The sequence below is a fragment of the Pyxicephalus adspersus genome, chromosome 3, assembly GCF_032062135.1.
Source record: "Pyxicephalus adspersus chromosome 3, UCB_Pads_2.0, whole genome shotgun sequence".
Taxonomy (NCBI): Eukaryota; Metazoa; Chordata; class Amphibia; order Anura; family Pyxicephalidae; genus Pyxicephalus; species Pyxicephalus adspersus.
Window position 1 is genome coordinate 72,323,510 of NC_092860.1, and position 130,022 is coordinate 72,453,531.

The 130,022-nt window shown below is 37.0% G+C and overlaps 5 protein-coding genes across 20 annotated transcripts in view; 3 read left to right on the top strand and 2 right to left on the bottom strand.

The window, feature by feature from the left end:
* RFX2 (regulatory factor X2) overlaps positions 1–10,086 on the top strand; it is a 54,592-nt gene extending 44,506 nt beyond the window's left edge. For all 8 annotated transcript variants that reach the window (XM_072405181.1, XM_072405177.1, XM_072405180.1 and 5 more), the window contains 7 exons: positions 1,388–1,539; positions 2,830–2,927; positions 3,027–3,176; positions 3,903–4,111; positions 4,778–4,931; positions 5,015–5,057; positions 5,513–10,086. In XM_072405181.1, the coding sequence (XP_072261282.1) occupies positions 1,388–1,539; positions 2,830–2,927; positions 3,027–3,176; positions 3,903–4,111; positions 4,778–4,931; positions 5,015–5,057; positions 5,513–5,607 (901 nt within the window). In that variant the 3' untranslated portion in view covers positions 5,608–10,086. The remainder of the gene's footprint in view (positions 1–1,387; positions 1,540–2,829; positions 2,928–3,026; positions 3,177–3,902; positions 4,112–4,777; positions 4,932–5,014; positions 5,058–5,512) is intronic.
* A 2,419-nt stretch (positions 10,087–12,505) lies between these two features.
* On the bottom strand, positions 12,506–53,984 carry LOC140326520 (excitatory amino acid transporter 1-like). 5 transcript variants are annotated; one of them, XM_072405186.1, is made up of 11 exons: positions 53,911–53,984; positions 45,263–45,330; positions 35,818–36,065; positions 34,297–34,434; positions 32,264–32,468; positions 30,116–30,158; positions 21,449–21,783; positions 21,094–21,327; positions 20,059–20,253; positions 17,793–17,927; positions 12,506–15,280 (listed from the first exon to the last, which is right to left on the bottom strand). In XM_072405186.1, the coding sequence occupies exons 3-11, from the start codon at positions 36,029–36,031 to the stop codon at positions 15,082–15,084; spliced, it is 1,698 nt and encodes a 565-aa protein (XP_072261287.1). In that variant the 5' UTR covers positions 36,032–36,065; positions 45,263–45,330; positions 53,911–53,984; the 3' UTR covers positions 12,506–15,081. The 5 variants fall into 5 exon arrangements, with proteins under 5 accessions (XP_072261287.1, XP_072261289.1, XP_072261290.1 ...); XM_072405188.1 differs by lacking the exon at positions 53,911–53,984 and adding an exon at positions 53,618–53,636; XM_072405189.1 differs by lacking the exon at positions 53,911–53,984 and adding an exon at positions 52,834–53,307.
* A 22,616-nt stretch (positions 53,985–76,600) lies between these two features.
* RANBP3 (RAN binding protein 3) lies at positions 76,601–98,225 on the top strand. 3 transcript variants are annotated; one of them, XM_072405191.1, is made up of 17 exons: positions 76,601–76,740; positions 83,967–84,022; positions 84,936–84,972; positions 85,071–85,157; positions 86,306–86,377; positions 86,666–86,731; positions 87,285–87,377; positions 87,455–87,561; positions 88,700–88,813; positions 88,977–89,080; positions 89,948–90,026; positions 91,368–91,467; positions 91,551–91,675; positions 92,932–93,052; positions 93,177–93,319; positions 93,403–93,586; positions 95,844–98,225. In XM_072405191.1, exons 1-17 carry the CDS (start codon positions 76,719–76,721, stop codon positions 95,885–95,887), a joined length of 1,554 nt encoding a protein of 517 aa, XP_072261292.1. In that variant the 5' UTR covers positions 76,601–76,718; the 3' UTR covers positions 95,888–98,225. The 3 variants fall into 3 exon arrangements, with proteins under 3 accessions (XP_072261292.1, XP_072261294.1, XP_072261293.1); XM_072405193.1 differs by lacking the exon at positions 88,700–88,813; XM_072405192.1 differs by lacking the exon at positions 86,666–86,731.
* Positions 98,226–103,784: 5,559 nt separating this feature from the next.
* On the bottom strand, positions 103,785–114,254 carry CAPS (calcyphosine). 3 transcript variants are annotated; one of them, XM_072405196.1, is made up of 5 exons: positions 114,197–114,254; positions 109,355–109,497; positions 107,117–107,294; positions 106,557–106,766; positions 103,785–104,253 (listed from the first exon to the last, which is right to left on the bottom strand). In XM_072405196.1, exons 2-5 carry the CDS (start codon positions 109,489–109,491, stop codon positions 104,152–104,154), a joined length of 627 nt encoding a protein of 208 aa, XP_072261297.1. In that variant the 5' UTR covers positions 109,492–109,497; positions 114,197–114,254; the 3' UTR covers positions 103,785–104,151. The 3 variants fall into 3 exon arrangements, with proteins under 3 accessions (XP_072261297.1, XP_072261295.1, XP_072261296.1); XM_072405194.1 differs by lacking the exon at positions 103,785–104,253 and having other exon boundaries at positions 105,838–106,766; XM_072405195.1 differs by lacking the exons at positions 103,785–104,253; positions 114,197–114,254 and having other exon boundaries at positions 105,838–106,766; positions 109,355–109,668.
* A 1,882-nt stretch (positions 114,255–116,136) lies between these two features.
* On the top strand, positions 116,137–122,125 carry VMAC (vimentin type intermediate filament associated coiled-coil protein). Its single transcript, XM_072405197.1, has 4 exons — positions 116,137–116,223; positions 116,302–116,398; positions 116,476–116,830; positions 120,721–122,125. Exons 3-4 carry the CDS (start codon positions 116,661–116,663, stop codon positions 121,034–121,036), a joined length of 486 nt encoding a protein of 161 aa, XP_072261298.1. The 5' UTR covers positions 116,137–116,223; positions 116,302–116,398; positions 116,476–116,660; the 3' UTR covers positions 121,037–122,125.
* Positions 122,126–130,022: the final 7,897 nt, after the last annotated feature.

A 130,022-nucleotide genomic window follows, 5' to 3' on the forward strand; every position in this document is an offset into this window, starting at 1 on the left:
AAAAAAAATCCACTTCCGGCGCCGCCATCTTCTCTTCTTCTTCCTATGTCACCCGACCCAGGCGCAAGATTTGGTGACGTAGAATAAAAAAAAAAATGACAATCTCACTGCGCATGTGTAAGATTGGCACATTTATTTGTGCAAAAAAGCTCCTTCTGCACATGCCTGAGATGAAAATTGTGAGTTTAGGTACACTTTAAAGTCCTGATGACTGCTATCACTGGGGATAGATAGAAGGTGGGAGAAAGCTTTCCAATGGGTACAGAGCTGTAAAACAGGATTTGTATTGCTGGTAACTTTGTTTGAGAAGGTTCTGCTTTGTATTATTGTTCCACCAGTTGCTGGGAGAGTAAAATGCTGTTGGAACTTCTAACCCTTTCAGGCTATTTAATTCCTAAATAAATATCTGATGTTTACTTTGAGGAACAAGTAAGCGATTTAAGAGCACTCCCATATGATATAATGTTATGTAAAATGCCCTTTAACCCTCTTAGCAGTATTCCCGAGTGTGGCTCGGGGTAAAAAAACATGCAAAAGGCGGTAACCCCGAGCCACGCTCAGCGGGGTAGCTAAAAATTAGGAAAAAACCCTTTTGCCTGGTCCCATCGGCATCCTGCTCGTCTGTGCCCGTCCTCGGCCTGCGTCCTGTGCCTTCGATCTTCTATCGGCGAGTGCAGAGATGTTCCCGGTGACGTTGGTGCGTGTGGGAGGCACAAGGGGAAATTCTAGTTATTTTCTATTTAGATTCAATACAAAATAACTGTATTGAATCCAATACAAAGTAATTATTATATATTATATATATAACTTCATTATATTTATTATATATGCTACTGTACAGTTATATTACAGGTTTCAGTATTTATGCATCTTTATTTTAATAGATTTTTGTGTTTTTTTGTTGTTTTTTTTTATTTATTTTTTACCTAAAGTTTATTATTAAATTTAATAAATATTTGACATATTTCCGTGAGTTATGCCTAAAAATTAAAAGCCTACAATGTAAAATAAACTTCCGTGCAAAACACTATACTGCTTTTTGCATAAAAATACGGACAGAATTACAACGCCAGGGAGGTTAAATGTACATTTCTAGAACTGCATAATTATAAAACTACAATCCTTGCTGTTTGGAATGCTATATTTTACAGCACCCCCACACCTCTATCTGGCAAACATGTTGAGGATGTTTTACTTTTTTACATTTTATACTTGTTTTATGTTGGTGTGTAAATAAAAAGAAAATTCTAGAGGAGGTTCTTCTGGGATTTTCAGTAGATGTCATTGGTTGATTTTTGCTTAAAATGTTTTTTGTTCTACTTGTCATACAAGCCCTTTAGGCAGGCCACAGTGAAAGGTTTTATTAATTCTTTATCTTATACCACAGTGAGGAGGAGCAAGAAGCAGTCATCCCCAAGGATAAACTGATGGTGCTGTGTAAATATGAGCCTGTTATGAGATGGATGAGGAGCTGTGACCACATCCTATATCAAGCTCTAGTAGAAATTCTAATCCCAGATGTCTTGCGGCCTGTCCCAAGTGAGTTCTAAGCAAAGCAGCACATTATTTGAAATGTATCCAGGACTTGGTTGATTTTGATATGTGTGATGTATATTCCTCAATAAACATTTAGAAGCAGTTATGTCATGTGTATGAAAAAAGTGAAAATGATGATTATAAGAAATGGTTGACTCTCGTTAGTGGTAAATTATCCAAACACATATAAAACCCAACAGTGGTAAATGCACAGGGCTATAAAAAAAACATTTTTTTGATTTTGAAATTTAACTCTGCGGTAAAAAAATACCCTATTGGTTGGCTTTATTATAGATGCCTTTGGTGCAGACAGTTATTTTCAGACTGTTCACCGGCTGCATACTACAACAAAAGTTTTGATACAGTTTCCTTTTAAGATATATAACTAATGAGATGTTTAATCTCATACCAAAAAGTACACAATTGTGGTTTAAATAGGCACATGCTATATTACCATGTGTGTATGTAAATCATTTTATTTTGGACACGGCGTAGTGTAATATTATTAAATGTGAATAGATTGGGAATGGGTATTGATTCTGCCTAAATTCCTGTATTTGTAAAACAAAGTATCAAATCCTAAATTTTTTTGTGTGTGCATTTCTGTACCATCTTTTTACCAGTTAAAATTTTAATGCGCTACTAGATATCTCCACTAGAGGGCACTATGACCAGAATGTAAATATAGAGGTGAAACTTGTGTTAGAGCTGGATTTAACACCAAAGAATCAAACTTCCCATTTATATTGAAATAAAATGTTTAATTTAGTATTCATTGTAAAAAGCAGTTACTTAAAAAAAAAAAAATCAATTTTACAAGGTTAATATCATTTACGTATGGCTACATCCGAAAGGGCAGTAGTCACCTCTAACAGCATTTATTGTGCTTATATTGGTTATAAATTTAACTTTAGCCACCGGCAAAATTTAGACATTCCTTCCTAGGTAAAATACAAAAGTTTTAGGGCTTAAGGTTCAAGAAGTACTATGTAAAGGACTAATTGGCTCTTTTTTTTTTTTTACAATATGTCTTATCAGATCTGTCAGTCTACAAACTGATAGTGTTGGGCAGACACCGTGGTTCTTACAAGCTTCTTGATCAACAACACTGCCTTAGCAGCATTACCATGTTCAGGCAGTAAGTGAAGCTGAAACTCCAGTGCAGATATCAAACTAATTGAACTTACTAACTGAGCACATATCAGCACCGGTCCAGAATTTAGTAAAGTTTCACCATTGTAATGACTTCATCTTTACTTATATGTTTGGGTTGTATTCTTTCTTTTCTATTAGGTACTCTGACCCAGGCAATACGGAATTTTGCAAAGAGTCTGGAAGGATGGCTTACAAACGCAATGACTGATTTTCCCCAACAAATAATCCAGACAAAGGTATATTAAACATTTCTATAAAAAAACTAATCAAATATAGGTACTACTAACTACTTTTTTGTATACCTGTATTTTTCATTTCATTTTTTTTTTTTGTAGGTTGGTGTTGTCAGTGCCTTTGCTCAGACTCTGCGTCGATACACCTCCTTAAACCACTTGGCACAAGCTGCCCGTGCTGTTTTGCAAAATACATCACAAATTAATCAGATGCTAAGTGATCTTAACAGAGTAGATTTTGCAAATGTTCAGGTAAATACCCAATTTCCTTTATCTCATGTATTGCTTTTATATTTGGATTTTATGCTCTTTTATTCATTTGAGTTGAGGAAATCTACTAAATAATTTAACTAGTTTTGCTTCAGTTATTCACTTAGCTTGGTCATTTTGAAACAGAAATGAGGGTTGGCAGAGTGCTTGTTTTAGGAAGTTATGCTTTAGATATTCATTTCTAGGTTCATAAATACTTCTTAACAACTCATCCAACATGTATTCTTGCCAGTGGTGATCTCTTATAGGGGGCTAGAACGGAAAAGCAGCCATTGGCTTCCCCTGTGCAATACAGAAAACTGAGGATCACTGAACAACCTTATTGCATCAAATAGACAAAGCTTAACTCTTTTAAAGAGAACCTCTTTATGTGAAAATGCTAATCAATAATTGATGTCACTGATTTTGTTCTTTTAAAAAGTACTGTTGCTCTCTATACTCCTCTCTTACTCCCATATTCCTTGCTCTTTTATGCTGCTCGCTCTTCCTCTAAACATACTGTCTGCCTTTGCACCGTCCACCTACCACCCCTGCACATACTGGCCACCAGTACCCCTCAAGTCCACTACTTTCCCTTTTTTTTTCTTTTTTTACATACTGCCTGCTAAAACCTTCTTTTTTTTTTATTTTTCAAATAGTCCAAACAGTTTTTGTCAATTTGATATGAAAATTGATTTTTGTTTTTATTATTCTGTTTGCTTCAAACAGGAACAAGCATCCTGGGTATGCCAGTGTGAGGAAGGCATGGTTCAGAAGCTGGAACAAGACTTCAAGTTAACACTTCAGCAGCAGAGCTCGTTGGACCAGTGGGCAAACTGGTTGGATAATGTAGTCACCCAAGTGCTAAAGCCTTATGAAGGGAGTCCCAGTTTCCCCAAGGCAGCCAGGCAGTTTCTGCTGAAGTGGTCTTTTTACAGGTTAGAGGACAGATACTATTGTTACCATGCTGCTGTTAAAGCTTTCCTTTAGTTTATCATGTGATGTCAACACCTCAAAGATTTTGAAAGGGTTTACTGAGTGAAAATGTTCAGTACAGACATTCATGTTGCCTGGTATCGTGCCACAGCAAAGCAATTACTGCTTGCAACATTTGCAAAGCACCAAGCACTTCCTCTGGTGGCTTCTTCTGCTACAAGATCTTTGCTGATGCTGGTCAAACAGTTCCTGCAAAAGCAAACCTAAAACCTAGGAGGGTTCTTTCTAAAACTATTTTTTGGTTGCAATAGAACATCCTCATAAGCTTGTGAGCACTAGCTCTCTAGATGATACCAGAAGTTGTTCGTAAGGATAGTTATGCACTTTTGAGATACGCCTGTTTTTTCATGAATGTTCGCTTACATATAACGTAATAATGTAATAAAACTATTTACATGAGGTTCAAACTGAAAGAGCTTTCCTAATTTACCTTTTTAAAGGTCCTGTTCACAATTATTAAAGTGCCAGCCCTTTAGTTCTATCAACTGTCATCTATTATTTGCAAAGTTAGTTGTCAGTGGCTGCCCCTATTCTGGCTGAAATTCCGTTTTGAATACTTGTCTTTTTTATAACATTTCCTAAACATCCATTATTTTTCTGTCACACAGTTCGATGGTAATTCGGGATCTCACTCTGCGCAGTGCTGCCAGTTTTGGATCGTTTCACCTAATCAGACTGCTGTATGATGAGTACATGTTCTACTTAGTAGAGCACAGAGTGGCTAGGGCAACGGGAGAGACACCCATTGCAGTGATGGGTGAGGTAAGTTCACAGAATATAAAATCGTAATTTTTTTTTGTGCTGATTTTTATGTACTAATGTAATTGTGTTTTTATTTCCTGCAGTTCAGTGACCTAACAACTATGTCTCCAGCAGGAATGGATAAAGGTAAGTTGTGTTTTGCAAAATAGAAAACTGCAGGCTCAATCTGATTTTGACTAGGTAGTTGATTCTATAATAACACAGAATGGTGCAGCAAAGAAAAAAAGGTCCCTTGAAAGTTTTGCTGTCCTCAAACTTTAGACATTAGTATTTATATATCGCCAACATATTGCACAGCGCTATACTTTAAATAGGGTTGCAAGTGACGGAGAGGTTCAAACAATAAGGAGTAGGAGAGGACCCTTCCCTCCAAAGGAGCTTACAATGTAGGATCTGTTCTCATTCTATGATATTAAAATATGTAAAGAGAATAAAAACTTTTTATAGGAATGTGTTTATGTTTTAGCCCATGATGTTAACTACTGGGGTCCTATTGCCTTTTTCAATTTAATTTCTCATTACAAGCATTACTGATGGCTGTTTTTGGACCGCCATTGACTGTCTCCCTCCCTTCTATACAGATGACATGAGTGAGCTGGGCAGTGATGATGCTTCTGGCGAGACACCAGTGAAGAGGGAACGTGTGGATTTAAACCACTCTATGCAGGAGGTGTAATACAGAAAATTTTCCAGCGCCTTATTGCTCCCAGTAATGGAACCACCTCACGTTTGAAGGCAGACCTGCCTCAAACAAGAACTCTGTGAATTTAGTGCCTCTGCCACACATGACACGTGTTTTGGAAAAACTCTGCCATTCATTGATATTCAGTGTTAGAGTCCTGAAAAGCGAAGTTTGGCATGGGACGAATGTGACATCACCGCATTCATGACAATCTCTCTCCAGACGTGTGCAATGTTATAATTTTGTCCTTTATATCTTTTATTTTTTTTTTCCTCCTAAATACAATTAAAAAGTAAATATGGGTCTTATTTCCAATATTTTTTGGAGGCTTTAGGTATTAAAGCTCTGGCTTTCTATTTTCCCAGTTTTGGGGGTACCTACATACATTATAGCTCTATTGCCTCGTTATCCTGAACTGGGCAGTTTCTTTTGCCAAATCACACCACATTACAACAGGAGTACCTGCAATGCATGGCTGTGTGATTGGAAGTATGATGAACCCTAAGAAGATGCAAAGAAAGTTACTGTACATAAAAATAGTAGTTAATGATATTCTGTTAACTAGTCTAGTCTGCAGAGAGTGCTTGCCAAGAGTATATTGAAAAAATGTACATTTTTATTCCCATTAACAAAGACGTGACTTGTTGAAGGATTTTCCCTGCTAACATTACATTTTTAAACTTTATCAGAACTTAAAATCATTTACTTCTGGCATGACACTGGCCTATTTTTTTTTAAAATAAAAGTTTATTTTCTTGTTAACAGAAGATCTATATTGAAAATTTGATTTATTTAAATCGTAAGCGTATCATATAATTTATTAGAAAACATTTCGTATTTCCTATTATTTACTTACTTGCATTTACAACCGGTGTGTAACGACCTCTGTCAGGAAAAAAAAGCAGCTTTTACAACATTGACTTTAAAATGGTCTTCCCAGTTTGTGGCAAGACATAAAGCAATTTTGTTTTTTCCTAGCATTTTGATTGCTATCACCATCAGACAATTCAGTAGTTTAGTGCCAGTGGAAATAATAAAATATCACTGTGATATTTATTTTTTATCTAAATAATTAAAACAGAAACCTTCATTAAGTCACTGAAGCTATGCTTGCTAGTCAGGGTAACTCTACTCTCTAGCTCTTTGCCTCCCCTGTTATAGAGAGCTTCAAAGTACCAACACAATACAGATTAGTAAACTGTCATAACAAAGTTGGTGGACAGTGCTTTGCCTAGTACTACAGCACTTCATATCATCACCATAACTTTATTATTGGTTTATCTTCAGGTTACGTTTATAAAATATGTCCTTATATTGATGCCAATCAGCAGGAAATGGCAAACTTTACTGTCAAGAGCTTTTGGTGTATAGAGAGCATAGTAACATGTTATCGGTTACTGTATACTGTAATATGCAGAGGTATTGTTTTAGCAAATAGTGTAATGAGATGTTATATTTCTGTGTTAAAGCAAACCTGTCAGCCATTTTAATTATTTAAAATTCATGCCAGTAAGAGAAACCACAAGATGCCTGCTATAATTTTTCCTAGCCAGGAAACCTTCCTTGTGTGCCTCTGAAACTCCCTATTTCTGCTAGGGGCATTTAGTTTTGCCCCCTTCAATCCTTGCTAGCTGCCGTTGCCCTGTCCAGTGCCCTTATAACTGCCAAAGTATGTTCTTTTGTGAGTACCTGGTTGCAGAAATCCAAGGCAGTATGAGCATTATTTGTAGTGCACTTTATAATGACTCAAACACCCCAGGATATTCAAAAATATATGACTAGCTATCCTAAATTGGTCAATGGCCAAAGTCATAGACTTAAAGCAGGATTTCCAGCTGCCTAATCAATACTGGCAATGGCTGACTCCATGCATGTATAGATGGCTGTGCTACTCTGATAAAAGTAATAGTAACAAACAGTTACTGAAGTACCCAGTGTACATGGATTTTGTTTTATGTTTTAATATTTTTTTTTATTGCTAGCTAAGGTCATTTTAAACATGGATGTTGATACACTTAAGGGGAAAAAGAAACAAGTTATAGATTCCTATTAAAGTCTGTGGTGAGTGTGGCAGTATGAGTTTAGATACCAAAGCATCTTGTAAGCAAAGCACAAGGGGGTTTTGCCTTTTATTTGTGAGATTTGGTTGTGATGAATTTTGGGCAGGCCCCTTTTTGTTGTTGCTGTGGTGCCTTTAGAATCCAGTCTTTGGATATCTGTATTTTTTAGTTCTAATTTTCAAACAGAAAGACTGTTGTCTAATTCAGCATTGACTAAGCATTTGTAACGCAATAGATTTGTGCTGGTCTTTTTTTGTTTTTTATGACTCCAGTTGGCGATAAAGAACCAAGAGTTTAGCAGTTCAGTGCCTTAGTATATCAGATCCTGCCTTTCCACAATTCCCCTGTCCTTCTGGTATTACTTTTTTGTTAGTTTATTTTTGGCATCTGGTCCATAAAACAGCTGGCTTATTTAAGCCTTAACCAGTCTAACTATATCTTTAGAGCTATTTTATTTAATGTATGTATGTATGTATCAGCCTAGTGGCTTCTGTGAATAAAGCAGGTACCATGTTGATGTAATTAAAATGGAGGCCACAGGTTTTTCTAAGGGTACCCATAGATTTGTGAATGTTACCATGCAATTAGGGGAGTAATCATATACTTCTTTTGTAACCTCTAACAGATAGCTCTTGGCCAAACAAATTCTGAAAACTGTTAACCAAAATTGATTATCTTGGATGATCTTTTTTCCTAAAACTGGTATTTGCACATAGCATGCAAACCCACTCGTAGTAAGCGTGCACATCAACATTGTTCTACAGTTTATAGTCGATCAGAGGTCAGATCTTTTGACCGCCATTTCAAGTCTATGGGTATCCCAAGGGATTGTGTACTTGGACATTTTCTCTGTGACTGCTAGGAACTTAGCTGGCACTAGTAACTTTTAATGACTGCTATTCCGAGTGAAACAGCAGCGTGCATTGGGCATGCAGACTAAGTGCAGAAAGTCAAAGCTTTCTTACTTGGCGAATTAGGTCAGTTGTGTTCACCTTGTTGTGAACAGAACTCAGGGAAGCATTACACAGAAAGTGTCTTCAACCACACACTGTTAACGCTGCAGCTTGTTCTGTAGTTTGGAAAATATCCTACAAACGGGTGTGTGAAACGATTAAGTCATATGTGATGTAGTGTTTTGGTGAAAATTTGCTTATACATTTTCACCTGGTGTATCCAAAACATAGTTATTTGCAAATAAATGTAGTGTGTCTAATTTTTGACTGACGTTTTATATAATGCTTAAAGTCAGCATTCTGAAAAGTTAAAGATGACCTATCACTGCAAATTATCAAACTTTGAAATCAAAGTGGTGATCCTGCAACAGGACTGTTTCCTTGTATTCATTTTTCTCACCCAGTTGTGACCATGTGGCCTTGTAACCCCTTCCCTTCTTTGGGAGTATGTAGTTGCCTTTCTGTTTAACACTTTGCAAGCCTGGGAATTTCAGATGAAAAAAAACCATTTCAAAGCAAACCATATACAACATTTATGAGAACTGTTCATTGTGTCTTCTAAAATCTGCACTGGTAATTGAAAATGGTAGCGAACTATTACTACAGATTGTATCTTATGGTGTAAGCTACACTAGTGGAGTGTAGTAGCTATCCATTGCATGGAACATTTATTGTCACTTTATGTTCTTTGTGATGTTTACACACACATATAGGGATCAGTAGTTTTACAGTGCTTGATACTTGCTTTGTAAATGCTTGCTGTACACATACATTGCTCTTCTGATCAGCATCTACAAGCTAAAGCCTGTGCAAAATAGGCCTTGATTATAACATTGCAGCAAGCATTCCCACATGCTGCAACCCTTTGGTAAAGTCAGTCTCTAAAAGCACCTGGTCTATGTCATGTGAAGGATAAAGATATAAGTTGGTGCACTTTTATATGTACAATTTACCACAGAATGTGGCAAAGCTTTGAAATGTACAAAAGAGTACTTGTCAGTTTTCATCCACAGATTGCGTAGAAAACTTTTGTGAACACTCAGCTTCTACAGCCTTAAGATAGCAATGATTTTATTAAAACTTCATAATTCACAATCCTTTACGCACTTTGGGCTTCCCAGGCTTCAAAGAGACTACATGCTGTGTATACCTTTTTGTGTTATTTGGGAATGCAATTCTGGTTTTATTTTTCTAAAATAACATATTCAAGCTGTATTTTCATATGTAAATGAAATACACTATATATTTGACTAATTACACAGTACTGTATATATGCATACAATGCCCATTTTGACACAATGCTTATTGTTTTGGTCTTTGTGACTTTCATTTTATTTTCTTGTAAAGTGAATATTGAATTATATTGAATTTAATGTGTTAATGTTTTTTTGTCTTTATTTACACTACACATGTTGTATTTGACAAATGACAATAAATGTAGACAAATTATACAATCTAAATCTTTGACATTGCATTTAATCATGTGTTCTGAAGTCACTTGCGGTGCTCCAAAAGCTGTGGCTTGGAACCATGCGTTGCTATTGGCCACTTTAGGATCTTGGCAAGAATAAGTTTTAACATAATTTATGTTTTTATTCAGGTTAAGTGTGGCTTGCAAGCTGGCAAAGGGTTAGGCACATTGAGGGTTTATGTTTGCGTAACACTAAGGTTATCCTGCGTTGAAGTGTTTAGGAATAACAAACCCAATTCATTTTTAAATGGATTAGTAACACACTAAAAAATTCAGTGAAACTACCCTGCACTTGCATGCATCTCATCTTATAGGGAGTGCAACATACTAGAAGGCTTCAATTTATATTGGTAGCCCTCTAGCCTGCTGGAGAAAGTGTAATGGCAGGGGAACTTACTGTCACTTGTGGGAAACCTCTTTGGAGGCACTATGGAGAAAATGTCATGAGAAAAAAAATATACCTTCTTTCAGTTCTAAGGTTTTATATACCAGAACATCAAAAATATCTGGTTCTTAGCAGGTTCTAAAATGTTTAAATCTAACCACACAACGAATTCCCCAGTGTCATTATATAACAAAAATTAGGCCAAAATGCAGAATCCATGTTTGAAAAGCTAAATACACTTAATGATTCAATGGTTCGTTAGCAGTTTTCTGTATTAGTTTCAATCTATCACTTTGGGCCTAGTTTTTTAAAGACGGGAAAGGATACACTTTCATCAGTGAACCCGGGTGATCCAGCAAACCTGGAATGGATCTGGTCGGGATCGAAAACGTTTGCTAACAAATAGCAAATGACCAAGCTGTGTTGCCGTTTTTTTAGAGAGGAGGCTTTCTCATGGCAACTTTTCCAAACAAGCTATACGTAGATGTTTAGTATTTTTCTGACTGTATTATTAAAATCTTTGATATTTAACATGCAGATTGAGAACTGTAGAGTTTAAGATGTATCTCTTGGATTTTAATACAACTTTTCTAAGAGTTGCAGTTTGACATTGTGCTGAATTGTCTGGGATGTGTACTTCTGGAAAGATTGGTAATTGTCTTGAATGTTTTCCATTTGTGAATAATCTTTCTCGCTTTAGAATGATGGACTTGTTTTTTTTTTGTTTTTTTTTCCTTCAGAAATGGCTTTATAACCCTTTGAAAATTGATGGGCAGCAACAATTGCCGCTCTTAGATTATTGCTGATGTCTTTCCTCCTTGGCACAGCTAAATGTTGAACACCGGCAAACTGCCAAAACTTTTGCTTCTGTGGATCATATTTTGACATTAAGTACTAACAGGGAAACCAGCATCTGTTTTAGCTATTTTATTTCAATGCATGTTAGCTATTCACTCTCTAGCTAGTGTACCCTCACTGTCAAGTTTTTATACCCTCTATGAGATTTTCATTGACAGACAAATACTTTTAACTGCATGCTATTAGTTGATGCTTTCTGACAGTCGAGTGTTATATACTGTAAAGCACACTAAAATCAGTGGTCTACTTTAATTGCTGTTTTTGTGCACCTACACCTATAGATCACACTGTAACTCATTGATCTATGATTAACATTCTTGTCTCGCAACAATAGGAGAAAATAATTTTACAATTTTTCCTAAGACAAAACAGTCCTGTTACAGATGTGGAAACTAAGTTTAGATGGTTTTCTCAGGCATATACCGTACATTTCACCATTATTTTGTGTTCATTTGGGTTTTCTATCATTCAGTAGAAACCCAAAATCTATAAACTTTCTGATATGTTTAAACATATAAAGTCTGTCCCTAGGCATTTAGTAATGTGTGTATTGCTACAAAAATATATACATACAATTTTTTTTTTTTTTTTCTTGGATACACTGCAGTTTCAACGAAACAGGCTCAACAAAAATGTGTTGTATTTATCTATTTATCTGCTGTAAAATTTGTGAAAGGCCCTTAATCCAATATTGTTTTAACAGAGAACTGTAGTATTTCACTTAGACCCAATCAGTTTTTATAGTGTATTACTGCAATCCATATCATTAAAAATACATAGTTCACAAATATACCATAAAGTTTGTGTAATGCATTTGTTTTTCTTCCAAAACTACTTGATCAATTAACACTAAAAATGTATATACCGTATTTTTCGCCGTATAAGACGGAATATAAGACGCACCCAATTTTAAAGAAGGAAAATCTAGAAAAAAAGATTCTGAAAGATTATTCCCCTTCTGATCACTCATGTGCCATTCATACCGGTATTCCCCTTCTGATCACTCTGTGCTTTTTTTCCACTGTACGGCAGTTAGGACAGGGAACAGCAGGTGGCGCTGTGCCGGCTTCTTTCGCTCTGCTTTACAGACAGGAGAAGACACGATGCTGGCAGAGGAGAAGAGACAGACGCTGCATGCAGCCAGAGACAAACACAGGATTGGGTATCAGGTGAGTATATTATTTTAATTATTTTATAACACATTTGTCGTATAGGACGCACTAACTCTCCTTTGTTTCTGGCAGAAAGTCCTTACAAGTGATGGGATGATTTATGAAAAGGTGAAGGTGTTGACCGTTGTGGATTCAACTTTTACTGTAGCACATGGAAAAAACAAGTGTTAACCCCTGAGTGGTCACAAAGTAATCTGCCTACAACCAAGCACCTTGAATTTTAGGAAACTTTTTTAGGATCTTACATTTTATTTTATGCAAGCTTTGATGGCTCTAGTCTTAGAAAGTTTCAACCTCTCAGGTTCCCATAGACTAAACGTATTAACCAGAGGATATTTGACTATACTAGTCTGCAACATTTATAATAAACAAAGTCTTAAATTCATGAAAGTTAAAATGACTGAGTTAGCAAGCTATGTAAACCTCAGTCCTAAGATTTTTTTTATCTTCCTTTATTACACCAAAGCATATTCCATTTCTTATCACATTTCCATAACCAGGAATTACTATACTAACACCAACATGCCATGTAAAATATTTCAACTAAAAAAAGTCATGTATCTCTTGAAACTATACAAAAGACAAATACGTTGAGATGCATAATATGAATAAATTTAAGCATTACAGAAATGAAAAGCGTTATCACATTCCATACTAATAAAACCATACCAAAAAGCCTAAAAGCTATCATAAACAATCACATTATATAGCCAGTTTTGTAGAAAGGCTGGATGGTAATTTTACAAACAATAAACAAGCACCATAGAAATTGGCAGGCTTGTTCTTTCAATTGCTAGGAGACAGAATTCTAGATCTTACACAATTACATATCACCAGCATTTTCTTTCTTTTGCAGCATGTCCATTTTGCAATATGTACCATACACATAGAACCTTTGTTGGGTTACAGCTTTGAAGACTGGTGTTTTTTCTTGGTATTTTGTTTTTACCTTTTAGGAATGTTTGTACCATTGTAAACATGTGGGAAAATGATGAGGAACCGCTTATATCAGACTGGTATTTATCAACCACACTGTTAAATGCTACACCCTATCCATTTTAAATTGATAGGGGTTCTGAAGCATTTAAATGCTTTTTTATTAGGTGTTTTTAAGTGCATTTTTTTTAGTGGTTCTTGCGGTAGAGTATCCTACGATGCTGCAAGAAGCATCCCAGAAACCACACCATAATCAAAGATCTGTATTGAAAAAAAAACATTTATTTAAGTGATAACCAGGGCTTTGGGGAGGTTGAGGGCTGGGTAAACTATGGCGGTTTTGTTGTCATGTATGAACCTGGCCTACATGAAATGTTCTTACAAAATGTCAGATTTTTAATAAAATAACCTCATTAGAGAACCCAACACATTCTCAGCTCCTACTACTTCAACAATTTTTTGGGGGGATGGACATCAATAAAATCCTTTCAAGTATAATACACCTCTATTGTGTATTGCAAGGTAGTGCAGATTTACAGTAGACAGATGTCTAAGTAATAGAGGCAGGGATACATTGTATGGAGTTGGCCACATCTAATACTGGTATTATATACTCACTGGAGTGTGGCGTTGAACAGATAATTAACTAGATGGATTTTATGTTTTAACCAGCTTTAGTGTTTTAGTACCCACTAAAATATAAGTCTTGAAATATTCTGACCTTTATCATACAATCCCACGATCACCACCTATCAAGTATATAACTAAAAGTTGTATCATACATGTAAGTAGGATTGTAAAAAGTTAAAAAATTTTTATATATAGTTTTGATTTTTGCATTCTGTAAACTCTCCAACCCCAACAATTGTTTAGTTTACTGTGCTTCACAATTATACTTTTATGGTTTTATGTGATTAACTAGTTTGTGATTAGCTTATGTATCAAAAACATCTGGGATATCAGTTTAGGTCAAGTATACCAGGTTTTCACTCCATTGCTACTTTTAGGAAAGTACCTTACTAATAGATAAGTTTATGCCAGGCAAAAAAACAAAAAAAACATCTAGTTTAATAAGATTGATTAGTAAACCACTTACAAAATGTAATAAAATCTTTTGGGGCTCCCAAAGCAGCTAGTATCCACATTACACTGAACTCCAATGACTGCAATTCCTTTAGTCTTTTAGAAAGAAATGAACAGTTATATCTATATCTCAAGTAAAGTTATGGCATACACAACTTCTGTCCCCTAGAAACCTTGTTATTAACATTGAATGTTGTTCATATTACTCTGTGCAATGCCATCGGGAACATGAAGATCTTCAAGTACAATTATGGTTTTTATTAGTACCTTGATATAAGTATCATTTCTTTAGTGAAATTTCCACAGATAATGTTCCCTTTTAGAACACTTTAAGTATGGGAGTTGTATTTGTGATGATGGCGAGTGCGTGGCAAAATGTAAGGTTTGTCAAGAACCTCAAATTCTTTGTCACATTAGTGTATCCCGTGGCATTTTCAAAATATTGATGAAGGTAGTCACCCAAGGTGTCCATTGAAACTAGGAATTACAGAGAAAAATCCAGTTCACATATGAAGGATGGGAATGTCAGGCATGACAGCATTTGTGCATTTCACATGCATGTTTCACTACTAGGGTGTTTCTGAATGTCATTCCCTGTGCAGATCAGATGATAGGACTTCTCACTTTCTTCTAGAACAGAGTTTCCCAGTTCAGCATCTTGTTTTTGCAGCTCATGTCTAGAAAGGTGTTCAACAATACCAGCTCCTAAAGAATCCCCTAGAACATTAGTGGTTGTGCGGAGACGATCCCTAGAAAACAGCAGAAACAAAGTTTATGGAAGCACAATATACATACCGAATCAAATTGCTGTTACTTTTTTCTGTTAGCTGATTTTATGTTTACCACCAACTAGTCCCAGTTTGAATTTTCCTCTTTTGAAATCTGTTTTGTGTTTCTGTCTGGTTTATTCATAGGGGTTTAAATAAGGAAGAACAACTGAACTCATGTGAGCATTATTTTACATACATTTTATAAAACCAAAATCTCAGAACTTATTTAACTTGGTTGTCCATGACAGACCAGAACTTTCCCGACTACCTATTTGAACAGGAAAGTGTGCGCTCAGGAGCCCCTTTTCTGCCTTTTCTGAATATAACAGAAGCGAATACTTTGTCTTTTCTATGCTTTTTTTATGCACACAATAAATCCTATCAATGGTCAAAGTAAGTTGTTACCTTTGTGCCAACACATACATTATATGATTTATGTATGATAATTTTAGATATTGTGCAACTACTTTGTTGAGTAAAAGAATTTGTATTTTTATTACTTTTAGTCATCACCTCATACAATTGATACCTCCTGATGAATTTAAAGAATGATTAATAGGATGTTAGGAAATTGTGGATTTTTTTTCCGGTTTAAAAATTGGACTGATTACCCTATGACAGGGGTCAGCAACCTTTACTATCAAAAGAGCCATTTTGCCTCCTCTTCCACTAAAGAAAAATAGTCTGGAGCCGCAAAACATAACACAGTTTATAAACTTTTAAAAGTTTTAATATTTTTTTAATTTTACCTGTTACAACAAGTGTGCATGTGTAGGCCTACTTTGAAATAAATTAAACACTGAACTATGCCCCTAGAAGCCTCCAGCTTCTAACGTATCATCCTGTTACATTAGCTGGAGGCTTCTAACGTAACAGGGTAGATTTTTTTGATGGGCAGAGTTCTTTATGTTCTGACAATGCCTTAGCGATGACATTTTAAGGGGTGTTAGCCACAGGTGTCCCTCATTTGCAGCTTTAATTTTGTTCACCTGTACCCCCCAATCTTGAGTAATTGGGGTTCAGGTGCTAGAAGCCTCCAGTAATGTGTAACAGGGTAGATTATTTTGATGGGCAGAGTTCTTTATTTTCTGACGATGCCTTAGCGATTCAATTGTAGCTGGTGTTAGCCATAAGTGTCCCCCACTTGCACCTCTATTTTGGTCACCTGTACCGCCTCCCCCCCGTTCCAGAGAAATTGGGGTTCAGATGCTAGATGCTTCCAGCAATGTGTAACAGGGTAGATTTTTTTGATAGGCAGAGTTTTTATGAATTTTTAGGAGGTGTTAGCCACAGGTGTCCCGTACTTGCACCTCAAATTTTTTTCACCTGTACCCCCGTTTCCAGATAAATTGGGGTTTAGGTGCTAGAAGCCTCCAACAATGTGTAACAGGGTAGGGTTTTTTTGATGGGTGGAGTTTTTAGGAGGTGTTAGCCACAGGTGTCCCCCACTTGCACCTCTAATTTTGTTCACCTGTACCCCCTTCCTGTTCCAGAGAAATTGGGGTTCAGGTGCCTCCAGCAATGTGTAACGGTAGATTTTTTTGATGGGCAGAGTTCTTTATGTTCTGATGATAGCCTAACAATTAAATTTTAGGGGGTGTTAGTCACAGGTGTCCCCCACTTGCACCTACATTTTTGGTTTTGTACATTTCCCCATTCCAGAGGAATTGGGGTTCAAAGGAGGGGGATGTCATTGTACACACCCATTTGTACACGCCCCGTGGTAGATTTATTTCACTGGTAGATTTTTTTCATTAAAACACCGGATAGGGAATCCCCCTCCTCCGCAGTGTCTTGGGAGGAAGGGGATCCCCCATCAGAGATCTCCCCGCGGCAGCCGAAGGGAGCCACAACAAGGAGGCTGAAGAGCCGCATGCGGCTCCGGAGCCGCAGGTTGCAGACCCCTGCCCTATGATATGAATCATTAATGGATATGGATATGGATCATTATAGGAATGTGACAATTTTAACGCAACTTAAAAATATTAAATATTGTTTTTATGATATGATCATTAGAACAATTTAGCACACTGTTGTTTTACATGATTTTTGAGCTCATCCAGACCTCTCGTTTATCTGCTGGTGGAAAGCAAAGGCTCTGACCGGCTTTAGAGATGTACAAGAGCAAGAACTTTGTGAACGTCTCAACAAGGAATGATGGCAGTTGCAATAAGGGGAGCAGATCGTTTATGCATTGCAGGCAAAAACAAAATTACTTTCCTGTTTCCTTTGCTTTCAATATTTTTAAGGCAGTCTAATAATCTATGATACTTGATTATTGCCCACCAAGTTTCATACCTGATTCAATCTAAAATAGCAAGATACTTTCTGATTTCTCAGTTTACCATTTCTGATAAATGTTTTGGTAAGACAACAAAGTCGCCTAAACAAAGTAGAAGTCACAAAGTGTTATCTCTGCTAGCTTTAGTGTTTCTGGTACCAAGCTAGTTAACAATTCCTTATAAAGTCACCCCGCTGATTAAACACTTACAGGAACCAGTCCACAGCGATAATGAGCGTTATATCCTCTGTGGGAAGTCCCACCGATGTCAACACTATAACCATGGTAACCAGGCCAGCCTGAGGGATACCCGCTGCTCCTATGCTGGCAGCAGTGGCTGTGATGCTGTGAGGGAAAAAAAATGACAGAACATCAGATATAAAGATAGATAATCATTTATAATGTTTTGTAGGAGAACAATGTCATCTGTCCAGTCTGATATAAAGGAAATTGACCAATCATTTTGGGAGATTTCTAGGTAGTCCAGGTACTATTTATGTATGAGACGCTTGCAGTTAGACTTCTAGATGAAGAATGCTATGACAAGTACATTGTGGTTTACTGCTCATCTCTGCCAATCACTGTATAGCTAAACCTGCGGCTGATTCCAGGATTACAAGAAATATGTAAACTATATGGAATTTATAAAACAAATTTTATATATACTAGAATATAAATATATAAACTATATCTAGAAATATGTTTTCTAAACCAAGCTCCTTTAACTAGAAATGGGGGCGAAGCATGCAAAAACAAATGCAAAGTTTGTTAAAAGTAGATGTGGTTAGTAAAAAATCAGAGATTGCAGAATGTCTAGTATAGAAAAATGGAAGCCTTGTCATAGATTGCAGGGTATCTAGTATAGAAGGAAGAAAACACAATATGAAGATCAGGGGGGTAGCATTAGGAACAGTACCATTAAGAGGAGGAATTGTTCTGTTATTTGCACAATGGTAGTTGCATAGTTGCACAGAGAAACTTTAATAGTAAGGGGGGAAATCATGAATTGGAGTCTGGAAGGGTAGGGGGGAAGGTTTACAGTATGAAGGGAATATGGAGGTAGTAATCAAAGATTTTCAGATGGTCATTTGCTTCTTCCTGAAGTGGGGGGAAGTGAAGTGATTGTACCAGTTTGGAAAAGGCACAATGGTGATAGACATACAGTTACAAGCTCACTAAAACACTGACAATAATCCATAGATGGCATCAAAAGTTGTTCCTAATTAAAACTGCTTGGCTGCTACACTGACTCACTGACATCACACTGCTCGATCAGTGCAACAGGGGTAGGGGAGTAATTAATAGGAAGTTGATTAGGAGCACAAATGATTTCATCCAAAATTTACCCAATTTATATTTCTAAATTTTACACATTGGATTCAATTAAAAAATGTGTGAGATGTGAGATTCATCAGTGAGAAAAATGTGTAAATGTTAAGTAAAAGTTGTTTGAATCCTGAAATAATCATTTATTCATAGACCATATTTTATTTAACAACATGTTATTGTTTATTTCCTAAGAATGCCTACTATGTTGTTACATTGTATTTTATAATATAGCTGTTTCTGTGATGCAGAAAAAGTCCTGGCTGTCATTTTGGATTTGTCCACAATAGTATTTAGGGGCAGAGGCATTAGTATTAGGGGGCACTTATCTCCAGCACCCGGAGACCCCATGTCTCCAGAATAATCAAACTTGATGTATAATATGGGGGACAGAAGTGGTAAACTACTGGTATCTGGTCTCCCTTCTTTTTCCCCTTGCTCATTATAAGCAATATCCTGGCCGTAACAGTGTTTAGGATAGGAACTACAAAGGACTGTTCTCTGTATGACAGCTAGACCCCTGTTATTGCTTGTTAATTTGACATTGGTTCACACTTTCTCTGCTGGCATTGTGGATTACTGAATAGCTTTTCAAACAAATATACCTAAACACATGAACAGTCTAAAGTGTGATCCGACCCCCAATAGGGTTCCATTAAAACGTCTGTTGAGGACTGCACAAACTTGGACTATATTAATGTGCATACTTTGGACTATTAGGAAAGGACAAAATGACACCTGGTGCTGGTTTATCTCAACGGAAAAGAAAATCTAATATAGTAAATCTTTCTGTCTGTACAGCCAAGGTTTATAAACTTTCACTGATCATAAACATCTAAATAATTATTTTGGGCAGCAGTAACTGCAAGCTTTAGAGTAAGATGTAACTGACCATTTTTGAATAACATTGCATGTGATTAACTGTGAAAAGGAAGCATTGCACAAATTAATATTACATTTCTTCAATACAGTTTGCTGGTTCCTCATTTTTATGTTGAGAAATATCACCAAGAAGCGAGACATAAATCATTTTAAAAATTCACAAGGTTGTATTTGATTTTTTCAGACATAGCTTAAGCTCTAAATACAGCTAATATGTATACTATATATTTTAGAAAAGGGCAGATAAAGAAAAAATCCCAATAATTACCTGATTGTGATTATTTGTCCAAAGTTTAGTTCATAATTGTTTACTTGTGCAATAAATATAGCAGCTAGTGCCTCATACAGGGCTGTACCATCCATATTAATCGTGGCTCCCACTGGCAGCACAAATCGTGTGACACGCTTGTCCACACCATTGTTCTCCTCCAAACATTTGAAAGTGATGGGCAAAGTAGCAGAGCTAATTTTGAAAAGGAAAAAAAATTCATTCAGACATTTTGACCACTGTTACAGTCATTTATTTATCATTTTACCATGAAACCATATTTTCAACCATATAAACCGATGTTAAGCTCTGCGCCCTGAAATTCCTTGGTCATACAACAGAACCGCTACTGCCCACTGAACTCTAAGTATTATCTGAACTCTCCTTTTTCTCTTTAATCACTAAAGGGTGGCCTGGTCAAGTAATTAGGTTCAAGGAAGGTTTCGCAGTGGGGCATTAGGCAGGTTTAGGTATGCAAATCGTCCAGCCACTTTTCCTTACGTAGGCAATTATTATAGAAGATATTTGGCTTTTCCACCTTTTCTTTTTTTACTTCCTTGATGATTGCTTTTTTAATTTGCATTTTCTATTTTTAGTTGAATTGGTTCATGTGTTTGTGTTGATTGTATTTTAATATAGTCTCTCTCATGTATTTTTTCTTCACATTAAACTAACAAATTATAAGAAAAAGCTAAGAACATCAGGGAGGCAATTTTGGGTAAACAAACATGATGGAGTTTATCAGATTATTTACCACCATATGGGTCTTTTTTATTTGCTGAAAGCTTGAGGTTGCATCTGCTGAAAAGCAAATCTATTCTGGCTTCTACCTTACAAAAAATCAGTGTTTATATCAATATTGATTTTGTTGTTGGGTATTGGTCACACAGTACATAAGTACTAATTATGGTTGCCAGTGCCACTGTTGCGAATATAAATAGAATATACATTTGTAAAACTGATTTTATTTGTTGAATGTGAATGTCCTATGGACATCTGCTTATTTTGCATAGCTTTTTTCTTAAGGTTTCTTACCTTGATGATGTCCCCAAGGCAGTGACAAGAGCCTGTAGAAGTCCAGCAATGAATGGCCATGGGTTCCTCCGAGTAACAATGAAGAACAATAATGGCAGTACAATCAAAGCATGTATAAGGAGTCCTATTATAACAGTTATGGTGTACATTCCCAGCTGTCCTCCCATAACCAGCAAGTCATCCATTTCTAGGATCTTTCCTGATATTAGGAACAATATACCAATTGGAGCATACCTAGAAAATATGTAAAATAAAATTATTTATTTGATAAAGCCGATAGTAAAGCTGCAATATTTAATGCAAAAGTGCAATTTATTTAATGGGTTTCTAGTATCTAGAGTGATATTATTCTTACCATATAATAATTGCCACCAGTCTCATGATGGCCTCGTTAAGGCAATCAAAGAACTCTTTGAGAGCCCTTCCTTTTTCCTTCATGTTTCCAATTACAAGTCCAAAACCAATGGAAAAGACCACTAGGCCCAAGGCATTTACCCCATTTGATGAGCCTGCCACAGGCACTACCTCTTCCAAGTCTATCATTTCCTGGAGTTTTTCCATGGCACGGGTCACATTGTCCACAATGCCACTGATGTTAATGGCTTCTGGGGTTGGCTCCATTACTGCTGTCATGTTCGGATCAGATGGAACAGGCACTTTATAAACCCGTGTGCTGTACTGTGTTTTGTACTAAAACAAGAAACACATATTTACAAACAATACTAAATACAAATTAGTCTTTATTGATTTAAACAGTCGGCTATTATTCAATATTTAGGGTGTATACCAATTAAAAGTGGGTTTTTGCTTGCAACAACAAAATGAAGTCCTCCGCCTCATGCTGCCACTTCCTTCCTGTATCAAAATCTCAAATTTCACCTGCAGCAATTTGTATGCTATTCATGCCAATTTAAAGTTATAGTCTATTGTATAAAAAAACATCTCATTTTTCAAATTTTTTATTTCTGCAGCGCAAAAACAACAACTGTCCTTCAGATAGCACACGAAGCTAAGAAAGGGAAATTTACTTTTTTAGGCTGTTTGGTAATCCCAGTAAATTTTCTTGGTGCATTAATGGCCCTATATCTTGGTAAATGATAAAGACAGTCTTATTTAACAAACACACACACTTTTCTTTCTGTACTGAACAGATGGCATAATTCAGGAAGTTAGGTCTCAGGCTCATGCCATTCTGTCAGTCCAGCACCAGAGCCTGTATCTGAAAAGACAAGGTCAGCATGTCAAGAGATGCACACTTGCTACCACTGACCTGACTTAGAGAGGCCTCTTCTAACACCCACTGCTGCTGTCACAGTGGCCCCATTTCAACCATCTTAACGCAGGCTATCATAATATCTCCCAGCAACCTCCACTCCTTGAACACAGCACCACAGTGCCAACTATCGTACTATTTGGTATCAGTACTTCCAGGGTCCCTGCTACAGGTTTTTCCCCTGCACAGTAATTATTTTTCTGGTCACTTTTACATGGTAATATTGTGGTTTGTAAAGGTATTTGGTGCACACAAAGTGGATTTATGTTATCTGTGGCATATATTTGTCTGAAAGGTTTGGTGCCTGTTCAATTTGTGAGTTAAGACATAAATTGCTAACTTTACAAGACAATCATAAAACAATATGTTCAGGTACCTGCTGCTGCAGGGCAGAAACCAGCTTGCATCCCTTCAACATTGCCACAGACTGACATTGAACATTATTAAGCTGTGTAATATGTTGGCGCTATATAAATACTGTTTGTTAATAAATACGAATATTAATATTGTGGTTTTTTTAAGACAAATCCATGATTTCAGACGCTGGATTCAGCTTCTAAAAACACTTACTTTTGAAACCATTTGTTCAAATAAAGAAATGTTTATGTAAAATTGTGTGCATTGTTTAACACCCATAAGCATTGTCATTTTTTGATTTGATTAATGATAGATTACTTTGCCAATAAAAAGAGCAGAAACTACATCTAACAGGCTGTGGCCTGATGAAGGTGGAGGATGTTCATAAAGAAGTCGAAAGCAATGGTCCACATTTAATGAAAAAAAAAATCATACGCATACAGAAATCACTGCCTCCATATTACTTTTGTTTACTGCATCAAAACCCTGCTTGGTCAATTGTAATATTTTAATGTAGAAGGCATAGTAAAAGTATATTTAATTAAAAAGACCAAATGCAGGATCAAAAGCAAAAATCTTTCTTTCCTAAACATTTGATTGTGTATAGATATCAGCCTTAATTTGCATTTTGTGATTACATAAAGTGAAAGTGTAATATCTAAGCAGGAGGCACATAATTTCAATTTTCTAGCTGGTTGTAACTGGAATACTTGCAAAGTAACATCTCTGAATGTGAAAATTGCAATTACTACATAGTGTAGATGAAGAACAGGCAGAAAGCTTGGCTATGGTGTTAAAAGAACATAGGACATACAGACTGGTTTCTGCCTCTTTGATAACCTTTCCTGCTTTGTGTCCATTGAGGATAGATGAAAGATCATCAGAGAAGGCTGGAGGATAGAGATGTCCTGGGATCACCATATGGTTTGAGGTACAGTGCCCTGAAGAGACCAGAAGCATTAGAACCTTCTTCTGAATATGTTTATGAATTGAACACATTCAGTAGAATATTATAAAGTAAAACACAAATGTTAAGTAACAGAAAAAACAAGGTTACTAAATATACTTAACTAAACTATACTTAAATATTCTCTAATTAAAGTAAACCTGTCATGCAACCGTAAAAAAAAATCTGTAATTCCTTGTAAATAAAAGCGATCATCAGATGTTTCAAGAGAAACTCTTTCCCTGCATGTCTGTATAAAAAAGCCACACACATCAAAAGCTATTACACTAAACTGCCTATGACAATTAACAATGGAGGCTGTAGTGGAGACATTGGCCAAATAAATTAGGGTATTTACACACGAGAATGAATTTAAAGGTATTACATTTCCTTACAAGAACATCTAAAAAACATAATTTTAGAAAATTTTAATTTTAGTTACAGTTGTGGAAACGTATCAAATCCTTAATTATGTTCTGCTTTAATGTAGGGCTCTTAAAATGTGGTCTTGCCTTCATCTAAATGATTATAATAAAAAAAACAAAAAACAAAAGACATGTAAAATGTACCAAAACAATGCCTACAATAGTATACAATTTAGCTATATGTCTTTACCGAACATATTGTTCAGGTGCGAATTTAGGATTTGCCAATATCTGCCCTTGCTGTCATTTTCTGCAAGCTGGCAGTGGGTAGAACTATTGGGCCCCTACCCAATAGACTTGATTGCAAAATACTGTATATCCTAGGTTTAGTTGTTGCTGTTTTTTTTTAACTTTGTTTTGGCTTATTACTATTTGGATTCCAATTATCTTTTGAATTTTAGATCAAACAACTAACTGTGGAATTATTGGATTCAATACTATAATAAACCAATTTTCTCATTGATTGCAATACAGCCAGGCCCTAAAAATGTTTTCAGTTTTACAGGTCCTATGATAAATTTTCACAGATTGCCAGCTCCTGGAGAGACACATATGTCTCTTTCCAGCCATTTCAAGGTGCATTTTTAAAAAAGTGCCAGTAATAAAGGCCTATAAGCTGCTCTTGAATGATAATTACTACACAAAAGTCAGTTCAGGCAGATGAGACAACGAAAGCTCAAGGGTATCATCAAAATTTAAAAACCATAAGTTGACATATTTTTTGGGCCAATTACACAGATACCACTTCCTAACAACAGATATTAGTGGCCATTGTTCACTGTAAATAAATGGTGTAGGTTGTGGAACCCCATAATTTATCACTACAATGGTGGTTTATTCTGAATGAGCATGGCAGTGGAGGATAGAAGACTGTCCCTGTAAACTTTTCTGTTTAAACCAATTATATAAGGAACCATTTTACCAAAGCCTTTGTCTTTGTGTGTTGTGGATAATAATGCAGGGAATTTGTAAGGGTTTCTTTGAATGACAGGAATATATATAAAATATACATACAAGCATGTATATCACTTTCAAGGTGTATTAAAACATACTGGAAGATGCAAGCAACACAATATGTGTGAGCCATATGTAGGGACTAAGTTTACATTATGGTTAAATGGTATGTGTGCATTTTGACAGATGGCAATTGCATGAATTTTTTAAGATTATTTTATAGAGCATTTAGTGTTTTGTACATTTTTCCTGTGTTTTTGACAGGCATGTATGTAAAAAAAAAGAAGAGATAATTTCTGTGCAAGCTGCAAATTTATGAATTCAAAGGCATTTAAAATGTTCTTCCATTTATTCTCTATGAATATTGTGGGTATATTACAGAAAGCAAGATTATTTTTTTAACATGTATACAAAAATGCATGGATACTTAGGCTTTATGTTACAGGAGCTGACTTTTGCTTATGCGTGAACCTTTTTTTAGCATGTTTTAGCATGTTCCAAAAGTGACCATGTTTTAGAGCTGTGCAATGTACATTTCAATTAAAAAAAGTCAAATAATTTCTTACTTTGTTCAAAGAATTAAAACAGGCTAGAGATTTTCTAATTCTACATAACGTAATGGTATGTGCCAACAAAACCAAGAGATTCCATTGTCATATTATACTATGCCCAAGCAGTGTAATCTCACATACAACATGTAGTGTAGTTCGTATAAAATTCCAATGTATGCTCCAGAATAGAATAATTCACAAAGGCTCAGAAACAACAAGAAAGGCAGGGATTATATTTATTATATTTTTTTTGTTTTTTTTTTAGTTCTTGGGTTCTTTTCTAAAATTGAAGCAGCAGCCTGTGCCTGTAAAAATAATCAACTGGTAGCCTTGTAGCAGGCTTGTTTCCTCTCCGCTCAGGGAAGAAATGTAACATTTTCAGGATTCTATCCGAAATTCAAGTTTTAAGGGAAAGATGACCAATTATTACTGGAGAATAAAAATCTAGATGTGCACATCTTGGAGGCACCAAAGTCCAGATTAATAAGGTCACTGGTAAATTCAAATATTTTTGTTAAGTTTTTAGATTCTTTTGAGCCCTAATGCACCTTCTTTAATTGTAAGGTTTTGCTTATCGGGACATAATAAAAAAATCTGGTGCTTAGCAAGTTATAAAATTAAGTAAATACAACATTAGGTGAACAACACCTGACATATAATGCAAAAGAAGAGCATATACATCCTCACAACTTCCATAGAAATTAAAAGTGTAAGTAGCAGCCAGGTGCTGCTAATCAAATGGGCTTTAATTAATTGATTAATTGATCATCAGCAAGTGTGCCATTCTCTATAAAAGCAGACGTGTGACAGTTTGCTGAAACAGAGCATTCAGATGTGTGTTAAACATAATGTCAATAAGAAAAAGACATCAGCAATGATCTGAGAGAGTAGTTGTTGCTGCACTTCAGTCTGGGAAAGGGTATAGAGCCAATTCCAAACAATTTGAAGTCCGTTATTCTACAATGAGAAATATTATTCAGATGGAAAAGGTGGAAAATATTCAAGACAGTGGCCAATCTGTTAGCATAATAAATGTTAAGGTTAGTGACAGTACAGTTAGATAATGACTGAACAAGAATGATGTTTTTAGAAGGGTTTCCAGCAGAAAACCCCTTTCTTTGCAAGACCTTGGCAAATTGCAGTCATTGGGCCTGTTTTATTAAAGATCCCCAAGACTGGAGAGGATAGACTATCATGAGCAAACATGGGTGATCCAGCAAACCTGGATAAGACAGGACTGAAATTGGCTGCTATAAGCAAAATGATTTTTAGGAAATCTATTCTAGGTTTGCTAGATCTCCCAGGTTCTTTGATGATAGTCTATCTTTTCCAGTCTTGGAAAGCTTTATTAAATCAGGCCCATCGAGTCAACCATGAAATCCTCTATATACCAATATGGAGTGAAATGTGAGCCCATCTGTGTGACAACTAAAGCTTGGTCAAAATTCGGTCATGCAACAGGACAATGAGCCAAGCACATCAGCAAATCTACAACAGAATGTCCTAAAAATAAAAGATAAAAGGTGTTATAATGGTCCAATCAAATTCCAGACCTTAACTAATCAACATTTTGCGACAGAACCTTAAAAAGCATAAACAAATGCCAACAAACCTCAAATTTACTTAAGCAATGTTGTACAAATGGTTGGGCCAACATTCCTCCACAAGGACAGAGACGTCAAGTTGTCACAGTTCTACAACTAACAAGTTCCACAAGCTATTAAAGCATGGGTTAAACTTAAATTTATTTTTTAATTTTTTTTTTTTGGTTTCGTTCGGATATGCAAAACCTTAGAGTTAAAAGAATGACTGTAAATACTATAATATGTAGTATTTGAAATGGTCAACATATATCATAACAAAATACTGAACAGATAATTCCTAAACTGACTCTGAATATACAAAATAAAACACATAAAAACAGATGTAAAAGGGTTAATTGAAATATTTGCATACCAAGTAGATATTATATGTGGATGCGGGAAAACCATGACTGTATATTACATTTTCCTAAGTCACTGCCTGCACTAGTAAAAATAATAATAGTGAAAATCCAACTAAAAATTATCAATGGCAATATCAAAAAGGGGAACTGGGGTTTTTAAACTGTTGGGTGCATTGGAAGACATGGTTTGTATTCATATCGCTGTCCATAATTGGAAATCAACTATGACAGTAGAGACTGCAGAATAAAATTTCTAATATTTCTAGAACATCTACATATTACCATAAAAAATCCAGGTAATTTCAAAAGTTTCCACCTTTATTCTTGATGTTACTGGTGATAATAGAGTTCTAGCACCATAAAGCAGCTGCCTCTATGATGATTGTGCTGATGATTTTTATTATGTAGCCATCATGTTACGAAAGGTTCGATTGAGAACATATTTGGACTTTCAGCAGCCTATAGACACCATGACATTTCTGACAGCTTCTAAATGTATAGAAAATGATCAATCATTGAAGACCTCACTAACTTTCTTCTCCGGAGATCCCTCTGACTGCTCTTTGATTTTTTTTTGCTCCTATGTGAGACAGGGACATAACACCCATAACTAAAGTTCAAATTGAAAGGACAGCTTAATATGTGGGCTCAATTTAACACTGAGGCACAAGGGAAATGTGACCTGGTACTGGTCATGCTTTGACCTGTAGAGAAAGTATGCAATTTAAACTATAAATACATCCAGAACTAACTTTTGAAAGACAGCAATGTTTAGGCAAAGTTTTCTGAACTGTGTAAGTAAACTGTGTACCCAATACTGGGGAAGTGGTATTTGCTAGTGTCCCACAGACTTTCAGTTTTCTCCTGATCTAGATGTTTACTTCATGCGTTATCTAAATACCGAGTATACAAACCTGTAAACTGAACGGCAGTCTTTCTACTTCAGTTCCTACATGGAAAACAGAACTAAACTGCAGCTTGAAAACAAGCAGTCAAGGAAAGTATGTGACCAATACACTTACAACAATGCTAAAACTAGCTAAACACAAAACATATTGATAATTGTAAACATTTCTGTTAACTACTTTATCATAGGTCACAACTTTATTAAAATTATTGACTGTAAGGCTATTTTCAGATGTGCAGTAAACTGAACTTGTCTACTGCTTGCTCAACCACTCCCCAAACTCCTCTTTTAGCCTTATGAGAGGGGTTGGGAACCACACGTTTGTCCACAAGTTTGTAAGCAGTTGCTTTACGTTACGGTTGCAGTGGTTTGCAGCATGGTTCCTAAAAATGACATGTATTTTTTGCACAATAAAACTGCAGTTAGGTGGCTGAATACGGCTGGGTTGCAGTAGTTGCTAAAGGACTAGAAATGGCCTATAATTCCTTGAGGTGCACGTAACTGCAAACGGTCATCAAATGCTGCAGTTCACTTTTGAGCTGCCAACCACACACTTTAAGTCCAAAGGTGTGAAAGAGACCCAAGTCATTAAAAGTTTATGAAAAGTCAATGTGCATTGAAAAATAAAGCAAACACACCACAGGAGGCAATCCTGGACAAACAATAGCTGTAAGTTTTTAAGGCTGATGGCAGAAGCAGGTCTACCTGTAGAAATGTATACAGAAAATAATACAAAATGAAATGTGGACATTATTCAAACACTATTTAATTTAAACTTTCATCTTTTTTTAGGATTAGATAGGGAGGGAAAGGGTTATAATGTAAGGTCTAAACTGTAGCCTTTGTTTCTGTTGGCATGATTTGTTCAATAACTTTGGTTACAACACTTAGGAAATTTCTTCCGATATCTACTCATGTGACCCATGCCAGGACATTCATTTCCCATTAGTGCACTGGTAGTCATCACCACAGGTATGGAGACATTTCCCCAAAGGGAACTAACCAGGAGCAATAAAGACCTGACAGAGGCTTTTCCCACACCATCTTACTGAACACAATTAGAGAATATTTCATTTTGTCTTTGGAAACAATGCTAAATTTCATTGCAACTGGTCTACAGACACAACCTAAGGCAGATGTAAACCCTGCACCAAATAATGACATTGATATATATTTTCTAAATGTATAAATCAATGCAAATGTGCAACTAATATGTAAAATAACAGTCACTAAATACCTTTTCAGTGGTGATTACAAGACCGCTCTCTTCCTTTTCTTATTAGCAGAGCAAAGTCTGTAGGAGGAGACAAGCATCAGGGAAAGGTTTGGCACTTCCACTGATGATGGGATAATGATGGACAAGCGTTTTAGCTATTACAACAGCTGTACAGAAAGGCACTTTGTGCAGGGGCAAGTACAACCGTTTTCTATTTACAGAAAGGCCAAGAATGCTGACAAAGCTCTGCTGTGTTAGAGGCAGGTCAGTGAACGTTCTTGCAGCAGTAACCGTCAGAATCACCAGGTATTTATGCTCACATTATTAGAATACAATTAAAAGGCAGATGTGCACAAAATAGTAAACTGGCAAATAACGTAAACATTACGCTAACACCACAAAGCAACTGAGCCATATAAGATTTGCTTAACACATTTTGAACCCTTACCTGTTTAAAGCAGGCTTCTACCAGATTAGGAGGGAACATATTCCTTTAGGAAAAATAAAATATAGATGAGTTATAATATAGAACAAAATCTACTCTTTCAACAGTGTATTTAGTTTCTTATATAAACCTCGAAATGCAATCAAAGAATATAAATGGAATGCTTGTAACATATGGATGACTCTGCATATGAACATAACATTTGTTACAGCTTGAGGCAGTCATCACACTCACACTAAATAATTTAACAGGGAATCCTATATCTCTTTCTATAAACGTTTTCATCCATATTTTCTATTTAATCACCAAAACTGTAACAGCTGCTAATACAAAGCTGACATTTTTTGGAAATGCATCACTGGCTCCTAATATGAAGTGTTTTTAGTGTTACGGATCATGAACATTAGTATGTACATTATACAGCAATATGACTGAGGTACACTAAGATTGTGAGCCCATTTGAGGGATAGCTAGTGATATGCCTATGGACCTAAAGCGATGTGTAATATGTCAGCGCTATAACTACTATACTATAAATATAAATACTGTGCCCTGCACTCTACAATAAAGTAGGTTGTAAGAAATTTTCATTGACTGTAAATTGAACCAAAGTGCCTTCATGCAACCATCCTATATCACTTTACAGTATAAGTTTTGTATATTCAAATATATCTTTCCCTAACCTTGTAATCCTTGAGTAAACCTGCAAATTTTGTTCAGGTCTTGGGGAACTCCCTACTAAAACTAAAGAAGGTCAACAGAAAAATGCATCTTACAGTGGTGGTCAGTAGAAATAAAATATTCATATTACAAAAAGTTTAAAAAGAGCTATGATGTCATTCTACTGATGGCCAAGTTGCATTGGCCACGGAACTAACGTATGAGGTTGCCATCACATGGGAGGTCAATCAGCTAAAACTCAAGGAACCCCTAGCAAATTCCAAAGCAGCCTTTCTCAACCCATGAGGAGCCCTCAAAATAATTTTCAGTGATAATAAAGTAATAATTCAGTGGAAAAAACAATATTTGCATTAATTGCCAGTATGAAAAGATGCCCCCTATACAGTACTGGACACCTACAGATAACTAAAAGGTTCTTGGTTTATGCAGTAAGTGGTGTTGGCCCTAAAACTATGCAGATACCATCTTATACTGGATGTTAATCAGTCAATGCCACAATTCCAGGGACCCCCATACCTTGTAGAGGAAACTCTAGGGGTTCACAGAACCCTGGTTGGGAATGGCTGCTGTGGATTAACCTGAGGTTTTCATTAAAATCTGGCTGAAATGAACTTTTCTAATACATTGTTCCAAACAGATGTAGTTTTTACAGTGTTTTCTACCAGTGGATTCAGAATCTATTAAATGGTGTTTGCTAATATTATTGCATTCCCTTATAATAATGACAGTTCATGCTCCTATTGTAGGCATGGTCAGTAGTGAACAAGGTAATTTACAAAATATTTTTGATAAACATTTCTAGGTTTTTGCTAGGAGTCAAATCCTAGAAATTTAAGAAGTTATCACAGGACAGAATTTCAAAAGATAACAGTTAGAAAATTTTGTACATTCCTTGTCTGTCAGAATTTGTTTATCCAGGATTAATGGGCTTTACTTCCAAATATACAAAGTCTTTGTTATGTCATGTGTCAGTGTATATTTTTAACAACCTTATTGAAAGGAACTGTAAATTACATCACATAACTAATATTGTAAATGTATAGATTGGCTTTCTTGACCTTTTATTAAAATTTTGTATTCTTTTCATGTTATTGTTTTCCACCATTAACTGGAAATTCAGGAATATTACTTTTTATTAACCTATATATTCCTTTGCCTCCCATATTATTCCAGAGTAATGCACACTAGAAACCCCAGACCTATGAAATGTAGGTTTATGTGAAAACATAAAAAATGTGAACATGTGTTGTGTTAATAAATACATATTGTAACTTTATTTTGGATATGATACAGTAGGCAGAGGTACAAAATAAAGAAGTATAGTTTATTTATTTTGTAAAGGAAAGTGTAAAAGTGAGTGAAAAAAACAGATTTGTAGCAATATTGGTTGTTACAGTTCTTTAAGAATAAATCATGTAATAATGCAATTTTTTTTTAGCTACACACTGAATAAATCTAAATCTTTTTTACCTTATTAGATCCAAGATAGCATCTGTAGCTTGCACCCTTTCAATTTTCCCATGGGATTCCATATTTTCCTTTGTGCCTTTCCCAGGATGAATGATGATCACCATAACAATGCCAATAAACACAGCAATGAATGTGGTTACAGTGTAATACACCACAGCCCTCAAACCCATCTTGCCTGAAGCTTTGCTATCCAGAGATGCCATCCCTAAAGAAAGAAAATTAGAGACCTGTCAAAGAAGTAAAAAAATAAACAAATACATTTGCCAGACACATTGCTGGTGGTTATAGGCTCACTTTAAAGCACATCTGTGCCTAGGTTATGAACCTATTCTCAACAATCAGTAAAAGGGCTTTAAAACAGGCCCTGCTTCACTAGGTTTTTTTTTTAATGTGACATTATAGTTATTCAAGTATCTGCAATGATCCCAGCAAAGACACTAGTGATTGAAAATTATGCCTTGTGCAGACCCCTTAAACTTCTAGAGGGCACATTAATAGCGGGGCATTGAGATGCTTTCAAAATGAATGGGCTGTAAAGCCCCTAACACATTTTTTGCTGAAGGAGAAAGGTGGAGTACTCGCTGGTGTCAGGGACCTCACTAAAACTTCCTGGTGCTAAAGTCTGTGGACACATAAGAATTTCCCAGCATTGATTTTAGTGACTGCAATAATAACCACCAGTACTAGTGTTCATGGATAAAAATAATAACCCCCAATATTTATGCCAGTGGCTGCAACAATAACATTAACAATAACAATGATAAAAAAAATAGTCCCCAGCATCAGGGACACAATAATAACCCCCTAGCAATGGTGTCCATAAAGATAAAGTCCATCAACATGTGTGCCAGTGGTCCCAAAACCAGCCCTTAGAGTGAGTGCTGTAACAACACTTAGCTTTGCTATGGATAAACTTAAATCCCCGCCCCAGCACTGGTACTTAATGTTAGTGCTCCAATGCATTGTTTTTTTTTTAACCCCCATTCATCCCTACCCAAATATAGGTCAGTGCTGTATGAAAGTGAAATTCAATCCCTCAACATTGTTGTCATCTTAGAATTCCGAGGACTTTGAAGTCCTAAAAATAGTGACACATCTTGTCTCTATAATATGCCCATATCCATCTCTATTATGGTCTAATTGAGAAGTGATTTTAACACAATACTATGTGGGGACACTATTTCTTGTTCTAGTCCTGTAATATATTACATGTTTGGTCTGGGGATCTGATATACATAAGTGCTTGTATTTATTGCCTCCTGGGCAGGATGTTTTTCCAAAACCACAGTATATTATCAGATGTTAGCCTAATAAATTCCTTGTTACGTACAAAAATATATGTGGTGCTGTAATTCACAGAATTCTAGAAGAGTTTTTTAATTTGATCCCAACCCATGACATGACTGACTGTAGACATACAAACAAATAGCCAACAAAGGCGATTAAAAGTAGGATTTGATAAATCTTAACCCACTGAAAAGCGGTAACCCCGAGTGTGGCTAAAAAAAAACACTTACCTGGTCCCATTAGCGTCCTCAGGTGTCCTGCCCATCCTCCAAGGGCGAGTGCACTGATGTTTCCCGGGAGTTCCTGGTGACGTCAGTGCATGTGTCGGTGCGTGCGGGAGGCGCAGCGCGAAATTTTAATTATTTTGTGTTGGATTCAATACAAAATAACTGTACTGAATCCAATACAAAGAAATCATTATTTTTTATATATATAATTATATTAAATATGCTACTGTATAGTTATATAACAGGTTTCATTAATTTATTGCACCCTTGTTTCAACAGATTTTTGTGTTTCATTTAAAGTTTATTAATAAATTTATTCAAAATTGGAGATATTTTGATGAGTTAAGCCTAAAAATTATAGGCCTACAATGTAAAATAAACTTCCATGCAAAACAATGTACCACTTTTGGCATAAAAATAATGATATAATTAATTTAATAAATCAAGTTTCATTGATCAGAGGATTGATCAATCAATTTCTTTGCTAATATAATACAAAATACTAATTCTAATACCTACCAGTCACCAAACTTGATACTATTAGAGGCAGGACTAGCATCTGCAGCATCCTCATAAGCAGCTCTCCAGGAAAGGAAAAATATTTGACCTGTCGATAGGACATCTTGTAGGGCCTCAGGACAAATGCCAATACAATGCCTAAAAAAACAAAAAAAAATCAATTAGAATAACATGTCCAGTTTGTATAGAAAATAAAGCAGTTGATTTTTTAATGCTCTATATCATGACAACTTTGAAAATATAGTTTTTCACTTTTGTTGTGAGAATTAAACAATAGCCACTTGGTATATGGGGCAGTTTACCCAATGCAGCTATCTATTAAGTAAAGCATATATAGTTACATAGTAAGTCAGGTTGAAAAAAAAAGTCATAAGTCTATCAAGTTCAACCACTAGGGTAGTAAACATATCCCAGATATAAAACCCAATGGACATAGTTAGTCATGGCAAAAAAAAAACCCTAGTACAGTTTGCTTCAACAGGGGATAAAAATTCCTTCCGGATTCCATGAGGTAATCAGATTTTCCCTGGATCAAGAGTCCCTGTTATCTATTCTAATAAGTAAGGCTACATACCCACGTGCAATAGTTATCGTTGGAAACAAAGGACTAACGACTGATCGTCCGATAATTGGTAACAAAAAAAGTGAACAATTGGCCAACGACGACGATGAACGGGGAATGTTGCTGGAAAAGAACGACCGTCCCGGTGGATCGGATTGGGCGATGATCGTTCGTTATCTATTGTGTGTACAGTCGTTGAGCGATTGTGGATTGTTCTCCGATACACTTTCTCCCGTACACGTCACCTGCATCGTTCCAACGATCGTATCTAGTGTGTGTACATTATTAGTGGATTATATTTTAACGATCGTATCGTTGATCAGTCGTGATTTTGCAATGACAAATATTGTACGTGTGTACGTGCAAAAGCATCTATTTATAAACTAAGTAAAGCATAGGTGGTTAAATAGTGTATTTTTTGCTCACATGGATGGTTGCAAATGTAAGATAAGTACTAAGATAAGTACTGGCATTCAGTCAATAAATCAGGAGTTGGTTGGTTTGATGCAAATTTTTTTAAAGACACAAAAGATACCAAAATTGTAATTTTAATATTTTTCATAAATTACATGGACAGCAATGCCACGCAATACTACTGGATTATCAATGCAGAAATATTTTATCAACTCTACCACTGTAAGTGGACTTACTGCTCATGGGTTAAGGCAACCAGTTAGAATCATGGATAATCCTGAAAATTTGAAAATTTGCTTATTTACCTATATGAACAATCTTAGAAGAGTAACCTACAGAGGTTCCGTTATAGAAAAGTGTTTTCTTTCTTCTAGCAAAAATAATAATTAATAGTAATATATTATCATGAATAAAACAGAATTGAGTAGGAGTAGTTTTTACAGGAAAACTTCTATCACATCTGGATAATGAATATAACATGCACTAAACAAATGGATTAGACTTTTTACTTGGATTACAGTAAAAAGAAGTATAAAATACTATACCCAGCACTACAGCTGTAACAGTGAGGATTACAAAGGCATTCCGGTAGAGGAAAGAACGAATGGTTCCCACTGTCACTTTCCGCATTTGCTTCCCAGCTCGTGATGCACGTTTCTGCATTGCATGTTGCCAGCTGTGTACACGGCCTTCAGATTTTTCACCTTTTGTGGAATCTTTAAGAAACAAGCTGTCTGCATTTCCATCTTTCTCGCTCATTCTGAGATAAAGAAGCTAGACTCCTGAAGTTGCACTAAAAAGAAATATTAGACTTGATTGGTTTTTGCTTAGTTTATTAGATTAGCTTAATACGATAAGCATTTTAACAGAGAAAATATTTGTAAAGTAGTAGAAGAGAGGAGGACAAGAAAAAAGGTAATTTCCTTTACACAGTTTATTAGAATAGGCTCTCAACTATCCGAATAAGATCTGGCTGTGGTTTATAGAAAAAGCATGATTTTCTGAAACAAACTACTGTATATTGATTAAGACATATCAGGTGTGCTGTACATCAACCCAACTGGCAAATTGTAAGAAAAGTAGAAAATGGACACAAGCATATGTGGCATGAAACACTGTTTTATATAAAACAGATATAATTGTATTCAGAGATACAATTCCTAATGCTCTTACCTCCTAGTGTGCAGAAATAGAATGTCAATATTTCTCTCAGTTTGAATACTTTCTGGAATGGATAGGAGTGCTCCACATTGAGAGAACTATTAGAAACCTATTTCTGGTCTTTACCAGGTAACGGTATTAGGAATAATTATTCAGAGATACATCGGTTAAATATAAACAGTGTCTTAGCAAGCACAAAAGTCACTTGGTACACTCTGTTGGATTTTAATGTTATTTTTAGGGGTGTGACATGACTTTCTGGGACTGAAGCAGCTGCTGACATATTTAATTATTTTCAAGTAGATAGGGATTTTTATACTTAAAGCTCCATATATATCTCGGTCATATTGGGTATTATATGGTCAAGACTGACCTTGGAGAAAACTAGGAACCTTTAAAATTGCAAAAATGTTAAACTAAATAAGGCCAAAAACAGGGGAGTAGCTAAAAAATGGCTCTGGTAAGCTTACTTGGTTTATATATATATATATATATATATATATATATATATATATATATATATATATATCTATAATATATAATATATATAAGGTTTTATGTTTATGTAGACTCACAATGATACCAGTGACAAACACATAACAATTCTTAGCATGCCATTACAATTGTGTAAAGATCTAAGGTGTGCTGACAGTCAGGTGTTTATTCATCTCCATTTATGTTTATGATGAACACGATTCAAAAAAACACATTACTTGTCAACACAAGTCTGCATATTAGCACATTAAAAAATTTGGATAAGTAATTGTAATTGCAGAGCTGTGGGTGTGTCAGCATGTCCTAAAGTAATTTTTGTTTATTAGATAAAAGGAGGTGTGCTGAAAGCTGTCAAAGTCAGTGCAGCTCCACAACCCAAAGACCATTGATATTCATGTATATGGGCGATATATATTTAGAAGTAAATCCAGCACATAACAAGCATACTTTAACACATAACGTATACACACATTCAGAAAAACTTGCATACAAATATTCACTCATACACAAAGAAAAAAAAAGGTGGAATAGCATTAGGCTAAGGTGTTTCTAGTTATAAATTTATGTACCCCCTTTGTGTGTATATATATATATATATATATATATATATATATATATATATACACACACACACACATATATGTATACATACATACATTATATATATATATATATATATATATATATATATATATATATATAGTAATCCAACTATTTAAAATAAACAACTTCCTTTTTGGAAGTTGTTGGATGCTAGTTTTGCAAGCCAATGGATTTTTTACCTAGTCCCCTACATGTTTACCTGGCTGTACTACAATGATGGCAATCTTGTGAAATCAAACAATTCTCTTAGGGTATGTATGAATCATTTTTAACGGTCTCTGAATTCCAAAATTTGAGCATTTTAGCACCTGAAAAATGCCTCTCAATTTAAATAAGAATTGGTAATTTTTTTCTACATTTTGCATTAACATACAATAAGAAGCAAAATTGATGAGCTAAATGTAGATGTAGATGAGCTAAAGATACAGAGATAAAGTAACTAAGTATACTATATATCCAGGAATTAGTTATAAAAGAGACCAACCAAAGATACTAAAGATACAGGGATAAAGTAACAAAGTTTACTATATATCCAGGAATTAGTTATAAAAGAGACCAACCAAGTACAGTCCCTCATCATTAGTTAAAAGTGCCTGCTGAATGGACAGCTTCACACATATAATGAACAGAACACATATGGTTTTGTACAGTTGTGTATCCAAGTACAGTCATCATGGGCAGAATAGAAAGGTTTTCTATTTATACTGTTAGTATAAACTGTTCACAACAAGACACTGAATTATTAAGAAGTAGTCATTGTGCAGGGTTAAAAACCTCAGTGGAAAAAGCAACCTTCAACTTTCCATATAAGAATTGACTTATTTTACCACCCATAGGGAAACCAGAAGCCTTTCTAGCTAAATCGGTCAATGATTTCATGTCATGTATCTTCATGTTATCTTTATCTTTTATTAATAAATGCCATTTGATAATTTTATTAAACCAACTGTTGTAAGGTTTTTAATGCATTGCATATCAGCACAAACTGTATTTTAATGTTTTGAAAGACAGGTTGTGTCCAGTCACTATGCAGTTTTTCCCAATAGATGTATATTTGTTCCTAGTACAAATTGAACAAATAATATTACGTAAACTTTTCACTGAGAAAAATAAAATGTATATCGGTTGCAGGTTAAACATAGTCACAACTATCAATTTTTAAACATAATGCAAGAAAATGTTATGTAGATGGCAAACCCCAAACGTTTTCATTTCACCATTTAAATGAAACAGGTAAAAATATATATGTTTTCAATATGAACAGAAGATTGCATCTAAAAATAGTGTCTGCATGTAATATCAAATAGTTTAGTAAAATGTTTCTGTGTAGTGTGAACATTGAGACAGTATAGTAAAAAAAAAAAAAAAAAAAAGATGGCACAGAGTTGCCATGACATTGCTATAGGAACCCTACTAGTTGCTACGTGGGAGCCCTTTTGTTGCTATAAGTGACAAAAATTATCTTTGAAAATATCTCAGCACATATGTTGAAGCTCATCAGAAAAAAAACATTGTGTTACTGTATTCTTTTCAGTAACGTGCTAGTATGTTTTGAACATCCTTGTGTTTGTAGAGACATTTCAAGATAAAGAACACTTTACTTTAACAAAGATTTAGATTTTCCTAAACCACCTGAAATATGTTTATGCTGTTTTTTGTAATAATAATATATAAATGTATGTTCACAAGTAAAGTTCTCATAGTAAGCTCTTTTAGGCAGGATCCTCTCTTGCCTCTAAACCATTTTTTCCATGTGACCCCTATTTGCAACCCTGTTTAATGTACAGCTCTGCATATTATGTTTATGCTTCATAAATAGGGTTTAGGATGCAGACAGCAAGAACCATACCTTACATCTGGAACCCGAGAAAGAAGAAAACAGCGGAGAGAACATGTAGCACACCCATTAAAGCTTTAGTGTCTGGGTGAGGGGAGCAATGGCCTAAGCATGGCAGCATGTGATTCAGGAAGCTCTTGCCATTCCTCCATCACAATCACCTGATTTTTCAATATTACTTTTATGCATTATAGATCTCTGCCTAGAACATAGATTAGACATGAAAGGAACATGAGCAACATCAGGTGATCTCTGAGGAATTGAACCTCCCTCAATCAATAGGTGATTTTAGGAGACCGATATAAAAACTGATTAACATGCCTAAAAGTGCATACATTCCCACAATATGCAAAATCCAAGGCTATGCCTACCATTTACATATCTTACAGATGTATTATCCCAGCTGTATTTAACAGCAAAGAACATACAAGAATCAAACTCTCATACTTGACATGTTGGCATCCACAGAAGACATCCACAGATTTTTTTAGGATTAAGGATCAGCAAGGAAAGCTGGGAAGGACTATGTCTTTCTAGCATTTAATTCTTACAGGTCTGCTTTAAACTGGAACCCAAATCAGTCTTTGTTTATTTTGCAGCAATGACTCCTCCCATGTCCTCAGTGGGGGTCATAGCCTTTATAAAACTATTACAGATGGCTGACATTCTGTTACAAAATCATCAATCCAAGAATTATCTTGTCCTTATTCTCTGCATTTTATTTGGAGATCTCTATCCTTCTCACTAATCCCTGTCTAATCTGTCACAGAGCTTCCTACATTGACTCTTATTCCGTCCAAGACATCCAATTCCTATGTCTCGATTTAAGGGGTTAGTTAAAAGACAAAAGCTGCAGTGCTACAGAAGGCAAGTATATTTGGAAATCTAAAAAAAAGTCAGGATAATGAGGTTTAGCAAACCATACAGCAAAATGCTGCTGGATATATATATATTTCTAGGTGTAACTGATTTCTTACAAACAAAAAAAAAATGTAATGCTACATACTCTTAAGAGTCTTCTTCTAAAGCAGTGCATTCAGCAAGCATCCTCTGGTGGGGACTCAACTAATGCCAATAAATCATATGCACCTAGAAGATTCTCCACCAGGGAATTTTGGTGAATGTCAGATTCACTGCTAAATACTCAGACCCCTAAAGTTATAGTTATTTCCCCATGCAATTAACCAAAGCTTCCACACTATTAGACTTGTTTTCATTATTGACACATCTGTAGTTACATGATAATCGTTAGGTATTTTACATTAAGTATAGTGTGGCTTAAAAAAAGTAGTAATTATCCAAATATTGAAGAGATCATTTTCACAAGCAAAAAAACGGCATCACCCACACCTCCTGAAATAGCTAGGTGTTCCTAAATGACCAGATCTTCTGGAAGGCAAAACTAAGGCATGGTGGCCTTCCAAAAGGATGTTGGGCAAAAATTAAGTATTTCCCCTGTGTAATTCCTTTGCTTTGTGCAAACTTTTTGTATGTATTGGGGGGTGTAGGAGGCTGTGAGTAGGGCAGATAAAGCCATTTGAGAAAAAGCTAAACCTAATTTGCTAAGTAAAATGTCCTAACCCACTGAGTTATTGTTTAAATGGTAATAAAATCATCAGCCCAGAGCTGTGGACCTCCTGAAGTCCTCTTGAAGTTTTTAAACTGCTGTGTTCCCATGCTATGACAATGGATGATATCCAGCAACATGGAGTGGTCACTCTACAGCACCTTTTTTGGCCTTAGTAAGCAGAACCCAATCAGGGGTCAGTACATTCCTAAAGAACCTGATCAAATCTACCTACTGGTATATCTCAACCTTTCTGTTTATGAATTAGCATGTACTCAGCATATGCTACTGTCTAATAATGGGCTCATTCGAGGCGGCACAGAGAAACAAGCAATTAAAGAGGGCCCATGACAGACTGACAATGATGATACTAATTACAAGGTAGCGGCTGTTGCTGTCAACATTGGCATCAAACATGTAATGCTGTTGTAGGAAAGAAAAAAAAACTATTTTCTAACAAAAACTGTATACAGTGTAGCATCACGACAAACATACTAAAAATAGATTTTGGATTAACATACACTTTAAACCATAAAATAGGTTAAAGAGCAACTTCAGACAACAAGCTAATGTTTTTACTAAGCCAAAAGGCCAAAATAAGTACATCATATTATTTTTTGTTTTATAATAAAAATAATAAAATAAGCCTAAAAATAAGCACAGGCATGTAGGAGTATACTTTAGAAGCATGTACTGTTTCTATGTTTACTGTTGCACAGCCAATCAGATGCAAACTTTCAAGCAAACATAAAGGGGTTTGGGTGGGGGGAGAACAATCGTGCCAAAAAGGGGGTGGAGGGGAAGAATATGGCTGGGTAAGGACCAGTAGAGGTTTGATGAGACTTGTGGGATAGCTTTGTTTCCTCTATTTTGGGGGCCAGAAGACGGGTAGGTCCAGCAATATATCTTTTGGCCAGAAACATTTTTTCGTGGTTCAACAATATATTTTTGGCCAGTGTGGTAAGTAGATATTTGGACTCCAGAAGTGCTGAAGACAGATGTAACAGAACACACGAATCGATGTCGTTAATTAGGAAATTATGAAAAAGGCATTTTAGTAAGTCTGGAGGGTAATACCAATAAAAAAGTCTTCTGTGATTTATTTTTATTTGGTCCAAATTGATGCTTTTGTTTGCTTGGTACCAAAATATTTTCTGAGTCTCCCAAGGTAGCTTCCTTCAGAAACATCTCACTTTCTCATGTGCCTTTGTTTGAAGGGGTCTTTTAGGGCCACAATGATAAGCATTGACTGTATTGTACATAAATATAACTGCTGTACAGTTAGCAAATGTTGTTATCATTTTCCTGCCACCATTTCCTTGCATATCTTTATTTGTGTACCTGTCCAAAAATAAATGATAACCAAAACACACAAGATCATTAAGAGTCTCTATTATTCCAGGATATAGCAGTGCAGCTGTGTTATGTGTAGCTATTTGTTTATACTGCTCCGCATTTATTCTCACTAAACTTAAACATCGATAAGAAATCAAATCATGACATTCAGTATCCAAATAAAATATATGGCAGTAGCATTACACCACTTTCCAAATACTTGCAGCACCTCCCCATAGCTTACTGCAAGTAAGGAATCTTATATAAATAGCATCATGATCTACATAATTGAAGCAGGAATGTGTGATACAGCCTGGTATTCTCTAAAAGAGTAAATGTGTTTAGGCATTTGTCAGGAGCCCTAATTATGCTGCATTAACAGCTTAATTGGCACCCATCAGAGTTGGAATGGCTGTAGGTCATTAAAAACATTATTAAGCAAAAAAAAAAAAAAAAACAGCAGTAGTATAGGGTTGTATGTGAACAGAGCAGAAGTGAGATGTAAACAGCTATATATAATAATGTCCCTGGGAATCAACAAATTGTAACAGTGTACTGATAATACATATACAATGCATTGCCTTGCAGTAAAATTTTATTATTGGGAATTGTTTTTAATCTGCAGTTAAAAGTTAAGTCACCCGGGTACTCAAATTTCCTCATACAGAATCAAGCCATTTTGGGGTCAATTTGAAAAAGTAGTGAATCTGACATAATATTAAACTTTCTCTGATGGAAAATCATCTATGTATTTCAATAGCAGAAATTGATTTTCGACCAGGGACTGTTTTGGTAAATGTCAGATTCTCTTCTTTATAAATAGACGCTTTTGTGAACTTTCTGGACTGGAGGTCATTCATACTGGAGGAGAGGACAGCCTTTACTATAAGCAGTATTTATTCCAGTGGGCTGCTCTTCATAGCTTGATTAACATCCGGTACAGGCAGGGTCTCAATAGCAGGCCTGTGCTTAGCAGCAAAGGATAAGCGGTTGTTTCTCGTCCAGCAAGTTGGCATGGTATTTTTCTTTCTCACTCAAGGCTACAAAAAAAGACACTTCACACAGGTTTACATACGGTAATAGTGTCACCATGTTCCATGGCAGGAAGATTACAACGCATATCTTCAAGTTCCTAATGAACAAGGAATCCAGTGATGTGCACCTACAAACTCCAGGTAATCACAGCTAATGTGTACATGTCCCTGTGTGTTCATCCTGCCAGACAGGAATAAAGGAAACCTGCACTGATAGAAATATGTAGTTTGTCATTGTTGTTTTGTCTTTTTTTAAAATGTCATTCTAGTTCTCTGGGTTCAACTTACAGACTACAGATCTTTTTTTAGGAGGAAAAAGTTAGAACCATTGTTAGTTTAATTTTTGTTCTGGGAACCACCTATTACCTGACATGAAGTAAAGGAAAATCTGCAAAAGGGATTCCAGTAAAAATCTGACAGGGAATCTAACATTCTGTTTCTTTTTAAAAAAAGCCTCTGTTGGTGTCGGAAGACATGAAATTTAAATTTGCAAAATGTCTGACTGGAGTAAAACATGACAGAAGTTTAATATTTCCACTCTCCATCCAAAACTAAAAAATACATTCTGGGTATAAATGCATTTTACCATAATAATACCAGAAACAGACTCCTCGTGCACGTTTTCACCAGTCAGGAAGTGACCGAATTTCTCAGAGCCTCTGAGTGCAGTAATACATGACAGTAGTTCTAATCCTTCCACAACATCCAAAACCAATTTCTGGGTATATATATATATATATATATATATATATATATATAATAACATACCAGAAACAACCAGCCGAATAGCATTTTCAAAAGGATATTAGCATTGACAGCTCTTATTTTTCTTAAATCAGAGGAGGCAGCTGTACTGTTTTCAATGATTATTATATACATAGCTTACATCTATAAATGCATATTCAACAGTACAGCTATAGATATGTTATATATTTAGTCTATGAACCCCCGATTATCAGCAAACCATTTCATATATACTTTCCCCCATCCTCCTAATGCTGGCTATACACTTCATACAGTAAATCCCTGCATATTGGGTGTCATGACTACTGCCAGCTATGTATTCAATATACTTCTAAAGCCTAATATAGACCATTAACAGATGTCTGTCTTTTCCAGGAGTAGTTTGAATAAATATCCCTGTGCCAGCTGCCTCTACAGAGTAATATTTCCTGCAGATAAAAAAAAAAATCCACCCTCCACCATAGTGGCACAGAAACTCCTCTCATTGCCATCATCAGAGTGCTTCCACACCTTACCCACACCACCCCCTCATTTAGAGCACCCACCCCATATTATCTACTTATCCAAGACGCAGGTTATAATTATATCCTCAAATCAATTCATCATCTAAAAGATACTTAACTTTAAATAAGGACTTTAAATGACATAGGCCTTTAGAAGCCCAACACTTGAAAGAGCATCAGTTTCCCACAAAAATCAAAGCAATCACCTGGAGTCTCAGTAATGCAATGACACCAAGTGCAAACTTACTCCTATTACCAGTTATTTACAAATTGCCAACAAATTATGCAGCCCATGCTTCTTCGCCAACACATAATAGCAGCCAGTGGTTTTCTCTTTAAAACAAGTCATTTTAGCACAAACATTATTTTCAGTGGATGATGTATAATGATATGATATATCTATCCTGTACATAACAAGAGCTCATTATTTGTATACCTACACATATGCATAAACATTGATGAAAAAAGAAATAACAAACAGGTGCTAAGGAGGGTTTAGGTTTGAGAGTTAGGCTGTACTTTGTAAATGTTCTGATTTTATACATAGCAGGATCTAAAGATACAAATGTGATTTTCATCTGATAATTATGTGATAGAAAGATATGAAAACTGTATCAGGAGAGACATGACAGGTATGTACCTTGAATTTAAAGGGTAGGAAATAGGTAAAAGGTTGATGATTGGAAAAGCAAAGGTTGGTGATTTACATACCTGTGGAAAAGATCCTGTTGCTGTTGTTCTTAACACGTGTTTTCAGAATGATCTGCTACTTTGTAAAGCTGAAAGAGAAGAAATACAGAGATGTATGTAAGGAGTGAGAGCAAGGGCTGCCTACGTGGGAGGGGTGTTACAGGGAGAGTGAAGGGGAGGAATTAAGTGTGTGGGTGATAAAAAATACAAGCAGAAGCATTTAAATGAGTAGAACATTTGAGAATGAGCAGAGATTTTGAACTATAAATGGAATAAGAAAAAATGTATCACAGTGAGCCTGTAGAGATGTGTAGATAATAGTGTCCATGAAGTCTTTAGAATGAAAAAATACTATACCAGGCTGGATGACCATGGTGGTAAAGGTTTGGGAGCCACAACTTTATAATTCACTTTTGATAAGATACCATTATAATTTTACAGCTAATTCTGTTTGAACCACCTCTGTTATATTCTCGCCTAACTGATTATTGTATTTGCACTACATAAGGAACAAAGCTTATTGTTCTATTTGTTTAAACCAGTTTAACTACTTTTTTAACCTACTTTTAAAACAATGTACCTGAGCTGAGTGCCCATATCTACTTTAGGTCCAAAGTGGGTGCCAGAAGCCTTGGGGAATTTATCCTGCCACTTACATTTGACACTAGGGTGTTAACCCCACATTTCTAGTATAAATAATTGTGGCTTTGTGCTTCTCCATGCAATGTAGGCAGATCATGGTAAGAAGAGCCAGTGGGGTATCGTACATGTTATCCTGAATTTAAGGCAGTTCCTTCCTGTAATGGAAAGGAATATTTCAGGTAGTTGCTTTTCTTTCTTACAGTCATCTATTCTAAGCATTATGTGTGGGTGTTACCTAGGGCAGGTTGCATGCAGAAATGATAATTCCTTCAGCCTGAAATCTACGTCCTATTTGACAGTAATCATTGCTGCTTCATATGTGTATAGTTGTGGGTTCAAAACAGACTACCAATATTTTAGATTTACCTATATTTTTATCCATCTATACTAGACAGGAACAGTAGCAATTGCACCAGCTTCTGTATTAAATGTCTATCAATGCCTATTATTATTATTATTATTATTATTAATAAACAGGATTTATATAGCGCCAACATATTATGCATCGCTGTACATTAAATAGGGATTGCAAATGACAGACTAATACAGATAGTGATACAGGAGGAGAGGACCCTGCCCCAAAGAGCATTACATTTTCAGTAAACCAAATATGCAAAAATAATATTTATAAAATAAACAATTTCACTTTTTAATGGAGCATTGGCTTCACTGTATATCTTCTCTAAAGCTGCATACACACGTGCAATAATTATCAATGGAAACAAACGACTAACCGTTGCTCCGATAATCGTTAAAAAAAAGTGCACAACGACGCAGATGAACGAGGACTGTCACTGGAAACTAACGACCGTACCGGCGGATCTGTTTGGGCGACGATTGTTTGCAATCTATTGTGTGTACAGTCGTTCAGTGATCGTCGATGGTTCTGCTGTACACTTTCTCCTTTACATATCACTTCCTGCATCGTTCAAACGATCGTATCTAGCAGGTGTATATTATTGGTGGTTTATATTTGAAAGATCTTATCCTTACAGCATATACAGAATTGTGCACAATACGATTGTTCAAAATAATCCTGCATAATCGTTGATCTGTCGTGAGTCGTTCGTTTTCCAACGACAAATATTGCACATGTGTACCTAGCTTAACTCAAATCCTGCCTCCCCCACTAAAGGAAATGATAGCTTGCAGCTGAGGGGACAACAGTAGAACAAAAGAAAGCTTTTATACCGGGGCAATAACAGAGGAAAGCAGAACTACCCTGTCTCCACAAACAGATCAGTGCTCTCCTCCCTTCACTCCCCAGGGTTTTTCTCTAAAAGAAATCAGCTGGAGTTATACCTTTATAGGTAATAGGTAGCAATGACTAGGATGTGCTTGTAGAAGGGGAGGATTGGGTAGACCTTTATCAAAGTGTTAACTTTAATGGTGAATGTCAGTATGGAAAAGTGTGTGTTCCCTGGCAGGCTACATTTGACTGCAGACTGTCCTAGGTAATGCCCACATGTAATGCGGAGCATCCATTATTGAAAAAATTAATATCCATTTAATAAAATGGCCTAGTCCAGTAACTGTCAGAATAGGGCTGGATGGGTTAGATTCTGCTGGATATCAGTTAGCCAGGAAATCCTTTTGCTCAAGACACAGTGTCCAATAAATTTGGAGTAAGAAATTTTAGTACAGATGGGGGGCCTGCAAACCTGGAGCTCAGCTCCAAAGAAACCTTATTGTGAGAAAAATGGGGCTTCAATTGATGAACTTATTGTGAAAATGATACTTGCCTCGCTGCTATCTTGACACTGTGCTTTAATACATTTGTCAAATCAGAAAAGTCTTGTAATTATCAGAAATTGCTTTGTGGATTTGCTTTTTGGGAACAAAATTTAGAAAGTAAAAGATTTTAGATTAGCATGGCAGCCAAGCAACTAACCTTGTAAGAGAGAAGGGTCACACAAGTTCATGCATCTTGATGCCATCAGGCCTCTTCGCACTGGGTGACAGGTGGGTAAGTGGCTTTACACTCTCATCTTACTGTACTAGGGTCCCAGGTTTTATCCTCTGCCTAGACACTAACCGTGTGGAGTTTTTATATTCTCCTTCCACACCATCCCAAAAAATATTGTTAGGATACTGGCTTCCACTCCCAAAAAATATTGGCTTCACACTTCGACCATTTAGCAGTCAAAACCCAAACAGTGATGTAGGATGTTTTCTTGAATTACTAGGAAGCAGCTGGAAAAATTTAACTCATGTTCCTCTAAAGTGAATTTTTCATTACTTTACAATCTTACAGAAAAAAAAATTGCAAATGATCACTGACTATATATGAAATTTAAATTGTTTGGTAGGAAAAAATATTTTCCTTGTTGACTGCTGCCTTAACGGAAGCTGTTTTATTGCAAACTAAGCAACTGACAACAAGGGGTTACATCTTATCAAGAGGGTAAAATCTCAAATGTAGGCAAGCCCTAAACTGATAACATTGAACACATTGCTGAACAGTTTCTTCACAACCATGGAACCTTCTATTTTTTTGTGTGTGTGAATAAATTAAGCACTTCATAAAATTGCAGGTATGTTGAATGGTTATTGTACACAGCAATGGGATAATTCAACAAGACTGGTGCAAAAAAAGCCCTATAGCTAATTAACAGGTACAACCAAAAACATCCTTCATACTTTTTACCTTTTATGAACACTGGTAGCAATTTCTGTTCTTTGTATGCATTTTTTGAGGGGTGGGTATTTTAGCCATATTACCTGATATAATTTCAGAGCTGAAATCTTCTTTTTTTAGTGAGAAAACAGTAGTAGGGGATGGTTGGACACCCTACATAGACCCAACCTGGTGACAACCCTTATATACCTGCATATAGTATCGTATGTGGGGGCATGATATCAACATGTACAGAGTCTTTGGAATGCCAAACGTCATGCAGCTAGGAAATGTGTGATGCTAAGGGTAGATCTGCAGGTATTCCAAAAAGTGTAATTAAATAATCAAAAACCCTGGGGACAGACAGTTCTCATTTATGAAACTCCAAAATTTGCTTTAAGATAATTAGCATAGTATTTAATTTATCTTAGAATAGTAGGAAATGCTATGTTTTTATTAGAATTGTTCAGTGCAATTATAGTAATTTAGCCCAAGCAAAATCGATGTCACATTTAGGATATTTCAGTGTTCTCCCCAGCCAAATTTTGCCAGGTGCATCGCCCCACACTTTTCAATAGCTGCCCAGCTGGGCTTTGTGAGTCTGTCAGTGAGTATTTTTTTTTCTTCATACTACTAATGTAAATGAAGGCTAAATTGTTATACTACATTGATTATTTGCTACAAAAGCTTAAACTCTTTACAAAACATGCAGTGTTTGGAAGCTGGGTCACAATAAAGGGGAACTGGTCAGTTGGGGCATAATATAAAGACCATGTAAAAATGGGACATACTAAGGGGGTTGGCATTAAAAAGTTGAAAAAAAGTATAGGGATAGTATAAAGCTAACACACAAGGTTTTTGGAAGTCTATGGTACAAACAGCAGCATGGTGGCTATGAGGTGAGCACTCTGGCCTTTGCAGTGCTAGGTCCCAGGTTCGAATCTCGGCCAGGGCACTATCTGTATGTAGTTTGCAGGATCTTCCCATGTTTGTGTGGGTTTCCACAGAGTACTCCAGTTTCCTTCGACATTCCAAAACATGCAGTTATGTTAATTGCCCTTAGGCTGTATTAAAGACATATGACAATCTAGGGACATTAGATTGTGAGCCTCTTTAAGAGACAGCTAGTGACATAACTATTGCCTTTGTACAGCACTGCCTAATATGTAGGCGCTATATAAATACTATGTAATATTAATAACAAACAACTTAAGAGCTCTGACCAGTGGTGGAAAAGTATAAATAATCTATAAAGTTCCTTAAATGTATTCAACATACTGCTCCATTAAGTCAAATTTCTTAAAAAATTGTATACAAAACCCATCTGGTCTACATTCAATTTCAACTTTCTATTCATCAGTTTGGTATGACAAACAACAAGTTCTGCCAACAATGGTAGCTATTGGGCAATAAATCATTCTTATAAGCCATGAACATAAAATTGCATGCATCTCACATCAGCTCATGTCAACCACATCAGTTAACATCTGATTACCTTAAAGGGCAGCACATATGGACTTGTTTAATAGCACTGTTCAAACAGCAGAGGTGAACACAGTTTTACAGCTTGCAGTCAGTATTATCGATCTAGATCTATTGTCTGTGGCACTGGATAGAGGACTTGGCTGTGCCAGATAAAAAGTTGTCATTCATATTTAATGGCAAAACTGCAGGTGGTGCTACAGACACATATTATATGAGTAAAATATAACAAAACAGGTTTTTCTGTTTTGAAATTCTAATGGCCACTATGGTCAACACTGTAAATGAAACCTTTAGGTGCAAGGACCAAAACAGGTCTGCAATGCTATTTCGTTTTCCATTCAGGTATTGTTGTATTTGGTCGGGCACCACAATCCCTTTTTTCAGTGACCTTGCGATTTGAGAACCCCAGCTACTGCTGCAGGACACTGTCATAAGCCAACATAAAAAAGGAGAGATAGATATAGTGGGAGAGAAGGCTGTAGAAAGTACACTTTAATTGAGTAGTGACTATGAAGGGTACTTTCTAGATTCTAATTGCAGTTTATTATTTATATTAAAGGGTAGGTATAGGATTTTTTTTTATCTTGGATAGAATAAAAACAAAATAAGGTATGTAAAGACAAAGCTATAAACCTTTTTGTTTGTTTTGGATAGATTTAGCAGCAGTTAATACCTAAGGTGTTGCTAGGATTGTGAAAGACCTGGCACTTTGAGGAAAAGAATGAGGTAGATGTTGCCAAACTGAACAACAGGAGGAGCTTAAATGAGCTTGATTAACCCCCTAACCGCTAAGCCCGTAATTTCTCGCACTAAATATTTTTGCTCTTTTGGTTAACCCCGTATTTTTTCGCCTGCACTAAAATCCCCACTTACCTGGTCCCGCTGTGCTAATCCAGCGTCGGTTCCGTGTTCCAGCGTCGGGTCCATGTTCCAGCGTCGTCCTCCAGCGTCGGGTGTCCCTCTCCTTAAAAGAAAAAGCCGGCCGGCTTAGAGGAGAAAGCCAGCTGGCTTTCTTTTCTAAGCCAGCCGGCTTCCTCTCCCTCCTCTCCCTGTCCCTGTCCCTATCCCTGTGCCTATCACTGTCCAGCGTCGATCGCTGGACAAAAAAAAAAAAAAAATACTCACCTTCTCCCTCCGCTCCTCCGGACACGTCTGTCCTCTTCTGTGTTCAGCCGGCGAGTGCAGAGACGATCACCGGGGTTTCCCGGTGACGTCGCTGCGTGCGTCGGCGCGGGAGGGAGGCGGGGCGGCAAATTCAAAATTTTGCATTGAGTTCCTTTGTATTGAACTCCAATACAAAAAAGCTGTATTGAGTTCAATACAAAGAAATCCTTATATAATATATATATAATTGTATTATATATATATTATATAAGCTACTGTACATTACATTTTACACTTTTTTTTTTTTAACTTTTTTTATTTTTTTTTAAAGATTTTTTTTTTTTTTTATGTTTTATAAAAAAAAAATGTAATTATTAAATTTATAAAATTTTGGACATATTTTGGTGAGTTATGCGGTAATTCGGTGAATTAGAGCCTACAATCCAAAATAAATTTCCATGCAAAAAATGTAACACTATTTGCATGGAAGTTTGGAAAGAATTAGAATACCCGGCATTTGCGTACGCGTCCCTCGGCGATTCCTGATGATGCGCGTGCGTGCGCCCGTCGATGAGGGTCGTAGCGGAAAATTCAAATTTTTTGTATTGGATTTAATACAAAGTCCTGTATCCAATCCAATACAAAATAATAGAAAATATATTTATGTGGTTTTGTCTATAGGTATGTGACGGACACTAGGGAGGTGTTTTAGAAAAATATATTACTATACATTATACCGAATTATCGCATTTTCAGTATTTTTCATTTATTTATGTGTTCTTGTTTAAGCTGATTTTTGTGTTTTTCCTTTAATTTTATTAAAAGTTTTTTTTTTTTTTTTTACATGATTGTGTGTTTCAAACATTTTTTATATTCATGATATCTACTAGAACCCTATTCGGACACATTTCTGTAAGTTACAGGTCTACAATTTAAAAAAAAAAAATTTCATGAAAACCTGTGACGCTTTTGGAACAGAAATCTAGAAATCAGTGTAACGCTCAGGTGGTTAATAAAACCTGAGTCTGCTCACTGTATACAGGACACACAAAATAAGCTTTAATTACTGTGTAATAAGTGGCAGTCACATTTACAAACCTTAGCAACATTTTTATTAAATACCAGTGTATACAACCACATTAAGGAAGAATTTTATTAAAACATGTGACTATTTTGGCTCCAGCAACTGTTGAGACTATAAACACTTTGGGCAATAGTATGTCATGTACATACAGCATAAGGAGTGCTGGGGTTAGTAGTATATAAATTATGTTAAGTACAGGGTTCAGAAGTGTATAGAAGAAGTGCAGTGAACAGGCCAGCCCTTGGAGAGTAAGCGGGGCAGGTCTCCTTAGGAAACCACTGATGACATAAGTAATTCAAGTCATGAACAATCAATGGCAATACCTATGAAACTGGCTAGATTATAAAAAAAACAACAAATGCTATTAACTCTAGGAATTGCTACCAAGGAAAGGAAAAATTCAGGTGCTGATAAATTTGGGCAAATGTGTGGATGAAGCACAATCACCAATTTATAGTACAATTGATCAATTGTGGAATAAACACAACCTTGGTACCCAAAATGTGCTGCCTTTTCAATCATATCTATTCCCCAAAACAAAATGTAATATATTGCAGCTTAGATTTGGTGGCTGCTTTATTTTTTGTACAGGCCTTTCCCCACTTTTTTCACCTTCAATCTTACAAATAACACTTCATGTCCCTGGATGGCTATGCTTACTATGGAAGAAGCCTCTGTTGTCACCCAGGCTGGACAGCAAATTTGTCTTCTTTACAAGGTGAGGGGCTTAGTAGTTTCCAGAATTATGAAGCATTGGTTTTTGCTTTAATATCGTTCTACAGAACAAGAATTTCTGGCAAGATAAACAGGTAACTTCTGTACTGTACCCTGAAAAAAAAGAAAAGGGATCCACTACTTCTAAGGACTGCTAAGGTGAATATATTCCATTTTGTGTGATTAGATATCTTTAAGTAAATTAGCAATAAACTGACAGTATGCTGAACTTAACAGAATGGTTAATAATTATACTGTGTGAATAAAGTTTAGATATTTCAGAACATTAACACTTTGTGCTTAGAATATCATCAATATCCTTACATCTGTCCCATCTGTTCAGTGGGTTTATACATAGAATGAACACTGAGATAAAGGGATAAGTGAGTAGTAGGCTTTTAAATGAAACTCATAATTGTTTTACAGTTGCAGCACACTCGGAAACTTCTGGCAAACTACTAAACCTATAAGGCAGTCTGTAAACCACATCCACAATGCACACATAATCCGGAAGATACATCTCATATCAACTACCTAATTTACCAATTACCCACGCAATCACACATATGGGTTCATTCAATAGCACTGTGCAAGCTTTAAACTTATTCTACAGCATCCAATCAGTCATTAGTTCAGCATGCAATCACTCAATAGTTCACATCAATCTGGCCACACTTTACTATTTTTTGCACTAAATTATACAATAAACTAAAAAATAAAATATACTTACAGATAAATGGCATTAAAAGATCATAATACAGATCTGTAACACAGTGAACAGAGAGATTTGCAACAAGTATAAAAAACATATCACTAATAAGTATTCCTAAAAGCTTGTGAGCTCAAGGGTATTGGTAGGAATAAACACATATATGTTGCTGATAAGGTATGCTACAAAAGCATCATGTTATTTTTTTTTTAAAGAATAAAACATCCTCTATGTATTTTTGTAAGTATATTCCTGCAAGGAAATCAAATGAAAGAAATTCCTTTAAATAGAAAAAAATACAGCTGTAAACTTACATTGTGAGTGAAACACTGACCATATGGATTGAGAAATAGGAAGAGAACTTGTGTAGCTGGAAGTAAAAGGGTGGAGGAGTTTGGTGGTGGGTGGGAGGTAACCCTTTTACCGCCAAATCTATCTGAACTACTTTGAATATTAGTGTATGTAATCTCTACAGTTTCCTTGCAATATTTTGCCTGCAGCATGTACTCACTAGGTCTCTGTACTCCCGCGTAGAGCTGACAAAATGACTGATAACATGTCCCTTTTTGGATCACTATGTTCCAGATAGTTTATCTTTGGTGCTAATACATTCTATGCCAGAAGTCCACCAAATAGGTTGTGCTGGTGTTCATGATGAATGACAGCAACAAGACAACTGTACCCGGCAGCTGGGCAGCCACTCATTCTGGCTTAGTAATCATATAGCTTGATTAAGTTACATATACATGTGAAGATCAAACTGCCTGACCAGCTTAAAAGGTCAGTCTGCCCATAAGATTTATTCATTATAGGTAGAGTCTGGCAGCCTATGGCTTTTTAATACTTCAACAGAAATTCTTTAATACTTCAACAAGATATTCTTGCCATAAATCCTGACTCTCTTTATTTTTACATGAAATCTTTAGGGGATTACCCCACCGTTACTTTTGTAAGATCGTTATGTTACATTCTGCAGAATTTAGATTCTGCAGAGTGGGATTCCCCGTTATGCATACAGAAGTTGCACAGACACAAACTCTCACCAACAAAGTCCCTAAAATATAAATATGAAACTGTCAGTTTTACTTGACTAGGGCACAGCAGAGGAACCCATGAGCTGCCCCTTTCCCAACCTCAACCCAACATTCCCAATAAAACGAGACCACACATCTGTTGGGTTAAATTGGCCATAGCAGCTCATTTATTAACCATTAATATATTAACAACCTTTTTCATATATAAACATATGTAACACATCAAACGACAACAATCCAGTCCTTCCTTTCTTTTAGGTCCATGCAACAATTCTTCCCATCGAAAACCTTTCCAAATAACTCGGCTTACTAACCAGGCCCCCAGCCGCTATCACGCCGCCTCAGGGGCGATTTTTGCGGATAAGCCCTTTTAACACCTAGCCCCCACAACAACCAAGTATCATGCAGGACCACCATTAATGAAACAGAGCCCACCCTGATAGGCCCTACCCCCTTCTTCCCGAACCTTAACCCCTACATGGACCTAGGACAAACCGCCCCACTGCTATGACATGACTTATTGACCGTAAACCCACAAAAAAAGGAGGGAGGGTGGGAATCTCTTGTCTTCAGGGCATCAACTGACTGACCCCTTCCCCTCGTGTCCCCCCTTTATAAATCCTACTTCCCCACCCCTTTGCGACACTAACCCCCCAATCACATTAACTTTCCCTCCCCTGTTATTATATTATTATTTTTGTTTTCTTTTCCCGCACTTTTTTTTTTTTTTACACACTTAACCCCTGCAGTCCTGTCTTCCCTCCTTGCCCTGTCAGGCCAACTTTCCTGCATCTACTAAAAAGTGAAATCTGGGTTATTAATACATTGACTGTTTAAACTAAGAAGGCCCAATGTTTAGTAGTTTTGTCCATAGCCAAGCATACCTAGATTATCAAAATCACTGAATAAGCATGATGCAAGTGAAAGAACCTCTGAACTTTATACCAAATTCAGGTCTGTGACTCACATGACAGCATGACAGGCAATCAGCATTTTCAGAAATAAAGTGTATGTAAATCCCAAATTTTATTTTTCATTTTATACAGCATTATCAATAACTATATAGGGTTTTGTGACTCTTGCAAAGTTTCTTACCTGGAAATCTTGTGAATAATACAACTGCCTGTTGCAAGCTGACAACCCAAGGCTACTGCCTCACAATTATCAGTAGAGTTGTCAGTCTGCTTTAGATGCTTCTTCAATTAGTTGTTTGGGTGCTTTTACCCACAGATCTACCCAATAGTAATCTAAGGAAGTGCACATAGAAGGCAGTGGTTTAGCATTATTAGTTTGCAACGGGTAATGCTAGAGCTGACAGGTTCAGCAGGCAAGGAACTTTATAACACACAAATCATTTTCTATATATAATGCTAAATGAGACATGATGTCAAACATAATAAGACTACTTTGCGTTTTAAATATTTTAAATTCTGTATTTCTCATAGGGCATCCAGGATTGAACAGAGAAGGGTTAACTTTAAACGTAAAATAGGTTTGCTCATATTCAGAATGGTATCTCAAAATGTTTTATATACAGGTTGACATTCAAAAAGCCGGCCTTTGATTATCCAGCTCCTTCAGATTTCCGGCATGGATTTCAGAGTGCATTTTCAAATTTACACTGGTTTCTGGATGTGCCGGTTATGTTTTGATGGCGCTGTACTCCAGAATCAGCTGTTGGGTCTTGCTTGCATGTGCTCATTTACTTGCTGCTGGATAGCCACATTATGGATTTAGCATCCATTTAAAGGACTGTACAGGTAGTAACCTGTATATGTGTGTGTGTATTATTATTTATAGATCTTTTACATAAATTTGAATTTGAGATTTAGGCCCAAACAGATATTTTTGCAGAAAAGCACTGCAGTAATAACTGCATATAATGTGTTGGCATGTTGCACACTATGACAATGCAGCTATGACACACCTGTTGCAACACATGACAATGAACTGTGGTGTACTAAATCATAAAAATGCTACATTTAAAATGTTCTGGTGTGTTGCAGGTTCCTTCATGTTTAATCATTAGCATGTGCTATAATGCATTACACTTCAACAGGAAGATGGCTACATACACATGCTAGATCCAGCATGTACAGTGGTCTCCTGACGTCTCCTGCATAGAGCATCACTAAACAAACAAGCAAATACAACTGCTGTGGGGGCACAGCAGGGTTCTTCTTGCATGTCCTCCTCTTCTGTTTAGTTCTATAGAAGTTCACGCAGGTGTAGGGTACAACTTAATCGAGAGCTGTTCTGATGTCCTGGTTTTTACTCTGGGAAACAATAATTATTTTTGTATGGACTATAAATAACACTAACATAATCCTTAACAAACTTATGATTTTGAATAAAAACATTTAATGGTGAATTGGTTAGTGTTGAGATATCAGCAGAGTTTTTAAAAGTGATACATTTTCTCTTTGTGTAGGGGCCCCGTCTTAAACAGTTATAAAGCTAGGTATGGATTGTCCCCCTATTACTACTATTCGGGTGTTTTTAGCAGAGTGAGAAGGCCAATTCTTGAGTTAGGAATATTGATCCGTGTCAGCTGAGGTTTTTTTTAGTGGCATGAGCTTCTCAAACGTAAAAGATGTCCGTGGCATCTAGCCATGGCCTGGTCAGAGCTCAAACCCCTGAGCATGTCATATTATGCCATGGGATGGGGCCTATGTGGGATGTTCTACAATTCTCCTCAAGACATGAACAAGAAAGGGGCCACTACTAAGGAAACCACTTCTTTAAGATTGATACCTCTGCTAAAGTGTGTTTGGTGAGGGCTGGGAGACTGCCACTCTGTGACATAGCAAGAGTGACTCCCTGCTCTAGTAAAGGTACCCAATGTTGTCATAATCTGGAAATGATTGTAAAATCATCTCACAGCTCTTTGCAGCAACTGCCTACTGAGCTATTGTACTTGCAAGTCTGATACTGAAGGATCTGTAACCATATTTGAAAACTAAAGATAGGCAGAGTTATAATGACCACAAATGGCTGTGAAAGTGGTTTTATAAGTATACTGCATTGCTATTTTTCTCTCCTATGTCATATCTTATGTCCTCCGACCTCAAAAATCTAGAAATGGCTAAAATGAATGATGTCCAACACTTTTTTTTCAACTGCACTCTTTGGACCAGATCCTGAGACCAGGATGCATCCAGAACATCAGGTACTGGGGTATTCAGAGACCAGCCTGCCAGCCCACTTTTTCCGCTTCGGATAGGGGAGTTCTACATCTGGATACCATTTTAGAGTGGACAGCACAAAACTGAACAAAAGAATATTGAATTAGATTAGGTGTTTCCTGTGTGTTACTAGTAAGTGACAGCAGCTATAGGTTGTAGGTGTCTGTTGTTTACTAAAAGTGTGAGTATTGCAGAATCCTCCTTGGCTAATACAAAGTGTGGCCTTTAAATTGAGAAGCGGGAGGTCAGTGTAGACTTTGGGCAGGTAGAAGTCAAGTATGTCAAGTCAAACATGTTCAAGAATTAGCAAAAAGGTCAGGCTAATTCACGAGATCTGTTTTAGACTAGTCCCAAATATCTGCAGTGCATAACCTTTCAACACAGGTTGGGTTCTGTGCCAAATGATACATTTTGTCCAATAGATATGCATAGCCTGATTAGCAGGAAGAACCAGTACGTTTTAGAAATTGGGAGCTAGGCAAGTAATATACTTGTGTGTATTGATTAGGCTTTTGCCACCTGCCACATTTGATGGTGTATAAAGTCTAGCAGAAAAAAAAATCCCTGGCTGCAATATTTACCTTTTAATCCAGTCCCATTTCCCTGCAGACTGTAACTTTTATACCACAATCATCTGCAGATGATGCAGGAAGTATCTTGAGCCCACTTGTTTCCAGTTCAATAGATAAAGCTGCGTACACACGTGCAATTTTTGTCGTTGGAAAGGATCTTTCACGAGCAGGGAAATCTCCTGTCCTTCTTGGTTTACTGTTATTCTGTCATAATGTTTATTTCACACAGACTCTTGCTACTTTTTACACTTAGTGGAGTCACAAAGCAGTTCAAAGAGTCATGGTACTATAAGAATGTACCTTCTGTACTAACACAATATGAAGAAGCAGAGATTTATGATCTCTTGTGCTCTCAACAGTGGCAGAAAAGTACTGCAAACAAACTGTTTGAAAAACAAATTCAAAGGGAGGTAAGGAGCAAGTTTTGTGGTTTACCCAGAATCCATTGTTATTACAGGAGACATGTGTGTCCTGATATAAGTAAATGAGAGAAATGAAAAGTTGCCTGCACATGATACAGGACAGCATGGCTGAAGAGTTTGAGGGAAGAGAAGAGAAAAAAAAGAGTGACTGGTAAGCTCAGAGAGCCATGGAGAGTTTATACCTGTCCTCCCTACACCAACATTTTCCCTCCATGCTTTTAGTATTTGGTCAAAGACACTGGCTGAGACTGTGGCGGGGACTTCTCCTGGTTCCTGAGTATAAACCTTTTGCAGCCCTGTAATGACATCACTGAGGCTAGGAAGAGAGATTGCACAGTATAGGGGTAAGGTGAATTAAAAAGTACACAATGGTAGGAAAGGGGGTTGTGAGGTTCTTTTTAAGGTGCCGAATAGCTCAGCTTTAAATGTAAAAAGACATCTTTACCCACAGCAGTTAGTTCCTCTCTCGTTCAGCAGTCCTGAAAATATGCTTGGCGGGTCTCAGATGAGGTTATGAGATGAAGCTAGTGGGCAGTGATGTAAAACTTTGTAACCTCATGTTCTGCCAATAAATAGTTAAGGTTATCATTGTTTCTTCACGTTGGATTCGGTAGCATAATTCAGGAATGTCTGTTCAATCAACAGGATGTAAACCAGGCGAGGTGAGCATACAAGATGCCTGAGGACCTTCTTACTATAATCAGCCAAGTGCCTTCATGATTTAAAGATTGTTGCAATGTACTGGTACCACACATAAAACACCTGCATTTCCTGTAAAAGAAACCAATGAAAAATATTTAGTGGCAGAGCTATTTTTTATTTTTAATTAAAATATATTTTTTTTTTAAATAAGGAAGCATTTTATTATACTTGGAGTACCTGCCAAGGATGCCCTCTGTCCCCACAGCGCTAGGTCCCAGGTTCAAATCTTGGCCAGGACACTATCTGCATGGAGTTCCCCCCGTATTTGCATGATTTTCCTTCCCATGTTTGCTACGTAATATGTTGGCACTATATAAATACTGTGTATTAATAATAATAATAATAATAATAATAGTAATAATAATAATAGCATGTCATATTTAATAGGGAAACAGGGATCTTACTAGACTGGACTTGATTACTAGCTGACTACTACAAATATTATATACATAATAATATATATATATAATACATTACGTGCTGATGATGTTTTTTTCTGTTCCGATGAATCCTACGTGAAACCCTTCCGAATCGCTTTTCTTTTTAACAAGCTTGACTATATTACTGGTCTTCATAAAGGTCATAAATCAAATCTAAGACTTACTTATCTAGAATTTACTACATACTCATATATGCTGGCTGGTCAAAATACCCGGGGTCAAGATGCCACTTTTACTCAAATGTCTTTCACTCATGTACTACCAGTGCCATTCTGTCAGTTTCCAAAGCATAAAGAGACAGGTTTTTAAATTAGTGTGGGGTTTATCCAGGTGTCCCAAAACACCCTTTTCTATTCTAAATTTAGTGGTAAACAGCATGACTAAATGCTATTAGGCACCACAGATAACTTAATTGCCATTATTCCTTCTACTTTCAAACTCCACAAGGGTCCTTTTGGAAGCATCTCTCTGTTCCCCCAACATAACCAACAACATATTGTAGCTACTAAAATGTGAGTGAGGTCAAAGTACCAGTCCTACCATTCTTCAGTCTCATAATATATAAGACTGACCTAAGCATACTGGCATCCTATTTTGCCCTCTTTCTTACCTGTCCCTACTGGGAAAACTCTATTCATCCTTAACTTTACAAATCAAACTGCTTCTTATGGTCATACAAGCATAATCAAACTATACTCACTTTAAAACTTATGTTTTTCTCTCTCTCTAGATAGGCACAAGATTCCTCTCAGAAAAAACATTCTGATATGTACAAAATAAACATTTCAATCAGTCTTCAGTAGATGCTCAGAGTCATAACACTTCTTTTTGCATAACCTTGATTGAACAAAAAGGAATTTATATCCTCATATTCCAGGGATGATATCAGGGGAAGAATTTTTTTTTTAATCCAAATGTATTCTAGAATTTTGTTTAATCCAAATGTACAGCTTCCTTCTTTTACCACTAAGTGGGAAACAGAATTTAATACCACAACTTCTGAGACTGACTCGACTAAATTGTTATCCTAAGCCAAAAGTTTGGCTAATGTAGCTGCTGTAGAAACTTATTAATATCATTATTATTAGATGCTACTTCGGTGATATCTAGCTTAATTTCACATTTCAGTGGCTGCCCCCACCTATCTAAATCATTGATTTAGGAGTTATACTTCATGGGTACATTTGGCTATATACATTTGTCTAAAAAGTCAGGATATTCTAGGGAAGGGTATATTAGACAATATATACAGTTCTGGGATGGATTAACAGGCAATGTTCAACAGGAGATCGGTTGCAGTTCCACCTACGTTAATTTGACATAATGTATCTTCGCAGCCTCTAGGAAATCCAAAGCTAGAGCCTGGAAATCCTAAACCCAGCTTTTTGTTAGAAATCTAGCTTAGAGTCTTGAAGGCATATTCTTTGAAAATCCTTCTGCTATTGGAAATATATAATTTTTTGAGCATTAATCAATTTGAGGTAATACGGAATCCTTGGGTGGAATACTATCTCCATAGTGTCCAACGCTCCACAACTCTAATTTAACTTTCCCAGCAATTTAGAGTATCTTAGACCTGTAGGACCCCCTTTTTTTCCCCAGTACTCAGTGACTACTCCCATAGCTACTTTTCCTGATTTGCACTGAAGTTGCTACCGTGGTAGCTTCCTGGATTACCAACCCCACATTACTGTGTTTCTTTGTGCGTTTATAAAAAATGTAAAATGTTTGTTTTATTCATAAAAATTTTCACCACACCTTTGACACTGCTATTCATCTAGTCAATTGTATGATTTGATAAATGGTATAAATCACTTGTACCCAGGGAAAAAAAAACATTATCCGTCAATGTTATGTGTCTCAATGCTTTCTTAGCAAATGTTTTCCATCATGGACCAGATTAATTTCAGGTTTTCTGGATCACCCAGCTTCACTGATGAAAGTGTATCCTCTCCAACCTTGGAGAGCTTTAATAAAACACGCCCTATGGATTTATTTCAACTGAAAAGCAACAAATGAGTTACAGGTAACACATGCATTGCATGTTGGCATTTAACATACTTTCAGGGTTTTTGCAATACAGCACAAGATGGTTTACCTTTGTGCATTGTAGTGTGCTAGAATACTGTGTATTGTGCTGTGCTGTGGCTTTTAGGTGCAGTGGGGTGTCATTATATATAATATGTTAACTTGTTGCAGGTATTCAAAATATGTCTTTTTCAGTGTGTACTTCAAGGGTGTGAATGGGCATGTTAGCTTAGAAATATTACCTTCAAATCTGATGTGGATTCATAACTAAATTATATAATACCATGTGCATATAACCTTGAGTACACTAAAATTTAACAAGGCATTTGTAAACATTTTTGTAAATACTATTCATATTTGTTCATGCAGAAACACTGATGCATTGTGCTGCATGAAAGTGCATTGCAAACATGATTTCCTTTACAGCTATGCACTGCAATGTACAAAAGACAATTAAACTTTATCACACCTAAATGTATGTCATCATGCATGTTGCAAAGCACATGGAACAGTGTGAATTGAGTCTTAAAGCACCCATCAGCTGAGCACAAGGTCAACACATAAATATGCAATAAAAATACCTACTGTTCATGCTTAAAACCTAATTATTGGACAGTAAAGCATATGAGACTTCTTGAATGTTACAGAATACAGAGTATAAGGAGCTGACCTAGGAAATTCAATGTATTCATTGGTGTTCTTTTCTTCCAGTAGTTTACTATAATATTGCACTATGGCAACCAGTTAGTTTAGCACCAATCAGTTCATAAAATGACTTATGGAGTTTTGTACCTTTGGCACAGGGTTCTACCCACGCTATTGTACTGTATATTACTGAAGACAGTAGAGACTTTCGTTGAAACATGGCAATTGTAAGAGCTTGAAACAGCGGACAGTGTCCCAAACCAGTCATTTTTCTAGTGTAAAATATGCCAACTGTACCCTTTGCTGCCCTTCTATAGTTTCTTCTCTGTTTTATTGTTTGATAGAAACTCACCATTCCTTTAGGAAGAACTCTTTAATACAGGTGTCATTAAGGAATATTTGTACATAAAAATCCCTAATACTGATATAATCAGATTACAACATAAATCTTACATTTGCCTCAGAGGAAATTATTTGCAATAGACCTGTTTATGCAGCACATTTTGGCTGTTCTGTTGTTATTCCTCACACCCACCCCTGAGGCATAAGGCAATATCTACCTGCCAAAATTCCACACATCTAATAACATGAACTGTAACTGAAAATGTGACACCAAGCTCTGATCTCTTGTAATCTCAATCTGTTAGGAAATTCTGGGGATATTTATTACACATGTTATGTACAACAGGATCAGTTAAACCACCTGCGCAGCCTGTTCAGTTACCCAGGGATCTATGTATTTATGTGGCCTATTGGAAGCTGGGCTGCATCCACCATCATTACAGCATACACAGCCTGAGGTTGTGGAAAGTGGGTAGCATTACTCCTAACTTGCCTAGCTGTCTTTGTGGAAAAAAAGTATCCCGGGCAGGGTCCGGACTCTAGGCTCAATGCATGTATGTACATGAATAGTCCCCTGGCCAATTGTGCCCACATGGTAAGATGACTTTTCCTCATTGACCACCTATACAAAACACAAAGCAGGCACTTCAACATTGCCCATCAATGAAAGAGGACGTTTCACTGACCACCACTAAAAAGATCATTTAGCAATAACAAAAAAACAGTATATTAATACTGACTAGGTAAAAAGTGTAAAAACAATGATCATCTATACAAAGAGGTTGTATATTAGATAGCGTAGTTCACATAACATCAATGTAAAATGTGTGAAATAGGATTGGTACCATATACTGTGTGTGTGGAATAGCTAGCTGGCCATCAGCAGTAAAATACAAAACCTGTAGTGGAGGTTCAACAGACTTTACTTAAAAGGGGTAGGGGGGAAAAAAGAGGGCCTCAATTAAAATCATGCAATAATGTAATTATAGTAAGAAAAAATAAACTTTATTGGGCATTATTTCCTTTGCACAATTAACGTTATTTAAAGCTCAAATTAGTATTTCCTGACAGTGATTTTGTGCGTTGATCTGTTTTCTCTTTCTGCTTAGAAGGTGCTGCAGCCAATTAATTACGTTTTTTGTGCATGATGCACACACTAAAGGCAATTGCAAAGGCGGCCAATAGGGAAGGGGTAGCTGGTAGTTGCTGAAACTTGTACTATATCCACAGAAGTTGCTTTAACTCAATTATGTCCAAGGGTAACAAAAACTTTTGTAACCAGACTAAACTTTGAAGTTTTAATATATACCTTTTTAACCACTCTGCAACTCGTAATATCCAAGCCATTATTAAGTATTTTGTTTTATTAAACAGAATGCAGGTATTAGGAATATGTCCCTGCAGAATTGTAAGGGAAGGCCCGCTTTTGTGGGTTGATAGCAGTAATGGCCTAATTGACCATATGCTACAGAATATTGTCAGAATGCAAGTAAGTATTGTATTTTAAAAATATATGCATAGAAATAAATGTGTTCCTCTGTGTATTTCTTCTGTTTATTTAATGGGTTGGTTATTTTATGTCCTTGTGTTTATTTAATAAGTTGGTTATATTATGTCCATTTTTTCCTGTTTTTAAACAGATGAAGTCGTCATTTCCTTAGCACAAAAAATGATCCTGCATTCATCCAATCGGATTTTTGGAAAGGCAAACAAACCTATGCTGCCATCCTTTATATCAGAAATTCTATGTCACCTTTAAACACTTATCGTTAGCTATTAGCATATATTTTATCTCACCCTATATTCAGAAATGTTTGTAATGACGTGCCTTTACTGACTATTACTATCTAGGCCAAAATTTTTGTTACATGCAAGAAAATGCTTGTACATAACTGTTTTGCTGCCAAGAATGAATGCTGTATTACATCTAATTGCAAAACATAAAACAACACATTAATAAAGATGTATAATTCATTCATAGGTTGGCCTTTGTTCCCCTGACATTAATGTTGTTTTTTTTTTTTCTTTTATCTTTTCCACTACATTTTGTGTCGATGTTCTCCCTTTTTTATTATTACCCACTGTTTGTTGTTTTTTGTACAAAAATTAATAATGATATATTCTACAAAGATGTATAATTCAAATTAAAGATCCTTATCATAATTTTGTATTTAAACTTGTGACTAGAAGAGGAGCAGTTATTGGTTTTAAACACCCAATGTGCATTGAGCCGTATAGCATTGATGACATCTATCATTCTAAAGATCTTGTAACAATACAATATTCCTTGCACATTACCAAGTCACCTGTTCTTAATGCACTTATCTGTTTCATAATCCTTTACTAAATCTAATAAAAATAAAAAGATTGTTTTTGGGGAATATAATTAATGAGAATAGTTATTTACCACTAAGTTTCGGAGCTAAAAAAAATTATTCCTTCCTCTACTGCTCAAAAGCATTATTGTGCCAATGTAAATAACTTTCTTTAACTGTTGCCTGTCAAAAAAGGATGGATGTAAAAAGTGATTGTTAATAATATTTCCAAAATGGTTGATAGGGATATTATTCAATGTTTAGGTTTTGTGCAAGAGAAACATGAATAAATAGTTTATAAAATACTACATTGTACAGAGAAAGAAACACAACATTAAAAGACAGTATTAGAGTACTGTATTAAATAAAAAAGGCTAATTTTTAGCAGATAAGAAAGAAAATATGTGTATATGCTGTATATCTACAAAACTTGATACTTAGCTCAATTTTAGGCAATTTACTTTGCTTTTTTGTTCTTTATCTTTGGAAACCTAATTTCAACTAAAAAAATAAAATAAAAAAAAGTTGATCTTTTTAGTTTGTTTGTTTTAAATGTGGAGAAACAAAAAGTGCAATTTGAAAATAATTGGCAAGCTCTATTTTCATTAATGGATTATTAATTGTATTGTTTTAAGCAGAGATTAACTCACTTCCCTGCACTTTATTCACACAGCTCATGTCCAGAATCAGGATCTTTGGCTTTCCGCACTGGCCAGTCTAAAATGATGTAACTCCAATACATGCACATTCTGGCACTGAGGTTTGCTGAGCATGTACAATGAGCTGTGTTTGTGTGTGTTTCTTTTTTAAAAAAAAAAAATAGTCATTTTGTTTCTGAAGCTGGTTAGACTTTTAACAAGCAAATCAGTTTTCTCATTAAAAATATATAATTTTTCAATCTTGTTTTGCAATGACATTTACCATGACAGTTATGTTGTATATTCTATTTTAAAGTGCAGAAATAACATAACTTTTAACAGTATTTTCCTAGTTCCCCAAAATGCCAAGGGCTGGCCCGCCTTTCCCCTGCATTTTCCTCTTGGCCACTAAGCCACCCGTTGTTATTATTTCTATTAATATTAATAATATTGTTTATGCAGAAAGAGGGATAACATATAACACAGCCCTGTACATTAAATATGTTTATAGTAAAGGGACAATAGGAATGTGTGGCAGCAGGGCAGCAACCATCACTGCAGTATGCATGTAAATATGGCATTTGAAAGTACATGCAGGAATATAAAGGTGTACTTATTAAAAGAAAATAAATGTTTGGAGAAATATATAGGATGCTAATGCTGAGCTCCTTTTCTGGAAAACCTAGTTACCTTGATTTCATGAGGCTTCATTGGCCTCAATACTTTGTTATCAAATTCATGTATCAATGCTTATTGGATTTACTAATTCTGCATGCTTGTTCCAGGTAAATAACTAAATAGGTTTTAGGTAAGCATGTTCCTATATACTCCTTTACATACTTAGGAGTCAGAGACACATGCTGCGTCTTTCTCAACTCTCTGTGATAGCTATACCATGCTGAGCAGAACTGATCGCACACAGATACCATTAAAAATGTACTACTTTCTAAAATTGCTTTGGAATTTTGTGTTGTTTTCTGATTCATAATATTGTCTGTAGAATTAAAGCCATATTGCTAACTGCCTTGTGTCAGAAAGAATAGATTAGACAAGGGAAGTTTTTGTGTCACAGGCCACTGATTTTGAGATAGGAAGCATGGTCTTTAGCATCTGGAAAAGAAAGATTGTCATAGTTCCCCCTCCCTGTCAAGCCTATATTTTGCAGTAGTAGCTAGATAACTTTCTTCAAGCACCAAAAGCAAAAGAAAGTATTCAAATTACCAGGAACAAATAATCAGATGCTGTCATGGGTGTATTGTGTTTTGTTACAAAACAGTTTGCATTACATACACATCTGTGGTAGAATATCACACCAAATGTAAACTATTCCCTATATTCTGGTTTATGGAAAAACAGTTTTTAATATCACGAAAGGGTACTATATTTTACTTATTAAAAAAAGTAAACTTGAAAAAAAAAATCATAGAGACATTTTAAAAGTACATATTTACAAACCTGAATGATTATGCATTTTTATACATACCTTATGTCATGTGATTATTTTAGTAAAAACTACTGACAGCATATACAATTGAAAAAAAGCATCATGGTTTTGTAAGTTAATTCATAATAGTGCTACAGAACATTTTTAAATACATTAAAATATTTTCATCCTTATAACCCTAAACACACCATTATTGTGTTCAGTTTGACGGTTGCCACTTATCATGACTTTTCAATGCTAGATGCCTTGACAAATAAGGCAGGTTATTTTTAATAAAAATATATATGTAATGAGTCACTTTATTTTTAGCTAGCTTTCCTATTCAACCTTTTCTGGAAATTGGTAAAGGGTGGGGAAGTTTATTAAGATGCCTTCCAGATTGCAAAAAGTTTCCACAGCAGAACCCCAAACTCATTTGGGAGGCAGGTTATGATGATGAGAATCTTTTCCGTCACTATGGGTCTGGTTCACTGGTCAACCCCATACATTCTCTCTCCCTTATTTTACTGTCCATGTAGGATTAAAAGATTAGTTTTAATATACATTTTAATACATTTAAAATAAAAATAAAGAGCAGCTTTAAAACATTTCAAGCAATGTGTTAAATATATTATTTGTGCATTTAGTTGAATTAAATATTATATTGTTTAAATGTTTTTTATCTACTGACTTGTGTTGTCCTTTGCATGATTCATATTATACAGTACAAAATAGAACGCTCTACTGTTACTGGTATATATGGAATAAAAAAATAAATAAAAAAACAATACTTTGTGGCGCCTTCTAGAGCACATTGTGTGTACTTTTTAGTTCTTTTATAGACAGAAAAGTATTACTTTCACTAGAGATTAATCCTATTTTCTGGCGCCATCTAGAGCATATTGTGAGTCATTTGATACTTGGCTTTAAAATTATATTCTTCACTACACCACAATGGGTTTGATTTACTCAAAGCAGAACTAAATATCTTCTAGCAAGATATCTCTTGGCAAAATTGCTATATGGACTGAAACAAAACCTACAGTAATAAGGAGAACTCTGTATAGAACCTAGTCTAATGAAAGCTTTATAAAGATTACCCTGGGGTCAAGACTTGAAATTTATATAATTGTATCACTATTATTATTAGTATATTTCACATTGAGGAAACAAACCTGGAATCTCCCACATTTAATTGAGCAAAATTACCCCCTGCCACATCCCAAAATTAAAAAATTATTGAAAAAGTAAAGAGGAGAACTCAAAAGGCAGTATTTATATATATATATATATATATATATATATATATATATATATGTACATGAATATGTTGCCAAGTAACTAACAGTCGTAAAATTAATTTGGTATTCATTTGGCTATGGGTAAAAACATATATATATCTAATTTCCAAATTGCATACAAAGAATAAACATTCAATCACAATCACAAAAAAATCCAAACAAATTAAACATATACAATTTTATTACTTAATATATTTTCCGTTGACGTGTAAAGATGTTGTACCCAAATATACTTTGCCAAAAAAAAAAAAAAATAAACCTCCTGCCCTTTATTTTCCTCTTCGCTATATTTCTACTAAGGGGTTGGCAGCCATACCTTTATTCTATTATTTAAGTATTAGAAGATCCATTTTCTTTTCTCACTTCTTTTCTATAATATGTTGTAAATAGCACCATGAAAGTGGGAAAAAAACCTTTAGGGAAACCTGTTAGTAAATACCTTACCTTCAGCTTGTGTACTGCAGGGGCTCATGTCTGGGATCTGGGATACCCAGCATTTCCCACAAAAATGTCAGAAGGGAAATGATAACATACTTGCCTTGGACCAGTGTTTCTCAACCAAGGTTCCTCCTGAGGATACATACTGCTTCCTGGAGCAGTTTGTGACCCTCAGGTCAGTTTACCGGGTACCAATGGTATTTGATGTTCCTTCTTAACTATTTTCTGTAAAGCCTGATGTTTAGCCTGATTATTGTAGTTTAATTCATCATAACCAAACCAAGTATTTTATTAAAATCTCACTGGGTACTAATAATGACTTCATCATTTTCAAGTGGGAGTACTTTTGGGCAGAACTGCAGAACTGGTAGTTTGAATATTTGAAAATAAATTTGCTACAAACTGCAATGTTACAGCCTTAAATGAGCCACAATGACTCAAAATTGATATTACTGAGAAACATTTGGTTAATATGAAGGTTGACAAAGCACCAGCGCTGATGGATTACATCCACTTTTCCTAAAGAGCTGAGCTCAGTTATTTCAAAGCCATTGTTTCTAATTTTTAGAGACTCTTTAGGCACTGGCATGGTACCCAATGCATTGTTGTAAGGCCAATGTGGTTCCTAACTTCCTAAAAAGAAGAAAGTCATTACCAGGTAACTACAGACCAGTAAGTTTAACTTCTATAGTTGGAAAGGTCCTAGAGAGTTTTCATATTTTCTTCTAGAAAATAATATTTTAAGTGATAGCATGGATTCAAGAAGGACCGAAGTTGTCAAACAAATTTACTCTCTTTTTATAGGGAAGTAAGTAAACAGGTAGACAGTGGACATTGGCAGTGGCATTTGACACCGTACCCAACAGACAGTTAATATGCAAGTTAGGGTCTAGAGGGTTAGACATTTTAGTATGTAAATGGATAGAAAACTGGCTTTAAGACCGCATCCAGAGAGCAGTGATTAGTAAATAGCGAATCAATATTCATACTCTGAATGGTCTAAGCTTATTAGAGGTGTACCCCAGGATTAAGTGCTGGGACCTTACATTTTAACATCTTTATAAATGATATAGAGGTTGGGATTAAAAGTACCATTTCTGTGTTTGCAGATGACACCAAACTATGTAATGGAATTAAATCCATACAGGATGTCTATAATCTACAAGCAGACCTGGATACATTGTTTGATTGGGCAGTCAAATGGCAAATGAAAATTATTATTGATAAATGTATTTGGGGGCTTCCTGTACAAAGCATGGTCAGACCACATCTGGAATATGCAGTCCAGTTTTGGGCACCAGTTTACAAAAAGGACATTGTGGAATTGGAGTGCAGAGAAGGGCAACTAAACTAATAAAAGGAATGGAGGAGCTCAGCTATGAGGAGGGAATAGCTGAACTGAATCTATTCTCCCTTGAGAAGATATGTTTAAGGGGAGATATAATCACCCTGTATAAATATATATATCGAGTTTGGAGGATAAGAAATGTACTGTCCGGATAAGGAAGGGATTCTTCACTCTAGGGTTTGTGAAAATGTGGAATCCGCTGCCTCAAGAAGTAGATTCAGCAAGTATTATAAATTGCTTTAGGAAAAAGCTGGATGCTTTTCTAGAATCACAGAATATAACTGGGTAAAAAAGTTTTAAAGGAAAGACAACAGAGACTGTTGATCCAGGGAACATCCAAATGGGAAAGGAATTTTTCACCTGTTGGAGCAAATTTACCCAACTATTTTTTGCCTTCCTCTGGATCAACTATGTCTATAGGGTTTTTATCTGGGATATATTTATTTCCCTTATGGTTGAACTTGATGGATTTATGTCTTTTTCAACCTAACTATGTACCAGGTACAGGTCAGTGGGGCAAATTACGTGAACTGCATAGTGTGCTTACAATAGCCACCTTTATTATATATTTAAAATCTGTTTTTGTATTTTTTTTTTAAAGCTGTAACTGAATAAATAGGATAAAATGGAGTTAGATTTTATTTTTGTTTGTAACTTACTAAACAATTCCAATTTATTCCAGAACGACATGTCCATGCCTTGTCGTCCTGTTGTAGAAAGTTGAAAAATAATGGAATAACTTGCACGATCAACAGATAATAAAACTATGTTTCAGGGGGGACTAGGAAAAACAAAAAAATAATTCAAATCCTTAAAAAAGACATGTGTCATTTAAATATAATTCAACCAGGTATCAAGGACATTAGAACATTTATACAGTGATAATCTTTATTTTATTTATTCACTATTGTATGTATCATTTTGTAATTTCACATTTTTAAAAAGAAAATCCTGAACTGAGTTAAATCAAGGCAGAACCCTTGTGTTATTACTGGGCTGTTTTCAAGCTAATCCTGTTGCTTGCAAAGAACAGTGTGTAAGAACAGCAGCTGCCTTCTCACTTCATCTACCAATAAGTTATCATGTTGGCAAGGCACTGTAATTTCCTGAAATGGCTGCAAAGATTTGAATAAAACAATTAGGAAGAATTGCTGCTATTTGCTATATTGCTGCATCCTATTTGCTGCTTTTTTTTCCAGTAAGGGTTATCTCAGACAGGTGGCAAGGTTTAGGTGTGCTTACTGTTTTCTCACACTCCTGAGATTGAGCTAAATGTAGCATTTCAGCTGTGGCTACCCAGAAATGAATATTGGTAGTGAGCCATTCATTGCTTGCAGAAAGCACAGACCCAACGTAATTCAATACAGCTATGCACAAAGTTTCAGAAACTTTTGTAAGACATTGTGCTCATTTAATGACTTTGCATTGGAAATGTGAGATATGAATATTTTTGTGCCAAATATTTATGACTACATGTTTTCCTATTATCTGCATTTCTAAATAAATGTATTCCTTCCAGGAGGACAGACAGTAACAGAAAGAAATGCTATTAGTGGGGGAGGTCAGAAGTCCTTTTTAATGATGACTCAGTTGCATGCTAAGCCCCTGCTGCTTGCTAGAAGTAGCACTTGGCCAAGCTTTGAGCTTATATACTAATCCCATAAAATTATGTTTGCTAATCTTTCACTAGCTAGGTTACTGGGTCATTCACATTACCTGGAAATTATTCACAACCTGCAGCATGTTAAAACCAAAACAATAAACACTAAAAAATAATGTTATTAAATAAGCAGAAATGCAAAACCCCACTGGATAATAACGTTTAAAGATGCAATACAAAATATATATTAGTATCACTGGTGGTGGCATTGATTATCTCAATGAAAAATGGAAACTTTGGAAGTATAAATTCTTCTCTTCCTTTTCCTGAGGGGCTTAGAAAGGCTAACCCTGGTGAGGCAGAGGTAGCTGGCCAAGTAATCTGCAGCCAGGTGAGCATTCCCCCTCCATCAGAAAAGGCATGCAACAGCTAGAGAGAAAAATAGCTCTCATCTTTGACACCAAACCCATTCTTGACTTCTCTAAGAGGGGCATTGATCTCAAGGGAAATTGCAACTGTTGAGCTACTTCACTAACCTGATGGTTCTTAGCTACCCTGTCTGTTGGCATGTAGCCACATTGAGCTGATTGAGCTAAAGGGACATTGCTGTGAAATTCTGGCACCAGTACTCAGGTGCCTGAGGGCTATATTCTCATAAGTACATGGTGGTCAGTAGAGGATCATCACTTATGCAAGTAGAAACCTTTCTGAGACTGGAAAATCCGAAAAAACTATAGTTCGTTCAAGCTGAAGCATTTGGCCTTCGTGTAGGCAGTCACCAAGTGCTTTTTGGAGCACCTGATCAGGGGGCCAAGTTCAAAATTTGAGCAGATAGCAATTCGTTGTTAATCCCAAAACACCTAAACTCAGTGCTGTGCAGCAGTGTTGGGAGGGCCAACATCTTTAACTTCTTCTTACATTTTCGTCCTGATGTGTTGGCCAGGGACAGCAAAATATTACATGGCTTCATCAGAAGACCCAGCTGTTTTGGGAAACACTTTGCCAATTGTTAACAGAAAACCCCCATTATATTGGTGTTGGTCTGTTGTTTTCAGGCCTTGAAACTTTCCAGGTGTTCCAGCATGCTATCAAAGTTGCCCTAGATTTGAGAAGGACATTAATCACTTAAGAAAGTTACAAGTGTTTCAGTGAACTGTTTTACTGGTCTAATGGCTTTTATTTACAAGGTCACTTGGTATAGTTCCATCTAGTAGCTTCTTTATGCAGCCCTTTGGTATCCTGATGAAGCCATTGAGACATTGTGAATAATCTATATTTGTGTAGTTTGCATAAATGTACTCAAATTCCTACTCATACTGCCTGCCATTATATCCTCTGCTCTCTTCTTTTGCACATACTGCCCACCATCATACTCCTGGACTCTTCCCCTCCACATATTTTGTACACTCCTCTACACACTGCCTACTGTCATACCCTTCAATCTCTCCTGCATATAATGTCCATTGTAATTCAATAACATTCTCCACTGCTGCACATTTTACCCACTAAACAGTTCTTCATCAATATTTGTAATACAGCCAACCTTGCCCTTTTTAGAACAAGCAGACATTTGCTAGAATTACCACCTCCAGGAACTTTGCAGGCCTTATAGACACTGGTGTTTTCAGTCATTACACTCCTGTGCAGGACTTAAGCATATAAAGCTGGCAGCAGTCTGCAAAAGTAGAAGAGGAATTCCCTTTTCAGCCAATGTGTTGTAAATTCCCTCTTTTGTCAAGCTCCTGATGGCACTGCTATCCAACACTTCCAAGGGGTGTTATATAGAGCAATGGTTGCCAACCTTTGGAACTCAAAGACCACTAAATTTAGGGACTCTGGACTGCGCATGCGCGGGGAGCCATATGTCACTCAAAGGGGAAGAAACTTCCCCTAAAGTGACATCATGATGCCAGAACCCGCCCACTCTCTATCGCAGGTCTGAGCCTTGCAATGGGAGAGTGGGCAGGTTGTGTCCAGAAACACAACACGCCCACCGCCCTGAGCCTGTGATGCATACGGGGGACATGGTCCTTCTCCTAACCCCACGGGGGGGGGGGGGCACCAGCCAGCTCCACGGACCACCAACATTTTCTCATGGACCACCGTTTGGCGTCCACTGATTTAGAGTGTACCCCAATGGCTGGTGTAGTTCTTCCCACGACCCCTCTGTTCTGACTACAGAAAGTGGTCATATAAGGGGTAGTGAGAGCAAACCATTATCCAAAACAGCCAGAAGTGTTGAATAGCAGTGGTGATAATATCTTTACAAGATAGCTAAGTTCTAACACAAAGTCTACCAAGGAGGCTTGTGCTTTGTTTGTTATTTTGCAGGATGCTATTTTTTTCTATGAGTAAAAGATGGGGTCTCTTTAACATTTTAATGTACCGTTTTTTTTTTGCCGTATAAGACGCACTTTTTCTTCCCCAAAACTGGGGGGGAAAAATTAGTGCGTCCTATATGACAAAGGTGTGATAAAATAATTAAAATAATATACTCACCTGATACCCGATCCTGCGTGTGTCTCTGGCTGCAGCAGCGTCTGTCTCCTCTTCTCTCTGGCAGCAGCACGTGTCTTCTCCTGTCTGTAAAGCAGAGCGAAAGAAGCCGGCACAGCGCCACCTGCTGTTCCCTGTCCTAACTGCCGTACAGTGGAAAAAAAGCACAGAGTGATCAGAAGGGGAATTTGAATGACAGAGTGATCAGAAAGGAATTTTGAATGACACAGAGGGATCAGAAAGGGAATTTGAAAGGCATAGAGTGATCAGAAAGGGAATTTGAATGGCACATGAGTGATCAGAAGGGGAATACCGGTATGAATGGCACATGAGTGATCAGAAGGGGAATAATCTTTCAGAATCTTTTTTTTTTCCTCCTTTAAAATTGGGTGCGTCTTATATTCCGGAGCGTCTTATACGAAAAATACGGTAACTTCAAAAGTTGTTTTCAACCTTATGTAATGGATTGATTACTGTTTCTCAGTTATAGCTCTGCATTATCATCCTGCATTGCTCTCTCTATAACTAACTTTTTAAGTAACTCTGTTTGTTCTAACAGTCTCTCTATTGTTTCCCAATACTTCCAACTAGAACACGCACAGTAAATATTACTAAAGGGCCGCCTGATTCAGTACATATGAACCAACAGGCTGGAGCTGAGATTAGGCAAGCAGCTATCACTCACAAGCAGGTTGATAAAGAAGCTATATTGTTATTGAGCACTCTGTGCCCCGTTGTCCAATATGGGGTGCGCATACCAAGCATTCTGTAGACAAGCAGCCCTCCTGTACCACCTGTGTGTGTCTTGTCATCCTCATAGGGAATGTGCAGCCACACACTTTGGGGTGGCTTTATTAAGGGTTTTCTTAGAGATGCCAATAAGACAACGTAACCAAAAGTGCTTAATGATCCATTGCCCTGAATGATAAGGCAGTCAGCAGCTGCCGGCATGTAAATTTGGCTATATAATTAATGTTTAATGGGATTAGTAACACTTTAAAGCAGAAGTAAGTCCGCTTCATAAAAAAAAAGCCTGCAGGCTTTTTTATTGGCAGAAGAAACTATTTTAATTATTACACAGTATTTATATAGCGCCAACATATTAAGCAGCGCTTTACAAAGTTCATAGTCATGTCACTAAATGTCCCTCAAAGGGCTCACAATCTAATGTCCCTACCTCTTATTTCATAGTCATATGTCTTTATTCCAGTCTAAGGTCAGTTCTAGAGCCAATTAACCTAACTGCATGTTTTTGGAATGTTGGAGGAAACCGGATTACCCGTAGGAAACCAACCCAATATTGGGAGAACCTGCAAACTCCATGCGAATAGTGTCCTGGCTGAGATTCGAATCTGGGACCTAGCGCTGCAATGGTCAGACTGCTAACCACTGAGTTACTGTGCTACCCATTGCACTATACTACTAAGTCAGTTTCTCCATAGGTCCTCATGCTTGCCAGAACCATTTTTGTGTACACTGAGCTGGTCAGAAGGAAGCTGTGTGTTCATGCAATGTCATCCCACCTGGCCAATGATAAAGGTGGAGGCCTGGAGGAAGAGTGTGACAAGATGTCAGGGACCTCTGCTGGAAGGGTCACCATGGTAGATAAATGTATGAAGTATGTTGAACTATGCTGGTCTCCCTGTTATGCAGAAAACATCTAAACAATAAAAAGATTGGGTAAACCTACACATTGTGGTTTTATCTTTTCAAATGAGGGACAGACAGTGGCTATGGTGACACACAATGGTCACCCATTGACAGGAAACTGGTTCAGAGCATGAAGTGCCTGAAGAGGCTGGAGAAAATGAGCAGAACTGAGATGCAATAATGGATAATATATTTTTATATATATATATATATATATATATATATATATATATATATATATAAATATTTGGGAGTTGATATGATGTTCAGTGCTTTAATAAATGTACGTCATGCAAGAAGTTCATTTTTACAAAAATGAAACTAGCCTAAACTAGCTGCAACCGGTCCACAGGTAAACAGCCCAGACTAGAAAGCATTCAGCATTGACACTATTCGCACGACAGGCCGTAAGTGACCATGCGCAGCAACAGTATGCCGGGTGTGGCGAGCTGAGGGGTTTGCTTGTAGTTCCCGCCCAGCACAGCCCGCCCCCTGCCTGTGAAAGCTGCCGCTAGGAATTGTGGGTGCGGCTGAGGCGGTAAAATGGAGGACTTAGCAAACGAAGGTAAGTAGCAGAATACTGGGCTATGTGAGTTCACAGTCCTGTGCCGCTATCGGTGCCTGGATCACACTGGAGGTCGGCCAGCTTGGTGCGGGAGCAGGGTGGCTCTGGCCGCTTTCCTATCCCCGGCCCAGGGGGCAGAGGCTGGGGGCGCGGCTCAGACGATCCCCTGGCTCACTCAGGCCTCTGCTCACCCGGGCCCTGTGTCCCCCTGTGTGGGCACGTTGTCCGGCCCATAGCGCTCCCCCGTGCACTTCCTGTTATTCCGGTGTTATGGTCGGGCTGTGTGCAGCTCCTTACTTTTGCACAGACACCTGCCAGGGGAAACTTGGCTCAAATCAGGGGGATTTCTCATTCATGGCCCGGGATGGTTTAGAAAAGCAGTGCTATTCAATGATCGTCTGTTATTGGTGATGTTGGAAGAGGTATCAAGCACTCAGTTTTATAGCCCCCATGTAATCATGTGACACCCTGTCATTCTCCATGACTGAGATCCATATTATGTTCAGGGGCTGCATGCTCCCTCCACCTGAGATCCATACCCATAGGTTCCTGTGTATTCCCATCAGTCACATGGTGCCATGGCAGGACACGCATCATCATGGTCCTGAGTGTCCAGACCTGTCAGCGTTGTAATACAAGAGCCAGCACAAAGCTTCTGGGAAATGTTCTCTGGAAGAATTAGGTTCTTCGCTTTGCTAGGCCTATCATCATTTAAGGCCTGGTTCTCATCTGTCCTCTGCCCTAACATGAATTGCAATTACGAAGCCCCTTCATTTTCAATGCCAACAATCCCCTTGCATGACACTTTTTTTTGGAAAGTAACAAAGTAATGCAGTGCACTGCAGCCATGCAATATGAATGGCATTGTTCCACATAAAATGTTCCTGTAAGGTCATAGGGTGCTGTATGCGTTACCGCAGAACAACAAGCAATGCAATGATCGGTAAGGTTTCTTTATAAAAAAGACACAGGCAGTGTCCCTGTTGCAGTAAATCACATTATTTGCTTGATTGCTGCCTTCTCACAAGAAAATGCTGAGCTGTATTCTGGGGCTCAAACTTCCCTGTGCCGGAGTTACGCCATCCCGGCCCAGCTCATCAGGATGTCAGAAGATTGGAATCAGAAAAAAGAGAAGAAAGAAGATGGCAGTGCCCTCCATGGGTTGGGGGAGTTTATAAAATTGGAAGGATAAGAATATTTTATTGCAGATGAGACCGGTGATGTCCCATCTGCAATAACCGACCTGCTTGTTCCATTTTAAGTCAGAACCTAACAAAAAAAAATAACCCTTGCCCTTACATTGGAAAACCCCTTAATCCCTCTGTACAACGAGTCCTATATGTCCCACACTGCCCCAGCTTTTGCCCATGTTACCCGATCACTACAGGTGTGAGATTCAGTATCATGTCTTCCTGAAAACTTGAAATACACAGAGGAACCCCTGAATTAGTTTTCATGTCCCTGGTAATTTCTGCTAAAATCAGTTCATTGGTGTCAGTGAGAAAAATGCTCCTTCCATTAGTAGGTATTGGGCAGAATGTCCGCATACAGTGGTGGTCAGTAATTATTGCAGGCCCATGAAACATACTTGTTGCCATGCCGCTTGCTGTGGGCTATGACTTGGCAGGGACTGTCTAACGGGGGGCATTCAGCTGCAGCTAAAGAAAAACCCTATAGGGTTCCAGGGAACTCTGCTTGAGAACCACATACGCTGCTCCCAGTGTTTGAGTTCACATAATGGTACAAAGTTAGGAAGGATGAGTATGACTTTGGGGTTGTGAGTTGGACACAAAAATCTTGATCTGTCATTAGAGCAGGATAGAGAAAGCCGTTGCTGGCCTTTGAAATTAAAGTTGGCTGTCATGCAGATCCTTTAACTTCATTGCTTTTGTCACTGATCTAGATTGTATTACTGCTTTAACATCAGTGCATTTTCTGGCCCCATAAACCCTTGTTGTCCGCGTACATGTTGGGTTGTCAAAGAGCCAGTGACCTCATCATTGTTAATCTTTATATTGGCTGGTAAGAGACCTAGTTGGCTCTCTGTTGTAATGGCTGGTGGTTGTCAGGGGCCTGTTGTGCCTAAACAATAACCAGCCATTGGGAAGGTTACCTGTGGGGTCAGTCTACAAAACCAATATGTGAATCTACAACGGTGATATTCCTGGCCTGCAAGTTTTTAAAGATGGGTTTTGAGTGCTCTTTTAAATGAGAAAGCTGAATAGGACGAGGAAGACCTTACGTTTGTAGTAATTGCATTGCATTGATTAGTGCTTTAGTAAAATGTGTCGCCTGCTCTGTCACAATGCAAACTTTTATCAATGATTTCATACACCATTTTACCTTCCAAAAAAGAGTCAGCTTGGTAATATGCTACACTGTGTAACCTTTAGTTGTCAACCCGACTTTTTTCCTTTTAGCTTACTGTTTTGCTTCCCTAACTCCTCATCCTGAACTCTGTCCAATACGTAGGAATATAATAAAAGGTATGTGGTGGAAGGGGGGTAGGTGAGTGAATCACAAAGTTGTCAAAGAGAACTACAAAACCTTTGGTCCTTACTGTAGATTTTAATTGGATATTTATGTTTTCCTGGCCATGTGTCTTAAAGCAAACCTGCCAATGTTTTCCAACCTGTAAGAGTTCTGTCATAACAGACACTGGGGATGCTGGCTTCTCTTCTTTGTATATTTTTAAGGTATTGTCTATTTGTTGCCTCATTTCCCTAACCTCAGGACTAGGCCTTGCTTTATACCATTTGGGCCAAGTATGTTTATTTAATGTGCCCTCTCCTCAAGGGGTCTTATCATTCTGTCAACCTGGATCCTAGAAAATGCTGGGTGGCTTCAATCCCAGATGCTACAATGAATGGAACAAGATCATCTTCTCAGGAGATTCAGTCCAACAAGATATGGCTGGAAGGAGGAAAATACCTTCACCTAATCTTTGTGGGAGGAAGCCAGGGAAAGCCATCTAGGTTACTTAAAGGGTTTTTTGCATTATTATTATTATTATAAAACAGGATTTATATAGCGCCAACATATTACGCAGCGCTGTACAATAAATAGGGATACTTTCATCCAGTGTTATTTTGGGTGTATAAAGGGGACCTCAAAATATTGGAGTCAACGAGTTGTAAAGTATTCCTTAAACCCATAGGTTGTCTCAAGTCTGCTAAATATGTCCAAAGAACCCCTGGAAAACTTACCTATTTCTGAAAATATTATTTCTCCTGAAATCTTGTCGCCTTACCTTTCCTAAAAGGATCACATCTGAACTAGATATGATTCTTAGATTGTAAGCCCTTCTGTGTCACTATCTGTATCTGTTATCTGTTACCCCTATTTAATGAACAGCGCTGCATAATATGTTAGCCCTATATAAGTACTGGTTAACAATAATAATTCTCTTCAGCAAGGGTCAGGTGACTTAAAGTGGAACCAAACTGAAAACTGGGGGGGAAAAAATCCACTTACTTTCAATCCTGGAGAGCAGTCAGATCTATGCGGGGTTGTACTGCATCGGGAGCTGAGGCTCCGGGCGCCGCCATCTTCTCTTCCAGGTTCCTCGTTCCCCAAAACAAAAACAAAAAAAATACATTTACCCTCAATCCTGCAGTGTAGTTAATTGGTCCGGAGGTCTCTTCTATCGGGTCTTGCGTCGTCCCGGCATCCATCTTCGGGTCGGCGATCCAGGTGCCGCCATCTTCTCCCCTTCTTCCATGTTCTTCTTCCTACTCCCCCCAACCCATGCTCGAGACTGGGTGACGTAGATTGCCAATCTCGCAGTGTATTTGTGAGATCAGTTATTTTTTTTTCCTTTTGATGAAAGTGCTTTTTCTGCGCATGCCTGAGATCCTCAGCCATTAGGGGCAGTTCTGCGCTTTATTTATTTATTTAAAAAAAAGGTTCCACTGAAAAAACAAATACACAAACAAATTTTTTACTTAACATAAAGGGTTGTCTACCCTTTTTATGTAAAGTGAAAATTCTAAGTTTAGGTACGCTTTAATACTAGTTCATTTAGTCGCAAAGTCATTCACTATACTATGAGAACTGAAACGGCATCCAACAGGATCCATCCAGCATTGTATATGATGATGTGTGACAAGGGAGCATTTACCCCATACATTGTGTGTGCTGGGGGTATTGGGGCTGGGCACTGTGTTACTGCAGGGAGGGTAAATTTTAAAAGCAGCAAGTTGTGATTTTAAAGTTTCAATTCTTAGTGTGAGCACATTAGGGAGAAGTGCAGTTCTATCCATTTGTCTAGAAATTGGCACCCCTTCATCTGATAAAGACCAGCTAGTTTACTCACGGAACCCAGTCAAAGGTTTCAGCAGAGTGTTGTAACTATCATTCTTTACTAAACCCTAAAACATCTTCAAGAAAATCTGTTGTCCTAAAACATCTTGCTATGTAAACCATGGCTTTTTTAATCTTTACATTTAACTGGTTGGCAAGTTTTTGGTTTAAACTTGATCTTTTAATTGGGAGGCCAAAGTGTGTGTGATCAAGCATTCTGGTAGCTAAGGGGGACAGCTGATGTCTTCATAAAGTGTACCTGATAATACTACCTCCATTATAACACAGGGGAGTTTGCAGCCCCTCATAAACACCTCTTCATGCATTAACCTAAAGTTTTGCACACTGAAGCATGTTTATGTAATGGTGGCACTTTCACTTTGATTGGTCTCTTAAAAGTGCCTCAGAAATGCACATGCATTATATTTGACCATGTAGTGCATTTATGCACATGTATGCATTGTGGTGCACCATAGTCCAAGCTTTTAGATCCACAATCCATCAATAAACAGTCCATGTCTGTACCACCCCCCCCACCCCCACACACACACATTAACACATAAATATATAATTAGGTATGGAGGTACATGAGTAAATGCCTATTAATCATCATGCTATTTATCATTGTTTACCCTACAGTTAAGACCAGTTACATGTTACAGTTAAGATCATGGTTCAAGTCAGCATAAACATTAAAAGGGTCCCCGTAATCTGTACGGTAAATGAATTACTACCTCCCCATATGCTATATCAAGTGTAACCTTACCTTTAAGACTTTGTACTCATGTGTGTGTACCTAGTATTGTTTATTATGCTTTAAATTGTTTGAGTTTTAAAGTTTTTTTTCAATAAATACATTAATGTTTTAACTGTTTACTTTTGGTACCACACAAGCTCTACTTTTTTGTGGCTGCACTCTGTCTAGCACTCTAGTCTCATTCTGTCTAGTGAGCAATCTCAGGCCCCTCTTCAGGGCTCTCTTTTTGTTGTTCATATCTAAAGTGATAACCTGTGAAAGTCACTGGTGAAAACGGTCACCTATTTACAATTCTGGGTTGTGTGGTTCTTTGCTGTTTATCCAGCTGGCTACTTTTTTCCTTTTTGTCCCATCCAACTGAGAACATTTCAAGAGAGAAATCTGAAAATAGGTAACTGGTTGTGTTCTGCTTTAGTATTTCTAAATGTACTAACCAAAGCAGACCTACATCATATGAATAGCAAAAAAGTCAGAAGTTGTCGCATTTTTATGTTGATGATTGTCCTGAATCTGTGTTTCGGAATAATAAAGCCAAAGCATTTTTAGAAGTCATTAATGGCAGCTCACACATTTTTGTTTGTGATGGTTGTATTTTAATGGGTATATTTACATATTTTATCTAACTAGCAAATTAAACAAATCCACTATGAAATATATATTTATATTTTTGTTTTGTGCAAATTGTGTTGGTGAAGGGGGGTCAGACCTGGGCAAATGTACTGACAAGTGCAAAACTGTAATGATGAATGATTATACTGTAATGTATTTTTTATTTATATTTTTTACTCAGTGATGGTATTGGGCAATTACAGCCATCAATAAATACAAAAGTGATTTTAGGTTTACTATACGGGCTGATAGGAGGTATTCTGAATAGGAGGTAATAAGTACATCAGCTTTATGCTAGTTACTAAAGTACGGTGTATAACAACAACCAGCCAAATGTGACAAAAGTGCTCCTGCTTTATCACCCTGTTCAAACGGACAACACAAGCAGCCGTTCCTGTTATGTTCTGTCAGTGTTTTAATTTTTGTTTTTGTCAATGCTAACAGCCAATTAACACATTCCTACTAAGACCAGCTTATGTACAAGTGTGGCTGCAATTGTAAAAGCTGTTTAGAGGCCGTAGAAAAGAATCAGTCTGTAAGTCTCCATATATAAAGATTATGCTTTTAGATTGGTGCCGAGTCACGTTTTGTGATACCTGGTTTTGTTGTTTCTGAGCTTTACTGTATATTGAAGCAACAATGCATAAGTAGCATTTAATTTCAGTTCTTTTTTTCTATAATGTTTTCAGCCAGGGGATTTGTAGGAATGTGCGGTATAGGTTTAATCAGAGGTTGTGCAAGTTTGGCTACCTAAAACTGAAAATGTGAAAAGTCCAAAGAAAGGCAGTAAAAGCTGTTATTTATGAAAGTATCAGAGAAGATCCACTACCTATTATGATAAAAAAATCATTCACATTATAACATTAGTGAATGTGCAGCCCCATGTTTTCCCCTAACCCGGTTTTTGACATGCAGGAAATAAACAAAGGAAGATGCTTCTGAGACAGAATAACTAGTGTAGAATGGCTGCATTCTCTCTCACACAAACCTGCAATACAGTAATTGCACTTTCAGTCAGAATTATTACCTGGTTTGTGTTTGAGTGCAGCAGGTAGGATCTGAGAGTTGTAATTACATTTATATGAGCAGAGCAGTAGGCTCCCACACAATTGTCCTTTTGATCTCTATTAGAACATCATTGGAGGTTGCAAGGAAGAATGTGAAATATAAAATCATTATGTTGGTTGAGATCAGAGTTGCATAGTAAACTAGTGAGCATCTCTGTTGCTGGGCCCTTCATGCATCATGTATATGTAATACTCTTGGCTGATGAGTTTGCAGTTACAGGTAAAGAATAGATCACAATAAAAATCTTGTCAACCTCTGTCTACAGTTCCACCTGGCTGACTTGCTCAGTTTTAGGGCCCATTCACACTCATTTTAATGGCAATGCACCCATTCTGACTTGCAGCACAGTAATACACTAGATTATGTTGTGTTGCACTGGGACACAAAAGTCCAACTGGCATGATCTCTTGTAGTTTGTAAAACCACTTATTCAAGTAAATATCTTGTCATGTATTTTTGTGAATTTTAATTACATTTTTCCCTCAATTAGACAAACCTGCCATAGCGCCTCCAGTGTTTGTGTTCCAAAAAGAAAAAGCCCAAAAGGTAAGGAAAATAACATACCTAGAAGTGTGTTTGGTGAATATTGGCAAATATAGATGCACTTTTTATTTGTCAGAGGAGCAGTTGTTACTCGCAGCAACCTCATTTCAGCTATATTTATTTAAAAGACAATGCTTTCCCATTGAATATTGTTCTCCCCCACAGCACTTTATGCAGGGCATTGACTTCATGATTTATATTCTGTTGTCCCCATCTCAATTCCAGGACCAGTATTTATTTGTAGCTGATTATTGTAACATTCTGAGACATGATTTATAACCAACAACTTTTTTTTTTTTTTTTTTTTTTTTTTTTAAGTACTTCTGTTTTGATAAAGTTTATCCATCAATGTGTGCCTATGTTAGGACAGATGTAAGTTGGGTGCTTTTGTTTGCCTAAACTTGTTCTAACGTGCAATTCTGTCAAATATTTTGGGTGATACAAAATAATGCCACATATAGTTTTTTATGAATCCATTTTTAGATTGTATATGAGTGTACGCTCAGTATTTCAGTCTTGAAAGTCAAGACTCGATACATTGTTTGCTATACTATACTATATATTTGTTCTGTAGCTTACCTATATTCAGTTTTCCAGACATGAATTTTGTCTGTGGTACTTCAGATGCACAGCACATGGGGAAACTCCTGTCTGGTGTGGGGTTTCTGCTTGGGAGAGACATTAATGATTCTGGAGGACCACTTCATGCAACAGATCATACCAACTTGGTTTTGCTTAATAAGCAATGGGCTGTATGCCTGCTAAGATCTTGAATAATATTTTGACTAGATCTTGTTAGAGCAAACAAATATACAATTGCATTGCATTTCTAAAATGTCTAAGACCTCTGTACAGTAATGGGTACCAATGTTTATTTATTTACTATAATCCTCTTCTTTTCAATGTCCAATTATAGAGGTCTGCAGATGGATCCAGTCCAGAGCAAGGTGATGGTAAGAAAAGCTCCTCTCTGAAAGTATTGTCAATACTGCTATCTGTGTAAATATAGAGTATGAGATAATTCAACCACATTACTGATTTCTCTGCTTAGATTCTGATAAAGAGGATGGAAGTTATTGCCCTCCACCGAAAAGAGAACGCACGTCATCCTTTTCACAGTTTCCACCTTCTCAGTCAGGTAAGTTTTATTGGTTAATTGTACGATGGGGAGAAAAGTTGTCGCAAGTGAGAAACTTTGTTAGGTTACCTGGTTCTGAAATTGAATTGTACATATTGAAAAATGTATACAGTATAGCACCTGTGTTTTTCTCCAAATTTTTAAATTTCACTGGACTTTATTGAGGCTAGTGAGCTGTAAATAGTGAGGAAACAGAAAAAAGTGAAGGGTAGGATAGGAAAGTAACAGTCAGGTGGGGTTGGAGGGAGAGAGACTTTGAACTTGAAGGTATTTGCAAAAACAGAATATTTTATTTTGGTATCCTCCCTTTTATAGTTTTCTCCTGTCTATTTCAATAATGAAAATAGTAGTATTTGCTTCTTCCCAAATGCCACCTTTACATTGGCTACATGTTTAACTTGCTGTGCAGAGCTACTGTAGTCCTCATTTACAACCATTGGCTGCTGGATCAACATAGTGTGAGTACAGCTTTTAAAGAACAAGTAGTGGAGATAGCAGAGTGTGCAGTGCTAGAACTCACTGTAATGATTTTTTTTGTTCAGTCCCCTCCTTGAGCTTTTTGAAGATTTCCCCTCCTGCTTTCATTCACCTTGGCATGTTCTGAGCCTAAGCTGCTCCCTGCATACCTGTACAGGCTACTGTGGGGTTGGAAGAGATTTGTGAACGGTTCTCTCTACTGGCACATCTGTTAAGCTGATTCCAAGTCCAATCTAGCTTCATTTGCCAACTACAGTGCTAAACTTGTCAAAACCCCTGGCAACCTCTTACAGTGATCCAGAGTGCCAGAAATAAAATAATTGTCATTTTACAACTTGCTGATTTTTAATATTCATAGGAGTTTTTCAGTATTTGTTATAATTTAAGGTAGTTACGTTTCCTATTATCATGGGAAAGTGATTTCTTTTAGCCTAGTTCTCAACTTCTTGCAATGCAATATCAAAGTTCGTCACATATAAAGAATAGGTAATTTAGATTTTTAAAGCCAATTAAGTATACACAAATCTAAAAGTTGTGGTTACCCAAGGGTTAGTTAGGCTGAGTATATTTACAATAGGTACATATAACATTGGCCAGTTTTCATTGTGATTTTATATTTGCATTAACCTGGAAGTTCTGACCGAATGTCTGAAATCTGTGTTTTCCTTTAGTAACAAAGAACAATGTCTTCATGCCATCCAGTTTCTGTCAGCCCTCCACTGGTAACTCCGACTCAGAACCAGGTAAATTATTTTACATTTGGTTTAGCATTTGCTGGGGGAGTTAGAGGACTCTGTAAAATGAAATGTTATGATGGATATATATATATATATATATATATATATATATATAGAGAGAGAGATATATATGATTTATAATAATGTATTCACCCCTTTGCATGCTGTATCTCATTTTGGGGACAATGATGACTACAAAACATGTTATGTGATTAATTTGTCTTTATATCTGTGTTTAAATGCAGCATTTTTGTGAAAATGTTTAGACCTAACGAAGCAATTGATTTCTTTTAGAGGAAAAATCCAGTGGGTTCAGGCTAAAACCACCAACATTAATTCACGGGCAAGCTCCTAGTGCAGGTATTTATTACTTGGCCTTATCAAATGTCTAACACATTTGCTAATGTTGCCATAAGCTTTCATTGCATTTTGTCTATTTCTGCTGTGTGTTCAAATAATATGCACAATTTCACTTCAAAAATTAGCTAATATTTTTAAAGTAGTGTTTTTAAAGTTTTATTGTTGTTGTGCACCCTTTTATATTACTGATTATTGTACAACTGTTTTTTAAATGTTTTGCTTAGAAATGCCCTAAATCACATTCTTCAAAGGTGTACTCGTGCACAGGATAGGGGGGAACGTGAATGATTAGTTCTGTGAGATGAGCATGCACTGGGCAATGTGGTCAAACTCTGGTGTCTGTTGAGCTGCTTAGCAATTCTTGCACAACAGCTGTAACAGGAAAGTGGAGGTAGAACTATGAAAATTGGGTTGTTATGGGGCCTTTCAGTCTGAAAATACATTTCTGTGACTTAAAAAAGGCTTTAATGCAAAGTGTAAGTAACTGGCATATTGGTTTTCACAATATCAAATATATTAACTTTTTTTTTTTCTTTTTTTTTGCACATTGTAGGACTTCCCAGTCAGAAACCTAAAGAACAGCAACGCAGTGTGCTACGGCCAGCAGTGTTACAGGCTCCACAGCCAAAGGCTTTCTCATCACAGGGTTGGTATAAATATTATATAGCATCTGCTATCACAGGAGGAATTGAAATATATCACAGATATTCTTATGTTCTGCAGTTTTCAACAGTGGGACAAATGGTATCAGTGTGTCCTCTGATGCAAATGTATCATCCTCAAATAAACCTATTTTAAGTGCAGCTGCCCCAACTCTTACCTCTGATAAAGTAAGTTTTCATTATTTTGAATTGCATGCATATGTTGTTGTGATCCATAAACAATATATATTTATGTACAATAAAATATTGAGCCTTACAAAAAAAGCCGTACAGTAACACGATTGCTGGCTGTAGGTGTATATAATTTGCCTTATGTAGTGTAAAAAAAATTAAATTATTATGACTGACAGAATAAAAAGGATAACTATGTAATGGAATCTCTCAGTGATAGATTTACTTTATATGGGTTTCTATTTTTGACCTGGTTTTTAAATAGACAGCTTTCCAGGTTGATGTTCTGATCCTCTGCTTTTAATACCTTCTGAATCACTGATGAGTATGTAGCTGAGGTGTTCAGCTTATTGTCACACAGGTATCGGCTTGCTTGTTTTAGGTGTGTAACTAAAACCAAATGATCTGCTTTACATTAAGACATTTAGCATTGTTCACATGGAATTCTGCAATGACAGCTTAATCTCTCAGTGGTAGCTCAGCTTTATTAGATCATCTCTTTTAACTGGACCTTTGTGTGCAGGCACATTTTTAACAAGGCAATGTACAGAAAATTGGTTCCAGAAGGTACATAGGTAATTAGTTGTTTCAGTGGACAGCTTTTCTAAGGCTTCTCTGAAGAGCTCAGAACAATTTTTTGTAAATACCAGATTTTGGAAAGGTAAAGCCATTCAATACAAATCACATTTTTGTTCTATGTAACAGGGAACCTGCCTCATAATGAAAGAATGATTTTCTGGCATTGTCTCTGGGCCAGGGATTTGCCAATGCTTTGACTTTGGTAGTTGGTAGCTGAGGGGTGGTTAGCAGGGTCAATTCTCAGCCCCTGCTCTCTGATTAGCTTTAACGTATCACTTCTTTTCTGTTGACACTAGTGCCTAAAATCTACCACTCCTGGTTTGAACCTTCCTATTTTTTTGGACTCTCCATTCCTTTATACTCGACCAAATACATGTCTGGATATACTGGTGGCAGTCAAGTATACTAGACTGTTCGTTCTTTCAGCAGGTATTTAGGAAGGTTACAATCTGAAATTATGGTGGATGGATCTTTGGAGCAGTGTTTTTGTAAAGAATTGTACTGATGTTCTGAGTTTACATAGTGAAGGATTAACTGAATAAATTCTCAATTTTAGGCCAATGAGGCTCAGGCAGAATCTTCTAGTAAGTTTGTAACAGAGGGTGCAGAACGAGGGGAGCAAAGTTCGCAGTCATTTGTGTTTGGTCAAAATCTTAGAGACAGAGTAAAGGTAAGTTACTCAAACGGTCTCTAACAAAATGTTTTTTGCAAGGTGTGATCTTGTAATTTTAGTGTGGGCATTAACTTTTTATTAAAATTGTATTAATGAACATGAGCTACTAAAATATCTTTTCTAAAATACAAAAAATTATCCACTTTTCTCTTCTTCTTAGCTTGGAGCACAAAATAGTGATTCACTTGATGGGGAACAGTCTGGTCCTCAAAATGCTGATGCTCCAGCACAGACTAACTACTTCCTACAGTACATAAGCTCCAGGTGAGGCTCTCCTAAATATTTTATAGGATCAATATATATGTATTTAATAGTAATCTTACAGGTGCCTTTTGTTTTTTGCTATGAGGGAAGGTCTTGATGCCCAAACATTCACAGATGTACTAAAAATAGATTTGGAAATACTTTAGAATCGGCCTTGGTAGCTTTGATAGGGCTTTATCTGCATCATACACTTGGGTTTGGAGTGCCAGTTTTATGGACTATAGGACACACAGGAGCTGTGATTACCTGCCACTTTTGCTTAGCATCTCTTAGAGCTCCCATTAGCAGCCCAAACCTCTGCTTAAATCTTGAATACAGTGGCTGAGGGAGGTCCTCTGCTATCATCTCTGACAGAAGTCCACTGACATTATGGCCCACAAAGGCTACTCGGTCTGTCAGGTCTTGTGAATTTTTACTACATAGCAGGCATTTTTGCTTTGTGGTGGTGGGGGGGGGGGGGTTAGTACTACTTTTCTTTGCACAAGGGGCTTTTGATCCATGCTCCCGGAGGTATATACTACTGATCCTGGCTCTTTCTATGTTATGTGTGCAAAAACAAACAGTGGTGCATACATTAAGTTGGCTCATATTCTTTTCAACCTATAGGAGCCTTCCATTATTGCAAAATTTAACCTTATGCACACTTTGTTCCACAAGGTGCCCAGAGGTGCTCCATGTCGTTAGTAGGGGTGCTTATTCTAAAATGGTAGTTTAATACTTAAATACAGACAAGTTCAATCCATATATTTCAATATGATTTCTGAATCCTGACCATTTTTTTAATGAATAGAACTAATTTCATTAATTTTTTTTGTCCTCTAATTTTGCCATGTTTTTTGTTATTTACTCAAATGTGCCTTTTTGTAGTGGAGAGAATTCGGTGCACAAAGCAGAAGCAGCAAGTAACAAGTTTGTTTTTGGACAAAACATGTTTGAGAGAGTTCTGGTGAGTATTATTTCTGTGGAACACATGTTAGCATCTCAGCCCACATTGTAAAGCACTGTTTTTTATGGGTGGCTTGTGTTGGGACTCATTGGTGTTACTTTATTCCACCAACCTGCAGCATGTCAGGATTGTACACTGGGCTGTGCATATTTGACTCTGTATAATGATGTAGAAGCATTTATGACATAAAGGACACAGTAAAGGAATCCTATAACACAAATTGGATAGCAAAATAATTGTGGCAGGCTTACAGGGTATTTCTGGGCAGCCAATTGCAACAGATTTGCAAGGTCTTCAATGGATTTATTACTGATGAGTTTCACTATAAACAGACACATTGTAATAAACAATGTGGCCAGGGTTGTGTATAATTTGGTCAAAGGCAAAGTTTACATTGGCTAGAGAAGGATTTTATGATGACTCAAGCAGTACCCTTGCAATTAATCTGTCATAGGATGTCCCACTTCTGTGCAGTAGTCACTATCACTTCCTTACTGTATGACAGAAATTATACATACACAATTGTATACAAAATAAGGCAATAGTGGATGGTCAAACAAGGAACATATAGATAGATGATGGCACCCAAATATTTAACGTAATATGTTGGCGCTATATAAATCTTGTTTAATATTATTACATGTTTATCATCTATTTATATGTTCCTTTTTTGACCATCCACTATTACATTATTTTGTATACAATTGTGTATGACATTCATGATCATTTCTGTTTGTACTTTATATTGTACAGACGCTTCGACTCTCCTTGCACATCGCTGATGAAGCCTTTTCGTGAAACGCGTCGGGTTCCAGATCTTTGGGCCTTTTGCACTTCTGTTGCAACATTCAGTCAGACGACTTTTTGTTTAGTAAGCGAGGCATATCCCTATCAATATAATATTGAGGGATGCCTTTATAGTCTTATATGTGATTTTACCATGTTTGCTTTTCTCATACCACTTTAATGAATTTTGTGTCACCCACATTGTATCTCTTTGAAAAATACACTTAAATTCTTTGCCAAAAAAAAACCCTACCACTTTGATACTCTGATTCATTACGGGGTTGACTGCTATATAGTTTATTTCATAGGTGGGGGGGGTCACCTCCTCTATTTCTTGTATATAAAATAAAAACTAGTTTAAAGGTTACCTGTCATGGTACACAACTTGGCATATGTGCACTAATAGGGGTCATGTTTCCAGTTATATAAAAGAACAAATGTGAAATCTTGCCCTAGAATGTGAATTTTCAATGTCCTTTTTTTAAAAACAGGTTTGAAGGGTGTGTGTGCTTGTATACTTTTCCCTACTTGCTAATGAAAGAACTTTTGTTTTAGAGTCCACCCAAAGTAGAAGCAAGTTCTGATAGCAATAAGGAAAATACTGCTCTGGAGTCTGGATCAGAAGGGTCTTCAGTGGAAAACACCCCAGACAAATGTAGGTAGTTGGGTATATGTGTGCATTTTTCTCAAATATATTAAATGGTTGTACTGATGATAATGTTCTTAAATGTCCTATAGCCAATAACATCTCAGAATCACTAGCGGAGTCTGCAGCTGCTTACACAAAGGCCACAGCCAAACGATGTTTACTAGAGAAAGTAGAAGTTATCACAGGAGAAGAAGCAGAGAGTAATGTACTACAAGTAAGGGGACAATCATATTTTGCCGTTATTTGCCTTACAATTTTTGTCTTCCTGACTGGATTGAACTTCATTTCTACCTTAGCTGTAATTTCATTTTTATCTTCTCCAACTGAGGCCAGATTATCATACTACAAGTGCATAATTAGTGTTGCGTAAAACATATTTCATATGTTCACTTTAGAATTAACCCCCCCCCCCCCCGGCGTTCTAATTGTCAGTATTTTTATGTCAAAAGCGGTACTTTGTTTTGCGTGGAAATTTGTTGTTTAATATATTTAGGCCTGTAGGGTTAACTCCCAAGTATGATAAAGTTTGAAACACAAATCATAAAGTATAATATAGTAAATAATTATAAAAGGTAATGAAATCATATAATAACAATAAATGTAATTTATTAATGTTATTTAAAAAATTTAAAAAGAATAAGCCTCTGGATTTCTTCTGGTGGCCTCTGTCACCAGAGCTGAAAGTAAAGAAAAACCTAAAATGTTACTTTTCTACATGAAAAAAGGGGTGAGAAAAAATCTGATTGAGTGGTGGTAACTTCCTAAATGGGGACTTGACTTTAATTCAGGAGGTCCACTCTCGCTTCCCATGGATCTCCAGGAAATAAATATGTTCCCCAATGTAGTACTGATTGACGTTCAAAAATCCAGCAACCTCTGCACCTGAGGTTCGCCGTATTCTTGAAAATGCCAGATTTTTAAACGTTATACTTGCCTCCACACACAGGCCAGCTTTTCTCTCGCAGCACCGCGGACATCTGGCACAGTTCCAGGTAGCAGGCAGCAGGAAGGTCTGAAAGTGTATTTAGTTTAGCAAGCAAGACCTAACAGCTGTTTCTGCAGAACAGCGCCATCAAAACATTAGTGGCCAAACAGTGTACTGCAGTCCATGTATTGAACATGCAATCTAAAATTCATGCCGGGAAACTGAAAGATCCGGATTATCGATGGCCGGATTTTCGATTGTCAACTGTACATTTATCTAGTTCCATGGTTGTGGAAGATGTATGTGCTTGTTATGAACTGAGTGAGTACTAACCTGCTGTTGCAAGAACATTATTTTAAATGGAATTCCTTTGGAAGTTGGTATACCTTTGGAAGTTGTTCATCCTATCATTGCATAAAGGAGCATTTTTATTTAAGTGGACAATGTTTGTTTAAGTCTGGCTATGTGCACAGGTTGTTTATGGAAAATTATCATCTTGTAATGTGTGTTTGTTGTTGTGTTTTTAATTATTTTTGTGACAACAGATCCAGTGCAAACTGTTTGTATTTGATAAAGTGTCTCAGTCTTGGGTAGAGAGGGGACGGGGTCTTCTCCGACTCAATGACATGGCCTCCACTGAAGATGGAACATTGCAGTCTAGACTGGGTGAGTTATAAAAGTATTCTATGTTATAATGTAATGTTTCTAATGTTTCAGACTTATTAAAATATGTTATTAGGTGCATTATTTTCATTTTATGTTTTTTTTTTTATTTATTTTTTCTGCTCAGTGATGCGCACTCAAGGCAGTTTGCGATTAATTCTCAACACTAAGCTCTGGGCCCAGATGCAGATAGACAAAGCTAGTGAGAAGAGCATACGTATTACTGCAATGGATACAGAAGATCAGGGTGTAAAAGTCTTTCTAATATCTGTGAGTATTTTACTGCTTTTCTTCCTCTGTAGAATTATTCTGCTTCAGCTGACATAAAGCATGTTTCTCCTTTCTATTTAAAGGCAAGCTCTAAAGACACAGGTCAGCTTTTTGCTGCTATCCACCACCGTATCCTGGCTCTGAGGAGTCGTGTAGAGCAAGAGGTAGAGACCAAGTGCCCAGAACCCGACAGGGAGGTGGCCCAGTGCAATGAGGAAGATAGTGATGATGATGACGTCCTTACACCTTCCGTCACATCTACAGTTGGTAAATATGCCTGCACTTGAGAAGCTAAAGCAGTCTCGAACCTTTATGGTATGAAGTATTCTGTATGATTCCTAAAAAGTTTAAAGCGTACCTAAACTCAACATTTTTACTTTTATATAGAAGGGTGAACAACCCATCTTTATTAAGTAAAAATTATTATGTTGTGTGTGTTTTTTTTAAAGTGCAGATTGCTGCAGTGATCAAGACTCAATGGGAGCGCAGAGCCTCCCGGGATACCTACGTCATGCATCCCAGGAGGCTCTGGGTGCTCATTCTGCACATGCCCGATATCAAGCATTTTTCCAGCAAGCGGAAAGAGATGCTGATCTTGAGCATGCGCTGTGCGATCGGATGATGAAGAAAGGAGACTGAAGAGAAGATAGAAGATGGCAGCACCGGTATGTAGAGGAATTCCAGGACGATGCAGGACAGGATCATGGAACAGACCAAGCACCATTGAGGGATCTGCGGGATTAAAAAAAACTTTTAGTTTAGTTCCACTTTAAATTTTGTGCCACATGAAATATTTTGGAACATGCTGGTAAGGTATGGCTACCTTATTTATTCAGGTTTTTTAATCTTAGGAGAACATCCATTTGGTCTTTGGACCAGTTTTTAAAGTACGGCTATTCAAGCCTAAAATTCTCAATTAGTCTAACATCCACTTCTGCCGTTAACATCCACTTTGCTTACAATCAAACTATCCAATTTGCTTGTTTATGACTATATTACAGCGGAAGTAAACCCAAAACAAAATCACACTTGCCTTTAATCCCGCAGATCAGTCTATCCGTCGGCAGGTTTCTTCCATTGGGTCCTGCATCCCGGTATCTGTCTTCTGCCAGGCGCAGAGGGAGCGCCAGGTGCCAACATCTTCTCTCTTCTTCTGGGTTCGTCCTTCTGCGTCACCCAATCTTGCACTGCGCAGGCGCGAGATCGGGTGACAGATTTTGGAAAAAAATTGACGATCTCACTGTACATGCGTAAGATCTGCAATTTTTTCTCCTTCTGCACATAACACCAACAAACAACATTTTTACTTTAAATAAAAGGGTTGTCTACTCTTTTATGTAAAGTAAAAATTCTAAGTTTAGGTACCATTTTAAGCAGGACCTAAAAAGTTAGATTGTGGTTCTTAATAAATAAACATTCAAAATATATTAGCTACGTGGCTGGCTAGTATTTATACATTGATACAGAGTAGCAAAAGTATCGGAGGATGCCTGAGTGTTTCTATATGCATTGATAGAAAATGCTAACAGATAGAAGATGTACATCACAATGTCCATTGTGCATCCAGACTAATGTAAATAACAAATTTTAGCCCAAAAGACAGCAATATAAACCAGTCTATGACCCTTCCCTGCTTTAATTGTGCTTTTATTTAGCGTTTCCCTAAAATATGGAACTTTTTGAAATAACTTTGTGCTTCACAGGTATACTACATCCCATATCTTGTTGTTACAGACCTTGCTCTGTGTTCATGTACTAAAATTCTGTTGTATGGAATGTAAAATGGGTGTATACTACTCATAATTGCTGTGCTATTGGGTGTAATAACATTTGTGGTCCTTGGCAGCACATTTTAAAACCTGACCAATTTCATCCTTTCATTGTTTCTGTTGCTCCATGCATAGTTTTTAAGACCTAACCAGGCATGATGTTTGGGATTTTCAAGATTTTTTCCCTTGTGTTATGAGCTTTTAGCTTTTTATTAAAACATAAGTTTAAAAGTTTTTTTTTTTTGTTTTTTTTACTAAACTTTCTTAAATACTTAAAAAGGTGTACCTTATATGTGTGGCCAAGGGCCTAAGAGTAAACCACTTTAAAACTGAATCACATGAAAGGATTGGTTGCCAGGTTAGTGGCACTCTTTCTTTTACAGCACTGTGGTACCAGGTTCAAATCTTTGCCAGGACACTATCTGCATGGAATTTTTTTTAATGTTCCTCCTTTGTTGGTGTGGGTATCTTTTGAGCACTCTGGTTTCTTGGTTTCTTTCCCACATCCCCAAAAAATGTGACTAGGTTTATTGGCTTCTACCCCAATCTGGTCTTAGACTGTGGTAATGGCATGACTATGGTATGGATGTTAGTTTGTGAGCCCCCTTTGAGGAATAGTTAGTGACATGACACTGCAGTTTGTATAGTATTGTGCAATTTGTTGACGCTAAATAAATACAAGTTAACAATTGAATAATAATAATTTTGAAAATGTTCACTCGTGTAACTTTTTTTTTTTTTCTTCTTTTGCTTAGCACCTAGTGATGAAGGAGACAAGCCACCTGCATCCAGTACATAGCACCTGCTTACCTTCATCATATGATGGTTGTCCTCAACTGGCAGGGTGACAATCCACAGCTTCCTCTTTTCTTATATGCCTCGTGGAGTATTTACACCAGCTCCTATTTTAAGGCTGAACTGAGGACACAGACTTTACATCCACCCCTGGAACTGTATCTTTTTGTTCACTTTAAGTAAGCCAGATAATACATTCAGTCCCTAATTATTTTTTTTAATAGTTTTGAAGGGGATTATAAGGGTATCCAAACCAAACACCATGTAGATTGCTTGCCTGGATGCTGACAATGAATCAGCTCATCATATTGATGAACTGAAAGAAATCCTCTTCTCTTCTTTCCTGTTAACAGCTGTGCAATCTGAATTGCCTTTTCCCAAATTTAACTTTCTTTTATACGTGGAAATTTTAGTTTTTTTTTTTTTCCCTCCCCTCCTCAGACCTACATTGTGTATGAATTGCTTTCTCAAGTAGTTGATTTTTACTATGGGATTCCAGTCCTGTGCAGGAACAAAGTGGTTATTGAACATGTAGAGGGACTCCTTGCTTGGATCCAATCACCTCTGCATACCCTCAAGCGGCTGCCTTTGGACTGGAGTACAACTTTCAACAAAGCCGGACTTTTACAATGCTCTTAAACTAAGAGCTTCTTCCTATTAAAGACTTGATAGTCAAATCGAATATTCCCACATCTTGTTTTATTTTTCCTCCTTCCTTTTGGTAATTTTCAGTTTGTGTTTTTTTTCTTTATTAGTTTAACAATAATGCTTTTTTTGTGTGCAAAAAAGTGAAATGTTATTTTTTGTATCCATATTTAAGGGAAAGAGTTAAGGAATACTGTATCCTAAACTTTGTATTCTTTAGTGAGTTTTATTTTTTTGTCTGGTGAATTATGTTTTCTGTCAAATGGTGAGAAACATCACTAAGTGACGAAAGGGTTGTGCCTACTTAATCTTACTCTGATTTGAAGAGATCTAAAACCAAAAAGTATTATACGCATCTAATGTGCATTTTCATTGTTTAGCAATGTCCGTATAGGTCAGTTGAGTTGACAATAAGTCTGTCATAGAGTTGTCTGGCAGTGTTTCTGAAACAGGGACATCGACAAGGTTTTTTACATTTTTGACTTCAGGGGAACCTATTCCTCTAATACTCCTCACTCCTCTAGTGATGTGACTTTTTGAGATTCATTCATCCCAGGACCCCTTTCACTTATAGTACAATATAGTAAAGTGTCTTAGGGGGCAGTTAGATGCTTTTATTGCAAAAGAGATCTAGTAGGTCTCTTCTGCAAAAAAAAAAAAAAAAAAAAATGTATATATATCACACGCGCGCACACACACACACACACACTTCAAAGTTTGAGCAAAGTTCTACTTTTAAAAGGCATATTGTGGTCATAAAGAGATTAAAGCCCAGTTGAAGTCACACCCCTTCTTACTTTTTACTAGTTGCTTCTCCCTCATTTTGGGGTACATTTTTGCTGTAAAATGCTCCCTTCTTAGGTATTCTTCCATTAATGAATAAAAGCCAAACCCATTATCACCACGTTATCTTCAAACAGACTTTTGTCTTCTGTATGGGACACCTCTTACCAGTTGTTGGATATATAGACAGATAAGACATTATATTGTTCTTTGACTTCAGTTGGGCTTTAAAGTGTAGAAAAAAGGTTTCTTGGGGAAAAAAACACAACGGTACCTTTTCCAAAGTCTTCTTAAACATTACCTCGTTTGCGAAATATGTTTAGATTTCAGGAGAGTGCTTTAAAGTTCTAATAAATGGTCATAACTTTTTTTTTTTCATAGATTTGATAGACCTTATAAGAGTATGTTTTTTTTTTTTATTTTTTTTTTTTTTAAGAGTTATATTTGAAAAGTGGTCTGAGTACAACTAAAACCATTTTGGTCTAGGTGCAGTTTGACCTGGTACAATATTTGCATATAAAAATAGGATGGAAAATAGGGTTTATGCACTGAAAAGTATTGTCTTTTCACACTGTAAAGTGAATATTCACTTAATTGTTACTCTGAATCTCCAATCATGTTTAAGGAGTTTTGCTTGTACATAATTAAGGGTGATTGTTGTTTTCCCTTATTCACCAAACTAACTTAGCATTTATTATTCTCTACTTTAGTAAACTAACCCCAACATATGACCTGATTGTACGGTGTTCTGGTTCTATGCAATTGATCACTTAAACCATTTAACCCACCATTTGCCCAATCAGTTTTATTTTTTTCCACTCTTAAACTGGAGCTATACTCACTTGCCTTTTCCAGCAGGTGAGTATTCTTCATATATGTAAATAAAGTATATTATTGAAAAACAAAAAGAAAAATCACACACAGTTACTTGGATTTTAGGCTAGGTACACACGTGCAATGGTTCTTGTCCAATAATCGGCTAAGGGCTGATCTCGGCCGAGAATCTTGCGTGTGAACAGTGCTCGTAGTCTAAATGACTGTCCTGACGGATCCACGGATGATGGGCAACGAATGATCATAATGAAAGTGAAAAAGAGAGCGGAGCGGGGTGCCGCTCTGTCGTTTTCCCCTCCTCCCTCTCCATAGAGCAGAATGGTGCTGTATGTACAGCACCTGTTCATGCATCGTTCAGTTGTTTGTCTTTGGAAAGTATCATGAAAGATCCTTTCCAACAACAATTATTGCACGTGTGTAAGTAGCCTTAGCCTTTTTTTTTTTTTTTTTTTTTTTTTTTTTGAACAGATGCATTGCATGCGATGATGCTTCAGTGATGAGTTGCCTCCCCCAACTCCTCTCTGACCTGATTCTTGTCCATAGCACCACGATTACAACCGCCTGCTAATCTTGTTGCCAACTGCTTAGGAGCAGTTTGCGGTGTGTCCAGGACCTTGCAGTTGCGCAGTTTGACAACATGAACCTAAAACTACTAAATCTAAGGCTATATATGCTTATTTTAACGAGAGTAGATTAGGTTCTCTTCAAATCAAAGCTACATGAGTGGTTTTAAAATGGCACAGTTAATAATTTCGTAGTAACTAAATTGAAAAAAAAATCTACCCTTTGGTGTTGGATACACAAGTAGCATCACTACTACCTGATATTTGAGAAACCTTCAGCTTTGGGAGCAAGTTTATCTGTTAATAATTGCTATTGCTTTTAGTAGAATGATGATGAGATACTAAAAAGCACCCATGTAGCTCTACCCTAAATAGCTTTACTATATCATTTTAGAAATACTTTAATTATTTTTGGTGGGGAGTGAAAGAACAAATTTATTTTTTTGAGGTATCCAAGGAAATATTAAATGTTTTCTGATAATTCTAATCTGGTTAGCATAGCTAAGTAGCATTTTGCCTTTCTGTGATTTGCTTTTCACAGGAATTGTGGGTAAAGTCTAGAAGAGCTGAGTTTAGTTGTATATACGTGCACCACATTTAAACATATTCTCCAAAAAAAATGAAACAGTGTAAATCTGATATGGTAAAGATAAATTTCAGGTAAACTGTTAAATACACCAATGAAATACATTTGAAAGCTTTTTACCAGACAAAAATTTTTTTTGTATTTGCAAGTCATGAGATTTTAGAGTATTACAAAATAAATATTGAATGAAGCTCTTTGATTGTAGTTTACAAAGGACAGACATTAAGAGATCCTTATTTTTAGCCTTTGCAAATTGCAGTAAAGTTTATGGTGGAATATTTGAGTTTCATTTGAGTGAGTACTCTCATGCCAGTGCAAGGACTGTTGAAAGTGTAATCTATTGCATTCTCTACAGGGGCAGGTCAATCATGAATTAACAGTGAGTGCCAGTCCTGAGATTTATACAAACTTTCCACAAAGCAAAGCCAGTTGGGTAATCTAACTTTTCTCTACAATTAAAATAGGTCCAACTTTCTTTATTTATTTGGACATTACCAGAAAGGAACAGCAACACATGGATAGAATCCATCAAGTCCTTTTCCTTGAAGTAGCTTTTTTTTTCAACTCTTGTCACCTGCATAATTGCATAGCTGCCTGGAGTTCCATTTTAAAGTGTAGCCTGCTGTAGTGTGAAATAAGCACTTTTTTTTTACATTTCAGTTTAGCTAATTCTGTGAATTCCTGATCTCAGCATACCATGTGTAGAGAAATTGACACTTTTTTTGATCAGCCCACAGCCCCCTAGGATATGTAACTGAAGCCCAGGAGGCTACCGGTTCAGTCTTTGCCACAGTAAAGATTAAGAATACAGAAAATGTACAGGTGCATAAAGCTTTACACTCAGCTAAATGAAATTTACAGTAGCCTATAGCAAGTCTATGATCTCATTATATTTTATTTGTCCCACTCATGTTATTTTCTTTGTTTTTTCCTGGTAAATCTGCTCATAGCAATAAATAGTCTCCTGAGAAGAAGCTTACGATTTCCCAAGACTAGTACCAGACAAATGTCGAACTAGTCCATAATTTAAGCTATTCCAATGACCAGCACACTTGAACTGATAAATCCTCAATGACAGGCTTTATTTAACTACAGTGACAGATCCTTACCAACAGGCCCCTTTCACCCTATGATAAACCCCAGTCTGTTTATTATTTACCTGTTCCCATGCTGTATTCATGCACCTGCTGCTTATCTCCTGTGCTTCTCTTAACCTGCATCCAATCTGTAAGGTGGGAGGATAGCACAGGAGGAAATTATTTCTAAATAGAGTTCTGGCAGGTCCAATTCCCACTGTATGTAGACTTCAGCTATAGCCCTTAAAATGTTAACTGCTTCTTCCTGTTGGCTGTTCCTTAACTAGTTCTGTTTCTACTAAAAGCCTGGGTTACTGTGTGCTACCATGCATAAAGTTGGGAAAGGAAAACTATGTAAAGCATTTGGCAACAATTATTTGCCTGTTGACTTCACGTCCTGTATACTAGTAGGAAATAATTATAGTGCACAGGAGGGATGCTGCACAATATAATTGGGTTTGGAGGCTACAGAAAAGACCTTACTAGCTGAATTCAGTTGTTTTTGAGCTGCTGATGTCATTTATTTGTGTCATGAACATGTGACCACAAAGCTGCTTTACACATCATTACAGGAAATATTTTGCAGGTAGCCACCTTAGTGGCAGATAGACATCTTGTAGAGTGATCCACTATTTCCTCTGGGCACTGTAAGCTCTTTGGCCTATGTGCAGAGATTTTGTGTCAATCATCATGAAGCGATGCGTCAACTTGGTACTCATTTTCTCTTATTTTTCCTCACTGGGAATATGAACAGCTGTTGTAAAGATCTAAAAGCTGCTATCTTCTCACTGTATGTTTTGAGGGTCATTCCCACCCATTAAAGATTCACCTGCATTCCATCCTAGTCAAAGTAGGTGGGTAAATCCAACTGGATATCACCTGGATACAGGCTAAAGATACTCTGGAGTAAACCTCAACATGGGTATTGGAAACACCCAATCTGGAATGGACAAGAAAGATTTTTTTTACTCCTAACTGATATTTTGAATACCTTCCTAGCCAAGGTAAAAGCAACAAAGAAAATTTTGCATAAGGCTATGTACACACCTGCAATAATTACCTTTCACGATCCTTTCCAACGACTGCACGATGCATGAACGAGTGCTGTACATACAGCACCGTTCTGTTCTATGGGGAGGGGAGGGGAAGAATGATTGAGTGGCACCCCGCTGCGCTCTTTTTTCCCCCCTTCACTTGCATTGAAATCGTTCGTCGTCCATCGCCTGTGGATCTGCCAGGACGGTCGTTTAGATGATGTACGATGAGTGCGGTACACAAATTCAACCATTGCTTGTGTGTACATTGCCAAAGAGAGTAAGGGCAGTTCATGATTAAAGTCAGACCAGAAAATCCAATACTATTGACCAATTGGGACAATCTGCTTCCTTAGTAGTCTAATTATTATCACTGCTTGAAGAACTGTTCCACTGTTATGTGCTTGGAAAAGGCTGAAATTGCAGACACCTTAACTTTTAGTGAGCTGTAACTTAATCCCAGATCCAAAACTTTCTGTAAAAAAACCCAGTACATTCTTTCTCATCATAAGGTTATGAACACGCATATTGAGGCATATTCTGCCATACATGTGGTTTGTGTTAGGCTTTCTAGAGAAACTGTTTATCACCTTGTTTGAACAACCATCACTGCTTTGCCACCAAATGTTCAACCCTCAGGCAGAGATGGGAGGGGAATGGGTGGTAACCTGGTACCTGTAATATTATGTTGGGGTGGGTAGGTTAAGGTTTGTTATCCACAACACTTAGACCCCTGTCAGTTGTGAACAAAGGCAACTCTTTAGGAAGCGTTGAAGATGGTTTGGAGAGGCAAGATGATCTACCTTTGGAACATCACCCACAATACTCATCTCATAAAACATGGTCAGGACTAGCTCCCATCTGTTGTTGTCCAGCTGATGTCTAGATAAATAATGCACCTGAAAGTTGAAGTGACCTACAACAAATGTTTCTGATATATTTAGCCGGTTGACCTGGTCCCATTTTAAGATTGGCTCGACCTCTTGCATTAAGGTTTGCTTACATATGCCACTGTTGTGGTGCTGTCCATCTTAAGCAGCCCTGATTCCCCTTGGACACTGGAGATTCGAGAATACCACCACAATAGGACTACAGGCTGCTCTGGCCAGAATATATATTTTCTTTAGGTCAAGATGTCATTGTGTCTGTGGAAGATGTCCTTAACAGAGATTACATCGTTTAGAGGTAGTATGTCATGCCTTCGTAAGCACATCAACCAATGTACTCCATCTGATCAAGGCAAAATTTTGTTTTCTCTTCGTTTAATGGATAAAGCAAAGCTTTATGGTTCTTTCCCTCCACTTTGTCCAATTTTCCACAGAAATTTCTTTCCCCCAGAACAGGACCTCCCTGGCAGCTTTCACATTTGGCTTGACCAAGAAGTTATTTCCCTCTGAGCTAGAGGTCCACTTCTGTCTGTGCCTGACCCATCAGACTCCTTGATGATAGTAACTGGTGTATGATCATGACTTTCTCTCACATCTAGCTAAAACCTTGAAAGTGTCTTGGAAAACGATGCAATATGTTGGCTGTCTGTTTCTCTGTCTTTGGTTGCTTCCACCAGGGACAATTTACAGACAGTTTTCCCTGGAGAAGCTTTTGTGGGGCACAACCAGCAGCCATCTGGGTAGGAAGGAGGACGAAGATCCTTTCAGTATGCATAGCAGTGCCTAGATAGTAATCTTTATCTTCTCTTGTCCTTATGGTGTCCCCTTAAGCTGCGTACACACTTGCAATAAATATCGTTGGAAACGAACGACCGATCATCCGATAATCGTTAACAAAAAAAGTGCACAACGACTGACCAATGACGCCGAAGAGGGAGGATTGTCTCTGGAAACGAACGACCGTCCCGGCAGATCTGATTGGGGGACGATCGCTCACTAGCTATTGTGTGTACGGTCGTTCAGTGATCCTGTGTCTTTCTGCAGTATATTTTCTCCTTTACATGTCTCTTCCTGCATCGTTCAAATGATCGTATCTAACGTGTGTACACTTATGTTGAGTTATATTTGAACAATCGTATTGTTACAACATGTACAGAATTATGCACAATACGATCGTTCAAAACAATCATTCATAATCGTTAGTCGTTCGTTTTCTAATGATAATTATTGCAAGTGTGTACCTAGCTTTAGAGCGGGACATTTCCCTGTTGAATAGATAAAGGGTCCCCACTGCCTCTGAAGCGTTTGATCTCTGTTGTGATTTGGCAGAGCTAATAATTAAATAAAAGTAGTTTTCCGCACAACATTTTCGTCAGGACAAGCAGTGTTCCCTATCTTTTTTAAGCAGGCCTAATACACAAAGAGTGTTGTAAAAGGTGGGTTAGGAAATCCAGGCACACTTCCATACACAAAACCAAAAATAGTAATTTCTGATAATATAATTTTAATATTGTTTGCTGTTGTTTCATTCTATTACATGGTATCAATACAATCATTTGAAAAAAATTAACTGTTTAGGCTACAGTTTTATTCTCCAAACTAGTATCAACTACCTTTTGAATTTAAGAATACATACTGGGCTGGCTTAATTTGCTAAAGGATTAGAGCATGTTCACTGTGCAAAGTGGATTTTTATTGTAAGGAAAAAAAGAAAATAGTACTTATGTTCACATATAATTGAATGATTGAAGTTGGCACAGCTTTACCTCGCTCACTACGACTGATAAATTTTCACCTTGCAAAGTAAACCAATCCCATTTTATCTAGAAGTTAATCTATGTGCCTATATGAATTGCAATTCTAAATTTTCCATTCATTTTTCATCATTACAACAAAATAAGCATCACTGTCTATAGAAGCGCTGACACCGCTGTAATAATTCAAGAATTCTTCCACTGTCACCTGAAAGAAATGAAACAAAGCAAATGCTAAAAAGGTTATAGACACTCCAAAAGTTGTAGCGGTTTATTTTTATGTCTTACTTTACTCAGTAATTAAAAGTAAGGAAATGAAGGATAATAATAAAAACCTGTCCAGGGCCAAAATGTCAGTTTACATTTGGCAGTAGATTTATATCTATGTACAGGACAAGTGACAACATTGATCAAGACCCAATAATAGGCTGTTTCTTTAAAAAGAGTTAAGCACCAAAATAGCCCAGAGGTGTCCAGTTTACCACTTGTTTGCTACTAAAAAATGTAATACCCACTGTAATTTTGTTGTGTTGGTTCCTAAACATAGTATTATACTTTATTCCACCCTGCTTATCTTCTAGTAATAATAATCGGTTTTATAGTTGTAAATTATGATATGAGTAGGTAGTACAGGGTGGAGCTACTACCACATGCCACCATGTTTAGACACCAGGAATTTTTTTTTTAATTTTTGGATTCATTTGGCCTGATTTATTAAAGCTCAGGAAGACTATCAAGGGAGAACCTGGGTGCAGTATTTCACTGGTCCAGTACTGAACTCAGGTCAAGTCTTGAAAACTTTTTTTTAATTTTATTTAGATAATCCATTTCAGGTTTGCTGACAGTATATCCTCTCCAGTCTTGGAGAGCTTATGAAGAAGCTATATATTGTTAGGGCATACAATATACAATCTCTCTGTAGTGATAAATTGGATTTACTTTGAACAGAAGAAGTAAGGTACTAGCCTAAACAGTTTGCAGCAGCTCTGGCAGGATTTGGCAGGAGTGTGAGGAGCAAAAGTATTCGAGGCTCAGCAACCTACGACGTGTATACTTATAAAATATAGCATACCAGTGATGACTCCTTTTACTTGTTTGTGAGTATATTTTATTTTGTTGCAACTAAGCAAGATCTGAGGAGATGGTGGCATTGCATGTTGGTATCAAGACTGTGCACCTACGTACGATATATATGTTGATATTCTGCAGTGCCAATTGTTCCAAATGGCAGCCCAACAAATCTAGCAGTATGTTACATGGTTAAAAATACTGCATGCGCCTTTTTGTTATTTTAGGTAGCCTAATCAACTGGCAAAACCAAGTCAAAGTCACTCTAGTCGTATTTAGCCAAGTGTAAATCGTGCTTTTGAAAAGTAAATTCAAACTATTTTAACCTCCCAACCGCTAACCCCGTACTTTTTCGTGCAAACATTTTTTGCAACTATCGCTAACCCCATACTTTTTCGTCTATAATAAAATCCCACTTACCTGGTCCCGCTGTGCTCATCCATCCTGTGTTCCGCCGGCCGGCATCCTGTGTTCGGCCGCCCGGCCGGCGGACCACAAGATGCCGGCCAGCTTCTTACCTGGTCCCGCTGATCGTCCCACGTCGTTCTCCGTCCAGCGTCGGGTGCTTCTAACACAAGAAGCCAGCTGGCGGAGAAAAAAAAAGCCGACCGGCTTCTTGTGCGTTGCGTGATGACGTCGACGCGTGTGCGGGAAATTCAAACTCATTCATTCATTTTGTATTGGATTGAATACAAAGTCCTGTATCCAATCCAATACAAAATAATTAAAAATAAATACAAAGTATGTATTTTGAATTGGATTGGATACAGGAGTTTGTATTCAATTCAATACATAATGAGAGTTTGAATTTTGTTCTCATTTTGTATTGGATTGAATACAAAGTCCTGTATCCAATCCAATACAAAATATATTTATGTGGTTTTGTCTATAGGTATGTGACGGACACTAGGGAGGTGTTTTAGAAAAAAATATTACTGTACATTATACCGAATTATCGCATTATCAGTATTGGATTGAATACAAAGTCCTGTATCCAATCCAATAAAAATAATAAAAAATATATTTATGTGGTTTTGTCTATAGGTATGTGACGGACACTAGGGAGGTGTTTTAGAAAAATATATCACTATACAGTATACCAAATTATCGCATTTTCAGTATTTTTCATTTATTTATGTATTCTTGTTTAAGCCGATTTTTGTGTTTTTCCTTTAATTTTATTAAAAGTAATTTTTTTTTTTTTACATGATTGTGTGTTTTAAACATTTTTTATATTCATTATATCTACTAGACCCCTATTCGGACATATTTCTGTAAGTTACAGGTCTACAATTTAAAAAAAAAATTTCATGAAAACCTGTAACGCTTTTGGTACAGAAATCTAGACATCAGTGTAACGCTCAGGTGGTTAAAGGAAGCAGTTACTCTTAAACAAATGTTTGTACTTTCAATGTAATATTTGTATAATGCTGTGACACTTACTTGGCCGTCCTTGTTGTTGGGTGAATCAAAGTTTTCCAGGAAATGTTGGAACACTTGCCTCTCATTCCATTCTCCATTTCGATATTTCTGATGACATTTAGGGTTGTAAACACCTTTCAGGTCTTCAACAGTTATAACCCCATCACCTGTTTTATCCATTTTATGAAAGGCTTCCAATATAACTTGTTTACGAGCATTGGACATAAGAGGCTGTGAAGATGGAAAAAAAACACATTATTTTTATCTTTTATAATGCTAAATTATTACACTATAAGACAGCACATGGCACACATGGCTTCTCCATTTTGGTTAAATTTTTTTTATTATGTTTGCAGTCCTTCCTTTGACTTTTTCAGCTGTTTGTGCACTCTGATGTAAGGCTATTAGATCTAATCATATTTTAGACTATCCCAGGCAACTTTTTCTTGAACTTGCTACTTTTTGGCTACAGTTGAAAATATCAAATATTTCATTACTAAAAGAAAATAAATCATCATTTTGTGCTGAATATAGTAAATAAAGACGATGTAGTCAAAACACTTCAAACCAAAAACTCTTACCCTGATTGTGTTCAAGAACTCATCAAAGTTGATGGTTCCATTTCCATTTCTGTCAAATCTCTGAAAAATGTCTTGCACTTCTTCTGGCTGTAGGGAAAGTCCATAGTTTTGGAGTCCTTTGGCGAATTCCTCTAAGTCCAAAGAGTTACTATAGTTATCATCCATTATTCGAAAAGCCCTATGGAATATTAGACAATAAAATTTGATGTGTTTTTCTATAAAGGGCCTTTACAGCCAAAGGTGCGGAAGAAGTTACCAGTGAACTATCTATCATAAAAGTAACTATGAATCTTTTCTATAAGCTTATGTAATACCTGGAAATGCAATACTGTTTGTCATAAAGGAAAATATTTTTTTTTAGAAAACAGAGCAAATCTGGATGCATTTATGAACCAAGGTTAGTTTAAAATCCATAACATTGTGAAATGCCAGTTCAAAAAAGGCATATTGGAAGGCAGCACAGTGACTCAGAGGTTAGCATTCTGGCCTTTGCAGTGCTAGGTTCAAAGTTCAGATCTCAGCTGGGAAACTATCTGCATGGAGTTTGCAGTTTCTCCCTGTGTTTGTGTGGGTTTCCTCTGGATACTCCTGTTTCCTCCCACATTCCAAAAACATGCAGTTAGGTTAATTAGCTTAGACTGCTATAAATACGTATGACTATGGTGGGGACATTAGATTGTGAACTCCTTTGAGGGACAGCTAGTCCTATGACTATAGACTTTGTACAGTACTGTGTAATATGTCAGCGCTATATAAATACTGTGTAATAATAATTACAAGGTGGAAAGTCTTGGGTAGAGTGTGGCAGGTTTAGGATCTTTTAAGTCTTAGGCAGATTTTAAGTCTGTGTCCCCATTATTATTAATCACTCCCATTTTCTGTTCTAATAAGCACAAATTTTAGGTAAATATTGAAGAGAATCTGAAATTGTACAATTGTCGCTGTGACAAATTAAATGGGAAATCTTTCAATGGGAAAATATATTTCAGTGACAAAGTTTGGAGATGGAGTTTCCTCTGATAAAAATAAAAATAATATATTGATATAGACTTTCTCTGTCATTGTAAACAAACAAAAACGATTTGAGATGGAGTTGCACCTGAACTTTCAATAAGCCACAATCTCATATTAATTTTATTGTAAGCTGGTGATTCGGAATCGGTCTAATTACCCCTTTTTACCTTTGATATTTTAATATAGTTATTTTTGTTTGAAATATTTACTGGGATAATAATTTAACCTCATGCACTTCGCACCTCACAATATTGTTTCAACTTGGCCATAAACACATCCAAGTGCATACCGGAAAATGTATTCACGTTCAAATAATCATCTTTAGATTAGTTTTTATGATTTTCTAATAGAGTAGTCTGAAGCCCTCTCTTTTAACTGAAAAAGGGATCTAATTTTAGAGATGACACATACAGCAATTTAAGATTTCTGTAAGTAATTGCTTTCATGAGAACTTGATATGGCCTATATTCTGCCCTGTATAGACGGTGGACCTCCAGTCCAACTGTCCCCTATTTAACAGTAACATACTAGAGCAGGGGTGGGCAAACTTTTTGACTCAGGGGCCACAATCTGAAAAAAGTTTAATAGAGGGCCGGGGCGATGGGAGAGTGGGTGGCATTATGCCATCATAATGCCACTGAACGTGACGTCATGATGGCATAACCCCGCCCACTCTCCCATCACAGATCTGAGCCTCCCATGGGGGAGTGGGCCGGTTGTTTGCAGGAACACAGCCCGCCTACTCTCCCATCGCAGACTCAGATCCAGGGGACGTGTTCCGCGGCTCTGGCCGGTGCTCCCCCCCAGCGGGGTCCTTCTGACCCTACTCGGGGTGGCACCAACCAGGGCTGGAGAAACATCCCTACTGGGCCGTATACGGCCCGTGGGCCACAGTTTACCCATGGCCTATACTAGAGCCTCTTACTTAGGCTCAGTCATTTACCAGTTGAATACTAAGGTTTTCATGTCAACTTAGAAAGACGTTTGGTCATGTGATAAAGGAGATCAAGAGGAACATCAGGAAAAATGTAAGGACTAAATCAGGCCATCATATTAACCCTTACTCTGCTGATTATAATTTGTAAGGCAGTAACAATAAAATGCATCTTTGTTTTTAAGAAATACCCAATTAGAAATTTGTAGAAAATGTCAACAGAAAAAAATTTTTAGGAAATTTCACATATTATTTGTGAAAATTATTGCAAAAAAAAGTTCTTAGTTTACCTTCCCAAGCCTTTAATTCCAGATGCTCCTCTAGCAAGGCACTGAAGTCTTAGCTTCTCCACAGGGTCCTGGCATTGTGGAATCTGACGCCGTGCCTTAGTCATCATTTCTTGCTCCAACTGGGATATAGCAGCCATTTTTTTCTAAAAGTGAAATGGGTTTAAACATGTAAATAGTGTGATTACAATTATAGTAAACCACTGCTAAGGATAAAATAGCCTTTGGTCCTTTAAGGTGCCCTTCCTCCCTGGGCTGTGTCCATGCGTGCATGCCTACCCACACACCCCAGCCATCTCTGTCAGGGAATCACCAAGAGTGGGCGCTGACAGTACAACAGGAAAAATGCCTATATGATGCCATGGGCTGGCTCCTCGGAGGGTCTCACAAAAACGTACAGGTAGTATGACAACGTGGTTCCAACCTGTGATTGGAAATTGAAAAGCAATAGCAGAATGATGAAGTTGATCCTACTGTTCACTACACCCTTGTCTCCTGATAAGTATGTTCCTTTTTACCCTATGGACATGAAGGTAACCTAATAAATTGCTAGTGCTGAGCACAACTACCACCCTAGTCTGAGTGCTGTGGGCTAAAAGAGGCTGAAGTCAAAGTTTAAATACACTTTAAAAATACATGTAATGCCCCCTCCCCCATACCTCCCTTCATGTTATGGTTAGTAATGATCTGGGAAGGAATTAAGGATACCTTGTTATGGAACACAAAATTAAATTTTAAGAGATTCTGTCTTACCTGAACAGTTGATGTAAAACTAGGATGTTATATCAGAAGAATATTGTACACGTGTTGGTGATACTAAGGAGTAAGCACAATTAACGTGTCCACAATTGTAATGCAATGTTAAGTTCTTTATGTGTTATTTGTTTAATGTAAAAGCTTATCTTGATGTACCGTTTGATTTATACCCCCCACATTCCCATTATTTCTGTTCATCTCTCCAGGAAAAAACAATAAAACTTTTGAAATAAGATACATATAATGAGTTATTATTAAACATAGATTTATATACTTAATGCAAAGAAATAAGTATAGGGGTATTATCTATAGCAAACAGTGAAATGCCAGTATTTCCAAAACAATGCTAAAAAATATTTAATGTACAGCGCTGCGTAATATGTTGATGCTATATAAATCGTGCTTAATATTAATAATAATAATAATAATAAAAAATAGAAATGGTTTCCATTGCAAACAATACTACTACTTCCCATTCTTGTATGCGTAGGTTACACATCCCAAAAACATGCAGTTAAGAATATTGACTTTCCCTCAAAAATTGGCTTAAAATTGTGTAATGACATACATATGACTATGATATTTTATATTGTATGCCTCTTTAAGGCACAGTTGGGGACATGGCTATAGACCTTGTAAAGCGCTGCGTATTATGTGGCCACTATGTAAATACAAGTTAATCACAATAATAGGAATAAATAAGGTTAAATATAGCAATAAGTAACAACCATCTAATAAAACCATGGCAATACACTACCTAACACAAAATCACTACTCATTCATTAAGTGACGTTGAATGTTAGTTGAACTGCCACACTGGGACCAATTATGGATGCTATATTGTCAAGAGAAATTAGTTGCAATGTTTGTTTGCAAAGGGATAACACAGCAGAATCTAATCTTACTGTTTGTATTTGGTCATGCAAATATACATTGGAAGAATATGAAGTATAATTTAATTATTCATTGTGTTTCAACACTAGAATGCACCTTTTTTATATTTTTAAACCTTACTATTGAGAAATATGAAGCATATGAAAAATGGGGTATTGAAGGTTTTCTATTATTCTCTGGGTCCAGGAACTCCCAGGTCTTTCCTGGGATAAGTAGAATATAGTAAGGCAGATGGAATGACTCAGCTTATTAACGTTTGTTGGTTTTTTGTTGCTAGTCACCGTTGTTGATAGGTTTTTCCTTCTTGCATCAGTTCCCGAGTTTATGTGTGTGTGTGTAGGTTTTCACTAGGAATATAGGGTTTAGATCCTTTAAATAGCAATTTTAATTCTTGAGGGATTGTATGTACGTTGAGTTTACATATACCATCATTATTTATATATATATTAATTTACCCCAGAGTAGACAATTTTTAATTCACTAAAAGTACTTTACTACAATTGTTTTTAGATTTTAACTTGTGGAGCCATTACTTTTTTTAATAAGGCAAATGGGTAATCCACTGTTACCAAATAATACCTTTTTCCTTTTTTTGGTCTTATAATGCTAACCTTTAAAAATTTATTTAATTTCCATTTTCCACATTCGATAATGGCACAAACCAGTAATACATTTATATTTCCCTGATCTACACAAAATACACCTTGGTCATGGTGAAAAAAAGTGTACAAGGATTACCAAAAGATTCACCAATAAGAAAATGAAATGTCTTGTATGCATAAGTGAAACCTCTTAGTGAGCTAGGATACAGCCAACAGCCCTCAGAAGTCACATGATTAGTTGATTAAAATTAAACCTGATTGACGGTTCGCTTGCAAGAGATGTAATGCAAGAGCCTGATGTCAACCATTTTTAATTGTGAACATTTTCAGACAGCTAGCGTAAATTATTATTATTAATATCAGTTATTATGTATTTATAAATGGCAATATATTACACAGCCTGATTTTTTTAAGGCTCTCCAAGGCTGGAGAAGATACACTTTCATTAGTGAATCTGGGTGATCCAGAAAACCTGGCCCAATGACACAGGAGGGAGGAGAGGACCCTGCCCAAAAGATCAAATAATAAAGGGTACAAATACTGTCTTCAAAGCTGACTTTACTAAGTTCTCTGTTATTTGTTTTATCCACAATTTAGAGAAAACCTTATAGGGACACATGGTAAGTTAGGAGTTTAGTGGGGTGGGCAATGTGTGAATGCTGTGCCCTCACTTTTTCCTAGAATAGGCACACATGCCCACTCTTATTTTGCAAAGAATTCTTAGGTGGTCCACAGCTCTAGTCAGTCCGCCAACCCCCACCCCCCACCCCACTGAATCAGGAGAAGAACCCCACTTGCACTGGGCGCGGGGGAGGGGGGGGGTGTGTGCACTGGCCAGAGCCGCAGACCATGTCTCCCGTATGGAATTGCAGGTTAAGGGCAGTGGGCGGGTTGTGTCCCTGAATGTCTCTAAGTGGGCAGGTTCTGGTATCATGATGTCACTCTGGGGGAAGTTTCTGGGGGAAGTGCTTGAGTGGCACATAGGCAGGGGTGTGATGGGGAACGTGCCATGCCCCCTCTTCTTTTTTAACGCCTACACCCCTGGTTATGGTCAAGTATAGGTCTTAAGGTTTAGTAAAAAAAGTAATTATTAGCATTAACCCATGGCTTCCACACTAAGTGTGCTTAATAGTCAAGTACATTGTAAATGATTGAACTTTCAACATATTTGAACCAGCTACTAATAATATACTTCAATAAAACAAATGGAAATGTGCCATTTGCTGAAAGAAAGTACACCACTGACCTCAGAAACTGGTGTCCTACCATTGATATACTGTAACATGGAATTTATGATTAACTTGATGGCTGTAGCCTGTCCAGACTCCAAAGCAGCAAAGCAATGAAAACTATATAATATTCACCACAATGCTTTACATTTGGGAAGAAGGTTCTTCTGAAATACTCCCTGTAGTAAACATGATCAGCCCACGGCACGATATGTTATATAGCAAACTTTAATCTTGCCTCAATGTTTTTTTTTTTTGGGGAACAAAGGAAATGCCTCCAATGCAATTTGGGTACAATTGATAACAACCAATGCAACTTACTCAACACACTATGAAACTATTTCTGTTCTTTATCACATCTTGTAGTCAGTGTGATTCATTTAAGAATATGGCAATCTTTCCTAATCCTTTGCTGGATGTGTAGACATACGCAACCTGGGGCCCTAGAAAGCTCTTCTGGCATGATGAAACTACATGCATCAAAGAGGGCACCATACCCTCAACAATAAAATAAGGCAGGTTATATCTGCATATTCTCTAAGGAGGTTCTACTCATCTAGAACACTAGATTCTAATTTGTTGGTGATAAATTTATAGATGTGCCTATTAACATCTATATTTTAGTTAACTTTTAATTGAAGAATGAATATGCCATGTACATTTTATGTATCATCTGTTCAAATATGCAATCTTTATTCTCTAGGCTCAATTTAAATACAAATCAAATGTTTTCCTGTTCAAATGTGCTGCAGAAATCAACACCCCTTTCAAGGAATGTATACATCTTTGCAGATGAAAATAAATTAAAAGGCTTGCTATGTTTATTATGTATCTCTTAGTACTGCATTATGTGAATATTTATTTAACCTGGACTGCTTATAACTGTAAAGCATCAAAATGAATGTAAGTGTATCTTTACCCAAAACTTTTACTTTTTCTAGTTTTTAAGAATTAAATTTCTGACAAGTTTTGTTTCTCCAATAAAAAGATCTGTAACAGGGAAATAGAGAGCAATAAAAGTTCAACAAGGGTTCTAGAATTCCCTTAATCCTCTCAAGAAATGCATGTATACTCCTGTCCGTGTTTCTCTTTGAGAGATTTGTTCCTCATTTCCTGTTTTTGGGACAGGAAAATTAATTTCTCCAATGGAGACTTGCAATGACAGTAAATTATGAGAGGTGTTCAAATCCTTTCCCACTCTATCCAAGCTAAAATTAATAGGCCTTGTCTATATATAAACATATACATTATTTAAATGTCTAATAATAAAAAAAAGTTGCTGTTATAAGTGAATTTTTGTTAGAAAAGTATTTAATAAATATATTTTTTATAAAGGAAAGAAGGACATGCCTCATGATTCTTACCTTTATTCTCTGACAGCTGATAATTTCTTAAGTCTTCAGCAATAGGCACTTCGCTTACTAAGGATGCAGCTGTAAAGATGTTAAATATATCCTGTCTCCCTAGTAATATCTGTCTGCGTCATCCTATATAGGCACAAACTACAGAACGACCCTGCCCTCTATTGAGGAATAAAGAATACTGACCAAGAAGCTCACTGCAGAATAAATAGTCAAATATTAGAATAAAACACTTTAGGTATACCTTGCACACAAATAAGTCAATTACAGGTAAATTATTTTAGCTTCAGGTTTCACATATATAGGGACACTTCAATGTATAAGGCCTTATTAGGTTTAGAGTGAGGCAGAGTATAGTTACTTGAATACTTTTTTCAAACAACCAATATTGTGAAAGGTAATTAAAAATTTAAAAAATAATAATGCTTCTACTCTATATACTTTGAAGTACTTACAGTCTGCAGCACCACTCCTGATGTTCTCTGTGGAAATGGTGTATGTATAGCATTGCCAATTCAGAGGGAGTGCTTACCTAAAGAGGGAGAACATTTGGGCTATGACATGATTCATGGGGACAATAAGGTAAAGCATTACATTAACAGCGGCAGGTAATGAAAACCAAATGCATAATAGACAATGATTTCTTGTGCTTTTGTTTTCTCCAACATTTTGGCCTTTTTTTTTATTGGTAGCTAGAACAGTCTAAGCCAAAAACTATTGAAAACATAGGGGTGAATCTTACTAATGGGAACACAGACAGCCATAACAACCTGACAAACCAAAAAAGACCTTAAAGTGACAACAATGGATACTACTGTGTAGAATGGAGATTGTCCTTAATGACAGGACAAGGAGTTGGATCCCAAAAAGCCAGTTGCACTACATTTTGCATAGCATAACCATCAAAGTCATAATCAAAGCCAGTGTTTCTGACTTTTTTTTAACATGGGGAACCCCTAAAAATAACTTTAGTAACCCCTACTATAATTACTATGTCCAAAAGTCAGGTACATTAGTGTGGTGGTCAGTGGGAAGAATTCCTCTTACATTGCTGGCCAGTGGGAAGAATGTCACCCTTACAAATAGCAAAAAATTATCTTTGGTGTCTGTTAAACTGACCTGGGAGGTACAAGGGAATCCTGCTTGAGAAACGCTGATCTAAAGAAACCATTCTTTTTTTTTATTTTAAATATCTAATATAGAAAAAGTTTTTTTTAAGCACTTTTAACCAATCATTTTATATTTATATATATATATATATATATATATATATATATAATTTTTATCTTATGTTGTGAAAAGGGAGTGGGGAGTGTCAAATCTGCCAACATACTTAAAGCTAAAAAACATCTCTCGTCCGTGTTGCTTATAGTTGGGAGGTATGCATGCTGTATGATTCTATCAGTACAGGTTGGCTGATGAAAAAGTTTTTGCTATAAAAAAAGATAATAAAAACCAATGCTTTTTTTTAAATAAAAGGTACGCTAGATAGTAAGCTCTTCTACCCGGGTTCTCTTGTGTCACTGTCTTTATCCCTGTCATTTGCTATCCCTATTTATGTACAGAGCTGCGTAATATGTTGGCGCTTTATATAAATCCTGTTTATTAATAATAATAAGATTATTAATACCAATGATAATATTCCAGTAATATCAAAACCAAATACAAAGACAAAATAATTTATGTTTTATTTCTGCTTGCATGAACTATGAATACAACTATAATAAAGTGATAACATACAGTAATAAAATAATTGTAAATAAATGGCAGCTGATCACCAAATGTTAGATGGAAAGCAGCCGTCAGACCGGACACGATAGAGTTAATCAGCCCTATTCCTTAGCTTATAACAAGCTGGCTCAGCAGCAGCTAAACCAATGAGCAGCCTGATCACGCCTCCCTGCTGATCAGCCAATCAGCGCTCTGCACAAGGACGCTTCCTGCATGGACAGCTGGGGAAAGTGAATTCCAAGTTTTCGTCTTGTTTACTTTGTGAATTGACAGCTGGGCTTCCGCTGGAAAGGGCTCAGGTAGGCAGCTTTACCTGTGCACACTGCATGTAGACCTTTCCCTGTGAATGTTCATTTCATCCCAGACTTCTCATGCAGGACTGCTCAAGGAACTTTCTTCAGTACGTGAACTGACCTGCTTCTCTGATGTCATTACACTGCTTAGACCAGCTTCATCCCTTCATCTTCTCACTGGGTATGTATGAACCTTTACCTGTTGTATATACCTGCTTGGAATAGGACACATTCATGTGTGTGTGTGTTCTTTTTCAGGGACTAGACTCTGCAATTCTATACAAGCAAATGCTGTGATTTAACCCTTCAAAGACCTGGAATAAACAGCTGGGAACTGAATGATCTCATTATTCAGAGTGTACATATATATCACTACGACACTAAGCTAACTCGTTCATCTCTTCTTCCTGAAAAGACTTGTTGAAGGTCTCAAGGTAGCTTCCATGTCCTCTATAAACACAACCCAAATCAAAGAAGCCAATGCTCATCTGGCATTATTACACCAACGAGTTTCAGATCTTGAAGGAATAATAAAGGAACAGGCAGAGAACCTTATCCGTAAAGACGAGCACTGCCAAAGAGTAATAAACCGTGTTGTGGAAGAAAAAGATGGGTAAGTTACCTTTCTTATGATAACCATTTAGTGACTACATGGAGAGAATCCAGTGTCACTTCTCTTCCAATGTGTAGAATAAGGCTTTCTAACTTCTGTTCTTAAAGCATACCTAAAATCTAAATTTTTACTTTACATAGAAGGGTAGTCAACCCTTTTATTTAAACATTTTGTTTGGTAGTGTTTTTTTTTTTTTTTTTATTTTTTTTTTTTTTTAATGCAACGCCACCTCCTTATTCTTGATCGCCTAAGCAATCAAGAATGAATGGGAGTGCAGAGCCTCCTGGGATACCTACATTATGCATCCCAGGAGGCTCTTGGTTGCTCCTTCTGCGCATGCCCGAACATCTCTGACATGTGCAGAAGGAGCCCTTTCATCAATAGGAAAAAAATTACTGATCTCACACATGCGCAGTGAGATCGGCAAGTTTTACACCAAACTACATCACCCGTTCTCGCGCCTGTGCGGTGCGACATCAGGTGGCATAGTAAGAAGAACGTGGAAGTGGAGCGTAAAAGATGGCCACGCGTGGTGCTCCCTCTGCGCCGGGCCAAAGACGGATACCTGGCCAACGCGGAACCCGATGGAAGAAACCTCCCAAAGGACAGACTGATCTGTGGGATTAAATGTAAGTGGTAAATTTTTATATTTTTTTGGGGTCAAGATCTGCACACACTTTTAGTTTTTCTTCAACAGAAAGCAGTAGATTTAATAAAATGTGCTTTACACAGTCAGAAAATGACCTGGTTTAATGAAAATTCTGTAGGTCTTTAGGGACTGGAGTTGGACAGCCCCAGTATGGTTGATAAATAAATAGTAATAAATGCTTCAAAATGAACCCCCCCCATCCTAATTCATCCTCTTTTAGCTGCTTGGTAGCTTATCTGTAAGTTACTGCCCTTAGTAACATTTACCAGGCAACCAACCAGGCAAACATTTACCATTTGCCAACCAGGCAAATACTGTAACAAGAAGATCCACATGGCAGAATGGCACAGAAAGGTTCCTAATGACTGGCACAAGAACACTTCTTCCTGCATCCTTTGTGCCATGTAACATCTTGGATCAGATCGCCTGATCTTTAGAACGCATCCTTGCACTTTGTGCTGGCTATCAGCTGCTCTGCAAAAGGGGATCTTCTTGTGACAGCCCCTGTCTACAGAATGTAATTTGCTTTACTGCTTAATGAGTATTATCAAAAGGAAATGGTGTAGAGAGGGTCTAGCCCGGCCCATGCTAAAGAGATGGGCTTTGAGATAGATGCAGAAGAAGTTCTTATGCCCAACCAAGAAAGGTCAAGCAACAGGCTTACTTTAATTCAGACTTCCATGGATGCATATAGTTTCTTTTCTGATATCTTCAGCCTTCTAAAAATGACAGGAAAGTCTGAGTAAGTCATGGACCAGAATGTGAAAGGCCCATTACTGTCACATGAAGCCATGGAATCGCATTTTCCCTAAAACTTAGACATTCAGGGAAGGTTCAGTCTGTTCTGATTGGCATGAAAGGAATAAAGAAAATCTGATGCTTAACTCTAAGGATGAGTGCCATCTAGTTTAGGACCATCGACAAACTGGTAAAGCAGAATCTGGACTACCACTTTTTAGTGTATTTTTTTTTCTTTTTTTGGGGGGGGAATCGGGGGGGGGGGGGGTTTGGGGGGGTGGGTAGTGTGGTAATTTTTGTGGGCAAAAATGAATTTTATGGTTAATCGCCATAATTAATTTTGCCCACCTAAATGATAACAGGTCTGTGCTTTCACTTGACGCTACTGAGTTGGGTTATTCCTGCGCCCAGCTCTTACTCTTGCCATCTTATCTTGTGTAAAGAAGGCGTTTTTGGCAGGAGACCCTAAAGTAAACTTTTCTATCAAAAACTTTTTTTATCTAATGCAATAGGACTACATGTCCCATGATTCTTTGCACTGTGATCATGATGTGTATGGTACTTAAACTCTCGCCAAGTGGCTTGAGAAGATCTAGACCAGGCCATGGGTGTACACTTTGGGGTGGCTGTACTGGCCACCGAGAGTCTGCAAGGAAATGTACCAAACATTTACAAAGAAATGCATCAATATGCTGCACAGACTGGCTGCAAACCAATCTGAAACACGTATTTATGAGGTATGCTGTTGCATATCAAATCCTCCATAAGAAAAAAACACTTTAAGGTAGACACAGGTCTTTGGCTATGGACTCACGTCAGATGATAAATGGTCGGCTTGTCCTGAGTGAGAATCTGACGTGTACAGATGTCCAGGGTTCTCCCCAGGCCCTTTTAGCTGGGTGCACCACCCGGCACTTTTCAGCACCCACCCGGCTGTTTTTGGGTGGTTACTGAAGAGTTTGGTCACAATACAGGGGCTGCCACCCACCTACAAATTCTTCCCACCCGGCTTAAAAAACATTTCTGGGTTGAGCACTGGATGTCATTCATATATATCCATACTGACAGATCTTTGAGCGACCATCTATGAATGACTGCAATACATAATTGTCATGAGATTTCTCCTCATTTGTCACCTGGAATCTTTAAAAATCCATCTAACACTAGAAAAAAATGTTGGTTTGTATGGTCTCAATAAATTGCAATTTATTAGTGTCCCCCATTGGCAGTAATAATCCCCATGTTTTGGTCCTAATTATTGATACGTGTAGACTTTACCTTTTAAATAGTGGACCTGTTCTGTAGGTAAGACAATAGCTTCCAAATCCATGTATACAGCTCAGTTCATTGAAATATGTATTGAATCAATTCAGTACTTTATATAGTAACCAATATTTTATAGTGGTGAGGTTAGATTTATGCTGCTAGGATATATCAGTTACTTTAGAGAAGGTACTTTGTTGGTGCTTTTCAATCTGAGAAAGGTTAAAAGGACATTTCTAAACAATTTTGAAGTCCATTATTCTACACCGAGAAAGATTACACACATGTGGAACACATTGAAGACAGTTTCCAAAGACAGAACAAGTATGGCTTGTTTGTAAAGTTGTATCTGAACAAACCATAAGACTTCTGGAATAATATCCTTTTGACAAAGGTTACACCAAAGTGGAAATCTTTGGCCATAATGTACAGAGCCATGACCACATATTGGTATCTGATACCAACCGTCGAGCATGGGGGCGGAATTATGATTTGTGCTAGTTTCCCAGCCACAGGACCCAGCCACTCTGCAGTCATTGCGTTGACCATAAACATGAGCTAAATGTTAAGCTACGTACACACGTCAGATTTTTATCGCTCGATAATCGGCATCGGGCGAAAATCTGCCGTGTGTACAGTCGGTGTCGTGTCGGTGTCGTCCATCGTCCGGACGACCGACCTGCCGGATCCACGGACGATGGACGACAGCCGATCCTAATGAAAGGGAAGGGGAGAGCGCGCAGCAGGGTGCCGCTCCGTCGCTCTCCCCCTCCCCTCTCCATAGAGCATGAATGGTGCTGTTACGTACAGCACCGTTCATGCATCGTGCACTCCCTTGTCGTTGGAAAGGATCGTGAAAGATCCTTTCCAACGACAAAAATTGGAAGTGTGTACGCAGCTTTAGTCATCCGTGTGACAGTTAACCAAAATAAGTTTAAAGCTTTTTTTTTTTTTTTTTTTTTTTTTTTTTATTTGCGACTGCACTCATCATTTGAGACTGTACAAATGCAGATTATTCAGATTAATACTGCACACCGGATTTGGTTTTGGTGCACTTGGTATTTGTGGTGCCTTTAATTAAAAGTTCTTTACACAGATTTCTAGCCTTCATGAAGACTTCAGATCTGGTTTGGTTGGCCAGTCATTTATCATTCCAAAGCATGTGATTGAATGTTATATGTTTTGTGTTGTTTAGCTGTATATATTATACATTACTGATGTTGTGCTTCACATTTGACAGGCAGTTGGCAGAACTTCAGAAGAGGCTAGCATATTCTGAAGAAGTAATTGAAAGACTATATGCAGCTAATATGGAAAAGGACAGGGAGTTGGTACGGATGCGACATCACGGTCGACTTCTGGCCCAGATTTGTCAGAGGAGATCACAACTGGAAACTTTAACTTCTCTCATGGCTGAAGCAGAAGCAGTGCTTAGTTTGTCTGGCCTCGGAGTGGGGGTAAGCAGTTTTCCCTCTAATTTTGGGGATTACTCTCAGACTGAGGAAGACCCTGAAGGCTCTGATTCAGAGAGGATATCATTTGGAACAAATGTCTAAAGCAAACCTAGTTTACTTTTATTTAAACTACATATTCTGTAATCCAAATTCCAACCAAAACATTTTTTTATATTGAAAAAGAGAAGGTCGATAATGTATGTCTTTTTTTACTATGTTACTGTTGGGAAGCATTAGCATTGTTAACAGAAACTGGTTTACAGATTATTGAAGTACAAGTTCACCTTTTGCTTTGCTTTATGTTCTTCATTTAGCTATCATCTTCCCTTTTAACTACAATTTCGTTATGCAAGGGCTTTCTCACCCTTGCTAGCTGCCATAGTTGATCTAAACACATGGAGTTCCCACACATGTGTACAACGTGGCTGCTACAATCCCATGAATATGGTTGTTCTGCTAGTCATGCATAAAAATGTAAGGATTAGCTCACATCAACCTCAAGTGTTTTTTGTTTTGTTTCCCCCCCCCCCATTCCTTATCCCTATGACTAAAGAAACACATAAGCAGCTAAACATAGTTGTACTATGTATTCTATGTATTCATCAAGTATCTAAATGAAGTGTTTTATATGGTAAGTTAAGGTGAACCTGCACTTTAACCTAAACCTCCCCTTTATGAGAAATAGCCATCTTCATGGAAAGTCCTAAACAAGGCAGCTAGTTAATCAAAATTCATTGCCAAATCATTGTTATGTGCCTTTCTATGATTTAACAGTTATTCTCACATTGATGATGATCACATTGCATTTCAATGGCCAAAATTTAACCAAAGAAAAATGGCTTACTGCAATAAATGACCAGCCAAGAATGGCTGAAAGTAGCCATCACATTTTGTGCAGACTTGTGGAAAAGACAGTGATCCAGTCAGAAGTTGGAAATGAAAGCACTGTACAGAGCCTTTTAATGAAGCCGCACTCAAATTTTGGGGGCTTAGGAAAAAACATATCGGTTGCAGATATTAAACTTGTATGAACCAACAGAAGCTGATGGGAACCCCAAAATGTTTAGTTTTCATCATAACGATAGAGCGATATGAATACAGCCTTTTCTGGTGCCCACTGTGTCCCATACCTTTCTGTTGGTTGAACCATTCCATATACTACCCAAAACTAGGAAAGTTTATATATATATATATATATATATATATATATATTTACATGTCTTTAAATTTTAAAAATTGTCTAAATTTTTCATTTTAGATAACCTTTCATTCTTCAAATATTTTTACTTTAGTAGCTAGGTTTTAAAGTGTTTTTTTTTTTTTTTTTTTTTATTCATTTTTATTCTACATGGCTAAATGACAGCTGATAAAGCAATATGTAATCCACTATTAAACCTCCGATGGCAGAAATCTAAAATTGTATATTACTGTCAAGGGTACATCCAAAACTAACTTTTTTACAAATACATTGCCTGATCATCCAACTGCTGGAAGGAAGTAAAAATATATGCCACTTTTAAACTTTGGGACACCAGGCCCTGCCAAACCTTATGGGTCCACTGATGGCTATAGAAAATCTAGGTAGAGAGGGCTATAGTAACTTGTCATGTTTTGGGAAACGATGTTTGCTACTGACCTGCCTGTTTCTCTAGCTGTGGACTTGAATTGCTAACTACTAAATACTAAAAAGTCCCAGTCCAGCTAACTAATGTATTTACTTTCTTGATGGGTGTTTGTATACAAGTAGATTTTATGCACTTGGGTTATGGTTCGTTAGCTGCAGGATAAGCAAAATAACAATGTTTAGTAAGTTCTACTGTGTTTTTTGTTTGTTGTTTTGCACACTACCATATTATACTCAAATACAAGATGTATTCTTTGTAGGGTAAACAAACTGTAGAACTAGTGCTCCCTGAGCTACTTTTCCTACTAGTGAATATGACCCAACAAACTTGAAACAGGATGTCACATGTAAACCTGTATTAATATAACCTGTTATAATATTTGTCAGAGTGTTGGGTTATTTACTGGGTAGTTCACTGCATTGGACCATGGTAGGACATTGAATTTGGACTTTAATACAAAAATTTGTCATTTACCAAAAATTATTCATTTGCTTTTTAGTTCTTGATCATGCATTATGAGAGAATGATGCCTAAAGGTACTTTATCAATTATTTTTTGTATTTTTGCTGCTCCTATGAACATTTGTATGTATGAAAATGTGTAAACTGTGATCATGAACTTTTAAACTGTTACATTTGGAATGAGCAGGTCAGGTACTATTTGTGGACAATGTTATATTTGATTTACTTGCACTGTATGCATTAACAAGATTTTACCTCAAAGCATTCCGTTTTCTACATATGAATGAATTTAGAAAAAAAAATTAAAAGCAATGTATGTGTGATAAGGCAGGCTGGGGTGGTTCCAGAGTTGCAACTAACAAGATCAGTGTGCCACTTGTTTGTAGGTCCCCCTCTAACTAGTATCTGCATGGTAAACTTGTTTGTTTGGGGGGAAAACCATGGCATACCCCATAACTCCTTTAAAGAAACATTGTCACTAGAATAAAAATGAAAAACCTTTTTTTTCATGCAAAGAATTCTTAGTTTCCTATACCAGCACCTCTCATTGCCTCCAATGGCTCTCCTGAGTTACTATTGGATATAGGCAGATTGTACCACAGAGTACAGCAGGGGGATCAAGGATCCGACAGTCCTGTAAATGTGCTGGGCCTAAAGCGTACCTAAACTCAGAATTTTCACTTTACATAAAAGGGTAGACAACCCCACCTGGCATTCCAAATCTATCCGATTTTTTTTTTTTTTTTTTTTTTTTTTTTTTTAAATGCAAAAAGCATTACATTGTTTTGCATGGAAACTTATTTTACATTGTAGGCCTATAATTCTTAGGCATAACTCACCGAAATATGGCCAAAATTTATTAATAAACTTTAAATAATAAAAAAAAAAAATCTGTACTGTACAGTAGCATGTATAATAAAAATATATATATATATATATATATATAAATTATAACGATTACTTTGTATTCGATTCAATACAGCTATTTTGTATTGAATCCAGGGGGGTTAAAGTGCAACACCCATGTGAATGAGAGCACAAAGCCTCCTGGGATTCCTTCGTCACGCTCTTGGGAGCTCCTTCTGCCCATGCCTTGGCATCTCAGGCATGCACAGAAGGAGCCCTTGCGTCCAAAGGAAAAAAAAATTGTAGATCCCACGCATAAGCAGTGAGATCGTCAAGTTATTTTCCCATCTACGTCACCCGATCCCGCACCTGGGTTGGGTGACGTAGAAAGAAGAGGCGAAGATGGCGGTGCCCAAAGCTCTGGCACGAAGACGGATGCCTGGACGACACGGGACCTGATAGAAGAAACCTCCGCACCGATCATCTGCCCTGTGGGATTGAAGGTAAGTGTATTTTTTTGTTTCTGGGGACTTTTGAGTTTAGTTCCTCTTTATGGTTCTTCAGGCACCCGTATTTCTGCAATATAGGTCAGATCACAAGGTTTTGTTTTACTTTTTTTGTATTTTAATTCTACTGACCTTGTTTCTTTAAAGAACTAAATGCATACTTGTAAACTGTTTATCTGTAGTTTTGTAATGTTGATTCACTGCCCAATGAATCAGCAAGTGACACAGAATGTAAAAAGTTGCAGCTGGGAGTAGCAGTGGTGCCATTTGTCTGGTTGGCATTATTGAAGTGTATGAAAAGCGAGACTGGTTAAACAGAATATGAAAAATCAAATGAGCAGCTAACATGTACATGCATTTATGTATGAACTATGCTGTTTATCAGCTTTACTACTTTAACGCAGACACCCCAATCCCACAAACTGACATTTAAAGAATAAAAATATTCCTCTTGCAATGTTCATAGTCTATAGACTACAACTTTTTATAGTCATTTTAAACTAATCTTGTTTGTACTTGTACTTGACCACACCAAAGATAACCAAAGGCCCTGCCTTTATGACTTTTCTTTATAAAGTGTTTCAGTAACAAATATTTAAAAGAACTGTTGCCACGCCATTACAGGGAAATCTGAGGTATAGGTAAACAAGGATTTGAACCTATTTTATGCAATCAACTGTTTTATGGCTGTTATTTTGTTTTTATTCCTAAAGATTGTGAAGCTATCAGTAAATTTCATTCTGTTTTTGTGAACCTCTAGTTACCCCATGGGAACATAAAGTATGTTCTAGGTGGGAACACTTTTTAGGTTACATCCAAGGTCTCAGGTTTCAGTGTTGTCCTGCCATGACACAATATAGCTATGTACTATACTTTATTCACGTTAAATTTGTAATATTTGCTTTACTGAGAAATGGCAATAATAATTGCTGGATTACGTGCCAAATATATATTACCTTCCAGTACAAATTTTAATGACTGTAATCCTTACCCCAAAGTAGTTTTATAATGTTGATGCTTTTTTTGGCTCTTTTAAAAGTTGAACTACAGACAAAACTTTTTTTGTATGGTATGTTGAAGTACAAAACCCTATATCAGTCCATTCACCCTTGTCTGTTTTCCTGAAAATGTATTTCACGTTCCTCAATTCGTTCCTACATAACTAGTTCACATCTCTGTCCTAAAGACAAGGTGTTTGTTAAAAAAAAAAAAAAAAAAAAATGGGAAATTCCTAATAAATGTGCTGGATTTCCCTTTCCATTACTTTGCAGAATGTATTTAAAAAGAACATTCATATTCATGTGTGTTTTAAAGCTGGATTTATTCTGTTTCATACGCATTGCATTTGTGGTAATATCTTTCAGATTGAAGTGCAGTGCAAAGATGTATACCACCTACATAAAAACGTTCTACTTAATGTGCATCTTTATGCACATGTTTTGTGTGTGAATAGGTTCTGAAAGGTATAAGATATGTGACCAAATTTTGTAATATTTCACACACTCTTGGGTTCTATTTATTATTCCAAGAATCAGATGGTGGGAATCTTCCAGGTAGTGTCAGATTTTCTGTTTTATAAATGGAGCCCTTAAAGTGTATATCAAGTCAAACTTTTTTTTCTTGATTTGTATGGAGCAGTACTGCTATCTAGGCCTTTGTTGGGTAGATTTTCTTCTCACTTCCCTTGGTGCTGACACTGGTTTTACCAGATGAGGGGAAAACTTGCAATATTCATACAAAAAAAAATGGTCCTTTATCCCTGTTGGAAGATCCCTTATACTTCTCCAGGAAACCACTGCGATCTGTATCGGAAGTAAGGTAGAAATATCCACAGACATGAATAATTACCAGAAGGTAAAGATAAATTCTGCCAGAAGGTAGAAAGATGGTTTCTCAATAAGTATTCAGACAGCAGTACACATATATGTAGATGTGTCTTGTAGGGACTATGGTTTTATACAGTATCCTTATTGATCAGCTGCTGAGGTTGAATCAATTGCCAACCTAGTATAGTTACCACACTGATAGGGTATTTACATTAAACAGATCATAATTACAAATAAAAGACCACAGATCCCCTTAAGCTTTTTGCATATTTTCCAATTCATTTGTCATGGTTTTTCTAAACATAATTTTATTTTTACTGTCTATCTGTTTTATTACAAATTTGTATGTGATAAAATATTTTCTAATTGTGTCTTTTAAAAGCAACCAAACCAGAGTTTTATGGAAAAAACATGTATTATTTGATGTGTGGGTTGTATAAAAGGATCTATCAGGGATTTATAAGCTGAAAATAAACTTTTATGTTACATGTATTTTACACGTGTTTTGGTTTTTATATGGGGGAGGGGGTGTAATGGGGTTATGGTCATTTTTAATGTATTTTTTCCTCATGTTCATGTAAAAGATAAGGCTGTGAGTGGCACTGAGTTACGTTGGGTGGGGAATGCAGGCTCCGCTCTTCGCCAATAGAAGAGGAAACATGGGCAGAAAGTATGGCATTGCTGAGGAGAAGGAACGCATGTTGTTGCCACACATGAAAAAAACCTCTATACCTCTATTGACAATAAATATATTAGTATATGTGTTCATCATTCAGTCCCTTATTTGACAATGGGACAGCTAATAAATGTATCAGTGTAGAGAAAATCAGATTAAAATCTGTATGTTATATACTAATTGCAAAAGAAAAAAAAAACCCTACCTTACTATCATTATGTCAGTTTTTCACTTGAACTTAATGCCTTTAGTATACCGTGCAGCTTACAGACCACTGCTTGTGAATCTGGGGCACTTTTTTGGCACATTTGCAGGCCATTTTAAATAGGATAGGTTTAAAGAAAAGTTATTGCTTTCCAGTACAAGGCTTAAGAATATTCACAAGGTGGCACAGAAGAGTAATGAAATTGAGTGCAGTGCTGATCTCATCACATCTGTGACATCTGCATCATTGAGAATTACCTAGTGTGCATAGATTCATAGGGGGCTAATTGGTCAACCAACTAAGACAGTGGCTACTATACTTTCTGCAAATGTGAGATTACATGAAAACGTTAACGTGGCCATTTCGTCACACCTTCAGTAATAAACACACAAGTGAGGGACATGGGATGCCTCTTATTCCTCTACAACTTGTGTGCAATTCTACATAAGTACAGACAGCAATTATTCATATTATTACCTGAAACTGGACCCACTGTTTACTTTATATCAAGTACATTTATCATAAGAAAAATACAATAGGCGGATATTGGATATTACCCTTAATTGTCAATAAATATATTAGGGGCTGTGTTTATCATTTATGTTTGTTAGAGACAAATGTGTGAATTCATCCTGGTATTTGACAAAATCATAAATGTATATTAAATGTAGGACAAATGTATATTCTATACTAATTGTAAGTAGTACTCTAAAGATAATTATAAAAATCTAAAGGTAAATATAGAAGAAAAACCATATAATGCAGATATGTATTCATTTAGAAAACATGTAATTCTACAGCCAATAACAAATAAATCAGTACGGTAAAAGAGCACGAATAGAATTAAACTCTGCACTTGGGTTGCCTATTAATATGCTGACGAAAGGACAGGGGATAGGAATGACCTCATTCGTCTTCTGCTCCTCCTACATTGTTCAGTCATATGCTGAGGTTTCCAAGCTGTACTGCTGGTCCTGTCAGTCAGGATGGTTGAAATATAATAACTAGCTTGACAGAATGACAAATATAATTTTTATTCTTTTTTTTTTTTATTGCAACCAGAAAAGAATACAATAAATAATACTACAGGACCGGCTCTCATGAATTGTTTGCCACATTGTTTATTGTACTCATATGGTTTTCAATTATCTGTTAAAATGTATTATTCACCCTGCACTCTCTTTGCTGGCTCTATTCCCTCTTCTCCCCAGTCTGATAATTCTTTGTCTCTCGTCTCCTTCACTCCCCTGCTTTCTCTGTCTGTGCTCCTGCACCTTTTTTCTCTACTGCTACTTTCTGGTGACATCTTACCCAACCCTGGTCCCCCACACAGCCTCCCCCTTCCATATACTCTCAGCAAGACATTCCCTTCTCCTAACCTCATCCCCATTCACCCTACCCATAAGTTCTTACCCCCTCTCTCTGGCAGGCTATGGAATGCCAGATCTGTTGGCAATAAATTAACCTCCATACACAACCTTCTCCCTTCTAATTATCTGAACTTCCTGGCTCTCACTGAAACTTGGCTTTCCTCCTCTGCCTCTGTCTCTGCTATCTCCTATGGAGGCCTGCACTTTACACATACCCCTAGACCTGGCAACAAAGTAGGGGGTGGTGTGGGTCTCCTTCTCTCGCCTAACTGTACATACAGAGTCCTTTCTAGCCCACCCCCTCTCATTTTCTCCTCTCTTGAAGTCCACTACCTTTGTCTTTTCAGCCACCTTACCACTCATTGTTGCTGTTGTCTATGCCCCCCCGATCACAATTTTTGGATCACTTTGCCTCTCGGCTCCCACACATTTTTTCCCGTGACCTGCCCAACCTCATCCTCGGTGACTTTAATGTTGCAGTGAATGAGCCTAACCATCCTTCCTCAGCCATACTGCTCTCCATTACCTCCTCCTTTGGACTCACACAGAACATAAATGGCCCCACACACACACACACACGGCCGTACACACTTTAGACCTAGTATTTACCAAGCGCTGCAACCTCACCTTCCTTGACAACTCGCCATTTCCCCTTTCTGACCACAACCTTATCACCTTCTTTCCTGCCTTATGTCCCTAATCCCCACCCTCTCTAAAATCACATCTGCGAATAAGGCTGCCACTCTGTACAACCACACTCTTTCTCTGGCTCTGGATAAAGTTGCCCCTGCCACCTTCTGCTACCCCCATCCTGCTAACCTCTGTTCCTGGCACCACACCACACCAAACATCTACAAAAAACTGTTCATGCAGCTAAGCACAAGTGGAGAAATTCTGGCCTCAGTGCTGACTTCATGGACTACAAAGCCAAGCTACAAAACTTTAACACAGAGCTCACTGTCACCAAGCAAAATTATTTCACTGTAGTCATTTCCTCTCAAGCTTCTAACCCACGCAGCCTCTTTTCAATTGACAATTGACTGCCTCCCCAAACCTCACACCTGCTCCCCCCACAACTCCAACTATATCCACCCCTTCCACCTGTAAATCATCACTGGTCTCCCTCAACCCTGTTACTGTGGATGAAGTCTCCTCTCTTCTTTCATCATCTCCATCTACTACCTGTCTGTCTGACGCAATTCCCTCTGATCTTCTCTGTGCCCATTCCTCCACCCTGGACCCCGCTCTAACCAAACTTTTCAACCTCTCTTTCTACCAATATATACCCCTTCACTTTCAAACATGCCATAATTCTCCCTATTCTGAAGAAATCCTCACTAGACTCCTCCCTACCTTCTAGCAATCGTCCTATCTCCCTTCTTGAGCACCTGGTCTACAAAAAACTCGCCGATAACCTGAGCACCAACTCTCTCCTTGACCTTCCCCAGTCTGGTTTTTTCAAGGCAAATTTTCCCTCCTCCTTCTCCTTGATCTTTACTGTGCTTTTGACACTGTTGATCACCCCCTTCTAATACAAATCATGCGCTCCATTGGTATCAGTGACACTGCTCTC

What these genes read in the sequence shown, in the direction of transcription:
- LOC140326520 (XM_072405186.1), bottom strand. Translation starts at nt 36,031, where the DNA reads ATGAGCGAGAAAGATGGAAATGCAGACAGCTTGTTTCTTAAAGATTCC. An exon ending in CTGGTGGCAATTATTATATG is followed by an intron (nt 21,328 to 21,448) that starts GTAAGAATAATA and finishes CATATTTTCTAG; the next exon opens with GTATGCTCCAATTGGTATAT. An exon ending in GCCTTGGGGACATCATCAAG is followed by an intron (nt 20,254 to 21,093) that starts GTAAGAAACCTT and finishes TTTCAAAATTAG; the next exon opens with CTCTGCTACTTTGCCCATCA.
- RANBP3 (XM_072405191.1), top strand. Translation starts at nt 76,719, where the DNA reads ATGGAGGACTTAGCAAACGAAG. An exon ending in AAAGGCTTTCTCATCACAGG is followed by an intron (nt 87,378 to 87,454) that starts GTTGGTATAAAT and finishes TATGTTCTGCAG; the next exon opens with TTTTCAACAGTGGGACAAAT. An exon ending in ACATGTTTGAGAGAGTTCTG is followed by an intron (nt 90,027 to 91,367) that starts GTGAGTATTATT and finishes CTTTTGTTTTAG; the next exon opens with AGTCCACCCAAAGTAGAAGC.
- CAPS (XM_072405194.1), bottom strand. Translation starts at nt 109,491, where the DNA reads ATGGCTGCTATATCCCAGTTGGAGCAAGAAATGATGACTAAGGCACGG. An exon ending in GGAATTAAAGGCTTGGGAAG is followed by an intron (nt 107,295 to 109,354) that starts GTAAACTAAGAA and finishes AATATTCCATAG; the next exon opens with GGCTTTTCGAATAATGGATG. An exon ending in AGTTCTTGAACACAATCAGG is followed by an intron (nt 106,767 to 107,116) that starts GTAAGAGTTTTT and finishes CCATCTTCACAG; the next exon opens with CCTCTTATGTCCAATGCTCG.
- VMAC (XM_072405197.1), top strand. Translation starts at nt 116,661, where the DNA reads ATGTCCTCTATAAACACAACCCAAATCAAAGAAGCCAATGCTCATCTG. An exon ending in GTTGTGGAAGAAAAAGATGG is followed by an intron (nt 116,831 to 120,720) that starts GTAAGTTACCTT and finishes CACATTTGACAG; the next exon opens with GCAGTTGGCAGAACTTCAGA.